Genomic DNA, 110,951 nt, shown 5'->3' with positions numbered 1-110,951 from the left:
ACGTTTCCAGACATCTGCCTAGTGACTGCACATCTGAGCAGTTTGCTAAAACTTGGTCCAAGGTCCATGAGGTCCTTGGGCTCCTGAAATGACTTCCAAGGTTTGTAATAAATTGTACTGCTGAAGCAAGTCTCACATGATAGAAACAATGTGTGGTGCACTGCACTCAAACCACTCTGTGTTATTTTAACTTTTCAGCCTTTGAAAACATTCAGAAGGAAGCACATATATACTGAAGAAATCCGTACTTACAAATGTCATGAAAATAAAAAAGAGAAAACTTGGGGTGATGCCCCAAATTATCACCGTCCCAATGCAAGACTAGTGGATAACATAGTGCCAGTCTTCGCTGTGCTTTTTATTAGCCAGAAGTGAGGAAGAAGAGTGAAGCTGCTAAGGAATGAGCACTCCCCTAGATTTCCAGGGAAATTGCTTATGTCCTCCCATATAGGTCCCTATTCCTTTAGCCATGTTAAAGGAGTGAGGTCTTGACTGAGCAGTACCATAGGGTTAAGTGGTGGTGTCTGGGAAGGAGGGGTTTGTTTTCATTGCAGTGTTGTTGAGTTTCCCTTCCTGGTGCAAACACAGGCTTGTGTTGAAGTGTGAGTCAACAAACAGGTGGTGTGGGCTTTTAAGAAGCTTGGGCTTGAATCGGAATGCAAGCCATGAGCTAACAGCTAACATACACCTTGCTCTCTTCTTCCAGGTGAGAAGATAGCACTGCGGTACTGCAGGTAGATACTGTGAAGATGAATTATCACAGAAATAGCAAGGGACTCAGGTACTACTGTCATGGGTATAGATTCAGAGCACAGATTTAGTTTGTTCCTTTCTCTAATGCTGCCATTGTTATGATTATAATTATTGTTGTTGTTGTCATTATTATTATTAAGAATAAATCTATTATCAGGCTTAGATAGGACTTTCTGTTCAACCATATTTTGAATGAGCACAGCTGCTAGCTTTCAGATGCAAACCCAAATTATTTCAGGTAAGATCCATTAAGGTGCCAGTGCTGCAGCATCAGCAATAAATAGCTGGGATGGTTCCTCCTATAAACAATGTCTTAAAGAACACACACAAATGATGCAGATCCATGAAAACATAAAAAACCAGTGTGAGAGACATATGATGAGCAGCCTCATCCTAGAATCCTTGCGCAAATCAATAGGGCAAAATCTGCTCTCTGTGTACATACTTTGTATGACTAAAGCAATTAAAAGGCATAAAAAGGCCACGCAGTTGCTAAAGATAGACAAATGGGAAGTATCCTGTCCCTGGCTCAGTAGTCAGCAGAGGGTATGTGCTGCAGTCATTTATTATGGACCTGATCTTTGTTTTGCTTAGGAGTCCGTGAAGCATGCAATAGATTAACTTATATTGGAGCAGCCATGGCAGGTTGGCAGAGTCTCCCAGGACAGAACATGTTTTTTATTGCCCGGTTACATGCAGTCTTAACAAAGTTTTGTAATCGTGACTCAAGATAGGTGACATAAATTCTGGGTGGCATTTCACTACTGTGTTTCCCTAATTCTGGAATGAAAGCTAAGAGGAAAGCTATAAGCAGAAGTGGGAGAGAAATAGCAGAGGCAGATAAAGGCAGGTCTAAAAAACATATTAGACCCTGTTAAAGAGTGACGTGTAATGCAATGCGATTTTAATATTACATCTGTTAAGTATGTCCATGGTATGGTTTGTTTTCTATTAAGTAATTTGTAATATTAACTAGTTTTATAAAATTAAACAAAAAAACAACCAAACAACTCACAAACCCAAACCAGACCTGTTTAAGAATCAAGACATCAGCTCTATATGGTAAAGAACCCACTTGACTTCCTGACATTTAGAGACAACTGAGAGAAATGGTTCTGTAAGGTTGGTGATTGGGAAGATCTTTGGTTGATGGTAGCTTTTGCTGCAGGTCTGCTCCACATGTGTTATGGAAAAGAAGGGGGAACTCAGCTTCTCAAATCTCTCATCACCCAGCTGAGTGCTTTTCCTGCTGGATGTGGGCAGGACATAACCAGTCTGCTTCCTGGCTGCGTCTCAAGGGGCAGTTACGAGTGCTCTGCCCATTCCTGCTCAACCAGGAGTAGCAGGTAACAGAGGTTGGAGAACCCCGGTTTTTGCATCTCTCTTCCTCTATCTGTGAGGTAGGCTCTGAGCACTCCTGTGACTCCAGGAGTGATTGAAGATGCCTGCAGGCTTGGTGAATACACCGAAGTGCCAGTATCTAAAAAGGCTGTTAGACATCAAAGACTTTGTGAATCAGACTCAGTATGGACACCATCACAGAACTGTCAGTCTTCAGACCTGACCTTTCCTGACTGCATTTCTTTAGTCTTATTCATCTTTGCTGAGACTTGTTTGCTCAAATGCTCAATCCAACACATGTAATTGTTTGCAAGATGGGAAGCTTCCCTTTCCTTTGCAGCCTGCTCTAGCATGACCATGCTGTTGATTTTCCTTGCACTTCAATAATTTGGAATATACCTGCACTTAAGTGTCTCATAATAAAGTGTGTGTGTGTGTGTGTGCATACCTGTATTTACCAGGTTAAATAAAACTATTACTCAGTTCAGTGCTAAGTTTTAGTGTAACAAGTAGGAAAAAGCCAAGGTGTTGTAGACAAATGATACTTGTTAGAGAAAGGACCTTCTGCCATCAGTGCAGCTCAGAGCACCTGGATCCTAAGCTTGCTGAGACAGGAGTGCAGCTCTGGAGACAGAGAGGAGAAAGGAAGCAAATGAAATGCAGAGGCGTCCCCTGGCATGTTTAGTCATTGCAGAGGGCATATGTGATTTTATCAGTGTTGTTAGTGTTAGTCTTGCAAGAAACATTTTGAAATAGAACAGTGCAGGTGTGAAGGAGTAAGAAGTGGTGGAGCCTCACCTGAAAGCATCAGAGAAGTCAGTGATTGCAGCAGCTGAGGTGAAAGGCTCAGTGGGTTGCTCTAATAAAGGAGATTAGTGTCAATTACAAAAGTGTTTTAAGTAATATTTCACAATGGAAGAAAATACGGGATTGCATTCTGGGTTTTTTGGAACCAGGAAGAAAGATGACAGATGTATTAGAGTATTCCAGTATGAAGATCCTGGATAAACTAAGTCAGCATCATCCTTCAGGCTGGATAAACTAAGTCAGCATCATCCTTCAGGCTGTTTTAAATGACATGACACGGTTATCTAGCACAAAAAACATGCTGGGAATGATTCCAGAAATACAGTGACTCATGCATTTCCAAAACAGTCTTATAACAAGTTGCTGTCCAAATTTCCTGCTGTATTATATGTAATGCATATTCAGTGGTGCTGGTGCTGCTGGCACATTCCCCTCTGAGTCAGTATAGAGCCATTGCCCCGATTCAGAGTTAGGTGACCACTGTGCTGCTGGAGCTCCTGTCATTACAAACAGAAGGAAAAGAAATGTCCCAATTCCTTGTAGTCATCAGTATCCTTATAGAGATGGCAGTCTAATTCATCTCTGACCTCGTGGCCGTGTTTAAAGATGTGCACTTACCTTCTACATTTATGTGCCCTTCCAGTCAGTTACAACACTTTTCAGTTGAGTTAACATTTAGTACTGCGGAGAAGGTTAAGGAAAGAGAACAGGAAGCTGGAAGAAAGCATTAGTATATACATGTTTACTCCTTCTTTCAACCTAATGCTCCTTCAGACCTAATATTCTGTCTTAATGCTCCTTAACCCTTCCTGTGGATTCTCTTTGCACAATGTGTTTGACAAGCTGTCAGAGGCACAGGAAAGCATGGGGAGAGGTGAAGAGGAAGGTACAGAGGAGAGAATGACATGTACTGGCCTTACCCATACAGACAGTAAGGGATCACCAATGCCAGGGAGCAAGATAATTTGGTTACTCCACAAGCCCTGGAGTAATCCTCCATGGGGATTTCCCTCACTTCCCTTCTTTTTGCTACCCTGGGTGTTACTGCTAAAAGAGAAGCATATCAGCCTTTGGGAAATCTTGACCTGCCTATGTAGACATTCATCATTAATGCAGCAGCATTGATCTTGGACTGAAATGATCACATCTAAATCTGTTGAAGCTGCAAAAAGTAAAACTACAGACTGCAATAAAAAATTTGGGGCTTTCTCTGATCATTGGAGGCCATCACAAATATGAAGAAAGAATAGCAAAAGCCTCTTTTTTTTTTTTTTCTCCCTTCTTGGTGTACTGATGGTTTCCTCGAACAAAAGACATCACGAGGCTCTATGTGTCTTGCCCTCTGTAAATGTGAATGTTTCACACCATGTGGAAATCTGGAATTAAGAAACCATATCCCAAAGGCAATTGAATTGAATTGATTGTCTGGTTTGAAGGAGTCAAGTTTGAGTTTCTCCCAGAGCACATTACTTGTGTGCTGAAATAGAGCAATGATTTTCAAAGGTTAGGTGTTTCCTAATGCATGCTGGAAAACCACCTTTGTAGATTTGCACTGAGGCAAGATGGTATTTGAATCTGCTGGAAAGCTTTGCATATTCACATGGCCTGAAGGTTGGAAACATTTTATCACCAGCAGAGTAGCACAGATGACAGTAAAGATACAGTTCAGGCAATGGAAAATGAGATGAAAACAGTTGTTGAGACTCAAATTTTCTTGAAAACACTTTTTTTGAAGGAAGAAGTCCAGATGTCTTTTGTGGAGATGCACTGATTTGCAGAGTATGTTATTCCGGATCCCAGGGACAGGTCAGATAAGTACAGGTTGATCCCTGAATGGACTTTTGATTAAACATGGAAAATATAACGGCTTTTCTTGGCTATAAAGAGTGACATGCCATGTCCCTGCAGCTACTCCCCGTAGCATTTCCTGCAGCATTTCCTTCTTTACAGAAATCTTGCTGGCTAGATCACAGTTCACTTTTTAGCAATGATGGTTTCCACAGATCTTACTCTTGGGGATGTAACTCTTCCTCCAAGAACCTACCCTGAATGGCAGGGCAGTAAAAATTAGACACAGTAATGAAGAGCAACCTAAATCTGGTGTCTTTGTTAACCTGGTGCTAAGAAATCCAGGAGAACCAGACTATACTCAGTTTTAGTCCTGTGTCAAATAATCCAGATAGACTTCTTGCACTTGTTTTTTTCCAATGACATTTCTACACCACCACTCTTAAAAATTCAGTTGCAAAATCACACAAGGCCAACTCAAGAACAGAGCTACTGACAGATGAGGGAAGGACATGGGTGGGTTTTATACTAATGCTTAGTTCCTGGTTCTGCAGCTGACAGGATCCCTAGGCTTTACTGATGTCTGGAGATCTCTGGGTGTGTGCAGCCACATTCCTGTGCACACAATAGCTGGAAAAGTTGCTGCTGCAGCCCTGGAAAACATGGCTTTTCTTCACAAGTACAATTCATTTGTATGACTGCAAGCTGCAAAGCTAAGATTGCAGCTGGCAAAACAGCAAATAATTAGGGATGCTTTACCTTGTGGGATATATTCATGAGAGGTATTAAACAAATTATTATGCACTTACATTAAGTAAGAATATTCACGTACTCCATTACATGACATATTAAAAAAATCCAAACAACCAACCAGAGAACAATGCAACAGGCATACACCTGGAAAAGGAAGAGAATGAAAACTCATTGAATAAGAGTAGTGCTATAAAAAGCAGTAAAACTTTTGCCAGAGACCTTATAGTCTCTTGCACAGATTTACAATTGCGTTTGATCCTCCTCCTTCGGTTTCTCATGGGACCCTTGTCTAGCTTTGTCGTTCTTTATTACGAGACTGACATCAGTCAGCTGGTTTGTAGCCAGTTGCACTAATAATAAACTGGCAGGGAGTTCAGAAATTACTGGAACTATTTGGTCATCTTGAAACTTTTTCAAGGAGGACTACTCCAAAACTCTGGAAGGCAAAAAAAGACACGCTTTTAAATGCCATTTTTGTAATAGCTGTTTCACAGCAGAAAAAGTCTACAAAGGTCAGATTGTTTCAGTTTATTTCATGCCATGTTGGCCTTAAGAATTGTGAGGAGGACCAGGCAGCACAATCTCTCTCCTCCAAGAGGGACTAATTTCATATTAGCAAACAAAAATATATATTGGTTGAGCACCCAAACCTTTAAAAGCACAGAAATAATTTATTAGGGAGAATGACTTTTCATATTGTGTTGCCTACAGTTTTACAAGTAACAAACTCTATTTGTCTCATATGGTTTATAGTCCAATGTGGAACATTCAGAGGCTGCACAGGCTTTTGCATCAGCTGCACAAGCACAGTGTGTGATGGATCCTTGTGTTTGACTGCCTGACTTGCAGAGTTTTCTGAAGAAATTCAGCTCTCCTGTGCTGAGGTCATTCACTTACAGCTTTACAGTTCTAACCTGGCTCCATGGGAGTACGTACTGACTGCTTTGGAGTGTCTGGCTGCAGTGAGAGCTTGGTGGGGCTTAGTAATCTTACTAATACTCTGCGCGTGGTCAGAAGATGGAAACAATGACACAATGCTGTCCTCTGTCTCTGCACCTCTAGGGTTCTGGGTGGTGCTGCGCATGTCCTGAAGTAGCTCTTGGCATTGTATGCTGTTTTTCTATTAATTTCCTATTATTTCTTCTACAGGTTTTGTGTGCTCAGAAAGGCACCCCCTCAGGTGTGAATGCCTAGAAACTGGATATAGCCCAGAGGAGTTGCAGCTGTGTGTACCTGTATTCTACCAGCAAATCCATGATTGCTCCTTCCCCTTCACTGCCAGTAGGAAACATACCTCTTGAATTCACTCAGGCCATCATGCCTAATACATAACACAAGATCAAAATCCTTAGACTAGAACCATGACATTTTACTGTTCCTGAGAGCCAGGCTGTTGACTGCTGTCACACATTCATCCTCTTGGTGGACTGGATATCGAGGCGGGTGCATGATGCAACTGATCACAGCCCAGCATGGGCAAACTTCGTGACACAAGAGTGCAATGTGTACTTCAGGGGTTCAGGTAGCAGCAGAGAGATGCACATTGCCTGTGTCTCAGTCATACCCAGTGGTGTCCTCTCTAAACAGGTCAGCGCCAGAATGTGTATGCTTAAGCCTCTAGGTCCCCAGAAGAGATTCTTTGTACTTGAGCTGCACAGGTCAATGGCTCCTCTGCAGAGATGTCTGTTGGACTGTGCTGAAGAAGAACTGTCACTGGGAGTGCCAGAACAAGGACAGCTGATAGTTAGGTTAAGCAAACCTGGGTTAGTTGCTCTAAAAAGCAGTGCAGTACAATAGACAAGTGATGGGGCTGATGGAGAAGCACATAGCAGAAAACTGAGTGCTGAGTCTTCCATGACTTTATATACAGTTTATATATAGTTTGGCTTAACATTTTAAAATAAATGTGGTCAAAAAGGTTCACAGCTCCTCTCCAGCTGTCTGCCGGCTTGAGGTTTGTGGCTGTAGTCAGTAATGAAGGTAGTGAACTGCATGGAAATTCACGCAGCACTTAGAAAAGGGAGGATCTTTCAAAGCTCTGGGACCATTCCTTACAAGTGTTTTTGAAGAGGACAGAGTGCCCTTAGTGTGTTTTTTTTTTTCTTCCCCAGAATTACATGACAGCATCTACACACAACGGATTATTCACCAAATTTAGCAGGTTCAGCTTGGTGCATACTTTCCGTGTGGTTCAAGTGCTATTAAAATACTCCATGGAGAAATGTTGCTGACAAATAACTAACAGGTAAGGAACAAATACAGAAGGGACCAATAAATCCCAGAGCACTTGTGCATTTTTGCCCAAAGAGTCAAAGAAAAGAAAGATCCACCCTGGGATGAAATAGCCAGCTGGGGGTACTTCACAGGTATTCTGTTTTTTCCTGTATGAGTGATCACTGCTCAAAAAAACCCAACAAAATCAAAACCAAAACTCCAGCAGTTAAACCCTCCCCGGATTGTGCTTCTCACATTCTGTGTTTTACTTTGTTACTCACCTCTTCAGTGAGTTTTTTTAAAGGTAAATCAGCTGTATCACACTCAACAATACAGCATGTAAACTGTGATGCAGGTCACATTGCATCTGAATAACAGCTGCTGAGGTACACTCAGCTTTTTGCATGGAAAGCTGAGTCCTGCTCTTTCTGATGGAATATTCCCCTAACTGCCAAGATCTTTTCAAGAGCAATTTCTCCTAGGCCTGAATCAGTGCCCACTGAAAGCAAAAGGAAAGATTCCTATTGATGGCAATGGTCCCAAGTAAGCCAGAGGTCTAGGCTGCCCTTGCCAGAAAATCTTGTTTATGTGCATTTTGATGACTTTTAAAGCTTCTTTTCTTTTTTGTAGTTGTCTTTCTATATGGATCTAAGTTTTCAGTGAGTTTTTTTCCAGACACTTCGCATACTGGATAAAGTCGGGTTGAAGTGTTTCTATCCTTGACTCAACAGAGAAGATAATTTTATCAGGTTAATTTTTAAAAGACCTGCTTTACTCAGGGTGCACTGGGAAGCATATGCAATGTTAAAACATTCTGCCATCCAATGGCCTGATTTTCCCTGTATAAACACATGGGATGGAAGTAAAAGACTCAGTCATGTGCTAAAGAAAACGGTGCAGTGCCCTCACAATAAAACCATAGAAGCCAGGGTTTTAACAAGTTTACCCAGTGGCTGAAGTTTACTTGCAGTTTGGCCTCAGAGGTAAGTATAGACATTCCAGTGCGGATGGGGATTGAGGGCAGATTTCACTGTGGAAAGAACTGGGACAGTCTCTTAAGCTCTCAGGGAAGGTGTGGGAGCCTTGATGCCACTAAATGGCAATTTATTACCAAGGTGCAAATCAGGTGAACAAAGCTGTCTGAAACGGGCTCATTGGGGCATCTGAATAATCTTCGAAAACAGAGAGGAAAGGAATGAAAAACCGTAGGCCTTTATGTAAGAGTTTATTTCTGGAAGTGCTGCAGCCCATCATTTCTTGCAATTGCTATGAGGAGGTAGCTGGCTGCCTGCAGAAAGGAAGTGCTGACTGTGATATAAACAAGTGCACTCAGAGAGCAAACTGTCATCTACTGTTTTGCTTTAACTGAACTTGTTTTCTCCTGTTGGAGTAAGAGCAGGAACAGTCACAACTCACTGATTTCATAGATCAATATTGGTTTAGGACAGACTTCAGTTAGTTCAAAAAAATCGGCCCCCTTTCCCAGCTTTAAGAACAGCAAATTTTGTTACAACCACGATATCCCAAATAACTATTCAGAGAAATCACAACTAGCTGGACCTTGGACAAGGTAACACCTGAACCACCACGGTAAAAATAGTTAGGGAGGTGGTGGCACCGTAAAGAAATGTGATTTCAAGAGCTTAATCAATTTAGTCTTGGGAAGAAGACAGCTGTTTCCAGGGCAAGAGCAAACTGCTCATGGCAACTCTCAGAGACAGGATACGATCATTTGCCCATTGTTGTTAATCTGGCTGAGCCCTAAATAGCTGCTCTATTTCCATAATAGAGGACTTCAGTTATGTAAATCCTGTCTCTCTCAAGCCGAAGGACTGCAGGCAGGACAGGAGAGATTCAGCCTTCCTTTTAGTGAAGAGTGTTGTTCTTCTACAGTAGACATGCCAAGTGAGCATGAGCTTTCCCAAATCCCAAACCCACAAAGCCAGAACAAAGCATTATCAGGAATCAGCAGCCTCTGCCACCCTGTACCAGCTCAGAACTCTTGGGCTGGAAGGTGTTTATGCTAACTCGGTATCCTGACCAGGCTTTTATTACACATCTGTATGAAAAAAAAACCAGATACTCACTAAGGAGATAAATAAATAAAATGAACAGCTTCAAAGCAAAACAGCCTCCCCTCTCCTACCATAACCAGCCTGCAATTTGAATGCCCTGTGGTAATTTCATAATACAATCTCCTTCTGCTCTAAGTTGAAGCCAGCTGCACAGTGGGGACAATGTCTCTGTTCGGTGTGGCATTTAGTATCTAGCCTGGAACTCAATGTGTAGGCATTTCTTCTCCCCTCATATTGCAGCTGAATGACTTTGCTGTGTTGATTTGAAATGACCTGACTAATCTCCACTTCCTCTAACAGTTTAATGAAATGGCAAAAGTGAACAAGGAATTGAAAAAAGACCATTCAAACAATGATGAAAAGAAACACATGGACAGCAGTTTTTAAACAGTCTTTGGGCTATTGGAAATAATTCAATGAGCTTCAGCCAAGCTGTAATATAAACATACTAAGAAGGGACCAAAAAGTGTTTTATATAAAGCCACATTTTTCATCTGGACTGTTTAATCTACTTCAGGATTACAAAAAGGAGGTATACAAGGAAACCCGTAATTAAGTACATTTTGATGACTTAAAATGGAGACCCTTCCTGCCCCACTCAGATCAGTTGGTGTTTGGAAATACAAACCACAGAGCAACAGCTACATTGTGCTGGTTTCACCATATGAAATTTCAGGAGTGAGTGGTAGAGAGGATCTGGCAAGTCGAGTCCCACTCCCTTCCAAGAAAAGTTTAATGCTGTTCTCAACTGCAGAAGAAATTAAGTACCCTGATCGTGACTGCAACCTCACAGAATACCAAGTTGGAGGGAAAAGCCTACACTGTACTCCCCCATCAAGCACAATACAATGAGCTAAAACAAACATATCAGTGCTTTGGATATTGTTAGCCGTTTACTTCCTATTAGGAAGTTACTGAGAGCTACCATAAAATAATATTTTTATTACTGAAGACAGCTCCCAGATTTCATGAACTGCCCATGGGAATGAATTTCTGCTCCTGACTGAAGGTAGAGGAATACCGTTTTACTGGTACCAGCTATTACCAAGCACTGCTCCTCTTTCCATTATTATTTTTTCTCAGTTGCCTTCATATCCATTATAATTGTGACAGATGTTTAGTGCAGTTGTCCTCTGGAACAAAACATCTTGAAAGGCAAAAATATGCTTTCTAGAGGCTATTGTATCTCTCCTCTCCCTTCCTACCATTTTGCTGCAGAACATGGCCATTGCAGCATAGAATCATAGAATAGTTAGGGTTGGAAAGGACCTAAAGATCATCCAGTTCCAACCCCCCTGCCATGGGCAGGGGCATCTCACACTAAACCATATCACCCAAGGCTCTGTCCAACCTGACTCTGCACACCGCCAGGGTTGGAGCATTCACAGCTTCCCTGGGCAACCTATTCCAGTGCCTCACCACCCTCACAGTAAAGAATTTCTTCCTTATATCCAATCTAAACTTCCCCTGTTTAAGCTTTAACCCGTTACCTCTTGTCCTATCACTACAGTCCCTAATGAAGAGTCCCTCCCCAGCATCCTTATAGGCCCCCTTCAGATACTGGAAGGTTGCTCTGAGGTCTTCACACAGCCTTCTCTTCTCCAGGCTGAACAGACCCAGCTTCCTCAGCCTGTTTTCATACAGGAGGTGCTCCAGTCCCCTGATCATCCTCTGGACTTGTTCCAACAGTTCCATGTCCTTTTTATGTCGAGGACACCAGAACTGCACACAATACTCCAAGTGAGGTCTCACAAGAGCAGAGTAGAGGGGCAGGATCACTTCCTTTGACCTGCTGGTCACGCTCCTTTTGATGCAGCCCAGGATATGGTTGGCTTTCTGGGCTGCAAGCCGGCTCATGTTCATTTTCTCATCAACCAACACCCCCAAGTCCTTCTCCACAGGGCTGCTCTGAATCTCTTCTCTGCCCAACCTGTAGCTGTGCCTGGGATTGCTCCAACCCAGGTGTAGGACCTTGCACCTGGCGTGGTTAAACCTCATGAGATTGGCATCAGCCCTCCTCACAAGCGTGTCAAGGTCCCTCTGGATGGCATTCCTTCCCTCCAGCGTATCAACCGAACCACACAACTTGGTGGCATCAGCAAACTTGCTGAGGGCGCACTCAATCCCACTGTCCATGTCAGTGACAAAGATGTTGAACAAGACCGGTCTCAACACCGATCCCTGGGGGACACCACTCGTTACTTGTCTCCAGCCAGACATTGAGCCATTGACTACATCATCCTGGTGTTATGCACACGGCAACGTCTGGCACTTCAGGAAGCCTCTCCTGCTTCCCAGAGCAGCTCCAGCACCCAGTTGTACTGTTGCTGCCTCTCAGCTTTCTGCTGTTATGCCATGAATGTCATGGCCATGGCAACAAGCGAGTTAACCAACCTTAGGGCTGACTGCACATTCTTGCATGTTAATTAATATTTACGCAAAGTCCAGCATTTACAGTTAGGAGATGACAGACATAAGCAATGATAGGTAACCAATTGCTCTTGCAACCTCTGCATGCTCAAGCTGATACCCTGTGGAAAAAGTTGTGCGATCATGTAATCAATAGCCAACATTTGTGCAGAAACCTGGTAGCAGAGAGGGCAGCCTCGAGGCTGGGCAAGCTGTCAGCCTGACCAAGTGTCAGCATTGCAAGCAAATGCATTATCTTTACATATTTTTTGTATGTGGAGTTTGAAAGGCTGAACTTTAAGGAAATGTGACATAAACCAGCCTCCCATTTCAGTGGAGCCCCTCCACTTACATGATGCAGCGTTTGAATCCCGAATGCCCTTCTTTGCTGCGCTGATCCTTAAAGCTACATGATTTAATATATTAAAATTACATTAATAATCCAGAGAGAACTGGAAAAACTGATTTGTGGGAACAAATGCAGCTGTGAGTAACTTGAAGAGCAAAGGGAAACAGAGCTAATAAGCACAGCAGAGATTCTGAAGACTGCTAGAAGCTGAAAGGAAGAGTCTGGGCCACAATAACATTAAGAAACTGGAACAGATAATAACAGGCCGTTACAGAGTAGGCAGTGAGGTTAGCCCAAGCATGGATATGGAGAACGCAATTCTTTCTCTTGCAATGGCAGAAGGCAGACACAAAAGCCCCACCATCTTTGTCCTTAGAAAATACAGCTTCCGCTGATCACACAGCTCCTGCTGAAAAACAACTTGGTCTTAGTGCTCAGGCTTGCATAATCACCCACAGACATTTCCACAGCTGTTCCTGGAGCTTCCTGGGAATTTCCCCAGCTACTGATGCTTTGGCACTGTCTAAAGGTCATGGTGGGTTAACGCCTTACGTGTCTTGAGATCCAGACCTTAGCTTGATGGTATCAGAACAGATCACAACTGCTTGAGCCTCATGCAAAGTAAACCAGTTTGCACCAGTGAGTTACCACACAGTATGGAGGGCTGGATTTTCAGAGTGCAATAAGATAGATGCCAGGCAAAGAGTCTGGTACTATTATGAAGAAAACCTTAGGTTCTTATTCAACACCCAGAGTTGTATTTCAGCTCAAACGTAAAGACAAAATTTAGTATTTCCAGCAGAAACTATTTTTCTGCTATGAGAGGGTAATAAATGACATTTCACAATACACCATCGGGTCCATGTATTACTTTTTCTGCTCCATTAAATTACATGATGATTTGCTGGAACAGAGAACATAAGGAATTGGAATTAGCTAGCTGTCACTGTGGGTTGCATGAGCAAGCAAGATGCAGTGTGCATTTTTGGAGAATTACATTTTGTGCTTGCAAGAGAAGAGACGCTGCAATGTAATTCTGGTCTCTTAGATCATTTAAGTTGCCATTAAACTATAAAATATTACTTAACTTAGGGTGTTGCCTATTAACAAATAAAAAAACCACATTCCTAACTTTCTTCTGACACTTGTAAAGATCTCAGTTGCTGGTAGTAAAATAAATACTTTTTCATAAGAAAATGTACTTCAGGTGATGACAGTGCAATGAAATACTTGTTATCACTTTAATACTTATAAATTTATAATTGAAATCACAGCTGTTAATGGTCTCTATAAATAAACAGCACAGCAAGAACCTATCTCTGTAACCCAGGGCTCAACCAGGCTTTTACTGAATAATTTGATACTGAATAATTTCCTTCTAAATATTAACTTGGATCATTGTACATAATGATAACAGCTGGAAAAGAGACAAACAGAAGATGCAATTAAGACACTTCATTGTGAAATGTCTTACTTGGGAATTTCTGCTGAACTATTGGAATCTAACAATTTAATTCTACTAAAATCAATTAACATGTTCCTTTACTATGGCAAGGATTTAACTCATGGAATCATACCCAGATGGAGTCTGGAAGGACATGATGAAATTGAAGTACCTGCACTACTCATCAGGGTTAAGCACTGAATCTATAACAACCACAAGCGCTTAATGTGACTGAGCCAATGATGCTTGAAACCCTGCATCTTTTGTTCTTTCCTTTTGGTGTTTGAGTACTTCTCTATCAAATAACTGTGAATGTTTTAGCAACACACTACAGTTGTGGAGCTGTAAATCTGTGAAATTTGTGGGAAAGATGAGGAAGTTTGTGGGGAAGTAAAAAAAAAAAAAAAGATACGGGTTTAACTGGTGAAATACACTGCTGAGATCATTGAGGGAATGCAGCCACCTAGTTACATACAACAACAACGACCTAGACAACCAAGGAAGTATCTTACGGTAAAGGTCAGACCCAGACCCTAAAAAGGAGCTGTGTAGACCAGTGCTAATGGTCTCAGCACTGCGAGATACACTCACTGTCAGGCAGTGAAAAGGATGTTCAGATACACCTTAGACATTTAGGAAACAGATGGGAGCATACACAGGGAAAATGACCAGGATGGGGTAAATACTTCTCTGTAATACAGAATAGATGATGGATATACTCTCCAATCCTCATCTAAAGGCACAGAAAGTTTCACAAGAAAAAAAGAATCTGAATTATTCTACTCTGCAGATAATATTCCAAGCCCATATGATATTGTATTTCATACAAGCAAAGGACATTTATGTCCTTTACACAGTTTGAGGAGCCTAACTCAAACAGATGTACATTATTACTACAAAAGTTCATAGCATTTCCCATAGAAGCATGGTGATAATCTAGGTTATGCTTTTCGTTGTTGTTCTGATGAAAATGCAAACTCTTACCCGGCAATGTAATAATCTTTCCCAACTCAACTCCTACTTCACAAATATTGCATCATTCCAGCTTTTTTCCTCTTTTACTTCTGAATTCAGCATTGCTCAGAGTCCTCTTTCAATTATTCCACATTTGTTGATTATTTCAATACACTGAAATTCTGTACAGAGAGGAGGTTTTACTCTCTCTCTCCAACCACAAAAGATGACATCCCACTAGTGTCTGGTAACTTAATTATTGCATGTTTTGGGTTAAGACTCAGACTCATACGGTATGTTAAGGAAGGTGCTTACACATGTACACCCTCTTAATTAGCAAACAAGAAGTTAAAAAAACCCACAACCCAAACACCAAAAAACCCACAACAAAACCCTTCCTGGATTTTTCCAGCTTCTGTTAGGAATTATTTAAAACTTAAATTACTTTATTTAGTCCACAATTCTGAAGAGTGCTTGCTTTGTCTCTGCTCACATCCAAAACATCTGGAGTAATGTAGTAGAAAAGCATAGTGAGAGATCAGAATTAAGACCCTACAAGGGAGGGAGCAAGCCTGTGATGAACACTGTATCCAACATGCATCCATAAAACAACATGCAACTCCTGATAAGGCAACTTCACAGCACATAAGAGCCCAGCTAACAGAGTTGAAGTGAGGTAAAGCCTGGAATTCTGATTTTAATTGTCTTGTTCTAATTTCTTTCATCCTCCTGACTTTTTTCTTGTAAAAGCCCAAATAACTTGTGCATATATTGGTTCTGAATAAAACACTGAGACATGACTTTATTGTTTCTCTTAGTTGGAATTTCCTAGCGGAAAAACACTGCCAAAACAATTTAACAGCACATTCAAAATTAAGAGTGCATTTGACCCAAATAACTATAAATGAACCTAGAACAAAACAAAACAAAAATTTCTTCCATTTTCCAAACAAAACAGGAAAATAACTGCAACAAAGAGCATTTCAAACAGTCACTGAACAATACTGTGAAAGCATGTTTGTTAATAAAGGTAAGCACAGTTCCTTTGGAGAAAAGAGGAGTTCTACAGCCTGAGGCTGAAAGCTGTGTGTTTGGAGAAGTGTGCCGTAAAAAACTAAAGTATGTGAGCTTCATTAATCTTTGATGTACATTTAACAAAACAAGGGACCTACTTCATTGTTATGTGAAACATTTCACTTCCCATAAAATTGTGTTTTTAGAGGAGCAAGACAGGGCTCCTCTCAAGCACCTGAAAGATGTGTTTTGAATTTATTTCAAAGGTGCAGTTTTTCTCAAGATCATATTGAGGACTGTTCGTTCTCATGCATGACAGTGTTGCTCAAGGCTGTTGCCAAATGTCACAGTACTACTTGTGACAGCCACAGGGAGAAGGGGGAGTTTTCACAATAGGAATTGTGCAATCAGATTAGCCAGTCCAAGGAGGATTATAAAGACGTGAATGATCAATGCTGGCCACCTCAGCTGCCCAGCACGATGCTGTGAGATCACGTAGATGAGGGATGGATACACGAACACAAAGGCCAGACCACATGTTGCTCCAGAGTATCTGAGGAAAGGGGAAGAGGGGAGATGAGATAAAAATGAAAGAAGAATGCTTTGTGTAAACTCTTATTTCTTGTTGTCATTTCTCCCCCCCCTCAAACCAATGCACAGTTTGGCTGAACAGTATCTGCAGTTGCTAAAGATAAATTTCTGTTCCTTGCTGTCCTTCACCAGCATTTAATTGTCCCTCTCTGTGTTGCTCAGCCCCCTGCTCCCCTGTACCTGCACTCGGACACGCCTTTGACATTTCAGTCACATGCCCAGATGCTTCTGCAGACTGACTCCCTATCTTTGACTTAATGTTTCTACTTTAGGGTAACGTGTCAACATGCAACAGAGAAAGACAGGAGAGTGCATCCTTTTTTAGGCATCCTTTACTGTTGGAACTGCAAATTTCACTGCACTCAGACATCCGAGAACACATGTTAAAGCTTGTAAGCATAGAAATGCTCCTGAATCTGCAACTTTTATTTTAATTTATTTAATGACCTCCTAGCAAACCATTCTCCAGAACCAAAAATATCAACATGCCCTCCTGGTAACATGATGAACCACAGCAAGTGAAACACATAACTGTTTCTTTTCTAACTGCTCCCTTGCTTACCAAAACCTTATTATTTTCCCTTACTTTGAGTTTCCACCTAATAAGCTATACTGCAGCCAAATACGCTTTATTATTTTATTTCAAATATTTGAACACTACTTTTAGACAAAGCAATCACAAACATCACAATACAGACTGACCATCTGCAACACAAAACCAGCAAATACCTAAGTTAGGCTGTATCTAGAGAATTTATCAGGTAGAAATTTACTGTTTTAAATGTTTGGTTACTGTGCACAGTGAACATGTTATGGAAGGTAGGGATCGGTTTGTAAAGAAGAGAAATGTATTGCATGATATTTATTTGGAATGAAGAACCAGAATATCTGTATTACTGGAATACAAAGGTTTTCACTAAAAGGAGAGGTAGGGAAAAAAAACACCAAAAAACCCCACCAAAACACTTAAAATCAGCACTGAGCAAAAGTAAGTTATTTTGCTACTCAAGTCAGAACCAAGCCTGTAATTCTGGTTTTATAATTGCAGATTTCTGTATTTTTAAACACCTGCCTCTCCTGGTTGCTGTAGGAAAGATGCAAACTAGGAATGAATAACAATGATTACAAATACGGTGGTGTCAAATGTAGAAACTAAAATTCCTTACACTGTTTTCTCTACTCTTTATCAATTCTATGTTAACATGGTAAATATAAGATATCATTTAGAAGTACAACTTTAATGTCACTTTTCCCTTTGAAGTTACTTATTTTCTTGGATTGCTATTACAGACTTCCAAACCAGCTTCAAGTGGTCTTAACATAAAGCAAAAACTCAAGAGAAGCCACAAAATAACCAAGCAACTTTTCCCCTGACACCATAATCTTTCAGGCATATAGGTCCTTAGATACAGCTCCAATGAAACCTGGGGAAACATCCCAATCACCTCAGACAGTCATGTGTCAACAACTTTAAAAGAGTTAATTGTTTATATCTCCAAATCATTATTTACAGCTTTAAAAGGTGTAAGCGTCTTAAAACATAAAGATATAAGCACCTGCACTAATACTGCTCCTTTCAACATCAAGAGGCAAACATGCAGCAACACCACAGGCAAATTCACTCACCTTATGATACCTCCTATATTTGGATAAAATATTGCCACTGCCACTCCAGCTCCTACAATTGCTATGTTCAGGATGAGCACGTGGAAAATGCTACAGGAAAGTGAGGAAAGAATGTTAAAATCTATGTTATATTTACTACAAAATACTACTAATTATCCTAACATTTACCTGGTACATGGATGGCATTTGCATTTGTATGACTCTATTGAAGCTAAGAAATAGCTTTAGGAGGACTTGATTTATCTATTAGTTTCACAGCAAACATAACATCTACTGAATATTCAGAGTACCAAACCCTAAATATATGGTGTTTTGACTCAAAATATTCTTAAGGAGTAAGTACCATTCTACGTGTAATTTGGCAGTTCTTTTGAAAAACATCATACGTGGTACTCAGCACTCAAGTCTTTCAGATGGATATTCAAATACCAAAAAAAACAATACTGTATAACTTAACTCCCACAAGAAAGAATTAACTTGCTCAGAGAATTATCTGAATTGATCAAACTGAACTAATGGAAACCAGAAGATATGAAAAGATGCATCAGTGGAAAACATTACACAGAATTCTAGGGGGGAAATAACACCTTAAAACTTGAACTCTGATGCATTTTGATAGAGGACAAACATTTAGATGTCATTTAATACTTGATCTGTGTTCTATCTATGCTGGAATTTTTTGTTGAATTTGTTTTTATAAATTATTTCCTGTTGCTTTTCATGTTGTGCTAAGGATGAAAAGCCAGAGATTTTCTGTTCTGCAAAGGCAGCTTTTAATGGATCAGGCAAACTCAGTGTGGCTATGTACAGAACTGAGACTCAGGAGAGTATTGCTTTTCTTTAGAGAACATGAAATGCTGGCATATTTTACATAAGGTACAGTCAAGAAATATCATAAAAACCTGTGATATTTTGGTGACACAGCTGTTTCTATGAAGGGAAAAAAGAATTCACACAGAGAAAACAGGTTTTGTTTATTCTGCCGAAGGATTTGATTTCTTAAAATAAACAAAATCTGTAAGCCAATGCTAATTTTTTCCTAACTGTAGAAGTATCTATATTATGGAGATGCTGCAAACTAAGAAGCTTTTCAAAAGCGACACTTCCATGGCTGAAAGGCTGGCTGCCAGCTTGCAAGTTAGGAAGAAAGATTAGAGGCGTAGGGTAGTCTCATTAAAGTTTAGGGTAATGTAGGCAATTTAAACTCAAAGGAATAATTTAAGTTATAGACTATTTATGTTTGCTTTTTAAAATTAATTTAAAACAGACAAAAATTTTATCTTTAATTTTGCATATGACATTTTAACAGTGCTTCAACAGACTGAAGATTACTGTGCGAATACAGTAGCTGAAACTAAGAAAAATGTAACTGGATGTAAACCTGGTAAACTCCCAAGAATAAAGATATAAAATCCCCCAAATCAGACTTATTAGAGGAGGTTTACTGCTTCTCAGTATTGCTAAGGGAAGCCAATTAACTAAACTTCACAAAAAAGTGCTATTAAAAATTACTTCCTCTCTCCCCACACATACAGCAGGTTGCAGATCTTACAGACAGCATAACTGAAACCAATTATTTATGCACACAAAAAATGACAGCACTTTCTTCTTTTCTGATATCCATCTGATAGGATGAGGGATTAAAAAGAGTGCAGGCTTAGTAATTAGCCTTGCAAATTTGGGTCAGTTCAGAGTATTTTAGCAGAAACCCAGTAAAAAGCCTGAAGTATTTCATTCTAGTATGTTTTGAAGCAGAAAAAGTGATTTTGTAGTTCAAAGTTGTTGCTCTTTAAGAAATTAATTCTAGCTTCTTATAACTGCAAAAGTGAAGTGGGGTGTGTGTGTGTTTGGTATGAAATGAAACCTTTCAACTTCTTGATCTGGGAAAAAGTACTTGGGTTGGGGGGAATGTGTTTTGGCTCAACTCAAAACAATGTTCAAGACGCTGGAGCATCCAAAACAATTCAGTGCTTGCAAAGCCATGCTTTGCAGTTTTAATTGTTACAATTAAGCAAGATCCTCAAGAATAGAGCCAAAATCAGAAAAGCTGAAAAGGACTTAAATCAGGACAAAAGGTTACACTGTGTTTCTCCCTTGGAATATCCTTGCTTCTTTTTCTACCTTTCTGAAACAGCCGCAGTTGTAGCCATGATATTGGACAATAGGTGTTGAACTTGCAAACCGTTTCCTTTACCTTTGCAGATATTCATTCCAAGACAGGAAAAAGCCTCATTCTTAACGGAGAGAACACCATTATCATTTATTAAAACTGTCCTTCCAAATAAAGAAGAATATGATATCTAGGGCTACTGGTAGCTGTATTATTTGAGATAGTATTTTTCTTAAGACTGTATGTCTCATGGAGGTGTGCTGCACAAGGAAAAAGGCTTTCCCATACCCCATGACATTTAACAAGTTTTAAATTCCTCTATTTTAGCCTGACACTGGCTTATGGTACAATTAATGGTATCATCATACATTGCAAAAGGGCAGTTAGGAAAACAGCATTTTGTGGGAATAACAATACCTGCTTATTACGGCTGTACGAAGTAAAGTATTTAGATTATATTAGAGGTCAGGGGAGACTTGGGCCCTTTTTACCTAACCTTCCTGTTTGCACATAGCTGTTTTTCAAAGCAGCATAACTTTTTTCCTCATGGTCACAGGCAGCAGAGTTGGCTGGCCCACCCCTGCCAGGGCTGGACTGCTCCCCTGGGCAGCCTAATGAGGTTTGGTGCTCAGAGGCACAGGTTTGATTGCCTTAAGGATGCTGTAATTCGCAAAAGAGGCATACTCCTACAATCCACGAGCACTGTCTTGTATTTTCAGTCCTCAGTCTCAATATTCTCACTTGGGCAGAGGAAGACTCTAGCTCTTTCCTATGAAAGGAATCACTGCTCAACTGCAAAAATCCAGCAACCCCACAAAAAGAGGAGGGAAAAATAAATCAAGATGTCCTCTAAGTCTCTTTTTTTACCCCATTGCAAGGTTAACTTTTCAGATTAACAGTCAAGAAACAACCTGGTATGCCAGAAAATCACTACAAGGCTTGTTCTGTCAAGTTCTGTCCTGTGGAATTGAACAAAAGTGACCACATATATCAAATGAACTTCAGCATCGTCAAAGTAAGAATCATATTGAAAACTGCGAAACCAAATGCTAGGGCAAGAGACATTTAAAGAAAGAAACTGATTGTAAATCCTCTCAGGTCAGATGCAAGGAAATTAGAAGTGCTGGACTTAGCATGTGGTCATACACAATAAGGGAAAAGGAAAACATGAAAGCAAGGAGAAAAGCAAAACAGGATTATTTAAGTAAGAATTTTTGAAAGATTACTGTGTCTAAAAATGCATTTTCTTCCTCACTCAAGTGACATTGGGCAAAAATACTATGAATTACAACAGTTAAGAAGACAGAAGCTAGGTGAAGAGCAGATAACTAAAGACCCATGCAGACAGCAGAAATCTATTTAATTGCATCAGAAGACATGCATCTGTGGGAGAACTGGCAGGTCTGCTGGGCTACCATGGAGTAAAGGGAGGACAAGCTTTAAGGAAAGCCAAATGATTTCTGTCCATCAGCTTATTTTAACATCTGAAAACAGGAAAGATGTCAAAAAGTTCTAAAATCTGATCAGATGACTATGCAAAGCATTTTATGTGCAGCACATAATTAATCAAGGGAATCTTTGTGACAAATATCACTGTAGCTAAGAGTCAGTAATAATAAAAAAAAATTAGCATTCTGTACACGTAAAATCTAAAGTCACGTAAGAAACAGCAGATAAACAACATGCCTTTGGCCCTCTGTCACCCATTAAATGATGACATTGCAAACATATCTCACTTTAGAAAATAATTTCCCAATACACAGCATTTTGGCTTTCCTTTACAAAACCAGGGAGAGAACAGAATGAACAATTCCTTGGGTTTTGTCCCAGTACGTCACTTGCTATGTTGTAGTCTGTACACTAGCGCAGATTTTGCAAAATGAGAGAAGGAATTGGGATGCTTTCTCTTGTCTCTGAATCTCCTGTAGGAAGCACAGGAAAGGCTGAAGATGTCAGAAGATTTCTGTGCCAGCATGTCTATGCGTGTATTTGTTTTCAAGACAGGCACAGACACAGAGAAGTAGCTTTTACTGACAGAACCTGATATCTCACTGGGGACATAAGTCTCACCTCTGCGCCTGCCAAGATCATAGAGCAGATCCTCCTGGAAACTAGGCTAAAGGTACATGGAAAATAAGGTCATCATTGGTGACAGCCAAAAGGCTTCACTAAGGGCAAATCATGCCTGATCAATTTGGTGGCCTTCTACACAGGGGATACAGAACTGATGGACAGGGGCAAAGCAGCTGACGTTGTCTACATGGACTTGTGCAAATCATTTGACACTGTCCCACATGACATCCTTGTCTCCAAATTGAAGAGACATCAATTTGACAGATGGACCACCCAGTGGATAAGGAATTGGCTGGATGGCTGCATGCAGAGAGTTGTGGTCAATGGCTCAATGTCCAGATGGAGGCCAGTAATGAGTGGTGTCCCTCATGGATCGGTGTTGGGACCGGTCTTGTTTAACATCTTTGTCACTGACATGGACAGTGGGATTGAGTGCGCCCTCAGCAAGTTTGCCGATGACACCAAGCTGTGTGGTTCGGTTGATACCCTGGAGGGAAGGAATGCCATTCAGAGGGACCTTGACACGCTTGTGAGGTGGGCTGATGCCAACCTCATGAAGTTTAACCATGCCAAGTGCAAGGTCCCACACCTGGGTCGGAGCAATCCCAGGCACAGCTACAGGTTGGGCAGAGAAGAGATTCAGAGCAGCCCTGTGGAGAAGGACTTGGGGGTGTTGGTTGATGAGAAAATGAACATGAGCTGGCTTCAGAGTGTGCTTGCAGCCCAGGAACCAACCATGTGCTGGGCTGCATCAAAAGGAGCGTGACCAGCAGGTTGAAGGAGGTGATCCTGCCCCTCTACTCTGCTCTCATGAGACCCCACCTGCAGTCCTGCATTCAGCTCCGAGGTCCCCAACATAAAAAGGACAAGGAACTGCTTGAGCAAGTCCAGAGGAGGCCATAAAGATGCTCTGAGGGCTGGAACCCCACTCCTATGAAGACAGGCTGAGAGTTGGGCTTGTTCAGCCTGGAGAAGGCCCTGGGGAGGCTATAGAGCAGCTTCCAGTGCCTAAAGAGGCCAACAAGCAATCTGGAGAGGGACTTTTTACAAGGGCCTGTACTGACAGGAAAAAGGAATGGCTTTAAAGTGACATAGGGGAGACTGAGATTAGATATTAGGAAGGAATTCTTAGCTGTGAGGGTGGTGAGGCGCTGGCACAGGTTACCCAGAGAAGCTGTGGCTGCCCCATCCCTGGCAGTGTTCAAGGCCAGGCTGGACGGGGTTTGGAGCAACCTGGTCTAGTGGAAGGTGTCTCTGCCCATGGCAGGGGGGTTGGAACTGGATGATCTTTAAGGTCCCTTCCAACCCAAACCATTCTGTATATTTCAGCAGCTGGTAAAAATGAACTAGCCCATCCTAATGATGTTAAATCCAGAAACAAAACCAAAGCAAACTATCTCAAAACCTTTCTGTAAAAACTGAGCAGTATTGGCTAGAAAAGGTTGAGCTGGAAAGCTGCAAATGTAATTGAACAGAACAGAAGAGTGCTTCGTGTTGAGTTGTACCAGTTAGTCCCCATTGCATAGGAAAACTAAGGGCAGACCTTAGTTGTAAATGCAGAGAAGCCAGAACCTAGAGGATAGCTGAATGATTTCTGTACTGTATTTAAGGTAGCTGGGATACTAGAGAGGAAGACACAGCCAGACAGCCAGAATGTACTCTCTTATCACTATAGGTTGGAGAGATTTAAGTGGCTTCCTAGAAACCATTTTTGACTTCTCAGAAACTGTAAATACCTCCCTATGAGGAGTCTAAAAAAAAAAAAAAAAAAAGAGTGAAGCTACCCACAGGATGTCCTGGAGACAAGAACCAAAAGAACCAGGCAAGTATTTGCATCATCACATTCGTCATACAATGAAGGCTTAAAACAGCAAGCTGGAATTAACCTGAGAAGAGACTGGTATGAAGCTGTAGGGAAATGAAAACCATTCTGGTCAGGGAGTAACTGGAGGGAGGAGATAGGAAGAGGCATATCCACGTAATATATAGGACATGGCTATTTCCCAGTGGCTGTGAGATCCATGTTTAGCACTTAAATCAATGGCCTTGTTTCTAACTGTAACTTGTAGCAGTTCCTAAAAATCTCTTCAACGCTGAACTGCATACAATTTAGCATCAAAAAAAGTAGGCACTTATTTCACTGCCTAATTTTAGGCATACAATTTCTAGACCTTCTTATATCTATTTTAGGACCCACAAGAAACCTGAAACTTGGAATAATGTTTTCTGAGACCTGTATGCTACTGCTGATGCCACATAGGAAATACACATTTGTTCCTGGGATATTTTTTCCTTTCCTTTGTCAACACAGCATAAAATAAGAAACTTGGAAATAAATGCCAAATTGGTTGTGACAAATTCAGACAATACTGCAAATATAAATGTCCCAGGTTTTATTTAAATAACCCCAAAACAACAAAACTAAAATTGAGATCTGGATCAGCTCTTTCCCTGGAGTTCACGCAGTGTACAAATGCAGAGGTGTGGCTCATCTCTGAAATTAGCATGTGAAAAGCTATTTTTATAAGCATAGCAGCAGCCAAGATAACACAGCTAACAACTCACTTAGCTATTAGCTCTGTATGAAAGCAGGTGCACAATTACTAGTTACACACAATCAAAACACATATTACACCCTGAGAGGTTAATAACCAGAGTGTATGTGCTTCACAGCATAAAGGCTACTTGATGAAATGTTTCTGGACTGAACAAAATCTTTTCCCTCTACAACTTTATTTTTGCCATAGAGATACATAAAACAAAGGAACTGGGTTGACAAAACTATCATTACTGACAAAATGAAGAGCTAAAACAGAAGAACCCGTCCCCATTCTGCTCTGCCAAGCTGTAGCAGTCCTGATCAGCAGGCAAGTTTATTTTGCATGCCTATTCGCCCCCTCACTCTGCAAACATTGTGAAATTAGCTTTTGAAATGTACGTAATGCAGCAAAGGAAATCCCTAAAAGCTCAGCCGAATTTCTGACAACAGAAGGCCAGTTAAGGAAAGTGTGCCAAGCTCCTGTCAAGGGGTAGACTTCTTACCTTGGGTAAGCATTTCCAAAAAACTGTCTTAAGAGCTGAACTCGTGCCAGATAGCCCAACAGCGGGTATACAGTCATCATCTGGAACAGCAGGAATATTCTTGCAACAAATGACATGATGTCATCACTGGGAAAGTTATCTAGAAAATTCTAAACGCAGGAATAATGATGATACATTGATGTGTTATATATATCTGCTGATTTTTAATAGCGATGTGCAAGAAAGAGATAAAACCCAAGTAATTTCAACTGCCAAATGAATTCTACTACATGAAAACCCCTCTCTCTTCTACAGTTGTCTTGCCACCAAATGCCAACTGATTTTTTAATATTGCAGGGCTGATGTCAGCTTTTGTGTTACCATTAAAGATGGAAATATTTTCTACACTTCTGAACATCCTCAAATAATCAAGGCTGTGAAAGGCCATACGATTTTTTAGGCAGATGAATTCATATGCTATTACCTGTCATATCATATCTAGATATTAAAAAGTTATTTAATCATTAAAACTGGACCATATACTACAAATGAGAATGTCTGAAAAAGCAGTATAAGACTCAAGTATCATGGAAATATACAAATGGCTTCATAAGTATTTAGGATAACTACAGAAAATAAATGGTGAGAAAGTATCTTGTCATCTATTATTTACCTGTGGATTTCACCCCATTAAGTTATTTCAAAGGGTTCAAAAAATCATTTAATGGTTAAACAGCAGTACCAGTTCTAACTAACCTACTGTCAGAGGAAGCCTTAAAATGCTGTTTCATTGCTAAATATTAATGCAAGAGACATGGAATACCTGGCATAAAATGGATCACCAACTGATAACTGCTATCTTTGAAGTCATTTAGGGTGTGGTAATCAGTTTCACATATAAGAAGATAAGAGTTTAACAGCCTTCACAGGGTGTTTCATGTACTGCTGTTATCTGAAGAACTCTGCTGGCAAGGCTCACCACAGTCTTAGGCTCCAAACCTAATCACAGTGAGGAGTCCTACCTAAACGAGTCTGCATTTGCATCATATTTCCTTTTCTGGAGTATCTGAAGACAGTTCCAATGAGTGGGATTGGTCACTGCACACACAACTAAACAAACTTTTCAGGATTAAAGATGCTAAAGAAATTAAAGCTTCAACTGTTCACTTGGTCATTTTGGTCCTTTCTTCATCACTTTTGTAACAGTATTTAATAAATGTTTGTTTTTTTACAGAACTACTGGCCACCAGACATGAATATAAATGAGATAACACAAGTATTACTCATCTGCTTGTGCCCATGAGGCATTAACCAACTGATCAGAGTCAAGAACAGATGTGTCTGCCAGGGTGAGTCATGAAGCAAGAAGCAGTAGCTGTTCTTTTTTTAATATATATTTACTGAAAGATCAAGGACAAATATATACTGCAGTAAAAATCTCACCTGTTCAATACATTCTTTGGATAGCGGTGGTGAAGGAAAAGAAGCAAAAATTATCACCCCGACATACAGGTACGTTAATCCCACCAGGAAGTATGCAATAGAGAGGTCTCTCACCTGAGGAAGAAGAATATCTTATTTTGGCCAGCACTGACACAAAAACAGACAAAACGCTCATGAGGAGATTCCTATGACATTTATTACTGTCACTTTTGTATTTATTACTGTTTAATATTTATTACTATTTCTATTACTTAAATGGGGGTTTCAAAATTGGTCCTGGATCAGATCAGAAATCTGCAAAAGGATACCGCAAAGTGGATCTAGACAAGTATTATTTATCTATCTACATACGGAAAAGGCTTGAAGAAACAGATATGCCAACAGATGTAACACATTATTGCTGGATGCACAAGCATACACTAGTTATTACATCAAACAAACACCCTCTACTTTTCTACATTTAATAATCCCTACTAAGAGCCCTGGGACACAGAGACAACTGTTGAAGCACAGCAATGCCATGTGTTAAATTTCTTGTTAGGGCGAAAATCTTGCAATTAGAGACATCAGCCTACCCAGCTGCAGGTATAATGTAACAAACATTTTTTAAGGAGCTGCTTTGAAACCCAAGAGGATGGTCCACACAAGCTGGCTCCAAACCGGAAAATAGTATGCCAGGCTTCTGTAAGAATGGTGTGAAAATGGAAGACATAATTTATACACCATTAAATATAAATACAAAGACAAAACAGAAAGGCATAGGTGGGCACAGAGGTATGTACGTCCTTTAGCTTTACAATTGTATTTTATTACTTTAATTTAAAATTGCATATTCACTTTATCACTAAATTTTTATAAACACCTCAGGTAAATGCACCAAATAATCATCAAAGATTTTTAGGAGAGAGTCCTGAAGCTAAGATCATAAATCCATATTTAACTATATTACATGCACCTAAAAAAGGTATTAACTTCAGTGTTCACTTCTGAAATTTTTTACTATATTTATAAAGTATCTAGTGTATAAAAAGATTGTCAACGACATAAAAATAACTAAAATTTTTTAGCACCATTTAGCGTTGGAAAATAAGCAGCAAATCTTCTCCAGTACTTTAAGAATCTGCAGAATCCACAGATACACCAGAATGACCTCATAGCACTGTACTTAGTATTCTCCTACATCAGTTCTCTTTTTTTTGGAAATGAAGTGGGAGACCATTTCTTTCTAGTTATTAGCTAACTAAATTCTGTATAAGCTTATTCTACACTACAAAACACAATCTTACAGCAAACCATTTTTTCAGCTGCTGCTGATAATCAGCTTATTAAAGGATTACTGGTAATGCTTCAATACATGACCCTATTCTCCTACAACTGAAAAGCAAGTCTTATTAACTCAGGTAAAGTACCAAATTAGGACGGTATGGCCTCCAGACCAGGATCATTATTACGGTCTCCAGCTGGCTCACCGAGCACGGGCAAAGCCTGCTCACATCTGTACATGTAAATGTTTTCCTAAGTGTTTCTTCACATTATATCCATGACATATTCTATACCTTTCTGGGGTCTTCCGAGAGAAAGACGGTACCCAAGGAAAAAAAAAAAAGCATGCTAGATTACAAGTTTCAAGAAAAGGTCAAAAGGAAGTCTGTTTTAGTGAGGGAACTGCAATCTCCTGCTCATTTTGCCATTGCTTTTGGGGTAGAAGACTGATGCCTTTTTCCCATCAGCCTGCAAAAGGCCAATGGTATTTTCCATCAGACAATGGCCTGTTAGCGTGCACCCCAGGGTGGCGCTCACGCCCCTGGAAGCTGCAACCTCTGCCCCCTGCTGACCACATATATGCAGCCGGCAGATGCTCCTCTGGTTTTCACTCTCCTCGCACTGTTCACTGAGTAAGGACTAGCAACTTCCACGAAGGGTTGAGCAATAACATTTTCTTTAAAGTGTACTTTAAAGTGCTCCCAGGATTCTCCTCAGTTATATGAGAAGCTGTACAGGATTTTGTATAACAGCTACCTCTTCAAAAGCACCAGTGCCCATCCTAAAAACAGAGTTTAGTAATACTGAATCTGAGCATTCAGATTTCTTGCTGGATTTATGAGTAACTTAAATGCAGGAAGCAGAGACTAAGGAAGGTAAGGTGGTTTTGCAGGGTGACATGGACTCTCATCTCCTGAAGTCGAGAGTTGGACAATTTCTCAAAACGCACCCAAGACTTCTTTAGGCACATAACCTGACAAAATCTGTTTTCACTTGCATTTGGTATTTTTAGGTGTATTCCTCATGCATGAAGACAGAATAGTAACTCACAGTTGTTATTTGTGCTATCGTAAAACTATTTTTGCTGTGACAAGTACTTGCAGCTGTGAGGGCAAGCAATCTGAAACTGAATTCTTACTACTTCGTTTGGACTACACTTGATTAAAGTGGATAGCTAATGTGCTATTACCTCTGATTATACTAACCAGGTTCATGTTCCTACCGTTCTTCAGTGTGTACACTTTAATCTGTTCTGAAACTAGGTGCTGAGTTTATTTTGTTAATGTATTCTTATAGCATATAACAATACATCTTTTTCTTCAGGTATTGTCACCATACGAAGAAAAACCAGATTTTGATTTCACAGAATCATAGAATAATTAGGGTTGGAAAGGACCTTAAGATCATCAATTTCCAACCCCCCTGCCACGGGCAGGGACACCTCACATTAAACCATATTACCCAAGGCCTCGTCCAACCTGGTCTTAAACACTGCAAGGGATGGAGCATTCACAACCTCCCTGGGCAACCCATTTCAGTGCCTCACCACCCTAACAGGAAAGAATTTCCTCCTTATATCCAATCTAAACTTCCCCTGTTGAAGTTTTAACCCGTTACCTCTTGTCCTGTCACTACAGTCCCTAATGAAGAGTCCCTCCCCAGCATCGCTATAGTCCCCCTTCAGATACTGGAAGGCTGCTATGAGGTCTCCACAAAGCCTTCTCTTCTCCAGGCTGAACAGCCCCAACTTCCTCAGCCTGTCTTCATACGGGAGGTGCTCCAGCCCCTGATCATCCTCGTGGCCCTTCTCTGGACGTGTTCCAACAGTTTCATGTCCTTTTTATGTTGAGGATACCAGAACTGCACACAATACTCCAGGTGAGGTCTCACAAGAGCAGAGTAAAGGGGCAGTATCACCTCCTTCAACCTGCTGGTCATGCTCCTTTTGATGCAGCCCAGGATACAGTTGGCTTTCTGGGCTGCAAGCTCATGTTCATTTTCTCATTGACCAGCACCCCCAAGTCCTTCTGCGCAGGGCTGCTCTGAATCTCATCTTTCCACAAGTAGCAAGACAAGAAATAGGCAACTCAAATCCCTGAATTTATTTTTTCTCAAACATCCATCACTTCCCTTGCAAACATCTGCTTCTGCATATAAGGTGGTTGTTTTTGTACAAGAGTGTGTTATTTGTGTATATAACATCTTTTAATTAATGCTCATTACTCTTCAGGACACCTAGGTTCACCCCTAAAGACCGTGACTATAAATACTCTTTAGACAGCACAATTCCAGCTAAAACCAAAGGACACATGGAGAGACATGAAAGGATTAATTTTAAATAACAGAGGAATAATCGCATTTGTCTACTTTAAATTTCACATTAATCCGTTTATATTCAGAGTGAACACTACTGTGATGGAAATTGCCTAAGCATAAAAAATATGGCAGTCATCACACCTAAAGTTTATAATCTAAGGATCAAATGTAGAAAAAATGTGGAAGGAAAGAATCAAAGATAACATGCAGGTTATGGCCATCAGGATTACAGCTTGCCACCTACCAAGCTGCTGTCAAATACACTTGAAGTAACAGGCAAATTTTGAGGTGAAACTTGGAGAATGTGTTAACTGCAGTTATTGCTGACCAGGAGCTTTTCTAGTTAGATGCACAGAACAAAGTGCTGGAAGTGCCTCTGGAAGGACAGAAAATAGGGTGCTGAGGCTGGTGGCAGCAGCAGCAGAACAAAGGCAGAAATCAGCCTCCTAACAAAAGGATGAGTCTGATAACTATCAAAGAAAACTTTGAGAGTAGAAGACATGATATCACACTCTAGACTTGTACCCAGGTGCAGGCTGGACATGCAGAACAGGACTGAACACAGACACAGTGACAGCTCTGTGGCTTTACAGGTATTTCCTACGTGGTGCTGAAAAGAACAGGCAACTTTCAGGCCTTGTCTTCCTTATTGCATGCCATAGAGAAAACAGCTCCTTTTCTCTCAGTACCAAAGTGAAAGCTAGTTTGTAGAGATGCTTCTTGGATGGACAGGCTGTCCTGGGTTCAGCAGTAGCAGTCATTTTTCTCCTCCTTGGTAGCTGGTGCAGTGCAGTGTTTTGACTTTCGGCTCAGGAACAGAGCTGATAACAATGATGTTTTGGTTTGGCCAAGGACTTTGTGAGCCTCATGCTCTGCCAGGGAGGAGAGGAAGCCAGAAGGAAGCAGAGACAGGACACCTGACCCAAACTGACCAAAGAGGTATTCCATACCACAGCACGTCATGCCCAGGATGTAACTGGGAGTTAGCCAGAAGGGCTGGTAGACTGCAGAGTTGGAGGAGGCATTGGTCAGAGCTTGGTCGGGCTGGGGGGGGCGAGTTATCAGTCGGCTGGTGGTGAGATGTTGTATTCCATTCCTTTGTTATTTCCTTTATCATTATTATTATTGGTGGTAGCAGTAGCGATTTGTGTTATACCTTAGTTACTAAACTGTTCTTATCTCAACCCGTGGGAGTTGCATTCTTTTTGATTCTCCTGTCTGTCCCTCCGGGAGTAGGGGGAGGGCAAGAAGTGGGGGAAGTGAGTGAACAAGCTGTCTGGCTGGGTTTAAACCATGACACAGGCTTATACTGGTGCTTAACAATTATTACCACATTAGAAAAAGTGCCTTTTGATATCCCATTTCAGACTGGTCACTTCTCAAAAGAGAGGTGTTGCCTCTGCAATATGTCAACAGGACTCTGATCCATATCATAAAACAGACTTAACCTGTTCAAGCATCAAGGGCAAGATAACATTTAATAAGGTGACAAAAAAGTACTTCACCAGGATGCATAATGCTGTGCACTATTTTGGCTGGAAAGAGAAAGCAATAGTATAGCAGCATCAGTGGAAGCTCACTCTTTACAGAGAATAAACAGTATTTGAATATGGCAGAAAATTAGAACTACTCACAGCTCTATGCCTTCTGCAGTTAACTTCTGGAGAAAAAACATCTCCCCACTACCAGCCTTTCCCCCAGGTAAGTCCACAAACAACTGTTAAGAGACAGCACTAGCATATTTATGCCTCTAGATCGCACTCTGGGCTTGTGTAGCATCTGTACAGTTGCTCAGGGAACCAGATCACACACGAATCAGAAAAAAAACAACTCCTAGACAACAACCAACCAACCAAATGCAAAAGCAAACAAAAAACTCAACTAATCAAATCACCCTTTTATGGTTGGGTTAGTTTTCTAGGCAATCAGTTTCCAAGCTAGTTTTTTGGAACTAGTTGTCTAGTGCACAAAATCTTGAACTGATAAATATAAGGGGGCAGCAGTGGGAGATGGGAACAGGGAGTTCAACTTTGAATTGCAGACAAAGAACCCTGCTCACAGGGCTTCTTCAAGCCTTGCTGCTGACATTTGACTTATCCAGTGCACTGCTCCTCTCACACCCACATCACTGTACTGGAATAGCAGCCAAAGGAATCCTCCCCTCTGTGTGTGTTTTAGCTTTGGGCAGTGATACATGCCTGTGACCAGAATGGAAGCTGCTATTGTTTTGGATTTCTGACTCCATAAAAGGAATGTTATTGTTTCTCTTACTTTTTTCCAGCTCCCCAAAGGGTTGTTCTTATGACCACTAGTTTCAGCAAGCTCAAAACAGTACTTTTCCAGCTTGCCATGTTCTGTGTCTTTTCATAGAACTCTGATGGAAGTGACATGGAGTCTCCATTAGACTCCCCATGAGATACTGATATAAGAAAGCATCTTGCTGATGTAAATACATAGAAAAAAACACCCTATACATATGTAAACCTCCTACTTAGTCCAGCAGCTTAGTGAAATAAGCACAAACAGCTTTACAAGAGCATCAGTGCTTCATTAACATTTGGAAAGCACTACCAGACCTAGGTGAAAGACTGCTGTAATCTAGCCAAATAAAACTCCTAGAGGAACCATGCACAGATTTGCTTTATCATTAAAAACCTTTCCTGCTATACTTAACACTGCTCTTTCCCTGAGATTTTAACACTCTCCTGGAATGCAAGAGTCTTGTCAAAGGCTTGGGATCCATGCTAGGACTGACTTGGAAATTCAGCTTAAGCTCTAGGAAGGGCATTCAAAATAGCTGATTCAAATGCAAGCAGCAGTTTCTTCCTCCTTAACACAGGAAAAGCAAACTGCACAAGATTCCAGGTGCTGCTATTTGCAGTTGATTGCTTACTTTCATGTAAATGGAAGGGGAAATGCCACAGGAAAAGTCTTGAAGGTGGCATGGAAGCATTAAGCCTCCACTGCATACAGAGCTGATTGCTGGAGCCACTACACCTTTAGAACTTGAAAACCACAGCTGAAGAGAGAGAAAACTCTTGCTCTTTTCCAGATCATGAGATATTCTTAATGAAAACTGAGAAAAATCTTACTTAGTTTTCTTTCTCCAGAGCTTCACTAACCCCCTTTTTAGTTAAACTATATTCAGAAATGACTATAAAGCCCAAGACGCTTTTCTGGAGGAGAATTTATAACTCTTTTGCAGAGGTGTTCACTCACAAACTAGCCCTGGTTCACAGGTACAAAAAAAGTTAACTGGGCAGATTACTAAAGCAAAAGGTCATTTCACTGCATTGGCACATAATATGCATTTCACCTCTGAATAATCAAATCAGGTATATTTTATCACATGTGTTGGCAACTGGTTGTAGCTGCCAACAAGGTTCAATCCCTGCTTGAGTAGAGGTGTTGGACCAGATGACATCCAGAGGTCCCTTCAAACCTCAACCATTCTGTGATTCTGCGCCAGTTTATCAGACAGTTAATATTCTTAAATCTTTGCATGTTATTGTAGTTACCTTTACAGCTAAGATTTTAATGAAGCTGAACAAGAACCCTGTAAAGTAGGGAAGAAAAAAATAAACAAACAAAATAAAAGTTAAAATGTACTCTATGACTAACTCTATCATGTTTACTCCATTTTGTATTTTATAATGGGAAGATATTAAGAAAGAATGCAGTTCCATCTGGATGAGCAATACATAATTTTTTCTAGGGCAAAGCACCAGCCCAAAGTCTACATATCACAAAGATTCCCAATCCAAGCTTTAACTTTGAGGATTTCCTAAATAGGATCAGGTTTCTCTATGAATCTTGACTACTGAAGCAAAAAACTACCGAAACAACTCTGATTAAAAATATTATATAGACCCCAACACCATTGTTTAGGACTCTGCTAAAATCAGTCTTGTGCCCTGTGTTCTCCAGCATTTTTAATTCTAAAATCAGTCAGTTTTTCTAGGGTCTTAGAATATTGTCAGACCTTCTGCCTCTTGTGTGTAATTTGGCCATTTAATACCAGCCTGACCACTAATAAATCTAGGATACTTCTCAAGGCTTTAATCTGAAAAAATTGTAATGCATCTTTTACTCACTGGTAGCCAGTAAAAGTAGTATAACTGGTTTCTTATCAGATCACAAAAGTGAGTTACATTTTCTGAAGCTATCGCAATTCCTGGGTCAATTTCAAGATGAAGCAGACAGGAAGAAATCAGTGTCGCCTGGCTATATAGATACAAATCAGCACAGTCTTGTGAAGTTACTTACATTGTTTTCTTGATTCCTGTTATTTTGAAGAAGTGTGATGACACAATTGTGGATAAAGAAGGCAAGTGTCAGAACCCCTGTCAGCTGAGGGAACTGAATTCTAAACTCTAAGGGAGAAGAAAAAGTGTTAATAACTCACTTCTTTGAAACAACGCCAAAATGCAGAGGAGATACAGTACTGTGGAACCTGCTGGCAGAAACATAAGGCTCCATGTCAAAATGGGACAATCTATTTCATCTTCAACCATAGCCAAAGAAGGTATTTAATCAGGAAGTACAAAATGGTTACTATATAACACACTCTCCAGCAAAATTTTTCAGGAGGTCCCAACCATTGAAGATTATTAGGATAATCTAGGATTTACACATACAAACTTTTCTGCTTCTTAACAGTTTAACTGGAAAACATTTTTTTAGGAAGGAATTAAGGCTGCATATCTCTTGGCTCCTGAACAGGGAGATGGGGGGAAGGAATCATACTCTGTGAGCATCTTTTGCTGTTAAGAAGTTACTTATGCTACCAGAGGAAAAACGAGGTCTGTAGATGTTTAAGAGGTTCTGCTTACAAACCAGGGCATAAAGAAAGGCAGACCAACTTCTTGTCTTATTTACAGAAAAGGTATTTATATTTTTTGTCTCCATGGGAATAGCATTGCTCTGCCTCTTTTAATAGTTCAAGGACAGTGTTCACAAGATTGTGTTTCTGGAAGCACCACACCGGGTCTAGGAATTCACTGATGTGTGACATCATCAAAGCAGCATCCTGTTGGTATTATATAAGGATGTATGTACTCTTCAGTGTTAACAGCAATTAGAGATCCCTGAGCTAGCTCAGCTTCTGGAAGGCATCCAGCAGTGTAGCAAAACACTCATCAGAGTCTCACAAGCCCTTACAGATCAAACCACAGAAAGCTCCATGCAAACATATTTAAGCCAATTGTCTCTTATGAAGTCAGCAAGGTAAACACACCCCAGGAAATTACTGAAGGGCTCATCCAGGTTGAAAGAATATGCGTTCCCTAGGGCCAGAGTCACTGTATCTTCAATACCTAACTAATATGATGTGCTACTGATACAATTGAGAGTGCAAGCAACTTTTGGGCTTCTTTTTTATCCACTAATTTAACCTCAATAATAAAAAGCAAGCAGATTTAGAATCTTTCAGCACTGCATTTCCCCCATCACTACAACAACCAGTAGTAACCAGATTTATATGCATTAGCTATGTGGTTTGTCTATCTCCTAGCTGTACTAGTCACATTGCCAAAATAAACTGAGTGCACCACCTCTTAGTGACCTGTCATGCTGTAACAAATTTTACACAGGACTGCTTAATAGATCAACTTCAAGACGCTTAAAACCTGATTTCTTAGACATAGTCTGTCTTCCAGTTCATGCTGGTTTGTTAGTGAACTTTAGTTTGGGCAAATTTTCTCCTGTGTTCTCAGGAAGAGTCTCTGATGCCATGCAAACATTTGAAGACTGTCTGCTGGGGCAGTTGAGGTTGAAAACACATTTCCAAGCTTGCAGTGGAGGACGACAAAACACTGTGGTTCTTTCTACTTACAGATATCATTCAGAATATTGACATACAAAATAAATAAGGTCATTAACACAGATGATAATAATCCAGTGATTTGAAATAATTTTTTTTACACTGGAGACAAAAGCAGTTTGTTAGTCCAAAAATTCTGTCTAAAAGTAAAGGCTAGTGATGCAGGAAAACATACAGCACAGAGAGCACTGTTTCACAACCACCTACATCTATCTTTTAAGTTTGTACTTATGCTGCAGTAGTCAGGAGGATTCTTAGGTAATTATGAAGATAATCCTGTCCACCCTTAAAGCATCTGCTTTGGTCTTGCACACAGTCATACTCAGCAAAAACCATCTGGCTTTGAAGACTCAGCATGAAAGGACAATAATCTTTTTTCTTGGTGACATAACCAAGCTGAAGGAACTGCTTTAAATAGCCTTTCACTTGTTTCTTGCATTCAGATCTCGAAAGAGATGAATGCCTAGCAGAGAAGGAATGACCTTTAGTAGTTATGGAAAAACAAACAAACAGCTTTGATGACAGCTAGAGGTTTAGGGGTGGAGAAGGGGAATACTGGGTTTTTAGCAGACCTCTTTGTCAAACGTACATACAGTACGCTAGCCAAGCTGTTCATTCGGCTTGTGCCAGATCAATTTCAGTTCTGCTAGACAGCTGCATCAATCCAGAGTGGCAGAAGACAACAAAGAGTAAGCAGATGCAAGACCACTGCAACTGTCATGTGAACACACTTAAACCAGTTGAATTTTGTATTTGTAACTTTACTCAGCTATCTGTAGTTTACTTACTGAATTGTTGCCACAGTGCATTAACAGGATTCCATAAATTAGATCAGATTCTGTTACAAACGGAAAAAATCCAGTGTTTTTTTTTTTAAATTTAATTTATTTCTATATTGATACAGTATTGCAAAACCCATCCTAATGTTTTAAGTTATCCTTGTTTTCTTTTCCAATTCTACATTATTGGACCTAACAATAGTTTGCAACCCATGTGTAAAACTGTTAAAACAGTGCTTATTGTGACTGGTACACTAAAAATGCACAAACCTTTAAAATAAGAAGGTGCATATCTCTGAATTTTATTTTAAGTAATTTTTAAAGAAAGACAAACTACTTTTGTTTCTAAGAACAGGAGTGATAATAATTCAACAGGACAGGGGACATCTCCTTGGAGCTAACTGCTCATGCAATTTGGCCTGTTGTAAAGGATGTAGCCTCTACATGCTAATTAGACATCATTTCCTCATTTTATTTATGTCACAGAGGTGTTAAAAGGTGAGAAATTCAAAATTACTTAAAAAAAGTCTTAAACTCATCATATACATGCTTCATTCATGCATTTTATCTTACCTGGCACAAAAAAAGCATTCTCTGTAAACCAATTGTATTCTAAGTGGATTCCCAGACGAGCAGCCTTTACAGTAACCAGAAGAACTAAGTAGACAACTGAAACTGTACCTGGAAAAGATCAGAGCCAAACAAACGCCATGAGAAGTAGAAAGTATTTAGCTGTGTTTTATTCCTGCTCTATCCAACTAGTTACCTATAGCCCAAACACTTCCAAGTTGATATCCATTCTTAAAAATACAGGCTATGCTTAAATTTTCTTTTTCTTTGTATCATTTATAGGTCAGAGAGAAAGAATAATGCACTTGAACCCAATGCAAGCTTTCAGCATGTTTAATGTTTTCTAGGTGCTACACTAGTGACAGTGGAAATACCACATCGTAATCCCTGGTGCTGGGCAGCCAGGGAGGATTACAGGCAGTTAACAGGTATGTTCCAGCTTCAGCTGTTAGGATTTTCATTTAGTATGAGACAGAGTTGGCCACTGCAGTTACTACAATGTCCATTGAGTCACTGATGTTTTGAACCAAATAGTCCAATGAGATAGGAATGTTTATTGCAGTTGTGAACTTTACACTGGGAGCTAGAAGCTGGTAATGACATTTGACCCCTATTGATTTAACCTTTGTCATAACCTTGGATAACCTTGATTAAGACTGGCTTTGCATTCCATCTCATTGGGTCAGAGGTATCCAGCAATACAGGTAGAGGACTACAAATATGATCACAGATGGGTATAAATGCCTTGCTGTGTCTGCGTATGGGATGGACAGCACAGGATTTTGGCTCTGCCATTTGAAAGAGGTAAGGGCAGAATGGTAACTACCTAAAAATTGAAGAAAACTGTGAAACAGCAAGTAAAGCTACTGCAATGCAACCTGCTGGCCAGTAATACTAAGTCACCAGAGAACAGGCTATAAGTGAAGACAAAGAAACAGCACTTTCACAGTTTGCGATACAGATTCAGGTAAGACATCAACTCATTCTAGCACTATCTCCAAGGTTAAAAAATAAACTGAAGAAATTATCATTTGATTTCACAGAGCATAGTTAAGGAATTAGGAAGATAAAAGGTTCTGTAATTTAGCTTAACAGCTAAAATATTCTGTATTTTCCTAATCATTCAGGTTTCCATGTGTTTAAAAGTAAGTAAAAGTTCTCCATTAAGAATAATTCCAGCATGTCAAAAAATTGCCTTTATTTTTTTCTTGTCCTATCAGATTCAAGGTTTACAAAAATTAAGGCAACTTTGAACAGTTTCTGAATTACATAATAATCTACTGAAGTTATGACAAATTTTGTATTTTAATATTCAGATTCTCAATAAACTTGTTGTCCATGATGTGTCTCTTTTTACAACAGATACAGTTATGGCTAGATCTCACTTGATAAAGTATTTTCGTATCCCTAATGTTATATTTAGTTTACTTAAAAACCTTTTTACACAGAAGCACTATCACCCATCTTCTGTGCTATATTATCATCTAGTGGTTCCAGCCACAGTAGATCCAAGCTCTAGCTGTGTGTCCCACTGGAACAGAGGACAAAGTAGACCTTCAATTCCCTGTCCTCTACCTCCTAGGATAAGAGGAAATGACCTCAAATTGTACCAGGTGAGGTTTAGCTTGGGTATTAAAAGAAAAATCTCCACCAAATGGCTATCAAGCATTGGAACACTGTGTTTGAGTCACGATCCTTAGAGGTATTTAAAAGACTGTGTAGATGTAACACTTAGGAACACAGTTTAGTGGTGGACTTGGCAGTGCTGGGTTAACAGCTGGACTTGGTGATTTTAAAGGTCTTTTCCAACCTTCTAACCTAAATGATTCTGTGACTCTATTCTATGATTCTACTCACTGGAGTACCTTTCACTGTTTTCTATACATTTTAACCACAATGAACCAATGCTTTAATAGTATTTCTTACCTACCTAGGACATTAAACTTTGCAAAGAAGGATGGAGACTTTAGATTTAGCAGGGGTAGAAGAATAGCGACCAGGTAGAATGGTACTGTTTGTGATTTGTTCCACCACTTCTCAAAGAGCTCAAAACCTGTATCATTGCCAGAAGAGAACATCACACTGCTGTTCTGTGGTGGGTGACCACTAGCAGCACTTGGACAAATGACTAGAAGAAAGGAAAAGAAAAATATTCCCAGATGAAAAAGGTTTTACTTGCACAGAATCTTCACAGCCAAATCCCATATTTTCTGGAAAGTGTTTTACCTATGAGAAACAGAATCATTTAAAAGCAATATGTGACAATTCAGTCCTTAACCACTTTTTTTAAACTAGGAGTTGAGCACTAAGATTTCACTGCTAGGCACCTTGCACTAAGCTGGCAAGTGCTACGGTTCTTTCAGCAGAGCACAACAAAGATGCTTACTTGTCTGAAGCCTGAGCTGTGGCACAGGATCACATACCTATAGCTAGGTGTCTCCATGCCTACATGCATGTGCTGGAATCATGCCATAGGAATGCACCTTTGCACCTCGCTGCATATTTAGCACTGTAATCTGTCCCTCCACACTTCAGTGAGATCATATGAACCACAATGCAAAAGTATCTATGTACAGAAGAGCTGTGTTATTATCCATTGCTCTGGCAGCACACAAACTAAGGATGAGAAGAAAGGTACTGGAACAACTGAAAGGACTAAAACTCATATGCTGAACCAAAACATCACCTTCGTGCCATGCCATGTGCAAGTACATCACTGCTACACAACAGTGATACGCACCCAAAACACTGCCACATGGTGGCTGATCAACAGCAGCATCTGAAAGTGGCTGGAACAAAAACAACCAACCAAAAAGATCCCGATAAAAATGTGCTCATTCGATTTTTGTTAATATAAGCATTTCTTTCTACTACACGTTTACAAAGTTAAGTGTAAAAATATGAACTTGTCTTCTAGTTCTCATGTCTCAAATTTTAGCATCACCATAGCACTTGATAGCCTCCCTCCCACACTGGCTCTATGCCTGTTCATTGCAAAGGCAAAAGTGTGAAAAGTGTTCTGTCAAATTTACTTCCACTTTTTTATTGCTTTCTCTCCATTGCCTGTAAGTGGATTGTGTCACAGACCTTGAACAATGCTTTTGTTCTTACTGATCTCCTCAGTAGCCCTGAATGCCATGCCAAGAGTCATCTGAACATCTGGCAGCCTTTAACTTTGTGACACATCTGATTTAAATTTTCCAGTTGCTGGAGCATGCTGTGGAATAGTTGTCTATTTTGTCTCCCAAGTTATACCCCCTGCTGCATAATAGGACAGAAAAGCAGAAGCAGCAGCAAACACATGAGAAAGACCACTGCAGCAGCTATTGGCGCCTTCTGGTAAGGACTGTAGGGGAAACAAGATTCAACACTAGTTCAGATACAAATCAACTGGTTTTCAGAATTATTTCTCAACTCCTTTGCCTGACTTCAACAGCTGCTCTCCAGAAACATTACTGCAGCCAGTGTGACACACAGCCACCTGGCTGGTACTGAAAGGCTTCTCCATTCCCAGAAGCGCTCAGGATAGAGAAAATTTTCTACATTACAAAGCACTACATGTTCAGTTACTATATATAGGCAGAGAGATCAGATGCTGACAATGCCCTGCTCCTACCTTCACTGTACATTATTCTGACTGCTTAAGAACTCTCAACAGCCCTATCTCCACACTTGAATGCAGCTTCTTCTCTATGTCATGCAAATGTCAAGAACTCTTCACAAAACTCAAGCAGATGCTCATGTAGGGCCTGGCACTTGTTTATTCTTGCACCCAGCATCATCAAAGCTGTTCTTACAGCATTTCTTTAAACAAGAATACTGCTGCAGAGGTGGTGAGGAGCAAAGATGCCCCAGCTAAGACTTTTAAACTTCAAGCAGATCTGATGTGCTTCAATTTTAGTGTGCAAAAGTTAATCCTCACTGTGTAACTACTGTTAAGAGATCTAACATTCCTGGTTTTAAGGCGGATCTATTTGGGTATAGATAAATTCGCAATATACTTTTTAATCCTTATTCCCACTCCTACTTTCTTCTCCCTTCCCCAGCCTTATCCTTCCCTCCCCCCCACCCCCCCCCGAAATCATTAAGCTTTCCAAGTGTATAGCTCTTTGTGGAAGTACAAATCCTAGACAGAAAATTACTTTTTTGGTTTTGTTTGAAAAAGGTAGGTAGAACTAATAATATACACTTTATAACTGAAATGTGGTTAGGTATGGAAGCATGAAGATTTTGCCTTTAAACCGCCACCCCAAATCAGGAACACTTATTAGTGTTTCTTACCTTTATTACTTCCATTCGTACCAGGAACAATATCTGTTACATTAATGTCATGAACAAAGTCTGAAAAGAAGAAAATCTTACTATCAGTGTCCCAGCTTCTTATCTGTTGACTTGATAAAAATTAAGGAAGGTAGCATTTTGGAAAACTACATCAAAACTGTGATACATCAGACTGTACTCCCTCCAACTCCAAGATGGTTTAAGTCTCACTGTCTACAGTCATCTTCAGTAGTATTTTGTTTCCAGTACACCCACTCCTATGCTGTTTTACTGCTCTGCCACACCAGGTATTTCCAAGTTTCTGCAGTTTCCAGTATCAGAATACTGGAAAGTGATTTCCTTATATTTATGTATATATACACAGAAAATGCCCTTCAGCTTGGAAATTTAATTAGTATGTCTCTGGCTAAAATTTGCTTCTGTTGCATGTGGGTGTATTATGCATACATAAAATCAACTGAGGCAGAAGGCCTCAGACTTTTAAAATGCAATTAGCAGCAGCTTGTTTCTCATAAAAAAGGCAAAATGTATTGTGGGAAGAAAACAGTTTTTGTTTCTTCATCATGTTTTATGACACCCTGAATCACAATTGAGTGTTTATACTTACTGATACCAGGTCAGTGTATACAACAATCAGCAGACTGAACCGATCCCATTCATCACCTCCTCACTTCACCAGTGTTTTGTGTTGCTACTTAAAAAAGTACATGGTATGAAGCCAGGATAAGAACTGACAGGTCTTACAGAATTAGAGGACTTTAAAGTTTGTTATAGATGGAAAGCCAATTTATGCTTCCCCTGTGCTTAAAAAGTGTTTTAGGGCTAGCACTTGCATGTGTGCATTTATTTCTGTTTCATAAAGCAAATACAGAAACACAGGACACCATGTTAAAAAAAAAAAAAAAAAAAGACAACAAATCATACCTGGCTTAAAGTTCTTGCATTCTTTGCAAATTACTACTTTCTAGACCATCCTTCCTCAGGAGATCAATTTTTTCCCCACCTGAACTGTGTGTGCAAATTGTTTAAAAAGTCATCTGAATGCAGCAGAATTAAACATCATACCCTGCTTTGAATAACTTGGAAAGCTGGAAAATGCCATAGTGTCAAATCTACATCCTATTACCCATTTTATAACTACTAATTAAGTAGCCACAATGATAGCTGGGACAGGAATTCAATGATTACTTATCAGAGAGCAAACAATTTAAATAACCCCAAACAAATATAGATAAGTGATACATTAACATGCTAAACCCAGGGAAAAGGAGGATTTTTTTTCCTAGAAAAAGAACTGTTTTGTTAATTCTGGTGTTTGCTTAACAGAATTGGAATTACTTGGTTTAGAGCAATTCAGGGTTAAAGAACTAACCTTATTTAAACAAACAAACAAAACCAAACCTAAACAAAAACCCAAACAGAAAAAAAACCCAAACAACAAAGTCTAAAATGAAATGGCCTTAACAATGTATGAATTAGGTCAGATGTTAAATACATCAGTCATTAACCAATAAACTATGTCCTTCAGGGATGGTGGGAACTCTAAGGTAGTGTCTGCACTGTTATTTGCCTCAGATTTGTTAATTACCTTCAAAACAGAAACTCTTAAATCTTAGTTGTACTATTCAACGCTATGAGTCAGGTTTTCAAAGCTCTCAATTCCATCACTTATTCCCACAACTCTACATACATAATTGATTGTATCCACAAAGGCTTGTGTGTCTGTGCACGTACAAGGGTGAAAACAACCAGTATATTTTCTTTCATAGCAATGCCAGATTAAGAACTGCTCTTTCACTGTGCTAAAGTTCTTTCTTCCTTCAGGGACACTTGCAAAGATTTTCAATATGGCAACACTTTAAGTGTGTTTGTTGAAATCTAGAATTAAACTAGATTTTTCTTCATTGATCTGGATCATTCCAACAGCCTAGCCTGTTATATGGCTGCTCAAATGGTTACACCCATGCAAACAAGGAGGGACTGAAAATACAAAGTGGAAACAAGCAACCAGGTTTGGGTTGTTTAACCTACACCAAGAAGCCTCATTACTGACATGCAAATCAGATCACTGGCCCTTTGTCTTCCATTAAAACCACTTTAAGAGAAAAACTGAGAAACTTTTTTTGAAAACATACATAACTCTGCTCATAACTCCCCACACTGCTACTTATTCTTGCTTGACTTTTCACTCACAGCAACAGAAAAATCAAGATAAAGTAAAATAGACAATGATTTTTCAGTATAAATCAAAGTCTTGATCTTTTCACAAGACAGCTGTAAATGTTAATCAAAATATGTATACTTACTGTATATAAACTTTCCTGTGTTGAACAGAAAGTTGGACATAAGCACCCAATAAACAACCATGGCTCCAACAAGCGATACCATAGAAAATAAGAGGCTTGACCACTGACCAAAGGATCCAAAGTAATACTTGCAAACATCTGGGAATTCCCAGTTTGAGGTATCTAATAAAGCTGAAGAACATACAAAAACATAGAAACACACCCAAATAAAATGTTGTATTAGAATCAGTAGAACTCTTGATGACAGGATGTTTTTGTTTCAGAATACTACTACTCTGAGTACTTCCAGAAGCGCCAGAATAAGACATGGTGGTAAAAATGTAGCTATGCATTTGCAGCTAAAGCCTTTTGCAGAAGTTATGGCAAAGTACATCAGACCATGAACTAGTCCTCAACAATGCCCAGAAATGAGCTGTCACGAACTGGAGGTCTTAACTGCCTTTATTTGAGGAAGTGAAGGGTTAGTTTATGCATAAAAGCACCAACTACAAGTGATGCAAGATGTGTTTCGAACAACAGAAGTACATTCTAAGCAGAACCACTGTCAGTGAAGCAATTGTCTGTAAATTGCTTCCAAAACACATTGTATACAAATAATAGTGTACAGGCATACGAAACGGTGAATACAGCTATAGCCCACATATTCCACTACGGAACATGACCAGAAATACATGTAGAGAACTGGACAGTGCTTATAGAGAAGAAGGGAAGACTCCTAACTCCCATATGTCACCAAACACTTAATAAGTGAACACATGAAACTTTGCTTACTAAGAGTTTGGGTTTGGCTATAATACTTAGGTCCCAAGGAACTGAAGGATAATCTAATAAGGGAACACAGACATTTAGCTTACAGAGCTTAGTTCCAGACTACAAAAATACAAAGACATTCAAAGGAACAGCTTTTATTTGCAGGTTAGGTCTAACATACTGTAAAGATACAGGCAAACTAAGAACCTATCAGATCTCTGTATTTCACTTAATGGTAATATTTGCACTATGAGGCTTCGTATTTCTTACGTATCATTTTGCGCGATTTCACAACTCTGTAGCAGCAATAAAGAGTCAAAATACCCATCAGTAAGATGAGAATGATTCCAGAAGTAAAGCCTGCCTGTTAAGAGAGAAAAACAGTTTAGTTTATCTATCAGCAACACTACAGAAAATGAACAGCAAGCTGTGTTGCCAAAACCATTTTCATACACATACATTTTTCATAGTGTTACCTGTTTTATTCCCCATGGGATACTTAATATAGATGTACCCATCATTGTGTTCCATATCATAAATCTAGGACGAAAAAAAAAAAGACAGTGAATAATATAAGAAGCACTCTTATGTCATACTATCCTTACAGCCACAATATAGTTATGCATTATAGAACAATCAATACATTTTCTGGCTAATACATGGCAAGGTGCTTAACATACATTGTCACTATACTGGAGTTTTTACCATAGCCATCTGTGCAACTGTCAACTCTAAAAGCAGTTCCTAGTGGACTGTACACGTAGATTTCATCAGGAGCTGGAAGTACATGATCAGGAGCAATCTAACAAATGGATAAAAACCAAGACTTGTTAGTAACACCAAAGTAACTATTGTCCCAAATACATTAAGCCAACTATTGTAAATTACAAAACCTTTCCATGAAATTACATAAAAAAAAAAGGTGCACTACATTAATTTTCTCCCCATAAAAACCTCCTAGTTGATAAATTTTTAGTAGAGTGCAGGAAAATATATTTTTCTTCTGCAAAATGTCTGTAATACACTATGTACAGCTCTTGCTAGTTCAATCATAGCAGCTGACCACTGCTTAAATCCACTTACAGGTGGAAGAAATGAGTACACACATCTGGGCAGCCTGAACCGCTGTTACAAAGCTCAAGCTGTTTTTATGTTTTCGTTGGGTGGTGAAGGCATTGCACAAGAAGTCAGTCATGGCTTGTGATAACACAAGACCTTGTTAAGGCACTCAGCTACTAGATATTTACTTTAAGGCAAGCTGCAGAGTCACTCTCCCACTGCCTTCACGTGTACTTCTTTTATAAATCTAGGCTGTGGAAGACTCAACATGCCAAAGACCACTCAGTTTATCTGGTCCTGCCTTTGCCTTACCAATGCCCTGTCTGCAGGAGACGTGAGCCTGCTATAGTAATGAATTCGCTTATTCATTGCTGAAGCTTCATCAGTGACTCTTTGCATGTCACCATTCACACCGACTATGTTTGTAGGCTCCACATGAAATGGTCTAAAGGAGGAGACAAAGAAGGAGAAGGAAAATATTTAAAACCCTAGAACACAAAAGCTAACATACAAGCCAGAGCACATCACTCAGGATGAGTCTGTCATTCAGACACAAAATAAATGCAAAAATATCAGTGCCAGGAGGGAAGCTGCCATCCATGAAAGAAGCACGTTTACATTGTCCATATTAAAATGGCCTCTTGCCCAGATTCTGTGGGGCACCTTAACATCAAAATTCAGACCTAATATTCAGCCTATTAATTCTCAACAATGAGTCACACCAGAACTACATGTTAATAAGCTTGGTCAAGCCCATTAATGCTTATAATCAACCAGTGCTGCCAGAACTAGTGATGAGGAACATTGGTACAGACAGAAAGCGTGAGAATGCAAAAGCAGAAAAGAGATGGAGAGGACGGAGAGGAACGAGCAGTGGTAATGAGGGCCACCTAGGAACTACTAATCCATCCAAAAACACTGTATAAAATTGTGTTTACTGTGGAAGGAATCAAGTCCAAATAACTCCATGTGCTCATACCATTTTTAAGTCAGTGCAACCAGGAATGGAATTTATTACATAACATGGAACAACGGATGTCCATCTGCAGTTTTGAAACAGCTTCATGACTTCCCTTCAGATTTAATTGAGGTAAACATGGAGAACAGACCGTCAGCAACAGAAATCCTACATCTCTCATACAGAGATGTACAGAACACAGGGCTATCTACCCTCTTCCTCAGCTGAGTTAAGATTGCAGGCATGGTGACAGGTACTGAAGGAGAGAGCAGAAAAACCACACGCCCCCTGGCTTCCCTGCTCACATGCAGCTACACAGCAAGCAGAGTGAAAGACATTCCTAAAGTTACAACACAATGTAAATCTAGCTTAATGCAAGGGGTGCTACCAGAGATATGCAACCCAAACAAAACACTGCAGAGACTTTTTTTTTTTTTAATCAAGGCATACTATCCTGTTGCTTAAACATTCACTCCTAGCTCTGACAGGCTAATTTCTTAACAATAGAGGGGACTATAAGCCTTGATAGAGGGGTTTGGGTTTTTTTCTTTTTCACGTTCTTTTAATTCCTAAAGCAAGTCAACAGCTTTCTGATCTTATTCTTCAGGCTGATGTTAAAATCACTCAGAAACAAGAATCACCCAAACCCCAGAACCCACTGAAGTACGTATCACAACAAGTTTCAGGCTACGAAAAGCAGAAATTAAATTAGCAATAAATCCATGCCATATTTCCTCTAATATAAGCAAAGTCTGTTTGAATTGACTGTTTTTCAATACCCATCAGATTACAAAGGAACTTGGTCAACCCCTCCAGCCTCAGCTTTCAATACGGTGACAAAGGTCCCATTCTCTTTCCCAGTGAATCATTAGGCATTTGCACCATGGCACTACCTTTTATCTGGAAGGAAGAAAAGGAATACAGCTCTGAAGCTGGTCATTGTATCTCTAGAAGAGATAAAGGTAGGTCCTTATTCCTGTTTGCTTAAGTGGACACAACAAGTAAGAGTATTTACTGGTCTAATAAAAACTGACGAAGTGGAAACCAGATAAAAATAACTTCCTTCTCCACAAATTCACCTTCAACTTAGACTTCATTAATTCTTATGTCTTCCTTCATTGTGGAAAAAATGGCTTAGCAATGAAAATGAATACACTTTCAATTTTTAAGACATTCTCAACTCTCAACTCTCCCCCCCCCCCCCCCCCCATCTGTGACATGAAAGGAGAAATTCCCATTTTGTGTGTGGACTTCTGTGTTTATAAGGACTGTGGTGTCCTTATAAACAATTAAGAGAGATACCACAATTAAACAGGAGTAAATTTTAAGCAATACCTTTATTACCCAAATCAGAGGCACACAGGGCTGATCCCATAGGTATGTAATGTACAGAAATACTCAACAATTGTCTAAAGGATTTCACTTGTGCTAGGTTAGAATTTATTGGGCTGATCCAATCATCAGACACTGCTAAAAAAGTCTCATTACAAGACCTGTAAAAGGAAGACTGTAGTTATGAAAACAGGAAATGTAATATGTTGTAATGCCTCCCCACTGCCAGTCCTCTCTCTGCTTTCTTTTTAGATCACTGGCATGCATATTTAGAACACTTAAAAGTATGTGTTCTGCTAATTATACGGCAGCTGCATAGTGTGAAGAGCTTCATGAAGACTACCTATTTCCCATCTCCAGTTAATATTATCAGTGCAACCCCATGAGCTTCCACTGCTACTATGGAAAAATTACACTGAGACAAAGTCTGCATTTTGTTTCAAAGCTAGCAGATCCACAGCAAAGATCTCCTTCACAAGGCTGTTCAACAACTGCCAACACAGATGTCAACGAAAACTGTTCCAGTCTGGAAAAAGGTGGAAGGTTACTTTTTAAAGCAATTCCAGTTAAAGCCATGGATGATTTTAAAATTAAAATATCAGAAAACAGGAATACATCATCTTATTTTACAGAGAAAGTAGTGTTGTTAATCAACAATCAAATATCAAGAAAAATATTCATGTAAAGCAAAAAATGTATATGTCTATGGGAAATAAATTCCTTAGAGGATGATGTTTCATTTTCTCCTGTATTATTAACAGAATCTAGACTGAAAAGCAATTTATGGTCTAGCACAAAACAAAAGGGTATGATTCAGAATCCAGTGTTTAGGTTTGGAAAAAAATAATTAATGAACCCTAAAGAAATTCTACGTGTTTGTGGCTGCTGCTTCCTGCCTGGAGGAGTACACATATTTAACACCGCTAGTACTTAGTCTGTTTCCCCTCTTATCCCTTCTGGTACACATCTGTTAAAAATGATCTAAAACAGCAATTTTCCTCAGGATACAACTGCACCTCTAGTCTTACGGAGCAAGTGACTGTATTAAAGTAGACTGTCTACCCATCAGTTTCATGGTTGGTTGAGATCTCTTTGAAAATATCAGTCTGACATGGAAGCTACGTGGGCAGGCTGGGGTGCAACCTTCCTCCCTGATCTACCCTAGGACAGGGCAGCACTCAGTCTAGGAATCAAGGTAATTTCCCAGCCCCCAGCTACACCCATGTCAAAGACTGGCTGTAGGGCATAATCAAAAGTCTGAGAAGCTCTCAAAGACTCAAAGAAGTTCTCAAAACCTGAGATTTTCAAAGCCCAAAGCATCTAAACTTGACAAATTCTTCTCAGGGATCTTGAGTCTAGCAGACAAGTACTCTGTACATGCAAGCATCAGCAGCTGCAACAGATTCCTAGAAAACTTTCTGATTTATACAAGTAACCACATTCTCTCTCTTGCATGGCAGAATGATTATGAAAAGGATGTGGGACAATGTCATCTGGGGGAAAGGGAGACATTACATGACTGGAGGGTGTGACAATGCAAAACAGCACTGACAATTTCTATGCGTTGAGATAGACTATAGTGCCAAATGACTTTATTATACCCATACTGAAAAACACAATTCCAATTTATATTTGAATAGCTTCCTGAAAAACAATGGGTTTTTTTGTTTGTTTTTGGTTTGTTTTTTTTTTTACCAGGGCAAGCACACTGTTAAAATACAGCTGTTTTCCCACAACACAATGAGTGCACAAGATGCAGGATCTCATGCAGGAGTTCCACACCTTTCATGTACTATACCATGCACATGTACATCAGAAACAATTCCCAGAAAACCTCCACCTACACTCATCTGCTAGATATTTCTCATGCATACAACGAACAGTTAATATGAATTCTAGTGCTGGTTTGGGAAAAAAGAGGGCTGTCTAAACTTGCTCACATTACAAACTTTGGTGGCAATTTTGCAAGAAAAATGAAGAGATGTTCATGACTCATGTTGTTTCCAAATATTGCTGGAAGTATTTGCAAAGTTCAAGTGATGGATTTGAATGGATGGGGGAACAGCACAATAGGAAAATTTGTCTGGCAAACTACAAAAAAATGGTTCTAGACATCTGATCCAAAGTAGTGGTCTGAGTATTGAGCTGTTACAGTATAATGCAATTTTCTGTGCCAGTGTGTCTTTTGGATCTACATGATATTAATGACTTCACATTACACAAACTTTTCATATTTAAATAAACATGAAAAAAATTATCTTCTTTACAGGTGGCTTCAACAATTTCTTTCCTCTCCTCCAAAGAAATGAGGAGCCACTTATTTTAGCTTATTGCACGTATTTCTTTGACACCCCACACCAATCAGTTACTTTTGAAGGATGCGATAGGATTATTACACAAAAATAAAGCTAGTTAATTCCTGTGGCTTTACTGCCTTATTAAGTTACCAAATTATTACAGGAGTACTTTATATAGTGCAGGAGAAACTAAGGAGTAAAACTGATGGAAATTAAAGTAAAGAGAAAAAGTAGTAAGATGACAACTATATTCATTGGTTGCTATTTCTAAATTGGGAACTGCGTATCAGGATAGGAACATTACAGACGCCTGTGTGCTTCTCCTCAGGAAAACCGTTCCAAAGAATTCAACGACTGCCTTGATTTTTACTTTGTGAGCTGTCTGAATTTACCTAAGCATTGTGAACAGTATGCTTACTTTATCCTATAAGATCTTAAGTCTCTTGGCAATACATTTAACTTAAAACTTTTTGCACACTCCTATCACCATTGTCATGATAATGCTTATGACCACACAAGCATCTTAAAATGTTGCATGCAGAACCAAAATAACCTTTCAGACGAAAATACTAAGCCATCGCTGTTGCTTACAGGAAACACATTTTAACAAATAAAGAATCACAAGCTTTACCATACCACATTTCAAGAACTGTTTCCTCTTTTGCAAAGGCAAAGCTATTCTGCTTTTCTGTGACAAAGTACGAAGGTTCTTAACCAAGAAGGTTTAAATTTTTCCCAGCTATGAAGCAGTAATACAATGTTATTATATTACTTATTATTATATAATAAGTGCTAGCAAAAATGCAGGCAACGGAGTAAAAAGACCACGTGAGCATGGAAATGTAAAAGCATAATGCCTGCAGAACTGAATAGGCAGTTTTGCACAGGTTAGTCCTGACCATTGTCTACCTTTAGTAAGTTGAAAGAACTTTGAAAATAAAAGGGAACTAATCACTTCTGCCTGAAAAAGGCTTCTGTAGCTGCTACCTACAGACACTGTTTAATTTATAACTTTTTAATTTCACCTACTGATCTACATCATGTGAGAACACTTCGGTAGTTCATGAACAATAAAAAAAAGGAAGAAGGCTTGATCTCCCTTTAGCAGGGAGCATTGTCAAGGTTTATCATATGCAAAACAACCAACACAAAACATCATTTGTTTCTTTGAAGGTTCAGGTATTCCTGAAGACAACTGCAGTATCTGTTGACAATGAGTAGATGTAAAGCGCAGTCAGGAGAAAAACCAGAAACTCCCTCTCTTGCATACAATAATTATCAATAAGCCACTGCAGCAATGACATACAAGCTTTTAAAGGGACCTACAAAATAGGTAAAGCACACCTAATATGGTGTAATTCAGGTCACTGTGGAGAACAATAACATCCTCTTCAAAAGGATTAAGACTGGCTTTATATTTCCCAAAATTAGCAACAGAATACAAGACAAAATAATTTACAACTCTAAAAGAACAACTGTCTTATTGTTCTTAGGTAAACACTGAAATGCAAGCCTTTCAAAAATTCCAAATCCTTCAAGCTGTTAAGTAAACCAAATAACTATGCAAATGCCGTTAAATCTCAAACAACCCAAGCAAAAGAACAGAACAGCACTAATATGGACAAACAATGATTATTAGAAATCACACAAAACACTTCCAAGAGCTACCCCAGTCAAAGCAAAATGACCACCCACGAATGTCTGATAAAATTTCTGAATAGTGAGTTAAAGTGGAAAAAACTAAGCAGAGCAAATCATGTGCTATTGCACATGCACCCCACTGGATACTTCCATGCATGATAAACATCTCTACTCCCTAAAGCTCCAAGGAAGAAGCCCTTCAAGCCACTCACTGCTGTGACCGTGACTGACATAGATGCTGATGGCCTCTTCTTCCTTTTTGTAAAGGCTGTATCTGCCTCTTCTAATATGCAGAGATGCAGTTCAACTGTCTTTGGCCCCACTATGATTTGCAAGCTTTCCTGATATCCCAGAGCTCATGCCCTTCATCTTTGTGCTTCTGCGTGCCTGAAAGGCAGACGACTAGGTCGTAGAAAATGAGAGAATAAACTGAAGGGAGACACAATAAGGACAAAGCGGACAGATCTGCAAAGCTGAAAGTTGTGGAGGTGGGAACATAATCTTAGTACACACTTCCAGTTTTGGTGGGGAGAACTTAATGCCAAAAGCTATGACACTTCATGAAGCCAGGTCTCCAAATTTTAGAAATCACAAGAAAATGAAAAAAAAACCCCACACAATGAAGAAACAACACCTAACCTCACTTTTGAAAAGTGAATCTTGGCATTTTGATATATCACAAAAGTGAAAACTTCTCTTGTTGCTATTGTATCACCACACTGCCTGAAATCCACTGCTCTTCAAACAGAACACATACTTCCTCCATCACAAGGAACTCCCAAATGCTCATATAAATTAGCAGTTGTCTTATGCCAGGAGGACCATCAGGGGCTCACACAGTCTTTGGAAAGAAGATAAGGCAAGAATTAATTTTGTGCATTTCCTCTTCCCACATGAAAGTGCTCCACTGTTTCTTAACTTTTATATACAGAATTCTGCAGGCTTCTACACCTGTGCTCCCTGTGTTCCTCAGGGCTCAATCAGACCCTTATCCTCCTTCCTTTGCTCGCAGAGAAAAGAGATTGTTTAGTCGCTGGCTAACGTGTAAGTTTGCTCTCTTGGCTAACCAAAGCTGCGGGCTAAGACAGCAGCAAAACGCTCTCTTTTGACTGAACGTGGGCCCAACAGGAGGATTTTTTTAAACAACAGTGCCATCTTCAGTTCCCTCAGGAAAACTGCTCTACTGAAACATGACGCTGGATGCGAAGTCTAAAAAAAAAAAAAAAAAGAGCCATAAACGGGGTCCAAAAGGCAGCAGGGGTTAAAAAAACACCACAAAACCCACAACAGATTGGTGCCTCCAGCTAGGATCAGAAAGGCAGTTCCCACCCCGATCTCAGTTTTGGTTCCAGGACCAGGTCACAGAAATCTTAACTACAACAGCAGAGGGCACTGCACTATAAGGGCATGTAAGGATAAGACAAGGGAGAATGGCTTTAAAATGAAAGAGGGAGATTTAGATTAGGTATTAGGAAAAAAATCTTTACTGTGAGTGGTGAGGCGCTGGCACAGGTTGCCCAGAGAAAATGTGGCTGCCCCATCCCTGGCAGCATTCAAGGCCAGGATGGATGGGGCTTGGAGCATCAGGTCTGGTGGCAGGTATCCCTGCCCATGGCAAGGGGGTTGGAACTGATAATCTTTAAAGTCCCTTTCAACCCAAACAATTTCATGATTCTAAGTCTCCCACTATGGCCTCCTTTTGGGAATAGAGATGTTAAACTCTAAGAAAACATGCTAAATAACCTCTCAGATATGTATTATTTTTGCAGGCATAGCAAAAACCCTGGGCTCATGAATTTTTCATATTTGCTCAGACAATACATTTTTTTTCCTTAAAGGCAATAAAGGTTGCTCCATTCCCTCAGTGCTAGCCTATACTGTATTTTTCCAGCATGACTTGTAGAATGCATACACACCCATTTACACATACTGACAGTCACTCATCTCCACCATCTGTCAAGCTTTCTTGTATTGTCTCAACATTTCAGTTCACTGTGCTAAATAAAAACCATAATGCTTCAGTATTCACAGGATATTTGGTGTTTGAAGAGCACTTTAAAATCCACATGCCAAGTTCTCGTAAGAACACTCTTTGAAGTGATGTCAATACAAAAGTCTTACAAACAAAACACAGTATGAAGTTCTGTACACCTGGTGCTTAGAAATAATATACAAAGTAGGAACTGCCCACACTCAGACCTTGGTTTCCAAATGTTAGCTTTCCGTCTCTGTAGAATTCTGTTAAACAACTCATTGATATATAATCATTCTGTAGCTTCATGCTTCCTCATACCTTTTGCACTTAAAGTCTTCTGGATTAAACTGTATATTCATGATGCCATAACTGCTTTCATCACCTCCCACAGGAACCAGGAGAGGCTTGGTATCCTCTTCCATATTTGTGATCCTTCTTCTAGATTCCGTTAGCTACTTTGACCTAAAGAAAAAGAAATGAGACAACTACAGGTAAGTAAAATTGTCCCTGCTAGGCATTTAACACTGGCTAAGTCCCACAGCTTCGGAAGCTCGTGGGGTGAAAAGCGTCTTCAACTTGCCACTTGAGAATTCTCATTCCATAATGCAAACATCACAGGGCAATTACACTGGAAACAGTAATTTTTATAACACACTACCCCTTTAAGTTGTCAATGTACAATCATGCTCCAAATCTCTTTTAGCACCACAACAGACAATATAAATTAAAGGAATATGACAGATGCTGTTGCTTATACTGGGACTGAAACAGGTCTGTAAAAAGTGAGGTTCAAAATCCTTTGGGCTAACACAGCTAAGAGTAAAGTCCACCATGTGCAAATTAAGTATATTCATACATAGGTCTTATTTACCTGTTTCCAAAGCATGGGACTTGTTTTCTTACAGCTCCTCTGTAAGACCAGTGTGATTTTTAAAGGAGCTGTATTTCCAGCTTGTAACAGTACAACTGAGAACAATTTATCAGTTATTAGGGACTACTGTTTCACTAAATTACTTCAAACTTTGCAGCAGACACATAGATAGTTTTCCAGTGTATTTCCCATAATAAAGATCAGATTATTGCAGTTTACCGTGTGCAGGCTCTTTGAATTAAAGACAATGAATGGTTTTATAATGCATTAATAATAACGTATTCTATGCATTCAGAGCACTCCTGGCCAAACAATGGGGAGCAGATCGCTTTTAAGCTAATGGAATTCTACTTAGACTGACCTACAGTCCCCACATGGGACTGGCTATGTCTTGTGTGCAGCTGAACAAATGTAATGGCTTTAACAGCTCTCATTCCCACTACCTCCTTAAGTTTCTCAACCAGGACTCCTTCTTCAAACAAAAATGGTAGAAGTATCTGCTCTTTCAGTGGGACTGTATCCTGATGATTTAGAATGTTAAAGAGGCTGATGCAAATACAGATGAGAATCAGAGCTGGCACAGGGTAAGGAAATACAGCACTGGACATTTGAAATCTGGGGTGACAATGTAAGAAGATAGATAGAAAGAATGAGGTGTGTGTGATGCTTCTGTATCCTCATGGAAATACACTGTGCAAGCCCAGTGCCAGAAATTACATCAACTAAATTAAGCACTGATATGACTCTATCCATTCCTAGCTGTGTGTTGCAAATCCTCTTGCATTAGCTCATCCTGCTAATGCCTCTGGGAAAAAAACCCAAACCAAACAAAAAAAAAAAACAACCCACCCACCCACCCACCCAACCAAACCACAAAACAACAAAAACCTAACCAAACCAAAACCAACAAAAGAATCCAAACAAACCAGCAAAACCCAAAGAATCTGAAGGGAAGGATGAACAAGGAAGCAAAGCTATCATTTTTCAACCATGTCCACTCTGTGGGGTCAAACAGTAGCTATGGGAGCATGGGAAAAATACTGAAAGAGCGCACAGGGAGGAACGCAGAAGCACACAGATCATTCCTCATCTCACCCTACTGAGGAACTGCATTTTAGGGGACAGGCACTAGCTTCTGCTCCCCTCTCCTTCTTCTGGTGTGCTGAGCACTGGTAATGGCTCTCTGCTCCCATCACTCTGTCCTGCATTTTTGCAACTCTCTCGGAGTTTAATTGGACTTAGCCATAAAAATGCAGATGAAAATTTAAACTCTTAATGGCTGCACTGAAATAGGAAATTAATTCAAACCCCAAATACTTGGAAGTGGTTTTAGTCAGAATTTTCCAGAAGACTGTGGTACCGAGATCCTGTCCTTTCACAGCCCCTGGTTTATGGCACAAACTAAGCAGACATCTAATGCTAATTTAAGATACTGCTTTTAATACATCCCTTCCCTAAAACCTGTTGTAAATAATGTATTTGTGCTTTACAAATCAATCTGGCAAATGCAGGCAACATCGATCATCAGTTTGATTTTCTCTATGCTACAAAGAACCCAGATATTTTATAATATTCCATAAAGGAAAAAAAAAATAAGCATTCTTAAAACATGGCACACATTAAGTTTGGCTTGACAGCACAATTTGAAGCTTACAGAGTTGTTGCTTACAGACTCTTCAGGGTCTACTTAAAAGATCCATTAGCAACAACAATTTATTTTTTAAGTGCTTGCTGTTGAGAACAGACAAGTGAAGCTTATGGCCAGCAAACCGATTATTTTACAAACAGATGCAGCTATCACACATGTTACAGCTGGAGCCAGTACAGCTTGAAAGACAACTGTAAGCAGAAGAGCAGAACGAAGAATGAACCTGATTAACCTTTCTTTTATCTAATTTCCACCCATTCTGGCTGGGCCACACTCTCAATACATTAATTTTTAATACATGGGATGGAGCCAGTTGTGCTATCTGAACTCATTGTCTAACTCATACCAATAACCTCTTCTGAACTGCTTACTTTCCTAGTGACCTAATTACCTAAATTTTTTATGCAGGGTATCTATCTATTTTCATCTCATTCTAGATGTTTCTTAAAAAAAAAAACCTGTGATACTACATGCAGTACTCTCTATATGGTCTTAAAAGCCTATAATGAGGACTGAAATGTCAAACATGAAGAATTTATGTCAAAAACCAAAGTTGCTTGACAAATCTCATTCTGTTTGCATACTGTATGATATACCATGATTAGAGTTAGCAGGAGGCTATTGTAGCATTCAGAGAATTGCTATGGATCTCTGGGAATTAACATATGGCTGCTTGGAAATGGACAAAGCTGTTTTAAGGATACTTGCCTCATTTGCTGTGAAACTGGATTGTCCTGCAAGTGGGAAGGAGGTAACTGCTAGCTGTAGTGTACCTGCAGTCAGTAACATGAATTCATGGTACTTTGTCTTTGGTACTGATGAATTATAAAAGCATTGCTGTTCCTGCCGTTTAACCTCTCAGTCTTTCATCACAGATACATTGTGAAACTGCCTTTTACGTAAAGCTTAGCTGTGATTTGTACTAAGCACTGCAAAAATTTCCAAGAGGACTAGTTAGCGTTTGTTGAGCAGCAGATAAGGCAGATCAGTCTCACACAAAACTGAACTGAACACTAACCACTTTGCTGCTCTGACAAAACATTTCCCATTCTAAGATATGTCCAGCTTGAGAAAAATAATGTTCTTATAACCATTTCTAATCGATAGAATAATTTGTATGTACCAAGATGACTAAGATTACCTAGGAAATTTTAATTTTCATTAAACTTAGCTAAGTTTAACGCTCCAGTCTTCGAATACTCCAACTTTGTTACCTCTGTCCTTTTGAATACAAGTTTGTGTGTATAATTATCCTTGCACAGTTACTGGGTTAGCTTTCTAATGTATTTGGTAATGAATGAGAAATAGGGATTTTCTCCCCCACAGTTGCAGGCTGTATCTTCTCTAAAAATCCTTGTCTCTCCAGATCCTCTGGTATTTGCTTGTCACCATTCTACTCTTCTGCAAGTTCTCTTTTTACATCTGCAGAGACTTTCTTTCTGTCACCCTATGGTACAAGCACCTTGGTCTCTCAGCTTTTTCTAGTAACAGCAGAGATGAAGACCAGAGAGAGTGCTAACTGCATTCTCCTGCAACTAAAATCTTATTGATGAAGCAGGAACAAAGGAAGAAATTTCATGTTTTCCCCTACAGCATGCTGCATTGCTACTGAAGGGACAGTGCTGTGAGAGTGTTTTCTCTGCACCCATATTTCTTTTCCTTTTCAATTCAGCTTTGGTGAGGAAATCATTTGGTTTTGCTTGTGAAACACGTAACCTATCATGTAACTGATGCAACTTAGTCCTCCAAACATTTGACTCCACGAAGGCAATACTCTGGCTTTGCTACCCCCATGAAAGTAAGTGGTAAGTGCTGTTGAAAACATATCCCTACATTTTCCTGGCTCTACCCGACACAGTTATTAAGAAAAAAAACATGCATCTTCCACAACAGCTGTGATAAAGGAAATACATTCTTGACATACCTATGTAGTACCAAAACCCCCACAAATACGGAGTAACATTGACTCTAGCATCTTTCAGGAACTGCTGTACACTGCCTTAAAGCACGCTTGGTTGTCCTCCTTCCTTTCACCTAACAAGGAATGGCTACATCTATAAGGAAACCTTTAAATACTCTTCCAGATATAAAAAATCTGTCAAAGCTGCTAGCATGCTAAAGTAAGTTTGGAATTCTCTTCTGGATAAGGGCTTAAAACAGGAGGCATGTTTTCCAATCATATGCTATCAACACAGTCCTAACCATCATTAATATCTAATCAGCTACATAGTTAAACGTCATCAATGTCAAGGTATCTTTCAACGGTCCAAAGTTTGCATAGACTTTAAATCCTCCTCTCCCTTTTCTCTGTAGGATATAATTACACCTATTGCAGTGTGGAAGCTCAATATGCCCTCCCATCCTTTTTATAATTCTTCTACAAACATCTGAAGCACTGTTATCAGAAGGGCAGCAAAAGAGAACGAACAGATGAGAATTCAATAATGGAAGTTTTCTGTTACTGGTTGTAAACTATGAAGCACTACCTAGAGGTACACAAGTTACCCCTTCCAGTTCCACTCCAGGCTACACTCCACATGGTTTTTATGTTGTAAATACGAAACAGGGTTAGACCTTCATTAACCTTCTCTGGCTTGCCCCTGTGAGCTTCTGCTTTCACTGCCCTCAGGTTCTCCCTTTGTCTCCTGTTACAAAGTCTGAAAAGCTCCAAGGAGTGAAGATTGGTGGTTGAAGACCCAGCAGATTTAGAAAACTCATTCTAGCCTGGTGGTTGTGCTGTGATTTGGTCTTCTTTGTACTGGATGACAAAACTATATTACAGTTTGCTTGCACTGTGAATCAAACAATGGTGGCTTACGGCTCAGACACAGATGCGTGTGCCAATGCTTTAAGATGAGACACCCACCTTGACAGACCAGAGCTACAGTGCAGGCCACGGAAGAGGGTTAGCAAACAGGTTTACCCCACAGCAGGAACAAAACTGTGCTCAGTATGTCAATCATGCCAGTCATCTCACAAGCACAGTCTGTGCTTTACTGGTTTGTAGGTCTGGTATTTATCACAGAACCTTCCCTGAGGGCAGGGTGGGGAAGGCAGGAGCACTATCAAAACACTAATGGCTACCTGTGCAACTGGACATGCGCTGGATCTCTGAAAGATATTTATGCTCCGTGTCACTAGAGCTGAAGCTGCTGCACAGACAGCAGCGGTTCTGTAATGATTTCGCTGTAGGAGACTCTGTGGATCAGCCATCACAGAAGAAGTCAGAGCTTTCAATCTATAAGTCATGCACCTTAGAATAAATAAATACTGAACTTAGTCATCTATAACTTGTTACTTTTCAACCTGTGCAGTCTTAAATTATTTTTATAGTGATTTTGCCACTGAATGCTGTTCTTATGCTTATTTGCAGCAGCCAATTTCTTTGTTTTGGTATTCCCAGTGTTTCTTAAAAGGACTGCTCTGAATCAGTTAGATTACACAGATAAAACGTGATAATTTAAACTGTGGGCACATATTGTTTCATTTCTTACTTAAAGTCACTATTCCTAAACACCCACCTCATGCTTGTAGTTTAAATGCAAAAACCCATTTAGTTCAAAAACGGGAAACTATTTTTAAAAGTGCTACTTCACGTGACCTGGTATTCTTTTAAATTTTGAGGTGAATGGATGAATAAAGCTCAAGGCATAAATCTCAAACTGCAGGATGTGCGTGTATAAACTATGAGAAATAAGGAGGGCCTACACTGAAGGACAAGAACTTTAAAGCTGGACAGCAGTTCCTCGGTTCCTCTCTGGGGCAGTGCATCCTGTTATCAGAAGGGACTGAAGAATACTTGCCCGAAAAGCAGGAGCCAGGGACAGCATGCCACTAGTTAGCTTGTTCATACATCCCTACAACTGTGTGGCTGAAGACGAATAAAACTGCACAAGCAATGTGTTAGTAACTTTTTTTTTGGAAAAAGCCTCTTAAATATACAAGCTGAACCATTGCTGAGCTTCTGCATACCTCAGACTGCACCACTGGGTATGTGGTTGCTGCCAGAATCTGAGTAAAATTAAGAAATGGAGCACTGATTTGTCTTCAAGAGATAAATCAACTATTATTTGTACACAGATTTTTTTTTTTTTTGGTGGAGACTGTAAAGAAATACTTTCAGGAACACAAAGTTATCACCTTAGGTATGAATTTACAGTTTAAACACCATTTTGGTTTCAGGTCGTTGGGTCCACAGGCCCGTTAAATCAGATGTAAGTTACTTCCCGATTTATGAGTTACCCGAGAAGCTGCCACGCCGTTTCTGCATATCAGACTGCGCTCCGGTGTTCCATTGGGCCTCCCACGTTACAAGCGCACCAAGCAGGGTGTTACCAGGCTCTGCGGCCCACGCCGCTCCTCCCTGTCCCCCTCCTCCCCGCAGACCCAGAGCCTCGGCAGTAGGCAGGGTGTCTCGGAGGGGAGCAGCCTCGGCTCACCCGCCGCAGCGCAGGGAGCCGAGCAGGCCAGCGCAAGTTGCTGTCCGGCCACAGAGGGCGAGGCAGCGGTACCCACCGTCTCCCGGGAGCCCTCCGTGCCCGAGACCCCAGGGCCCCGCCAAGCCGCCGTTCCCTCCCCGCCCCGCGGCCGGGCCCGAGAGCGCTCCCGACCGGTGCCACACAACCAGACGCGACCGCTCTACCTGCGGCGGCGACACCGCCTCGCTCCGCTCAGTCTCCTGCACCCCCCGTTCTCGCGGCGGCAGCAGGAAGCGCCAAGGCCAGCGCGGGCCGCGCGACTCCGGAGGGCGGCCCGGCTGTGGAAGCCGCGCGCTGCAGAGCGCAGGACTACGTGTCCCAGGGAGCCGCGCGGGGGAGCGGGGCGGGGCCGCGTTCCCGGCGCGGTGTCGCGAGGGGCTATGAGGCCCTGTGAGTTTAGTACCGGCGGTAACGCAAACCCCGGGTGCGGCGTTTGTCGGTCTCCTCTGCTCCGCTGTAAAAACAGCTTCTGTCTGGGCAGCTGAGCGCACCGGTGTCCAGGCGCTGGGCTTCCTTGATGTGAGGCACTCGTGCTCCGTGCCTGGCCAGTTCTCAGTGGGGCTGCTACGGTATGGACAAGCGCTTACTGCTTTATTCAGCCATGAAGATTCACATTTGCTGGTGATGGTGGATTAGGTGCCTCTCATCTGTTTGCTTCCATGTCTCCTTGGTCAGCATGTTGATGAGTGTAGGCATGATCCCTGCCAAGGCAAACCACTGTGGCCTTCATGTGACTGGCCGAGTACCTCCTTGGGGAATGACGAGCCTCCTGACCCGCGCAGGGAGGTTTGCACCCATTGCTGAGCACAGGAGAGGTCAAAAGGCGAGACAACTGGGACACCAGCCAGCCAATGCAGCTTAGAAGTTCACTACTTAAGTCTTTTGGTCCTATGACATGTTGAGAACATGTCCTTTTCATAGTTTAAACTCTGGAAAGTCATATTCTAGGGGTATTTATAGCACATGCTTGGGAAAAACTGCTGAATTGCACAGAGTTACAGAACAGAAATCATAACCTGTACTTTCTGTTCAAGTGCAGCCCAAAACAGATCACATGGCCACCCATGGGGCTGATCCTGCAAGAAAACTGCTGTGTAGTTGAATTTCAGGCTGGATGGCAGTGAGGCAGCAGACACACCACCCATCATCCTGTTCAGCTGCACACAAGCTCAGGCAGACCAAAACTCCTGCTCCTATGTAGCCCTGCAAACTTACTATTGCCTTTTGCCTCTCAGCCACTCTCTGGGGCCAGGTGCACATTGCTGCTTTCAAACACATCAAGATTTTGGTCAATGAGTCAGGAAGTCCATCCACCTGCTACCACATGCAATTTGAAATGAGAGTGTTAACACTGCATGCTGGTGCTATGAAAGTGAATTAAACTAAAACCTAAAAAAATAGAGATGCATGAAGAACTGGTTATTTTTGGTTTACAGGCTTCTAGTCTTACTCCTGCAGGCCTGTCCTGTGTGTCCTGTGCTAGACATAGGGGGTTACTACTGCAGGAGATAGATGACCTGCATTTCATTTCATTCTTGGTCAGCAACTATAGTCCTCAAGGTAGGCTTAGGAAAAATGTTTTACTTTAAGAATCTTAACCAGGCCAAACAGAGGAGGAGAGATTTCTCCTGCTCCCTTACGAAAACTGCTGCAAACACCTGTCTTCACAAAAGTCACTGTCCTGCAGTGTTTGTGTTGTGGCTTTCTGTTCTGAGGACACAGTACGTTCTGGGCAAAAAGTGTCTTTTCTGCATGGCTGGGCAGTGTTTAGAAAAATGGGAGCCTAAATTCATTGAGGACCTCTTGGTAAATCTGTATGACAAAAACGGTATTAAATCCAGCTCTTTAAAAACTTTCCACCAAACACTATGGTGAATCTTCTTTTGATTTAGCCTTAATGGATACTTTTACTTGCAGATAATTGTAAAATGCACCAAGCTTTGCTACCTTCACTACACACAGCCTAATATGTATCATCCAGCGGTGCAGGTTTAAGCTCACTGTAAGACAGAGAAGCTGGTTTTAAGTCTCTTGGCTGCTTTGCATTCGGAGCACAACCCATGTCCTGTTCTGATGTTTCTGAAAAACAAGCAGCTCTAAAGGGTAAGGCTCAGCTGAGCGTGAAAAAGGTAAAAATAACCAGAGCCTTCGTTCAAAGAACACTCTAAAGTGGTCTCATCTGCTGCAGCAATTTGCCTTATTGTTGCTCTAAGCCTCTACTAGACACTGAGAAGTTCACTGCAGAATTACAGATCTGGTATAGAAGATATGAAAGCTCTTAAAAGAGGCACAGTTTTTCAAACAGATTTTCTGACAAACTGATTTTCTGACAAAATCTGTTGAACATGGCAGGGCAGGTCAACGAGCATCACATTTACAGAATGGTTTACACTTCCTTTATGATTTTCATAATAAGCACTGCTGTATTATTTCACAGGATGAAGAAGGGTGCACAGAAGGCACTCAGAAACTCAAGTAGCTCAGAAACACAAGTGGAAGGGCCAGGGTACTTTTTTTCTACAATACTTAAAAGATGCATTGAACTGATACAAGCCCTGTCTCCGTTCGCCTGCACTTCAACATAAATAAAACTCCTGAGCCAGGAATTTATCCCTCTTTCCTCTAACAAGTCTGGCATAACAAAAAACTGTGGGAAAGGGATGTTGTTCTTTTTGTTTAAAATAAATATATAGCGTGTTTAACATAATTAAACAGCTGGGGGTTCGTTTTTCTTTCTGTTTTTTTTTGGGGGGGGGGAGGGGGTGGGGGGGTGGAGTTTTGTTGTCTTGTTTTTTTCCCTCTCTAGCAAAGAGGTATGCCCTGTTAGCTGTTATGCTACTGCTGAAAACTCTTGTTTGCAGGAGAACAATTAATGTCTTGGTTGCATTTCTGCCAAACACTGGATTTCATAGAATCATAGATTTGCTAGGAAAGGACCTTAAGATCATCTAATTCCAACCCCTCCGCCATGGGCAGGGACACCTCACACTAAACCATGTCACCCAAGGCTCTGTCCAGCCCGGCCTTGAGCACTGCCAGGGAAGGAGCATTTACTACTTCTCCAGGAAACCCATTGCAGTGCCTCACCACCCTCACAGTAAAGAATTTCTTCCTTGTATCTAACCTGAACTTCCCTGTTTAAACCCATTACCCCTTGTCCTATCACTACAGTCTCTAAAGAAGAGTCCATCCCCAGCATCCCTATAGGCCCCCTTCAGATACTGGAAGGCTGCTATGAGGTCTCCACGCAGCCTTCTCTTCTCCAGGCTGAACAACCCCAACTTTATCAGCCTATCTTTATACAGGAGGTGCTCCAGTCCCCTGATCATCCTTGTGGTCCTCCTCTGGACTTGTTCCAACAGTTCCATGTCCTTTTTATGTTGAGGACACCAGAAAATGCACACAGTGCTCCAACTGATGTTTGTGAGGTAAAAGCACACTTCAGGTTATCATGAAGAAATTAAGGGATATTCACATGCCCAGAGAGCCGAGCAGGACCGTGAGGAGTACTCAGACACTGAAACCGCATTTTCCAGAGCTGCCGTTCGCTCTCACAGGCCTCGGGACTACCCCACGGCCACAGCGCGCGCCCCCAGCGGCTCGCCTCTGCTCGGTGTGGGCCGCGGTGTGGCGCGCGGCACCGCCCCTCCTCCGCCGGCCCAACGGCTGCGCGCCATGCTTCGCCCCGACTGCAGAGGACGGAAGCACGCGCTCTGCCGCTGAGGCGCGAGCCTATTGACTGGCGGGCTGGGCACGTGACTTACCAGCAAGTGCACGTGGCCGTGGCCTTACTAGGGGCCTAGGAGGAGCGGCGCCATTTTCCTTCTGTGCAGAGCGGGGGCGGTGCGGAGGTAGGTGTGGGGTTCTTCCTTTCTCTCCTCCTGGAGAATAGTCTCTAATGTGACAGAGGACAGTGAGTGAGTGAGTGCTGGGACAGGCAGGCTTAATGGTGTCTGCTGTGTGGGCGCTGTGGGACCCACAGTGGGGGGCAGGCAGAGGTTGCTGCTAATTTATTTTGCCTCCTGCAAGCAGATTTGTCAGGCCACAGCATGAACCTAGAAGACTGGAATGCAGAGATGGGGGATGAGGCATCACCAGTCCTTCCACCCCTGGAGCAGGTATGGGGTAGCAACTGTTGTGCTGTAGCATGTTTGCTTTTCCTCCCCTTCCTTTTTTCCTTCCATCCCCAAGCCTGCTGCCTGGACAGTTGGTGGGCTGAGGTCCCTGTAACTCGTGAAGCACTTGTTAAGTGGAGGAACTTGTTCTTAACTTTTGTGTTGAAAAGACTGTATTTTCTTAACAAATAACTGCAATTTTAGTCTCTGAATGTTTAGTTGCCCTGCCTCCCTGGAGGTTCTGGGACCGTGGTCGTTGTGACCAGTTAAGTGTTACTCTTCCACCTGCTTAATGCTGGCTGTCCGTTTCCATTGGGTCGTGAGAGGATGTGTCATTTTTGGAAAAGTGTATTTCATGAAAGTGGCACATACTAGTAAGTCATTACTTAGGGTCTTTGGACAAGGAGTTGAGTACCAGTGTGGGTAGGCTAGTAGACTAGCAAAGGCTGGAGAGAAAGTAAGAAGAACTAGTTGGAGATCAGTGGTAAGGGGTATTCAAAGGGCTCTGTAACTACTGAAAGTGGTGGTTCCACGTGCCTGCCGTTTTCCCCTTCTAATAGATTCCCTTATGTATGTCAGATCTTTTGTTTCTTAAGTTGTAGGTAAACTGAGAACAGATCACTGGTTTTTGAGTGTTAGTAGGCTGCAATTTCTCACACAAATCAGGTTGGTTTGATGGTTCTTGTTACTGTCTGTTGAATAATGAAATGGCAGTGGTAGAACTGTGTTACTAAAGACTAGCAGAACCATGTTTTTTAGTTATAGTTTAGTTCTTAGATATGGGTTTGTTACCTAGCTGGTAACTAAGTACCTACCACAGAGCCACTTGTTTTCCTCTGCTACCTTGCACCCTGGTGATATGGGGAGGAGAACTGGAAAACAAAAGGTAAAAGGTTGAGATAACTGTTTAATAATTCAAATAAAATACATTGAAAAAATACTGAAAAATACTTAAAAGATATTATAGTATTGTTTTGAACAATAGATGTCTGTTGACAAGGTGACAAAGCTGCTGCCTACAAAGACAGAGACAGAAGGTAAATTAAACTTAATTAGCTCTGCGTTAGCTGTATATAATATGGTTTTGGTGACATTCAGATGCAAACAGTATGCCCTTTAGTATACCAGAGAGTAATAAGTGAACACAAGAGTCTGAGAAGACTGCATCTTGGTGCAGTAGGCAACTTGTTTTAAATGCAAGACTTAACAACTGTATTTGTTGTGTTTGGGCTGGGTTTAACATGAAGTTGTGTTTTTTTTTTCTCTCTGTAGGCTAGCTTCACTGAAAGACCAAATAGCACCTCCTCTGACTTCAGTCGAAGTGTAGGCTCATTGGGTATGTAAAAGGCACTTTTACAGACATTTTGGGGGAGTTGATCTCTTGAACAGTTTAGGAGATTAAAAAAGCGCACAGTACTATTGTTGTGATATTTCCATGGAGTAAGCAGGTAACATAGTGAGCAGACTTCCCTCTTGACCCTCAACCCTTCTTATTTATTGCAGGTATGTGTTGAATACAGCATATGATTTCTAGTAAGAATCAGTAGGTGTTACCTCACAAGTGTTTCTAAACATGAACTGTATTGAAAATAAGTGTTATTTGCAATGTTTAGCAGTTCTGGTGATACCCTTTTTCACAGATGTGTTGAAAATAGGAAAAGGTCAGATGAAGTTGTAGAAAGGAAATCCTAAAAATACAAGACAGAACATTAATGTTTGGTATCAAGTTTCTGTAAAGCACTCTTGATTTAATGAACTTAATGCCTTTATAAACTTGAAGTTTTACATACAAAAGTTAGAAGAAGTTTAGATTAGGAGGCAGAAGTTTTAAATATGCCAAGCCAGAGTTGCTGCTGAAGGAAACAGCAGACGTGTTTTTTAGGTCTCCAGGTTGCTAGCTACAGTAGTAGGTGGCACAGAACAAATAGAAAAGGCAGTGCTTGTGAAGAGAACTTGAATTGCAGGTTACGTAGAAGTGAGTCTTGATGCTTCATGGTTTGTTTGTTCCAGCTCTTTCTTTCTGACTAGCTGTCATCCCTGGTATATTTCCGTTACACACTGCAAAAGTAACTTGTTTTCTGATTTGTGCCTCTTGTACTGAACTCATGGCAGGGAGGACTTTTCTGCTGAAGATCTTGCTTTCACTGTCATCGTCAACCATTTATTCTTTTCCTGAGCTGTGCATATTTTGCCATTTTAGATCAGTGTGAGCAATTTCAGAGTGTTTGTTTTGATTTAACCCAATCTTTCTGATGGCTCTTAGATGAGGGGAGCTCTACCATTCAAGCACAAGTAGTAATACTGAGATGCTTTACTTATGCTGGTTATGAGTAAACCTTATTTGCTGTTTAAATAAAGAGTTAAAAAACTAAAGCTGCTTGGGAAGTCCAGAGGTGAGGCTTTCACTTCATAAGATTATGCCTCTTGTCTTGACCTTGTTTAAAAGGGTACATCAGCATTAGGGGTTCTTTCCCTACAACATGATGGAAAAAGGTGTTCTTTTATTTTATTTTTTTTTTTTCCTCCAGAAAAAGCTGCATGGGCCTTACTTTTTTCTTTTCTTGCAAAACTTCTAATTTGTTAGATCATGCTTCAGCTGATCCTTAAATTAAGCTCTCATGAGTTGCTTTCTTGTATGCAGTGGACTTCTAGCTGCTTTCTTGTATGCAGTGGGCTTCTAGGCTTGGGACATAGCTTGCCTGTTTGACACTAAATGGCACGAGTAGAGCTAGTGTATGCAAGTTAAAACTCTTAGTTTAGTTTTTTTCCTTGAAACAATAGTAGTAGTACTCTTGTGTAAATACTTGCAATAAGGGTAAGCTAAAAGTAATATTGCATACTTGGGAATTATATTTTTGTAAGGAAGACATATATATACACACAATATCAGGATTTAATAGCTCTTACTCAGTGATATGCTCATGCAGTGCTAGTTTGTGATGCCAGTGAACTGGGAACAAGGATTTATTCTATTCCTTTTAATCTGTCAAATACTGCTTGAAAGCTAGTAAATTTACAGTGGTAAATAATAACAGTGATGAATTAAACACTAGCATCCAGTACTTCTACAGTTCCTGTGAGACCAGTGAGCATGAAACCTATATAGAATCAAGCTTCGTGAAAAGTCACACAGTAGGTAAATAATAATTCTGAAAGTTGCTATTTTACCAATCTTAATGGGTTGGTTTGCAAGTAACAGTGTGGTCTACAGTCAATTTCGTGTAAGTGCTAAGCATAGCAGACTTGACTGAAGAGTTATTGATTCTATTCTGTTCGCTGTCTGTAAATCTGTGTTGTTATCCAGCATGTTTCATTAGACAGAGGGCAGCATGGTGGAGAAACTTACTGAAGCAGGTTTACTGATCAAGTATTTTGTTGACACGCATGTGCTTTCCAAAAACTTTGCATATTTAATTAACGCAGTATGATTAAGTTATGAAAATTTCAGTGGAAGAGGAGTGGTGGAATAAGGGGGGAGTCTTCACCTACTTAAAGGCAAATAGACTTGGTCAGTGAAAGCCAGTCTATTGTAATAAGCAATAAAAATAGCAGTTTAAGTAATTGGGGTGGGTTTTTTTCTGCTTGTGCCATTTAACGTGAGTATCAGAATCTTTTAATACAGTGTTTGCCCCAAACTACTCACATCTTCCAAGTGAGCAGGAACTCCGAACATTGTTCAGACTATAAATGCAGCAGTTTAACATTTCCATTGTTGTACAAGCCAAGTTTCTTAATTGAGTGTATTGGTAATGTACCAAATGTAATCAGTTTTCTTTTTTCCTTTATGACAAGCTCTTGTACACAGGTGATCTTTAAGGTGTTTATCTTGTTGCAGAATGTACTGATGCCTAGGTTTTTTTTTAGGGGTATCTATATCATTCTGTAAAGCACTTTTTACTTGGAAGGAAAAGAGTGAGTTTCCATGATGTGTCATATATTTGTACATCATGGTATTTTGTAGACTTAGTGTTTTGATTTCAGATTTCATAACTTTATTATGGTTACTTGTGTACCCTGATCTTGACTTTGATACTGCAGATTATGGAATTTCTGTTTTAGAGAGTCACTCAGGTTGGAAGGCCGTCTCTGGAGACTGGCTGGTCCAGATCCTTCTGTAGAGGAGGGTCAACTCTAGCAGTTTGCTCAGGACCTTGCCTAGCTGAGTTTTGAATTTCTCCAGGGTGGAGACTGTGCAGGTGCTCTGAGCAATTTGTCTAGTGTTTAACCATACCCATAGCAAAAAGGTTTTCCTTACGTTAAAATGGAATGTCCTGTATTTCAGTTAGTGCCTATTGCGTGTTGTCCTCTTGTTGGCTATCAGGGAAAAGAATCTGACTTTTCATCTTCACTCGCTTTTGTTAAGATGTAAGATCCTTTGAGTCTTCTTGTTTCCAGGCACAGCAGTTCCAGCTCTCAGACACTCTGTGTTCAACAGGTGTATCAATCTTTTCTTTGTCTTTGTGGTTGTTTGCTGGACTCCCCAGTGTCTGTTTTGTACTGAACAGCCTAGAACTGAATGCAGCACTCTAGATAAGGTGTCACCTGTGGGCAAGAACCACCTGCCTCCACCTGCTGGTAACATTCTTCCTAGCTGTTGGCCTTCACTGCTAGGGCACATTGCTGGCTTACGTTCAGCTTAATTTCCACCACGGCCCTCGTTTTTTTTTCTCATCAAAGATGTTTTCCAGCTGGTTGTCTCCAGTGTGTACTGGTGCCTGGAATTATTCCTCTGCAGGTGCAAGATTTTTCATTTTTCTTTGGACTTCAGGATTCTTGCTTCAGATTGCTTGCCTATGTCTTTGTGAGTTTCCTCTGAGTGAAACAGCCCTGTGCTATGTACTCGTTTTGTGCATCTGCAGGCTTGGTGAGGGACAAATCAGTCCCATCATCCAGGTCATGAATGAAGATGGTAAACTGTGTTGACCCCAGTGTGGCTCTCTGCTAGTGACTGGCTTCCAGATGGAGTTTGTGCTGCTAATCACAACTCTTGGAACACGGTTGGTTCAGCCTACTGAATCAGTCCTCCTAAATGTCCGGTTATCTAGGCTGTGTGCTTCATTGTTTTTTATGTGAAGATGTTATGGGAGACAGTATCAAAAGCCTTACTTTCTTGTTTTCCAGGTGCTTTTGGAAGACCTAATAGAAATCAGCATATGCAGGATCATTTTGGAGGGTATTCTAGAGATAGAGGTAGGTTAGATGGTTAAAATTTGTTGGTCTGGGAGTGATTAAGCCTTCCTTTTGGATAAAGCATTTAGAATGGAGGATCTTGCAACTGGTGTCCAGGTGTGGAAACTCAAATTTTACTGGGTTGGTAACAGTACTGTTGCTGAGAGGTGCTGTTCTTCATAGAAAACAGTAGTTGCACCTGTCCTAAGCTTTGTAATTTTGATACATTTTCTTTGCCTTATAAAACAGCACCTTTGTCATGTGATTGTTTTTTTTGCTGTGTAGGAGCTAGGCTACAGGTCCAAGGTGCCTTTCGGCCTGAATGGTTCTGTAATTTTACTGTTGGGCTTAAAAAGCCAAGCATACTCCAGCAAGCCTATCTTGAAGTCAAATATAGCTTTGGATGTAGCTTTGGACATTGATTCTTTTTTCTAATTATAGGTAGTGGTGAATCTCTGAACAGATGGTGTCAGCCAGTGAGTACATTTGGTAGCAGAAGGAATTTTGCCAACAGAGGTAACTTTCCGGAGTGTCTGTAATTCTAATGGCTAGTCGTATTTGATGCATTAAATTTTTCCTGTGGAGTTACTCAGTTCTGTTGTATCAGAGTCAGGTAAGTATTTTATGAGTTGGAAAATCATATGCCTGGGTTACCACTCATTATTTTTCTGCATAATGTAGGCATTCAGTATCATCTCTTAGTTTTGACTGCATAATACCACCACATTTGCTAGAAGGCAGGACTCAGCATTGTTTTGTTCACCTCTTGCTTTGCTTCCATTTTTCTTGGAGAGGTGTATTGTTCTGATAATTCTGTTGAGTCATAATGTAATGCAAAAGGCAGCTGAACATTAGTATCCATATACATGCTATGGGAGGGAGTGTACAAGTGCTCTCCAGAGGAAGATTTCAAAGCTTTCTTCAGGTTCCATAAGGCAATATTTAATACCTGTGCTCTTACTGCTTATAATATCAAGTGCCACTCTGGTATGCCCTGCACATTGAAGTGCTTAGTAATTGGCAGTGCGGCAGTATTGCTGTACATGCTTCCACCAAGTATTATGGGAAGCACATGGGACAGTGGAAGCTGCTACCACTTAACGTGTCTAGATCGTTCAATGGCTGTAAGTGGAACAGGTTATGAAACAAGGGAGATGGAAACTGATACAGGCACTGATACTTCACTTTTCCATATGTTTAGACAAATCGCTTAGTTCTGTTGTACTTTTAATCTGAATTCATAAAATCGGGGCTGTGAGGAATAATTGCCAGATAAAAGGCATTTGATCTGCCCATGCAAAAACGGGCAAATGAATTTGCTGTGTACTGTGACGTACTGCAGGTTTTCAAGAAAGGAATGCTGTAGAAAATTCCAGTACACAAAATAGAGGTTTTGGAAGATGTCCTGGTGGCCTTGGACGAAGTGAGAGTAAGGTTTTTATTTTTTTTCTATGCTGAGTGATTTGTGTGGCAACAACATATAACCAAGGTTTGCTTGCTTCTTGAAACAAGTACAAAGGTGGAAGTTATGTTGAAGCTTCTGTTCTTCAGCAGTGTTGTAGAACGTGGATGGCATCTTCAAAAAATAATATTACTGCAAATAATACAGCGTGGATTAGATTTACAAAGAATGTTTAAGTTTTTGCAGTGTAGAGATTTTTAAGTAAATGGTACTAGCTTTTGGCATAGTGTTGTATTGTGCTAATTCTAGACACTATATCCACTACACTGTTTATTACTTATAGATATTAAAGGTGAGCAAAGAGAAAGACCCCAGTCTGGCACTTTCTTTGGCTCTACGGGAAGAGGAGCATTTGGAGGTGCAGGTGAGACTTTTTAGTAGGGTAGTAAATCTGTCAGATTTCCTCACTGTAGATTTTGTGGCAATGCAGTACCTTCTTAGCTTTGCTAAATGCTGTCTCTGTGATTGTTCTCCCTGTCTGAATTAAGAACATCTTGCAGATGTTAGGTACCTTGCATGCCAGTGCACACAAGACAGATTTGTCACTTGGATAAATTTTAGAAATCGTATTTTCAAAGCTGTTGTCTCCTGTAATTTTTATTTTACCTTAGTCCTACTGCTACTGGGTCAGTTAATGCACAGTGAAGCAGAGCTGCTAACCCCAAAATACAAAGCAAGTCTTTAAGAGGGCTCTCAGTTTCAAAATATTCACTCTAGACTTTTTCAGCCCCTCATAAGGGAAGTGTTTTAGGTTTGTCTGGGTTACTTTACTGAGAATAAGGGGTTTAGATCTGAGAGACCAGCTCTTTCTGATGACATTATTTTAACGTTTTGGGTTTTTGCTGCCCACAAAGGAACTTCCTCTCATTGTCTTCCTTTGCCACTGGTGTTACTGTAACTTGTAACTCATCTGTTGTGCTACTTAGAGCATAGTAGTCTATCACTTGCACAAGTCCCAGAGTTAAAATTAGAAATACCATTAAACCAGTTTTATGGATAGTGGATGGCTGATATTCTCAATGTGGGAACAGTTTATATGATACTGGTAAAGAATTTTTCATTGTAGTAAAGATAGAATAATAAGTGTGCATTTTCAGAAGCGCTCTTTAACATCCAGAGAGCAATTGGTTTGCCTCTGTTGGACTTAGTTCAAATTAAGATTTTTAGATTTTTAGTTCAAATAAGCATTTGGTTCAGAAGCATTAAGTGTTTATACAGGCAACATGTTAATATTCGTAGCGGACATAACCGCATCCTTAATGCGGTATAGTAATTCCTTTCGTATAATCATTGTATGAAATACTGGTATGTGAAGACTGTCATGGATATTGGTTGGCAACAGTTGAACTAGTCTGTGGAGATATTAATGTGGAAAGATAATTCTTCATAAAGAGGGAACTGTGTTGTTTTATAGTAAGAGGTGTGTGGATCTAGCAAAGCAACAGAGCAGGCACTGCTAGGTTGTTGTGCTGCCTCCACTTCTGGATAGCGTTCTTGTCACTCTGACAGAATTTGTAGAGGTAGCAAAGGTAGGGCTGTGTTGGGCTTTCTTAAAACAGTTATGCTTTTTGTAATTAGAGATAACCGTGTAAGCGTCTTATCTTCAGATGGAAAAACAAATATTATAAAGTGATTACATGCACTGTATGTTGCATCTTTACTCAGATTCTCTGTTACTCTCCTGATGAAACTGTGATTTTATAGAGTTGCTTAGATTCTTAGATTTTCTCTCAAATGAGTTTTATTCCTATAAGGAATAATGTATGGAATGGTTTCTTTAACAGCAGCTTCCAAAGAACACAGTGAAGAAATAGGATCTGGAAGAGGTGAGTAGCTTCTTGGCAAGTGACATGCCAGTTTTAATTTCTTTTCATCTTGAGGAACATTCTGTTACAGGAAGTTGCTGAAAGTGATTAGGTAAAAAAAGAAGGTAGTGATACGGGTAAATGCAAAACATCTCAAAACTTTTCACTTAACATAAACTTCGTGTGTTTAAAATTCATTCATCTTTAAATTACTGGAGACCATAGTGGTGGTTGTCACTTAAAGAATGACTAACATTTTGGAATGGAGTGCTATAGAATTCCTTTATGCTGGCTGTTCTTTCCTCATAATGGTAAAGCTTATATACCTGAGACACAAGTGTTAGAGAATTTAATTGGCAGTGGTATAGGAATCTGAGTGATGATAGTCATTAAAGCAAACCACAAAGGAACAGTAGATTCTCAGTTTCAGATGCTGTTTCTGGAAAACGGGCTCCATGTGTTTTACTGAGTAGAAGCTAGTAAACAGAATTTCATGATCTGTGAATGCAGGAGATCAGGTTCCAGTGTGTGATAAATGACTTCGGCATGTATTGAAAGTCTCAGCTGGGACAGTCTATTAAATGATTACTTGCCTGCGGTGTTTTTTGCAGATGACTTTAGCCTTATTTTGCCTTTCTCTTACACTTGAGATTAAAAAAAGACTAATAGTGAATTTCTGAATTCATATGAATAATTTTGGTTCCTGAGCCCTCCTCATTTGAGATCCCTGTGATTGTGAGCATCAAATAATTAACTTTTGTTGTGGTTTAAGCCCAGCTGGCAACTCAGAACCACGCAGCAGCAAACTTACTTCCCACCCTTCCTCCCCCAGCTCCCAGAGGGATGGGGAGGAGGTTCAGAAGAATGTAACTCCCACAGGTTGAGATACAAACAGTCCAGTAACTAAGGTATAACACAAACCCACTACTGCTACCACCAATAATAATGATGGCTTGACTTCACGAACGAAGATTTGGGAAGGGCTTTACCCACACTTACTGCAAGTATGCTGATGACTAAAAAGGCCAATGTGGGGTAGGCAAATCTGGTTGCAAAAAGCACAGCGAAAGGTCTCCTTCGGTGGTATAGGTGAGGCACGATTCTTTCTACCTTTTCTCCTCAAGACTAATTCTGCATGTGTTCTCAAAAGGAGACAGCAGTGTTACATATGATGTGTCTCCAAGTCTCCTGGTTGGAGGCCAAGGTGGGTCACTGATTGTAGTCAAGACGGCCAAGGTTGAAGTATTGTTTCAGAGAGTCTATATAAAAAGTGTCTTTGGGGCACTTTTCTTGCAGCAGCCAGTGGTGAGTTCACTGTAAAACACAATCTTAGGGAGGCAGTAATCTTTCATCCTAGAGACGTGCCCTGCCCAGCGCAGCTGTGGTTTCAGCCATATGGCCTCGATACTGGTAGTCCCTGCCTGTTCAAGGACAGTAACATTTGACATGTAGTCAGTCCAGTGAATGTTTAGAATTGTATGGAGGCAGCACTGATGGAAGTGTTCGAGGAGTCGCAGGTGATTACGGTAGATAACCCATGTTTCAGACCCATATAGAAGAGCAGACAGTACAATGGCTTTATAAACACTAATCTTTGTATTTCAGGTGTTCATTGCACCAGATTCTTGTATGGAATTTTCCAAAGGCTCTATATGCCTTTGCTATTCTGTTATCTATCTCTTTGTTGATTGTGGCATCCGAGGAAGTAATGCTTCCCAGATAGCTGAAGTGCTGAACTGACTTAAGCTCTGGCTCACCAATGGTAATGTAGGGATGATGGTAATCTTCTTGTGGTGCAGGTTGGTAGAGAACTACTGTCTTCAAGCTAACTTCAAGCCCAAGAAGCTCAGCCGCCTTCGCAAAGCAAGATGTTAAGCGCTGCAGAGCTGCTTCTGTGTGGGCAGCAAGGGCAGCATCGTCAGCAAAAAGCAGTTCATGGACAAGGTGATACAGGGTCTTAGTGTGGGCCTTCAGTTGCCTTAGAATTGAACAGGCTCCCATTGGTACAATATCGAATATAAATGCTGTTTTGTTTGTTGATGTCTACCGTAGCCCTTTGGAGCATCGTGCTGAAGAAGATTGTGGATAAAGCTGGTGTGAGAACACAACCTTGTTTCACACCGTTGGTTATTGGGAAGGGCTCAGAGAGTGCATATCTGACTTGGCCTTGCTGATCCTCTTGTAACAGAATAATCATTTTGAGGAACTTTGAGGGAAACAACCTAATCGTTCCAAGATCAGCCACAGGCCTTTTCTGCTCACAGTGTCAGAAGCTTTGGTGGGGTCAGCCAGAGTTACATAGAGCCTCTTATTCTGTTCTTAGACTTCTCTTGCAGTTGTCTGAGAACTGTGGTTCTGTCTGTGGTACTTCTGTTAGCTCTGAAACCACGTTGACTTTCAGGTAGAAGTTCTTCTGCAGTAGTGGGTACTAATCTGTTCAAGAGTATTCTTGCAAGAATTTTTCCAGCAATGGAGAGCAGTTATACCTCGGTAGCTTGAGCAGTCTGACTTTTCATCTTTTATTTTATACAGAGTGATGATGATTGCATTGTGAAAATCTGTTGGTAATTTACCTTGTTCCCAACAGCGCACAACTAGCTCATGAAATTTAGCATGAAATGCTTGGCCTCCATGCTTCCAGTTTTCAGGTGGGATTCCGTCTACCCCAGCTGCCTTGCCAGTTTTCACCTGCTGTATAGCCTTAAGAGTCTCACCTGTGGTAGGGGTTATATCCAATTCATTTTTCATCGGATGTTGTAAAATGTGCTGGATTCCTCTGCCTTGGGACTACACAGCACTAAAGAATGTTTGAAAATGTTCAGACCAACGATTCAAGTTGAAGATCTTATCTGTAAGAAGTGTTTGGCCATCTGCACTAAGTAAGGGGCTTTGAACCTGAAATGTGGCTCCATACACTGCTTTCAGAGCCTCATAAAATCCTCTGTGGTCACCCAAATCTGCGCATAGCTGAGTCTTCTATGTTGAGCCACCAGTAGTTCTGGATGTCTCGAAGTTTCTGTTGGAGTTTGCTACATGCAAAATGAAAGGCTGCTTTTCTGACATGGCAAAATGGCTGAACGAGGTGTGCTTGGTGGGCAGATCTCTTCTTTGTCAGCAATTCCTGGACCTCCTGATTGCTATCATCAAACCAGTCTTTGTTTTTCTTTAAGGAGAACCCAAAGGATTCTTTGGAGGACTGCAGGATGCTATTTTTAATATGTTGCCAAAGCGCTTCAGGAGAAGAATCTATAAGATGGTCTTCAAGCCTAGTTTGACGGTTAGCTTGAAAGATTACCCTCACTGTGGCTATTTGAAGATTATTGAGCCTCCTCCTGGGAATGCCGCCTCTCTTAGGTTTGGCCTTAAAGTGAAGGTTAAGTTTGCAACACACAAGGCGGTGATCTGTTTGACATTCTGCACTAGGCATCACTTGGGTGTGACAGACATTGTGAACATTTCTCTGGTGCACTAATGTTAGCGTAAGAACTGACACATAACCACCGGAATGGTTATATGAAGTACTTTATTGCAGCGCTGGGAAACCAGGGGCACGCGCCCAAATCTGGCTTCAACCCCGTTACATTGCGCTCGCAATTTATACACTAAAAATGTCGTCACTAATACATATTCAACACAGATTACATCATTGACTAATACATATGCATCAAGGATTGCCACATCAGTCTATTACGACATCAGCCTCTTCTGCGCTTGCGCAGCTCCCCTCTGGTGGTTGTCCTGATGAAGTAAGGAGTCTTCCTCAGGTCATCCTGTTCACTTTTCTGTTCCTTGGACATGTCCCAGTCATTATGTGGACACCAGCATTCTCTTATTTCACTTGACTACTCCTGGTACCTTCGTGAGTTCTGCTTCGGTAGAGTTTCACAATACTCCCCTGGATCCACCCATATACCCTTCCCCATATATGACTATATTAATTGCTTATCATTATAGCTACCATTGTAACTTTTAAAGTAACCAAGATACATAATAGCAGAATTTCAGCTTGTTCTTAATACAAAGAAACCCTCTACTGATTAACAGATTTTCAAATATAATCATCTCTTCTGTTTGTACTATTGTTTCAACACATAATTTCACCTATTACTAACATTTAGACATAATAAGGTGCCAGTGTTTAGATCGAGGACGTATCCAGGTTGTCTTCAGGCTGCTTTCTGCTGGAAAATAGTACTGGTGATGGTAAGCTGTTGCTCTGCAGAAAACTCTAGCAAGAGGCGTCTGTTGTCATTGCAGATACCAACACCGTGCTTGCCTGGTAATCCTTCCCAGGCTTCAAAGTTCTTACCTGCTCAGTCGTTAAAGTCACCAAGTGTTACGATCTTATCATCTATAGGAAACTTTTGAGTGAGGCGATGCAGATCGGTGTAGAATTTGTCTTTCTCTGCACGGTCAGCTTGCAGAGTTGGAGCATATATGCTGAAAGGAACGTGTTGCTTATTGTGTAGTGGAAGATGTAAGGAGATAATATGATTGGAATGACCTATCGGCAGATTTTCAAGTTTAGAGATGATGGCATTTTTAGTCATGAAGCCAACTCCAGAAAGATGACTTTCAGTTTTGGATTCACCTGACCCGTAGCGTGTATAGCTGGCACCATGTTCTGTAAGGCTACCTGCCTCATGAAGGCGAACTTCACTGAGAGCAGCAGTGTCGATGTTGAGTTATGACAGTTCGTGGGCAATTAGTGCAGAATGGTGCTCAGGATGCCCACTGTTCACTGTATCAAGCATGGTTCTGATGTTCCAACATGCGAGTGTCAATCTGGACACACCTTTGGAGGCAGGTGTATGCCTTTGTCTTTTTTGTCTTGGATCAACCACAACAGAAGACGCCTGTTGGCCGCTGCTAGCCAACCAGGTGGAGGGGGAGATGAGCTTTGGTTAGGCCATCTTTTCTAGGCCTCTCTCCATATGGAGCAAGCAGTGCCCTCCTTGAAAAAAAGGCTGCTTGATCATTCAGGATATTGCCGAACAAGACTGTCATCTCCTGGGTCAGTCTCTAGCGACCAATGTCCTGAACCACCTGCGTGCAGGGTTGGGTCTGTGACTTCCAGTGCACCTTATCACCTGCCATTTTGTCCCTCACCTGTCGCTACAGGGCTTTGCAAGTGTGGGTAAACCCTTCGGGCCTGCGCAGTGGATTTTTCAGGTGAGGCACAGCGTGCGCGGAACTGGTCCCACCCTTTACACCTGAGGTTTATCTGCCAGGGCCTAGCGAGCTTGGACGGTGACAGCAAAGTCCTCAGGTCGTAGGTTTGGTTAGTGTCCTTCTCTTAGATGGATAGTGTTACAGGGCTAAACGAGCTCCATCAATCAGCCCGGGTTTGAAGTTAGAGTTGTCCTTCTCCTAGGATGGTTGCCCGAAGGCTGCTGAGCTCACCCTGCCCATGGGCACACTTTGTCTGACCCTTCAGTTGAGACCTGTCTGGCATGGGAGACCCTACCAGAGGCATATGCCACCACCAGCATAACTCTCAACCTCACAAGGGCATGCAAGCTCTTTCCCCACGACAGGAGGGTGTCCGTGAAAAAGGCCACCAAGAATAATAAGGGAAATGACAAGGGAAGAGAATACAACCGCTCACCACCCACCGACCTGTACCCAGCCCAACCCGAGCAGTGATCTAGCCCTTCCGGGTAACTGCCCCCAGTTTATGTACTGGGCATGACGTGCTGTGGTATGGAATACCTGTTTGGATAGTTTGGGTCAGGTGTCCTGTCTCTGCTTCCTCTCAACTTCCTCTCCTCCCGGGCAGAGCCTGGGACTCAGAAAGTCCTTGGTTGGAGTGAACAGTCCTGAGCAACAGCTAAAAACATCAGTGTTATCAGCGTTGTTCCCAGGCTGAAAGTCAAAAACACAGCACTGCACCAGCTACTAAGAAGGAGAAAAATGACTGCTACTGCTGAACCCAGGACAACTTTACACCTTTGAGACCTCTGAGTTGATTAGCTTGAAAAATACCATAAGGAATCCAGAGCTATAAATGTGCTGCCATGAACAGATTAATTTTATTCTTGTGTATTAATAAATGCATTGTTACTTGAATTTGAGCTGAGCTTTGTGAGTGAGTGTTAGGTCTAGTAGTATAAATCTAAGTTCTAATAGAATATCTGAAATTTCTGTGCCTTCTGAAAAGTGGAGAGAAGTCTAAATGATGTCTCACTGAACTGAACTTCAGTATCTCCATATTTAAATAGTTTTTGTTCAGGTTTTCTGTATGTTATTCGTGAACCTGAGTGGTTTTGTTCTTAAGGTCCAAAGGTGACTTATGTGCCCCCTCCTCCACCTGATGATGAACAAGCCATCTTTGCACGTTACCAGACAGGAATTAATTTTGACAAATATGATGAAAATGTCGTTGAAGTGTCAGGACTTGACCCACCAGCACCATTACTGGTTAGTGAACTCATTAATCTCAGGGTTTATGTTGAATGTAATTCTGCAAGGGTGTATATTGAGTCTAATATTCACTACTAATGAAAATATTAAAAAAGAACATTGCAGACAGCATTGTATTGGAAGGAGATGCTGCCTGTTTGCAAGACAGAAATTTTAATTTAAAAGGACATTGACAGACTACAGAAATGGCCCAGAGAAAGTAATACTGAATGGACAGGAAGTATTGTCCTTAAATTGCAGCAAAAGACCAGTTTAGATCTTGAAAGAGGTCTTTGGCAGCAGTTTCTGTTAGGGCTGGTAGGGTTATCTTGTTGAAGTCTGTTACTGCGGGGTCTTTAACACTGTAAATGACCACCTGTTGGAATAGTTTTCAGCAGGTGGTTAGAAATAATTTCTAGCCCTGTTTTGGGGGCTGTTGTCTATTGTTTTAACTTTTGTATTAACTTTGCTTCTACTCCATACCAGTTGGCTAGTGTTTTGATTTAAAAAAAAAGGGGGGGGGGGGGGGAATAAAAGCTTTTTTTAAGGAGAACAATAAGGAAGAAGGGTGAGGGGGTGGTAGCACCTATGTTGAAAGAGAAGATGCAGTGTTGGGTTTGGATTTTTTTTTTTCCCCCCTCCGTCTTCTGAAAAGTTTTCTCACTGAAGTTACACTGATTTTGTCATGTGATGACGCTTTTTGATCGTGGTAATGGGAGCTAGAGCACCATCCTTATCTAGCTTTAGCATAAAGATTGTACATCCTGCATGAAGTAGAACTGAAGAGTTTTAGTTTGTTTTTCCTAGCATGCCATCATGTGAGTTTACCTGCTTGAATCCAGATGTATGGCTTCTGAGCAGCTGTCAAAGCTAATACGACTAGCTGAATGCCTTCAGTGTCCTTGAAACAAGTTCACTTGCATGACATGAGCAGGTTGAAAACCCCTCTCAAACTTTACTTGTCAGAACGTTTGCAATCTAGGTAACTGGTGAGGCCCTCTCAGAAGTTAATACTTTCTAGTATTTGGAAATCTGAACCCTATGGTAAGTTTTTAAACTTTTAAGTTTTGTCATTGTGTATTGCTAATATTTTTTCTCTTACAGGCTTTTGAAGAAGCTAACCTCTGTCAGACGTTAAATGTGAACATTGCTAAAGCTGGGTACTCTAAGCTTACTCCAGTGCAGAAGTACAGCATTCCTATTATACTGGCAGGACGGGATTTAATGGCATGTGCCCAGACAGGATCAGGAAAAACTGTAAGCATTTTATGTAGTCTTGGTACTACCGAAAGTGCGGGACCTTGACGATGCCTCAGTGTTCCATGTGCCATGTGATTCACATCTTGCCATCTAAGGGTTTGACTTGCAGTGGCAAGTCTAGCATTAAGTACAGCTGAATGGTGGATGAGTTGAAGCATTTTTTCGCTGAATTTCTTTTTGATTTCAGTGAACTTGTCTTGTTACAGCAGGCCAGTCTTCAGGGTTACAGGTAACAGATGCAGAAATACAGGCACTCATAGAAACAGCTGATGAGGAAAAAACCTCAGCAGTTGGAAAGTTGGGGTTTCTTTCTGTCTTGTGTGGGCTTTTATCTGTTGTTTGGTTGGTTGGTTTTAGTTGTGTGTGTGATTCAGTATTAATCATGGAACAGTGTTGAGAGTTGATAGTAAGTTGACAGTTGTCTCGTTAGGCTGTCTAATGTATCCAGACCTAACCACTGACCAAACCTAACCACTATCTGTGAGAATATTTGAATGTTAAATATAGGTGTATTTTTGCCATTCAGTATAGTATGGAATTCTAGCTTTGATGTTATGTGGGTTATTAGTTACTTTGAAAAAGTATTTTTTTATTTATTTTGGAAAACCTCTGTTTTGAGAGGGTGAAATGTTCAAAGGTTATGCTGTAAGTATTCTGGATGTTTTTGGAATTGCTTTACAGGTCTTGGTAGTATTAATGGAAGGAAGTGTGCTGGTGCAGATGTGTTGCAAAATGATCTGCTGTTGTAGTAGGAAAATGGTGATATGTGGTTACCTTAAATATCTACTGATGATATAAAGCATGTAAGGTAATGCTAAGGAGGGGTTTGATCCTGGGGTACCTAATTGTCAGTGTATGTCAGCATGATGTGTGGAACTGCCTGAAGAGCACAGAAGTTAGCTAATGCATGACTGTGTTCCTGAGTTACTAGATATTAGACTCTTACTGTCCAGAGAGGTATTTTCCTACATCATAACCAAGGAAAAAGAAGCTTAAATGTTCGGAAGTGAATTCACATCAATCCTTCTGCAGTCTGATTTCGTTGAAGGTGATAGTGTCCTTCATCATTTAGACTTTAAGACTGGTATACAGCTTTTACTGTGACTGATGAAAGTTTTAAGACTAAACATCATAAATGCTGCAATATTTTTTATTATTTATTTTTTTAGGCAGCTTTTCTTTTACCAATTGTGGCCCACATGATGAGAGATGGCATTACTGCCACCAGCTTTAAAGAGCAGCAAGAGCCGGAATGTATTATTGTCGCTCCAACTAGAGAGCTGATAAATCAGATCTTTCTAGAAGCAAGGAAATTTGTGTATGGGTAAGCTTTTGCACTGTTACCTGGTATTGATCATTATGCTCCAGTTCTTCTGGTTTCAGACAGCACTTTCACAGCTCAAGCAAGCTCTTTTAGCTCTGCTGCTTCAAAGCAGAACAAAAGGTCTGTAAACTTGTCATTGAGCCCTTGAATGTTGTGCGAGAACAAATTTTTACTAGTTTCCCAATGATCCTGCAATGTTAGTTTTACCAGTGAACAGAGAGAAAATTAAATCTATTGTCTAAAGGCTTGTTTCTGTTAGGAGGTGGAATGGAAAACACTGCCTGAGCAAAATCTGTTGGGCTAAATTAGACTTGCCTTTGCTCATTAAGGCAAACAGGCTTGGAGGCTGTCCCTGTCTTTTGAAAGTACCGTCATAGTTGCTTATTGATGTAAGCATGTTACTAAGAAAAGCGTCTTCATCTCTAAAACTATTTTACCTAGTTCTATTAATTCTGCTATTTTAAACTATAGATACTTATTACTTCACAATAAAATAGCTTCTGAATTCTAAAAGTTTCTCCGGCAGCTGCCCTGAGGTAAAAGCAAAATAACCTGCATTTTGGGGACAGTTAAGCAGTATCAGGGTGTGAATCTGTTCCCGCTAAAGAATTGTATGCATATTGCTCAGTCCAGCCTGCTTCTATTCTCGACTAAAGCTTTCTGAAAAGTTTCCTGGTAAAAAATAACCCAGTTTATATGAAGCTGAATTAGTACCTTCAAGAATAGGCAGTTTGAATTTGATTGTGAAAATACTTACTGCATGCATGTAAAAACCTTAGCAGGAGGTTATAAAGATAAGCTTACAAACTTGCTCCTCTGTGTAAGCTTCTTGCTCATAGACTGTTTCTGTTGGAGAAAATACCTGATATAACTCTGCTCTGTAGATCGAACCAAACAGACTAGTAGAAAGAGTGCTAAGTAGTTTAGTGTTTTAGTGGTTTTGCAGTCTGATGTGTAAGTGGCACGCTGGATTGTCAGTATTATTAGTTGCTTTACAAAGAACCATCTGTGTGTTTTTTATTTTTTACAGTCAGGCATGGAAGGATTACTTCTGAAACTCTAAAGGCATGTATTTTGTGGTTCTGCTTTTTCTGAGTGTGCTGTATGAAAGAAGTCAATGTCTGACACCATTGTGTCACTTACCACCAGTAACTGAGTTGAAGGGAGAGGGATGAAAGCAGATGAAGCATTCTTTCCAGACAAGCCACTTGTGCAGCCTCTATTATAATAGTTCGAATGGGATCTTTGAGCTTATGGTGACTTGAGTTTTTAGTCTTGGGTCCTGCTTTTGGTTATAGACTGTGCTGACAGGTGAAGGAATTTAACTGCACAAAGTAACATGGTTTATGTTAGATCTGGTGGGGGTTTTTTATGTATTTTCACGAAACAATACAGTTTGCATTAGTCCAATTTTTTTTTTTTTCTATTTTACAGAACTTGCATAAGGCCTGTTGTGATCTATGGAGGTACACAAACAGGCCATTCAATCCGTCAGGTAATGCAAGGCTGTAATATACTGTGTGCCACTCCAGGAAGGCTTCTAGACATAATTGCAAGAGAGAAGGTGAGATCTTAATGTGAATTCCCTAAACATGCTTTGCTTTTTACTTACTGTTTTTCATTTTTCAAAGATAGAGTCATATAAACCAGTTTGAGTGCCAGCTTTGTACGGGCATTTACGAAAATAAAAGTGATCTTTTCGTGGAGTATCTAAACACCATGAGGTTTTCAAGGGAGTTGCGTGAGTCCGGATGTCTTCAGTACCTTTCAGGGCCCATTGGAAAATCTCAGTCTAAAACAAACTGGCTGCAGTGTTCTTGTAAACGAACTTGAAACACCTTTTAGTTCTTGTGGAAAATTCCATACTAGGTTTTCAATTGATGTCCTGTTTGTTTTTTCTAGAATAGCTTTTATCTCCTTGGGAATATGCAAATATTAATACTTTGAATGATTTAGTATTGATTTTATTCATGCGTAAAATTCAGGTGTAATGCTGTGTTTGATTTTTTTTTTTTATAATTTTTCCATCCATTTTAAGTTCAAATCAAAATGGCTGTGTATTAGAATAGTGGCTCAGTGTTTTTATAGTGGATAAATGAAGTTTGGCAAAACACTTGATAATAAGCTGGAGGTTGGCTTCTGTGTTGACGGGCTTCTAGTAGTCAGAATGACAGTCTTGGTCAGCAACAGGAAGTTGTAATGTCCTTAATACTTCCTGACATAAGTTTTTTCGGAACAAGGAGGTTATATGAGACAACCGTTCTGAAGCTCAGACATAACTTCAAAATAGATGGGCTAATTAATAGATAATACATAGGTTCTATCTTGGTTTACTTTGTTGAAACAAGTTCTGAAGTACTTCAGTGTCTGCATACTGTTAGAGTTAGTTCAGATTAAGAAATAAATGAAAGTTGAGGTGCAAATATAATGCACATACACTTTTATTTAAGGATAAAGTGGTGGGTAAAGAATTGGCTGAATGGCCACATGGAAAGAGTTGTGGTCAATGGCTCAGTGTCCAGTTGGGGACCAGTAACAGGTGGTGTCCTGCTGCAGAAAATATATGGACTCAGTCAGAGATCAATATGATCAGACAAAAGCCATTTATTACAAAGCCTTAACCCCTTAAATACTATTTCTTACATGCACTTACAGTGATTTGGCATATTATGATTGGATACATGTCTTGAAGACACTTTGCACCTAGCATATAATTGGTTAAGCACAGGTGTGGGGACCTCGAAAGCTTGCCAACAGTCCACAGTTCTCATTACCTCAGTGAATTCCATCTTCTTCTTATCTTGCTTGCTTAAGCTTCCTTGGGCCTCTCACGGCCTTGCTGTATCTTTCAGGATTTTCAGAGTTTATGTACCAGTTATGCATTCTCCCATGAGAACACTGTCTCCACATCTCCCCCTTTTTGTTTTATGTACGGTTTGGATGACTCTACTTGAGCAGGGGATTTGGGCTAGATCATATCTCCAGTATATGCCGACTACAGGCTGTTGGGCCTGCTCCTTTTTTCTGCTGTATGGCTCTCTGGTAACAGGGGAGGCCATCCTTCACATCAAGGTCTGGCATGGCATGTGTCCCCACCGCTCCACACCTGCTGGGATGCAGCCAACAGCGGAGCTAAAGTTTCTTCTTGGTGGCAAACACAGAGACCAACCTAGTCTTGCCCTTGACTGTGGTAGCAGGCCTTTTGTCAGCCTCAGTCCTTGAACCTTGTTGTCAATGCAGAGTTTCACCTGCTTCATCCAGTAACAAGTTGCTACTACAGCAAGGCACACACAAATTTACATTAGCAGAGTAACTATTACAGGGTGCAGCAGCATGTTGAAGATCCTGATGGCAGCGAGGGACTAGCCAAAGAAATTTCTTGCCAGTGGAATTCTCCCACCCTCTTAATTTGTTCCATCACCTGCTTTATAACACTACCATTGTATTAAAATCTTTCTAGCTTTTGCCTTAGCATTTTCTAGCAGCTACTGCAAATTTCCATACTCTGACATCTCTTTTACAAGTGACAAATCTATCCAATACAAGGTGTAGTTTCTTATTAGCAACTGGCTAGTAAATACAGGTGGTTTTATACACAAAATCACAGCCTCTAATAATAGCTACTTTACAAGCAGACATATTCAGGATGTTACTTTTCAGTTGTCCCCAAGTGATGTTTTGCAGTTAATTCGTTTTCTCTCTTCCTCTATCATTCTGCTTGTATTCACGGTCAGCTCCTGTAGTTGAGGCATCAGGTTTTTCCATTCGTCTGTCCAGCTCATGGCAAGGCTTGACAAACTTTGCAGGCAATCTCCATGCACCTGTAGGCAGGAGGACACAAATACACCTCCTCCTCCAGGTTATCAGTTCTTGAGAAGTAGACAGGTTAAACTGCATATTTGCAGCATCATTGCTCTTTTCCCCTTTTTGTTTTTCCAACAGTTGTTTCAAAGTTTGATGTGTTCATTCAATAATAGCTTGTCCTGTAGGAGAATAGTGTCAACAGTAACATGGACATATTTCAATTTCCCAAAAGAGGGTAACATTTGTCTGCAAAATCAGTAACACCACACTGAGGGGGGCGGGTTGCTGAACTGACTTTCTTTAAAGTACACTGCTTTTTAAAATGTCCCATCTGTCCACAGTTATAACATCTCGTACCTTTAGTACCCCCACAATCACCCTGACCTTGTTGTAGAAGGGGTTTAACAGCAGCGGTGAAGGCAGTAGCCATGTATCCAGCCTTTTCCTCTGCTGTGCCCACTTCAGAACATGCATCCATCATTTCTTGATGACCAGCAGATTTTGGCAAAACCTGCAAAATACGCTTACAAGCCGGGTTAGCATTTTCCAGAGACATAAGCATGGATTCTTTAGCATTAGATGCCAGATCAATATTCTTTTCGATAGCCTCTGTCAATCTGTCAGTAAATTGCATATAGGGCTCAGTAGGTCCCTGCTTTACTGATGTATATGAAGGATAAGGTTTTCCCGCTTCTGGCACAGCTTTCAGAGCAGCTAAAGCTTGCTGTAAAACTTCAATTTTCATACCAAGCTTGTACTCCATCAGGGTGAAATTGTCCCTTTCCCAGTAACATTTCAGATGAAACACCATGCAAAGGGTGATGAGGATTACACTCTAAATTCTCATCTGCGGCCCTTGCAGCAAGCTCCTCAAACCCACTTTTAAAATGTAGGAGCTGTGAAGGAGTTAATAAAATTGCAGCCACTCTGAGACAATCATTTGGAGTTAGAACATTACTAGAAAAGAAAGCAGATAACATTTGCTGTGTATATGAGGAAGACAACCCATACGGAGTAATTGCTTCCTTAATTTCTTCCATAGCTTTCCAGTCCATAGGAGTCCAGACAGACTGTCCCTGAGAATTTATAACAGGGAATGCAGCGGGAACATCTATCGGTAAAATAGTACTGCCTATGATTGCATCCTGAATGCAGCCTTGCCATCTCATGGCACTTGGATTGGCTTTATTAGACATAGGAGTCAGTGGTAACGGCACATCACATGGACTGATCTTATCTGTTTTTTCTGGTTTTTCTGGGGTTTGGTCCCTCTCCTCCCCCAGCTTGTCCAGACGGTCTCCCAAGTCCTGCAATTGCTTATCTAAGGATTTTGTCCATTGCCCCCAGTTCCACTCATTTTGCAGCTCCAGTGGGAGCGATGCAAGCAGTGGTGTATGTGGTGGGGGTGGGTATTTATTCGGAGTTACACTCTCCTTCTCAGGAGACTCCCACCCCAGCAGAAATTCTTGAGAACTAAGTTTAGGGGCAGTAGCAGCACGAAAAGGGTTAACATCAGTTTGTTTCGGTTGCTCAGTAGCCTCTACTGACTCCCGAGTATCAGCTGGAGCTCCCCCCGGTAAAGGCGTTGTTGACCCAGGACAGGGGAAAGGTGCAGGGTCCTCAAACTTTCGTACTGTACTGTGCGCCGGTTTTTGGCCAGAATGTTTTATGCCTGAAGTAGACAACACTACCATGGCTGTAGCACTGGGTGCTGAACCTAATGTAGATGCCGAGCCCTGCTGTTGTGAAGGCGAGTCAGAGAGAGCTGTAAAAGCGGATTTTGCCACCTGTTTCTCAGCCTTCATTGCGGCTAGAGTCCCTTTTAGTAGTAACCAGGGGGCAGCAAGAGACTTCGCCTCCTTAAACCCGCAACTAACTTGATCCCACAGGCGTGCTCCAATTTTTTTCCAAGTCCCGAGATCAAAAGCTTCATTAACCCCCTTGATCAACTCTTTTTCTTTACTCCAGAGCAACAATCTTTTTAACAGATTATTGTCATATTCTATCCCTCTCACTGAGAGGATATGCTGGAAGAGTTTAAGGATGACCATTTTTTCTTTACTTAATTGATTCCCCATCCTAACCCTCTTCCAGACCCCGTCGGCTGGTACCTTATTTCCACTGTGCAGTGTCTTCGGGGTTCACTAGGCTCCGTTCTGAGGCGACGACCTCCCGATCCTGGTCCTGCCGGATTGAACCCAGCCGACGTCCCTGCGGCTCCACGTTTTCCACTTTCTTCGGTGCCACGCGCTTTAATTCCTTCAGTTTCAACATGAAAAATACGGGGGGTCCCTGTTCGGGCGCCATTTGCCACAGAAAATATATGGACTCAGAGATCAATATGATCAGACAAAAGCTGTTTATTACAAAGCCTTAACCCCTTAAATACTATTTCTTACATGCACTTACAGTGATTTGGCATATTATGATTAGATACATGTCTTGAAGACACTTTGCAACTAGCATATAATTGGTTAAGCACAGGTGTGGGGACCTCGAAAGCTTGCCAACAGTCCACAGTTCTCATTACCTCAGTGAATTCCATCTTCTTCATATCTTGCTTGCTTAAGCTTCCTTGGGCCTCTCACAGCCTTGCTGTATCTTTCAGGATTTTCAGAGTTTATGTACCAATTATCCGTTCTCCTGTGAGAACACTGTCTCCACAGTGTCCCTCAAGGGTCAGTTTTGGGACCAATCCTGTTCAGTATCTTTGGCGGTGGCATGGACAGTGGGATTGAGTTGTGCCCTCAGCAGGTTTGCTGGTGACACCAAACTGTATGGTTCAGTTGATAAACTGGAGGGAAGGGATGCCATCCAGAGGAACCTTGACAGGCTTGAGAGGTGGGCAGTGCCAACTTCAAGAAGTTCAACCAAGCCGAGTCAGGACAATCCCAGGCACAGCTACAGGTTGGGTGGAGAAGAGATTCAGAGCAGCCCTGCAGAGAAGGACTTGGGAGTGTTGGTTGATGAGAAAATGAACATGAGCCGGCTTCAGTGTGCACTTGCAGCCCAGAAAGCTGAACATGCTGGGCTTCATCAAAAGGAGCAGCTCTCGTGAGACCTCACCTGGAGTATTGTGTGCAGTTCTTCTGGTGTCCTCAACATAAAAAGGACATGGAACTGTTGGAACAAGTCCAGAGGAGGGCCACGAGGATGATCAGGGGATGGGAGCACCTCCCGTATAATGAGAGGCTGAGAAAGTTGGGCCTGGAGAAGAGAAGGCTGCGTGGAGACCTCATAGCAGCCTTCCATTATCTGAAGGGGGCCTATAAGGATGCTGGGGAGGGCCTCTTCATTAGGGACTGTAGAGTTAGGATAATGGGTAATGGGCTCAAACTGAAACAAGGGAAGTTCAGGTCAGATACCAGGAAGAAGTTCTTTCCTGTTAGGGTGGTGAGGCACTGGCACAGGTTGCCCAGGGAAGTTGTGAATGCTCCATCCCTGGCAGTGTTCAAGGCCAGGCTGGATGGAGTCTTGGGTCGTGGTTTAGTGTGTGGTGTCCCTGCCCATGGCAGGGGGGCTGGAGCTAGATGATCTTAAGGTCCTTTCCAACCTTAACTATTCTATGATTCTATAACTAACTTCTACCAGAAATCTACTAGAAAGAAGTAATTAAAAGGTGGATTTTGGCAATAAGGATATTGTATAATTATATACTGTCAGTGAACCAATAGGTTTTTTTCCACTGAAATGCTTGCAGATTGCTTTGCATAATGTGAAATACTTGGTGCTAGATGAAGCGGACCGCATGCTTGATATGGGTTTTGGGGTAGATATGAAGAAGCTGGTTTCTCACCCAAGCATGCCACCAAAGGAGAAACGTCAAACACTAATGTTTAGTGCCACTTTTCCTGAAGAAGTTCAGAGGTGAGTGAAGTAAAAATGGAACTGTATCTGAAGTTGTGTAGAATGAAATCTGAAGAGTTAAGAGCACTCCTTGTATTTAAAAGCTTACAGTCTTGCTAGAAAGCACTGAAAGCTATCATGTTAACATTCCCTGCTGAAGAATTTACGTTTGTTTTGTTTTTTTTTTTTTTAGGTAATAGAACTAATAACTTGCATAGATTAGCTGCTTAATTTAGGTGGCAACTCCACAGAAACTTACAAAGTTTGTCTGAAGGCTTTTAAATTCTACTTTTGCAGAAGTCCTTGTGCTGCTCCTGTTTCTTTCTTGCCTTTCCCACACTATATATGTGTAAACTCAAAACCAGTGATATTGCTGTTTCATGAGCAGCACTGCTAGTGCTTTTTGACACCAGGGCATAATGTAACTAGGCACCCTAATTATTGCCTATCTTGCCAGCCTTTCTGATATGCAGTTCTTATTTACAAGCATAAATGCTATTTGCTTATAATGGTTTTAAAATTTTCACAGATGGTTTATGATGTATGATGTAGTGCTCACTACCCTGAAAGCTCCACTTCACAGGCTCTTTGAAAGAATGGTTTCTGACAGATGTTAGTGGGTTTCTGGGCCTGGGAGTGACAGTACAAAACAGCTCAGTCCCTAAATATCTGCAGGTGGATGAAAATTATTCAGTATTTCCACTGCTTAAGCGATAGGCATCTGAATACTCATATCAGAGGAGTGTAAACTCCAGTTTTAGCAATTGACATAATATTGTGTATTTTCTGGAAGGGACACTGCTGTGGCAGTATCACCAAAAAATGCCAGTAAGCATATTACAGTTTGAGAGCATGTAAACTGATCAGACCATTGCAGTGAAGTATTTTGGCATTTCAGTGAGTCAGATCTTGGCATTTTTCTTCTGACCTTCAGAAAGTCTAAAAGATCTTTTTTGAGGCTTGGAGAAAACATCTTCAGCAGCTGACTGTCCTGAATGGAAGAATGGAATGGGCTGCTTTCCTCCATTCAGTCTGTTAATACTGACAGCTGTTGGGGAGATTAATTGCCTTTCTTTGAAGTAGGATTGAATTCACTTTAAACTCAGTCTTAAGTCACCTGTTGTGGCTTTGGGTCCTCAGTCAAGACTTTATTAATAGTTGGGTTTTTTTGTCTTGAAAGAAGATCTTGTGATACGTAACAGATTTCATGTTGTTCAATTTTGTTTCTTTTCAAGGCTAGCTGCTGAATTTTTGAAATCTGATTATTTATTTGTTGTTGTTGGACATGTGGGTGGAGCTTGCAGTGATGTTCAGCAAAGTATTCTTCAGGTTCCTCAGTATTCCAAGAGGGATAAACTGATAGAAATTCTGCAAAACATAGGTAACTTTCCTTATTGCTAATTGTTTGTTCTTAAACTTGTGCTCTTTCTATTGACCAGGTCATGATTCTCTGCTGTTATGCATGTTATATGCTTTACAGGTCTTACTGATGGAAGTGTGCAGCAGACCGTGGGGGTGTCTGAGTTTTTAGATATATTTGTTTTATGAGTATTTGTCAAGGTCTCATATCTATTGAGTACTAGCAGACAAGCTTCCCAGATGATTAGTTTCTTGATATGGTGAATTACAGTACTTCAGCATCTGGAGGTATTATCTCGAGATTATAGGTGTATTTCACATCTTACGTGAACTTTCTGGCCTATATTTTGTTAATGTCTGGGGTTGTTCTGTTTTTGCTCTGAATGTATCTTAAGTTCCCATGCTGAGAACTGGAAGGAAGTTTGGAATTAAAAGTTGGTCTGTCTACCTTCATGTTTAGTGCTTAGAATGGCATGTTGCTTTTAGCCACATGCTCTAAAAAGGGAGTGCATGCTCATCATGGAGAACAACATGTGTGTCCTCCTTTATAGAGGAAAAAAATGCAGTGCACTTTTCTTCACCTAGGTGTCTGTGTTGATCTCAAAATCGATGGATTACATTTAAGTAGAATGCAAGAAATTGCAGTCATGCCTTAAAGACTTTATTCAAAATGTGTTCTGGTAGTAAGTGTTTGTATAAGTGACTAACTCTGAATAGTGAAAATGCATCTGGTTTCAAACTGCAGTGAATCTGAACTTCTTTTTAAATAGGTCATGAACGAACCATGGTGTTTGTGGACAAAAAAAAAAAAGCAGACTACATTGCAGCCTTTCTTTGTCAAGAAAAAATAGCTGCCACTAGCATCCATGGGTAAGTGTTTTTAAAGTGAAAGTCACTTGCTAGCATATCTTTACCAGAAGCTTTCATTGAGGTTTGTGTTTGGCTCTATCTGTGGGATTTAGCTTGTTTCAGATAGTCTTCTTATCCTTAGCAGGCCTGTCCAGGTGAGAATATAGTGTTTCTGAAGGCCAGTTCTCATAGCATTTGATGTGTTGATCAGACTTACAGCGCTGTGTATGAACTGGAGAATCTTATGCTTACTGCTTAAACATTAAATACAAATATAATTAACTCAGTAGAATCAGCTTTTGTTTATATGTAGTTTTTGTTACCATTTGTTGTGACCAAAACTAGACCTTAGGGTGAGATGATATTTGTAAATTCAAGTGGCAGTTGTGGGCCTTCCACTTTGTCTTACAGGCTTCCTCAAAGTGACAAGGTAAGTTGGGTTATATACAGTGCAAATTTCTTATGCTGTCATTTCTGCTTCTTGATGTGGAGAATGAGAAGATGCTTCTAACCTGCATTTGTAGTCTACTCATTAGTGTTGCATACCTGAACAAATACTGAGAAATGGGGTGAAATAGTTGCTAATTCCAGGTCTAAATTCATCTAAAGAAAATGGTTTGTCTTTCATGTAATGAGCTGGAATGTAGTTCTGAGGTGTTTATATGTCAAAATATAGGACAACAAACTGAATCTTAAGGTTCAGTGAACTGTACAGCACATAAAAATGTTATTTTGTAATATTTTTCATCTTGTAATAAGAGAAAAGAGGACTTGAATTCTTGCCACTAAAATGTTTTGTCCAGTGTTTTGACAAACATCAGAATATCAAGGTTGTAAATGGGTTAAAATGATGTTAGTACCCAGATAGATGATGTTTGTATGAGCCCTGTGCCAGTCGGTTTTACAGGTGTGTGAAGAGGTCAGTTTGAGAAGATGCGGCCTTCTATTCTCAGCTAGTCTGAACTGCTGTCCCACAGCTTTTCTTGTGTGGAAGGAGGTTCTTAACACATTTATGTATAGTTACTACAGTGTGAGTTAAGGCATACTTACCAAGAGAATAATTGGTTCTGTGGAAGCTGCTAGACTGTAATGAATGTTACTGATTTCTTACTCATTCGAGTTTTTTGGGTTGAAGTTGGGATAGTTGCTCTTCTCTGGAATAGCAGGCATACTAGATTTCAGTAAATGTCCCATGTTAGATTCAAAAGGGCACTATTTTTTAGCTTTCTAAATTGTACAGTGAAGAACGTAACTTACAGTAGATCAGAGTTTATCTTAAGTACTGTATAGTCTGTAAAGATTCTTTAAAAATGCAAACCCCATAACAAATCCAGTTTTCTGAAGAGGGCCTAAAAGGATGTCAGAGAGGGACTCTTCATAGGAGGCTGCAGTGATAGGACAAGGCGTAATGGTTTTAAACTTAAACAGGGAAAGTTCAGTTTAGATATAAGGAGGAAGTTCTTTACTGTGGAGGTGGTGAGGCACTCAGCAGGTTGACCAGGGAAGTTGTGGCTACCCCATCCCTGGAGGTGTTCAAGGCCAGGTTGGACAGAGCCTTGAGCAACCTGGTTTAGTGCGAGGCGTCCCTGCCCATGGCAGTGGGGTTGGAACTAGATGATTTTAAGGTCCTTTCCAACCCAAACCATTCTGTGATGAAGGAAAGCCAAGTTTTGTGCTGTTTGCTGGCCACTTTACTGTATCTGCAAATGGCCTAGGCAGGAGTCTAGGTAGAATTCATCTGTGCTATTCTGGCATCTTTCTGCAAAGGGTAGGAAAAGCATTTCTGAGTATGGCATAAAGAAACAATCAGTTAAACAAGTTGATCTTAGCAAGGCAGTGAGTTCATTACATAGCTGTCTCTGGTTCTTTTTAAAATAATTTCTTTAGAGACTTAGGGTAAAATAGTTGCTGTGTCTTACTGCTGCACGGTTAAAAAATCTAAACTGCTGGTGTGAAGGTTGTGTTTTCAGATTGTGTTCCGCAACCTACTTCTGTCCATGAATCATGATCTTTCAGCCTGTATCTTAATACTGCAGATTTTTTTGAGATACATGTTCTAAGCATTTGCTTTCTTTGCAGAGATAGAGAACAGAGAGAGAGAGAAGTAGCTCTTCAGGATTTTCGTTCTGGAAAGTGTCCAGTTCTTGTGGCAACTTCAGTGGCAGCAAGAGGTCTCGATATTGAAAATGTTCAACATGTTATTAATTTTGATCTTCCTTCCACCATTGAAGAGTATGTACACCGAATTGGACGAACTGGTCGTTGTGGAAATACAGGCAAAGCAGTTTGCTTCTTTGATAACACTTCAGATGGCCATCTTGCACAATCTCTCGTTAAAGTGCTTTCAGATGTAAGTTTCAAATCGTTTTCTGTTCTTCAGGATTCCAGTTTAATGTACTTAGCAACTATTATTTTTTTGTACAGTTATGCAACTCTTAATTATGAATTGGTAAAGCAGTATCTAAATTCATTTCTGATTATGTAGGCCCAGCAGGAAGTTCCTGTTTGGTTGGAAGAAATTGCCTTTGGTTTTCAAGGAGAAAGATTCTTTGCACCACCTAATATCCAGAAGGTAAGTCTGCAAATGAACTGGAAGTCTTAGCTTTTAGAACTTTGTGTCAGTGTAAGTGTGTTCAGCAGTATATATCCAGGGTAATGCCACTGAAACCATTTCGACTGTCACTGTGTACCTTATTTCATCGTACATTCTTTGTTGGAATGATGGTCGGAGGCATATGCCACCACTAGCATAGCTCTCAACCTCACAAGGGCATGCAAGCTCTTTCCCCACGACAGGAGGGTGTCTGTAAAAAAGACCACCAAGAATAATAATGATAAGGGAAATGACAAGGGAAGAGAATACAACCACTCACCACCCACGGACTGATATCCAGCCCAATCCGAGCAGTGATCTAGCCCTTCCGGGTAACTGTCCCCAGTTTATATAGTTGGCATGACGTGCTGTGGTATGGAATACCTCTTTGCCTAGTTTGGGTCAGGTGTCCTGTCTCTGCTCCCTCCTGGCTTACCCTCCTCCCAGGCAGAGCATGAGGCTCAGAAAGTCCTTGGTCAGAGTAAACATTCCTGAGCAACAGCTAAAACCATCGGTGTTATCAGTGTTGTTCCCAGGCTGAAAGTCAAAAACACAGCACTGCACCAGCTACTAAGGAGAAAAATGACTGCTACTGCTGAACCCAGGACAAACAACTGAGTTGAATTCCAAATGTTAATACCTTGAAAGAACCCACAAGAACAATAATTACTGTCGCTCTTTATGCAATCTCCAAAGCTTGTGTTCAAGCTCAGACCTTCCTTTCATTGACTATCTTCTTTCCTACCATTATTATTGAAAGCATTGGGTGTTTTAGGTGTATTTACCTGCCTGATAAGGTCCCTAATCAAATTTGGACCCTTCCTCTTTGGGTCTTCATGAGACTTCAGTTACACACGTTTGCTTCCTGCTCATGCTTGCAGCCTCAGTGAATCTTTGTTTTATATTCCTGTTCAAGGACACTTTTAAAATTCAGATAAATTGTTTTCAAAAGTGGATCTCAATCAAGGGGGATGGTGGATGTCTAGATTGCTTCCAGATACACATCTCCAGCCTTTGTGGAGTGCCTCCCAGAATTTAATGACATCTGTCATTTCTAGGTCCAAGTCATGTCCTTTGACTCTTTGTTTGCATAGAATACTTCCAGGGCAACTGCTGTCTCAATCATATAGACGCAGTGCACCAACTCTTTTGAGTTGGAGATCATCAGGTGGTATTCCTTTTTTATGAGACTTCATGTCATTCTGACATGAGATTCTGACAGAATACGCGTATTTGTAATCAGCTCTCTTGTTTCCTTTGAAATGAACTGTTCAAGCTGTTTTTTGCCATTTTACTATTACTGAAAGAGGCATTTTATCATCCAGTGTTCAGTAAGGATCCTGATGCCCTTTCCCTTGGGGAAGAAAGGTAACACTTCTGTTTCTACAATATTCACTTCCCCTTTCAAAGGAACTGCATGCAAGGGCCATTTGATAATCAAAGGATGAATTTGAAAAGAGGAATCTGTTGGAGGCTCTTAGCCTGTTTATTTTGGGACAGTCTTACATGTGACTGAGTTTCATCGTTTTTCCAAAGGAAAAGGCTTTTGTCTTTTTACTGGGAAAGTAATGCAGATGTTCATTCTTAACTAAGAAATGGAGAAGAAAGTTTTTCCCCAAAGCTGTGTCACCTGATATGTGTTGGGTAGGAGAAATTGGGATTTGAACTTTGGGAAGGATTATTCTCACACTTGATAAAATCTGAGGTTTATTAAAGTGCTTTAAAACCACCAAGGCCTAACCACCTATGTATAGAAGTTTTATGATGAAAGAGCTGTATTTATTAAAAATATGATATTCAAATTCTATTGAGATACATGCATGCAGAAAGCTAAAATTGTTTTGTAGTGACTGTCACCTCTAAATTGTTGGAAGTGTTAATGATTCTAAACCGGTACCTGTTCTGTCCTAGAATTACAGAGGCAGAAGCAACGTGGACCCAGAAAGAATGAAGATGCTGTATTCTGGAAGTGCACAGGAGTCCTGGGATTAGAACTAGTTCGGTATCAAACTAGACTGTATTCTGTTGTGCTTTAAGTGAACTGTTGCACTTCATGTTCCTTACTATTGAGCTTCTGAAGTACATTCTTCTTTAATGTTTAAAAGAGTAGTTCGTATTACATGCTAAAGCTTTCAGCAATGTATATATGCTCTGTTATGATGAACCCACTGATGATTATCACTTAATATAAGAAGTCAAAAGTAATTTTTTAGGAAACACTTCAGATATTAAGTGTTAAAACTTCCAGTATGTGTTGGATGTTTGATAGCTTGTATGCTGTAAAAAGATGGGGATTTTGCAAGCAGAAAACAATAGATCCCTTTAGCTTACTAGTATGTTACAAACTTTTGCATGGGAAGATAGTCTTGCAAAGAGTTAGTTTGGGAAGAGCTTTAGGACGGGCCCATCTAAACTTTGTTTTTGCCTTTTTGTAACATCAATTTTAGAACTAATTTAGTGATAAGATCACATAAGGATCTCTTACACATCTTTGAAGCAGTTACTTAATAAAAACTTCAGTGCATGTTGGTAGTTGCCTTTTTTTAATATCTAATGTAAAACCATATGTCCTTTTGGTTTCATAAATTGGTATTATTTGACATGCATGGAATACACATCTCCATAGGGAACTAAAGGTCAGTGGCTACATCCGCAACTTAGCTGAAACATGTTTTTACAGACCTGTCTTGAGAAGGCTGAAGCCCTGTGTGGCTTCTGCTATGTTTTTGCCTTGGACAGATGTAAGTCCTCTTCTGTTATCTCTTACAGAAAAGTTTACCCTAGAACAGGTTTGGTGGCTCATGTCCAAAAGGGCTTCCCAGACTTGTAGTGGCTGTACTTGGTAAGCAGCCATTAGCAGCAGGTCAAGGAGATTTCCTTAAAGTTGCCATTTTTTTTTCTTTTGATTTCTTTTAAATTTATTATTACCATTTTGGTATGCTATAAAGATGCATCATTATGTCACTTTCACAGAGAAAAATGGCAAAGTAATTGTTGTAGTTTGTAATGTCTTGCACAACTGAGCAAGATTGAAAGCTTCTCTTTCAAGCTCTGTGGTATTTAGCACACCATGCTGAGCACTATTTCTTGTACAGTCTTCCCATTTAATACAGGGAAATACTATGCATAAGTTCTGCTTAGAAGGTTTAATGCCCATGTTTGAGAGAATTGGAACTGACTTGGGCAGTACTGTGTAATGTGTTGTGGAAAAGCAGGCTGTCATTCTTACTTTTTATATGAATATATTCTGAGATATACTGGCAGCCTATGAAGTCCATGATGACTTCTAGAATTCCTGGATGACTGGGATTTCCTATTTGAGCTCATTGTGTAATTAGTGCAGCCCATTTACTCCATGTGGCATCAGTTGCATGATGTGTAGAGGAGACCCTGCCTTTGAACATCCAGCCCAGCACGGGCAGCCGGGGTGCCAGGAGGAGCTGTGCTTCAGTGCCAATCACTTCCGAAGCAGCTCGAACCCCTTCATAGGCTGCCAGTATCTCTTTCTCAGTTGGGGTATAGCTGGCCTCAGATCCTTTGTATCCCCGACTCCAAAAGCCGAGGGGTCGACCTCGAGTCTCCCCTGGAGCTTTCTGCCAGAGGCTCCAGGTAGGACCGTTCTCCCCAGCTGCAGTGCACAGTACATTTTTTACATCTGGCCCGGTCCGGACTGGTTCAAGGGCCACTGCATGAACTATCTTGTGTTTAATTTGCTCAAAGGCTTATTGTTGCTCAGGGCCCCATTTAAATCATTCTTCCAGGTCACATGATAGAGAGGGCTTACAATCGAACTGTAATTTGGGATGTGCACTCTCCAGAACCCCACAGCACCCAAGAAAGCTTGCGTTTCTTTCTTACTAGTTGGTGGAGACATTGCTGTTATCTTGTTGATCACATCTGTGGGGATCTGTCTATGTCCATCTTGCCATTTTATTCCCAAAAATTGAATCTCCTGTGCAGGTCCCTTGACCTTACTCCATTTTATGGCAAAACCAGCTTTCAGCAGGATTTGGATTATTTTCCTCCCTTTCTCAAAGACTTCTTCCGCTGTATTGCCCCACACGATAATGTCATCAATGTATTGCAGGTGTTCTGGAGCTTGCCCCTGTTCCAGTGCAGTCTGGATCAGCCCATGGCAGATGGTAGGGCTGTGTTTCCACCCCTGGGGCAGTCGGTTCCAAGTGAACTGGACACCCCTCCAAGTAAAAGCAAACTGTGGCCTGCACTCTGCTGCCAAAGGAATGGAGAAAAATGCATTGGCAATATCAATCGTGGCATACCACTTGGCTGCCTTTGACTCTAGTTCATACTGAAGTTCTAGCATGTCCGGTATGGCAGCACTCAATGGTGGTGTGACTTCATCCAGGCCATGATAGTCTACTGTTAGTCTCCATTCTCCATTAGACTTTCGCACTGGCCATATGGGGCTATTAAAGGGCAAGCGGGTCCTGCTGATCACTCTTTGGCTCTCCAGTCTATGGATCAGCTGATGGATGGGAATCAGGGAGACTCGGTGCAATATTGCTGCTGGTGCACTGTTGTGGTTGTGATTGGCACTTGTTGTTCTTCAACCTTCAGCAACCCCACAACAGAAGGATCCTCTGAGAGACCAGGCAAGGTGGACAGCTGCTCAGTTTCCTCAGTCTCCAAAGCAGCAATACCAAAAGCCCATTGGTACCCTCTTGGGTCTTTGAAGTACCCTCTCTTGAGGTAGTCTATGCCAAGGATGCATGGAGCCTCTGGACCAGTCACAATAGGGTGCTTTTGCCACTTCCTCCCAGTCAGGCTGATTTCAGCTTCCAGCACAGTCAACTCTTGGGATCCTGCTGTCACTCCAGAAATATAGATGGGTTCCACCCCTTGACAGCTTCATGGCATCAGGGTACACTGTGCACCGGTATCTACTAGAGCCTTATACTTCTCTGGGACTGCTGTGCCAGGCCATCTGATCACTGTAAGTGCTCAAATTGCTCAACATTTTCATTTATTGGGACTGTATAAAAACTAAATGCGGTACTCTTCTTCAGAGGAGATAAATGTACAACTTGCACCTGACTAAAGGCCAGAAGATGTGGTGGGTGGAAGTTAAGGCTGCAGGAGTCTCAGGCTTGTATTTTATTTGTAGCTTGGAAAGTAATGATTAGAATGGCTTTTTAGTATCTGTTACAAGTTTATCAAATATAACATCTCAAACTACTGCAAGAATTAAAGACTGATTGTATACATGATGTTTCTCACAACACATAGACTTTCCTCAAAAATTCTGGGGAAAGAGTATTCATCTTTGTGTAATTTGGGATGAGTGGGAATAGGATTAATAATCAGTCTGGTTTTCTGGATGAACTTTTAGTTAAAACTGAAGAGTGAACATGTGTACATGCATTAGTATCTTTACAGCACACTTGTTTGACTGCTGATTTACTGTTTCATTATTGTGTTCTTTATAGATACTTTCTGCATCTTGTCTTTCCATGCAGAGACTTGCTTGCTTGATTTTCTCATGTCTTTAGGTAAAAATAGGTTGCATGGAACTTCTGCTTGAATATGCATGTATGCAGTCCCAAAGTTTTGAAACGTTTTGAAAAATAGTGGCATTATATACTAAACTACGTTGTTTTCTGGTTCAGCTGGGTACTAATGTGCCTTAGGGTATCTTACTTGTCAAAAATATAAACCAAAACAATTTAAGACAAAAACATCCCAAACCAACCAATAACCAGCTGACTTCATCAGTGTAATAATTTGTAGTGCATTAAATAGTTCATGCCTAAATCTGAAACCCATGGTAAAGTCTGTCTAGAACATGTGGTGTCATAAAGTTTGTAAAAAGTAGTGCTCAAAATTCTCTTTTACAACTGTACATAAACTTAAAACTCAGTATTGTTCAACACACACTGTATTACTCTGGGCAAGGCAGACTTCCTTGCATTTTTTTTTTTAATATGGAAATGTTTACTTCTTATCCGTGCATTCTACAATTTCTACAATTTCAACATGCTCGTTTTCTGCATGTTTGGAACTGCTTCTTTCCTAAGGAGCAGAACTAGACATTTCTTTCATTTAATAGTTTCTGAAGGTGGTAGGAGTTGCCACAAGCAAATTGCTTCATAGTGTTAATTTTATTCATGTTACATCATAAAAACCACAAATGCAACAAAACCTGTGCCTGGGATGGTAATGAAATAATTTTAAGAGAAAAGTAAGTCAGACTTACTATTTTTTATGAGAGAAATAAGGAAGAACTAAGTTTGATGACAGATGTTTTTTTCTGATCGAAAGTATAGAATGCCCATTGAAAAGTGAGTGATGGAGAATTGGGATTAAGGAAAATGTAAAACTTAGTATTTGCAGAAAACTACAGTTCTTTATGGAGTTTTCAGTTCTATTTTAATCCTCTTGTGGCTAAATACATGCTTAATCTGCAAGAAAATATTTAAACCTTATTCTCAGCCAGAGGAAAACACTGACAGAGGAAGCTGGAGTGGGGAATGAACTGCATAGTCAGCTGCCTCTGTATAACTTATTCCTGCACTCGTGTAATGTCATATGAAGAACACGTTGAAAGTCTTACTGGAAGTACAGTTCATATGTTCTTCACTGAAGAGTCCCGTTTTCCTCGAGGTGGCAGACTTAATCGGTTTGAAACCTGAGAACAGTGTACCTGCAATTTCTTTTACACAAGGTGGTGTTAGAAAATACCATCTTTCCTTCAACAGTACTTCGCTGTTGTGTCTTATTTCTCTCATACTGCAGTAGTAACACACTTACAGCAACGCCTCAGGTGTTTTTTTAATCTAATGAGTTTCTCATCAGAGCCTAGGACTGCAGTTACAAAGGTGAGAAGGAAGGAAGGTCGGTAGCAGTGATATGTGCCGACTGTGATTTGACTCTGAAGAGCAGTGCGCAGAGTAGCAAAGAGCACGTAAAGGGTTTCTTTCTATAGCCTTTGATCTGCAGCTTCTCATGGGCTAGTTCTAAGGAATCAGCAGGTCGTAACTGAGAAAAGCAGGCACTCTGACATTTAAATTTGCTGATTAAAGGCTGCATCTCCACTTGAAGAGTGTTACAAGGATTGTAAAGAAGAGCTGAGACCAACAGAAAGATACGATAGCAAGTCCTCAAAACTTACTGCCAGATTGACTTAAGTCTGTCACAATGTTTCAGCATATAAGAAAGCACACGATAGGAAGTCTTTATAAATAGTCTGTTCTGAATATGTCTTTTTAATTGTCAGTAGTTACTTGTTTGAATTAGTGTTCTTCTGCAAATTAGCTTAAAAAATCCCAGACAATGGACCTGACTGTCCTTACTGATCTCAGTCAGGGCAGGGAGTAGAAAGCGAGCTTGCTGGACATTGTTGGTGTGTCAGCTGGCTTTATTCAAAATCTGCATTCCTCTTTAATTTAAAACAAACTGTAAACTGTTAATACTCGGTTAAGGTTTAATACTGGGTAAGAGGGTTTTCTTCTGTGTTAACCAGTTCAGTAATTCAAGCATGCTGTTTAGCTGTTCGAGGGAATTCCGTAGTGACACAAGAGGGGGATATTGTGACATCTGTCACAACTTTATCTTCAATAACACCATATATGGATGGGTCTTGGTGAGTTCTGGATGTCTGTACATAAACTTGTAGGTAAGGAAGTGTCAAGGCTAAACACACAGTCCTGTCATTGCAGATTTTACTTTCTGTAACTATTACTGTGTTTAGTTTCAGTCTTTGGTAATGACATTTCTCATAAACCCTCTTTTTTGAGATTTTTATAGTATGATTTTTTTCCATTTCTTAACTGCAGTAGCCAATAAACAACAGTAGAAGAAATCATATGCCTGTGGAGTGAGGACCAAGGATGTGGGAGTCTTACATTTGAGTGCGTTCTCTTCCATTTTATCTGATCTTTGTATTTTTTCTAGTATAAGAAAAAAATACTATCCAACATAAGGAAAACGTTGGAGCCAAGCTTTTAATTTTATGCTGCTTATTTTCTTCAGCTGCACAGTACAGTCTTTTGACACCTCTGAGTGTAATGAGCTTGTCTTTTATTTTTAAGTGGAAGTGAAAATATTATGTCAAGAAAGGATACTTAGAGGAACTACTTTGTGTTCAACACTAGGGAGTCAGTTCTTTGTTCAGAGTTGAGTGGACAAATTATTTGGGAGCCAAACACTACTTAAAATATCTGCCTTTGTACGCTTCCACATAGTTGTAGAAACCTGACTTGTCTGTCACAGCCTAGTGTCCATTCTTTGGAACTCACTACAAATGTGCCTGTTGCCTGCTGGTCTTGTCTGGGAAACCAGTGGACAGTGGCTGTAGTTAATTGTTTTTAGTGTACTAGCTTGTGTACAGAAATGGTTTTCTCCCTCATAACACCATTATTATGTATTGGTTGAAACCGAAACTACCCCTGCAGCTTTATTCCATGGGTTTCTCAGTCTAAACATGCCAGTCATACAAATAAAATGGTACTAAAGGAAAGACATGTTTTTCCTTAGGAGATTCTGTATTTTGAGATCTCATGCAGCATATTCAAGAAAGAAATCATTCTGAACTGGAAGGCACAAATGGCTGAGCGGACACTAACCTTTTCTGAAGCAGTTGGTCTGCTCAAACCATAAAGATCACTTCTAGAACTGAACATACTCTATTCACATCTACTGTCTGGACTGGTTAATGTGTAACCCACCCTGACTGAACCACTTTTCCTTGGGAATTTTTCTTGTGCGCAAAGACTGCAAGTATAATATATACAACTTACGAGTGGAAAGCAATGATTTATTGGAAAGTATAGTTAACTAGGAATTCTATGATTCTACGTTAGGCCTAGCTAAATGTTAATATGTCCTTCATAAGACACCTAGAAAGTCATGAGAAACCAGACTACAGCAACAAAAATACCCAAGTAAAGACTTGGCCTAACTCCTTGGGAAATAAAGTTACGGGTATCCAGATACAGAGGGAAGAGCTCAAATAATTCTGTCAATCGTGTATGAGAATTTCAGAGGCTTAGAAGTAAGTAGTTTGTATCAGAGATATTTCCTAAGATGTTTGTCCTGTTTCAGAAATATGGTGACTGAGCAAGTACTTGCACAGTCTCAGATTCAGGCTGGTTATGCTTCTATAACTCTATCTCAGCTAGTTCCCAAACAGTGGACCTCCAGCCAGCTTTTTGTCAGCTTTAAATGCTGAGCAAAATGTATGGTATGGGATATCCCTTTGTCAGTGGGGGGTCAGCTGTCCTAAACTTAATCCCTCCCATTTTCATGTGCCCTCCAGCCAGCTCCACAGCTAGGTGGTGTGGAAAACTGCGAAGTCCTTGACTTAGTGTAAACAGTACTTAGTAACAACTAAAACATCAGTGTGTTGGCGTTGCTGTCATCCTAAATCCAAAACAGCACTGTACCAGCCACTAGGAACAAAATTAACTCATCATCCCACCATAAACCAGGGAAGCAGAGGGAAAACACCTCTTGTCTCCCTTTTCCATGCTCAATTTACTACAGGGACTTCTCCTCCCTGCCTTGTTGCAGGTTAGGCTCACCCCTTAGAGTGGCATGAGGGGTGGTGGGGAGGATTTGGGGGTGGTGGTAGTGGTGGTGGTATTGTGGTCAGTGTGTAAAAGCTTTACTCTCCTCCCTTCCTTCTCCCAGTGTTGGTTTGCTGCAGCCCAGGTTCTCCACAGGCTGCAGAGCTATCTGCTGCGGTGTGGGTTCTCTGTGGGCTGCAGAAAACACCTACTCCATCGTGGAACTCCTCCTCCTCCAGCCCTGGTGTTCACTCTGCTGCTTCTTGCCCTTTTTTATTCCCTCTTCATCTGCTTGTGGTGGTTTTGCCCTTTCTTAAACACATTTTCTCTGAGGCACCACCACCTTGGCTGGGGCTCAGCTGGGCCCTGAGGTATGTCCACTGGGCTGGCTGGACCTGTCTGTGTCTGCACTGAGAAACTAGCTCTCAATGGAGGTGGTTGTTACTATGAACTACTGCGGCTCTCCCTGCACAGCGGCTCTCTGACGTGAGTAACTCATGCTGTTGTGGTCCTCACTGCACACCTGTGCTCACTGTGGCCTTGGGAGAGAAAATGAGAGGAAATGGCATCTGGTATTTCTGCTATTGAACCCACATGGGATCTTCAGTAATGCCTGTTCAGATGGGCTTAATTATGTTTCTCTGCCTTTGTAATTGTAGTAAAAGGTTTGGGGAGCTTGAATTACCTTAGGGTAAAAACATTTAGAAAACTTCTTTAGTAAACCTCCAAAGGCAGCACTCTGAGGATAAAGCATCCCTTCTTTACCAGTGTTTTAACACACTGCAACTACAGCTGATGTGGTGTTGCAATACTGTGAAGGCAGATGTGATAGGAAGGAAGTATTGCATAGTTCTCTATTCTGAAATGGATAACGGCTTTGTGGCCTTCTTAGGAAAACACCTGATATTTTTCTTGAGGAATAAATCCTCTAGTGCAGAGACGAAGAAGATTCACAAATAACTGCACTTAGCTGTTAAAACTTTTCTGCATATAGTAAATGTGGGAAGTTGCTCACTGCACAGCATAGCAATTGGCACATAACTCACCCTTTTTGTCAAGTTTGGACACTTTGTAGGTCTGCCTCTAAAACTATGTCAAATTAAAGCAATTTAAAGGTAGTCATAGTCTTGGCTGATGTATTGCATCAACACTAAGACTATAGTCATAAATACAGAGTTTAAGAGCACGGTTTTGCGGGTACTGCTGTTGTAGAATTTTAATGTTTATCCTAAAATTAAATTTAAAGACAGTTTTTCCCCCTTAAATGTAGCCCTGCATGGAGGTAGGTGCTAGTAAATGTCTGGTGACAAGGTATTTACTGAAAAAGAGTTGTGTATACTCAGAAATTGATGACAGATAAAATCCTCTTTTCACTGGATCTTCACCACACACAGGCTAGATTGGTAGGGAACAGAAGAACACTCCTGGTTTTTTATTTGTCTGTTGTTCTGCAGTGACTTAAGTCAAGGAAAGACAGTACCAAGCCTTTCCTCTTTACATGTAGGGGAATGAGGTGGGTCAGGTCATTGGCCTAGGAACGAATGAACCCAGCAAGTGATGTGGGACCAATTTAGGTTATGTACAGGGTCTTGTGAGTGCAAGTACTGGCATGAAGAGACAAGTCAGGAATGTCAATGAGGTAAAGTGGGAGTGGGGCAGTGCCAGTTTTCATTGGCTTGCATTGCTATGGAACTGTACCTAGTATGAACTGGTAACAACACATCTTCATATGCAGAACAAGGTTTTATCCTGCTGCTGACAGGGACAAACCCAGTATTCTTACAATGATAGTATCCATTGTGTGCTTTAGCTACACAACTTCATGTATTTAATGATCTTGTAAAGCAGTCAGAATGTGGTTCAGTTTGCTGTGTAAATTTAAAACCATACCACTCATTTCCTAGTACACTAACCTGCTAGATCTGAAATCTTAGCTATTTTAATGCTACTGTGCAAGGAAGCTGTAGGTTCTGAAGCAGTTCAAATTTCCAAATGTAAATACAAATTATTAGTTTTATTTGCTGTTGTGTATATCAGTAAAGCCTTTTTCCAAAGATGTGCTTCTGTCCTTTCAGTAGTTAGAAATGCAGATAACATTTAAGAACTGCACAAATAATTAAAATAAAATAAATAAATTTTTAAAAAAGATACAGAACACTTTTATGTTAACTATTTATTTTTTTTTTTAAGCTACAAAACCTGTCCACAAAAAAAAGATGTGGCATGGCTATCTTTGAATTCCTGTAAAAACAAAGTCTCAAATAATGAGATGATCTTTTGCAGGCTATATTAACATTAGCATTAAAGTTGGCAAAACAGTCAACTCAGTATAGGAGTATTTGGTTTAGAAACCAAAGATGTGATGCTCTTCTGCTTCCTTTCACAATTACATTATGCTTACAAGTTCACAGGAAAATAAAGTTATGGCTTTGGCATTTGAATTGGTCAATAGCATCAAGGGTGGGTCAAGTGCCTGGTTTTCAAGAGAATGGCTCATCAAGGTCTGACTAAAGCCTTTGTAGCAGGATAAGAAAAAAAAGAAGTATTGCTATAAGACTGGGGAAACCTGTGCAGCTTGGAGAGCCATAGAGTCAGAGTAGATGGAGAGGGCAGAGTTAAGAGTTTAGGTTTGATCTTGCTTTGGCTAAAACTTTGTGAGGCAATTTGTTAGAGTAGCTCAGGCAATGCTGCCTTCTCAACATAAGTCACTGCTACATGCATCTTGACTTCTTCCTTGCCAATAACAATGAGCAGTGGCTTTTCAGGATGCTGGTGAAATGGTTAATGTGGACATGGCCTGTTTGCTTCTCCTGGTCATTACTTTTTTGCCTATTGATACAGACCTCCCTCATGAGTAAAGCGTTGGACACTGTCCCACACGACATCCTTGTCTCTAAATTGGAGAGACATCAATTTGATGGATGGACCACTCGGTGGATAAAGAACTGGCTGGATGGCCGCACACAAAGAGTTGTGGTCAATGGCTCAATGTCCGGCTGGAGACCAGTAACGAGTGGTGTTCTTCAGGGATCGGTGTTGGGACCGGGCTTGTTCAACATCTTCGTCGCTGACATGGGCAGTGGGATTGAGTGCGCCCTCAGCAAGTTTGCTGATGACACCAAGCTGTGTGGTTCGGTTGATACGCTGGAGGGAAGGAATGCCATTCAGAGGGACCTTGACACGCTTGTGAGGTGGGCTGATGCCAACCTCATGAGGTTTAACCATGACAAGTGCAAGGTCCTACACCTGGGTCAGAGCAATCCCAGGCACAGCTACAGGTTGGGCAGAGAAGAGATTCAGAGCAGCCCTGCGGAGAAGGACTTGGGGGTGTTGGTTGATGAGAAAATGAACATGAGGCAGCTTCAGTGTGCTTGCAGCCCAGAAAGCCAACTGTATCCTGGGCTGCATCAAAAGGAGCATGACCAGCAGGTCGAAGGAGGTGATCCTGCCCCTCTACTCTGCTCTTGTGAGACCTCACTTGGAGTATTGTGTGCAGTTCTGGTGTCCTCAACATAAAAAGGACATGGAACTGTTGGAACAAGTCCAGAGGAGGGCCATGAGGATGATCAGGGGACTGGAGCACCTCCCATATGAAGACAGGCTGAGAAAGTTGGGGCTGTTCAGCCTGGAGAAGAGAAGGCTGCGTGGAGACCTCATAGCAGCCTTCCATTATCTGAAGGGGGCCTATAAGGAAGCTGGGGAGGGACTCTTCATTAGGGACTGTAGTGATAGGACAAGGGGTAACGGGTTAAAACTTAAACAGGGGAAGTTTAGATTGGATGTAAGGAGGAAATTCTTTCCTGTGAGGGTGGTGAGGCACTGGAATGGGTTGCCCAGGGAGGTTGTGAATGCTCCATCCCTGGCAGCGTTCAAGACCAGGCTGGACGAAGCCTTGGGTGATACGGTTTAATGTGAGGTGTCCCTGCCCATGGCAGGGGGGTTGGAACTAGATGATCTTAAGGTCCTTTCCAACCCTAACGATTCTATGATTCTATGATTTACCCATTTCTACATTCTGGTCACTGATGATTGGGCTGGCAGGGATGTTTAGCTTAGAACTGCTTTTGATACATAACATTTAAACTATTTAAAATTACCAGAAATGGCTGAACAAGCAAGATGTAAATAAAAGTACCTTTTTTTTTAGATTGTTCTTCCTTGAGTGAGAATCTGGCCAAGTTGTCCCTGAAATGTTTTGTTTGTTTTCTTGTGCAACATTGGCACTGAGGTATCTTTGACTTTACAGGTTTTACATCCCAATTGGATGGATAGAAAGAAGATGCACATGCAGCTCAAAATGTGGCAGAGTTTTTAAGTGCCTCTCGAAATTACAGTTCCAAGCACTTGAGGGTTTCCTGCATGTGTGGATGATTCTTAGAAAATATTACTATCTCATGTTCTAGTACTTGTTGGGAGGTGCGTCTGTCCCCACTCTTCTTATGATACCACTGGTCTTCAGTGATTTCATGGTTAAGCCCAGCTTTGCCACATTGAAGTAGAATTGTGTACTTGTTTTCCATCAAACCTGCTTTCATCAAGACTGCATGGTTAAATGCTGCAAGGTCAATTTGCAGGACTGGCTACTGAAAAAGCACCTCATTTTCCCACTTAATTGCACAATTTTCTGTTCTGTGCTAAAGTATTTATTTATACAGACTCACTGTAATTACACAGTGATTAGCAACTTTATAGGGTGTGCTCATACATAATACAGATGATATATGCTTTTTGAAACTCAGCTGCTGTAAGGTAACAAATTAATGTGGGTCAGATTTTTAGCAGTACTTGTGCAGTGTTGTATCTGATTCTGCTAATGGGGACTGCCCAAATGCCTCCCCTCAGGAAGAGGTAGCATCTGGGATCAGCCAGTCCCTGGAGCATCCATCCCTGAACCACCAGCCACAGGAACACTGGTAGAGAGGAGCGGGAAATGAAAGCAGTGAGTCTTCCTCATGAAGGCACTCTCTTTCCCTGTTTCTGGAATAGTGTCTTCACTTTCCTCCCACCTCAAGGACAGAACAGTTTGTCCTTTTAGAGCACTCCTGTGCAAACTGAATAAAAATGCCTGTAAGTGTTGATACGAAACCACAGTTTTGGCATGATTTCTCTTATACTCTAAAGGCTTTCTGTCTTCTATGGCAAATAACTTTGGGTAAATCGCATCACCGTTTTTTGTAAGATGTTTTTCTCTTTACTGTTAAATCATTACAAGTGGTGGTAGCTGGAACAGTTACTGCCGCTGTCATTAAGAGACCTCTGCATCTTGGAATCTCTGAAGTACATCAGCCCAGTCCACATCGAAACATCCAAGACTAAGTGAACTTTAATGTAAGCATGGAAGTAGTCTTGAGGCAGTCAGAAGGAAGAATCAAGTTTTTTTGTGAAAGGTAAGCACTTGATTAACTATTTTGTTAGGTCTAGTGCAACTTGTCATTGCTTTGAACAGCCATCTTTCAGCAAGTCAATCAAAGCAGCACAGGCAACTGTTGGACGAAGTCCAGAATAAAGGACCAAGTATTACTTGGTAGTAAAATAAAGTTTTCAAAATACTGGTATACATGCTGCTGAATGCTCCATCCCTGGCAATGTTCAAGGGTCTTGGGCAGCCTTGTCTAGTGTCAGGTGTCCCTGGAGGGATGGTTGGAAGTAGATGATTTTACTGTCCTTTCCAACCATAACATTCTATGATTCTGTGATGTGTTACAACACTTTAAATAGTAGAGGGAGTTAGAAACATCGAAGCAGTTCATAGGCTTCTACTGAGGTCATGGATGATGGGGACATGGCAGCATCATTCAAAAATAAAAAAGGGATCAACAGGCTACTTGGCTGAATCTGATAATTAACGGGTGCTCTGGGAGCTGGAGTGGGTCCTGAGCTTATGTGTTCCAATGGCTGCTGTGAGGCAAAGAGGTATGCAAAACCATGAGCTGGACAAGCCAGGGTAGTAGGAATGAGTCAGTGATACGGGCATCAGCCCACCAACAGCATGGCCTGAGAGAGACATGGGTGTTGGGCCTGAGGGATTTTGCTCTCAGCCAGTCTGCTGATTTACAGACTGGGATCCGCAGGGAAACATTGCTTTGGGTAGCTGTGGAAGGCAGAAAGAAACTTAAATTGTGAATGCTGGCAAGTAATTGCCACAAGTAATTGTATTGCATGTGCAGGGTGAGGGTCTGGAACTGAACTTTTGAACTCCTGAGTACAAGCCTGCTGCTTGCTGTGTGACTGCTTGTCACACCTGAACTAAGCAAAATCCTCCCACTAACAAATGGGCAGGAGTTGGTGAGCAGGGTGATCATCCTTTGTGCTTTTGTATGTAGATTATC

The 110,951-nt window shown here is 40.8% G+C and overlaps 2 protein-coding genes across 4 annotated transcripts; one reads left to right on the top strand and one right to left on the bottom strand.

The window, feature by feature from the left end:
* Positions 1–14,995: 14,995 nt before the first annotated feature.
* Positions 14,996–61,437, bottom strand: SLC38A9 (solute carrier family 38 member 9). Of its 3 annotated transcripts, none has more exons than XM_061469410.1 (14): positions 61,275–61,437; positions 46,223–46,355; positions 45,532–45,653; positions 45,328–45,391; positions 45,122–45,215; positions 44,102–44,272; positions 41,796–41,855; positions 39,445–39,642; positions 37,518–37,625; positions 34,611–34,717; positions 26,766–26,879; positions 25,344–25,492; positions 18,119–18,208; positions 14,996–16,454 (listed from the first exon to the last, which is right to left on the bottom strand). In XM_061469410.1, exons 2-14 carry the CDS (start codon positions 46,307–46,309, stop codon positions 16,289–16,291), a joined length of 1,530 nt encoding a protein of 509 aa, XP_061325394.1. In that variant the 5' UTR covers positions 46,310–46,355; positions 61,275–61,437; the 3' UTR covers positions 14,996–16,288. The 3 variants fall into 3 exon arrangements, with proteins under 3 accessions (XP_061325394.1, XP_061325392.1, XP_061325393.1); XM_061469408.1 differs by lacking the exon at positions 61,275–61,437 and adding an exon at positions 54,432–54,575; XM_061469409.1 differs by lacking the exon at positions 61,275–61,437 and having other exon boundaries at positions 45,557–45,653; positions 46,223–46,264.
* Positions 61,438–65,063: 3,626 nt separating this feature from the next.
* On the top strand, positions 65,064–97,320 carry DDX4 (DEAD-box helicase 4; the record flags this gene model as incomplete). Its single annotated transcript, XM_061469341.1, has 17 exons — positions 65,064–65,228; positions 66,498–66,561; positions 70,347–70,419; positions 70,840–70,910; positions 71,737–71,823; positions 72,140–72,220; positions 73,641–73,682; positions 79,939–80,081; positions 81,168–81,320; positions 82,493–82,647; positions 84,082–84,211; positions 90,152–90,318; positions 91,533–91,678; positions 92,427–92,526; positions 94,585–94,855; positions 94,991–95,077; positions 97,010–97,320. Coding segments are annotated over 17 exons (2,016 nt in total), but the record flags the coding sequence as incomplete, so codon positions are not given.
* Between the last annotated feature and the right edge of the window lie 13,631 nt (positions 97,321–110,951).

This window comes from Pezoporus flaviventris, unplaced genomic scaffold, assembly GCF_033815535.1.
Source record: "Pezoporus flaviventris isolate CSIRO_AGI_PZ_B2104156 unplaced genomic scaffold, CSIRO_AGI_Pfla_v1 ptg000057l, whole genome shotgun sequence".
Lineage (NCBI taxonomy): Eukaryota > Metazoa > Chordata > Aves > Psittaciformes > Psittacidae > Pezoporus > Pezoporus flaviventris.
This window is presented reverse-complemented; position numbering and strand designations above follow the sequence as displayed.

Bases quoted from the DNA above. Each gene is read 5' to 3' on its own strand.
- SLC38A9 (XM_061469408.1), bottom strand. From the start codon at position 54,535: ATGGAAGAGGATACCAAGCCTCTCCTGGTTCCTGTGGGAGGTGATGAA. The intron at 45,654-46,222 runs GTAAGGCAAAGG...TCCATTTGTTAG, and splicing joins CTCCTGCAGACAGGGCATTG to ATTGCTCCTGATCATGTACT. The intron at 16,455-18,118 runs GTGAGTGAATTT...CCCTTTCCTCAG, and splicing joins AATATAGGAGGTATCATAAG to ATACTCTGGAGCAACATGTG.